Source organism: Trachypithecus francoisi, unplaced genomic scaffold (assembly GCF_009764315.1).
Source record: "Trachypithecus francoisi isolate TF-2019V2 unplaced genomic scaffold, Tfra_2.0 Lachesis_group3, whole genome shotgun sequence".
NCBI lineage: Eukaryota > Metazoa > Chordata > Mammalia > Primates > Cercopithecidae > Trachypithecus > Trachypithecus francoisi.
This window is the reverse complement of record NW_022681468.1, coordinates 148,438,053-148,558,112: the sequence shown is the minus strand read 5'-3', so window position 1 is coordinate 148,558,112 and position 120,060 is coordinate 148,438,053. Positions and strand designations below refer to the sequence as shown.

At 44.8% G+C, this 120,060-nt stretch overlaps 3 protein-coding genes across 3 annotated transcripts; 2 read left to right on the top strand and 1 right to left on the bottom strand.

Moving 5' to 3' along the window:
• Positions 1–13,908: 13,908 nt before the first annotated feature.
• On the bottom strand, positions 13,909–72,313 carry CHP1 (calcineurin like EF-hand protein 1). The gene is made up of 7 exons (XM_033190463.1): positions 72,137–72,313; positions 56,274–56,346; positions 42,508–42,588; positions 34,717–34,844; positions 26,648–26,709; positions 16,940–17,062; positions 13,909–16,487 (listed from the first exon to the last, which is right to left on the bottom strand). Exons 1-7 carry the CDS (start codon positions 72,201–72,203, stop codon positions 16,434–16,436), a joined length of 588 nt encoding a protein of 195 aa, XP_033046354.1. The 5' UTR covers positions 72,204–72,313; the 3' UTR covers positions 13,909–16,433.
• LOC117070827 (calmodulin-1) lies at positions 60,226–61,345 on the top strand. The gene has a single exon (XM_033190464.1). It carries the CDS (start codon positions 60,298–60,300, stop codon positions 60,745–60,747), a length of 450 nt encoding a protein of 149 aa, XP_033046355.1. The 5' UTR covers positions 60,226–60,297; the 3' UTR covers positions 60,748–61,345.
• Positions 72,314–72,326: 13 nt separating the features above from the next.
• Positions 72,327–117,006, top strand: EXD1 (exonuclease 3'-5' domain containing 1). The gene is given in 13 exon segments (XM_033190462.1): positions 72,327–73,105; positions 77,651–77,836; positions 84,916–84,984; positions 87,949–88,006; positions 88,335–88,462; positions 90,923–90,981; positions 96,623–96,709; positions 104,306–104,410; positions 104,488–104,568; positions 108,522–108,665; positions 109,918–110,109; positions 115,660–116,056; positions 116,059–117,006. Coding segments are annotated over 12 exon segments (1,881 nt in total). The 5' UTR covers positions 72,327–73,105; positions 77,651–77,703; the 3' UTR covers positions 116,487–117,006.
• Positions 117,007–120,060: the final 3,054 nt, after the last annotated feature.

The window sequence follows — 120,060 nt, the reverse complement described above, 5'->3', positions numbered from 1 at the left end:
ATATTAGGCAATAACACTAGCAAATCATAAGCTTATATTCTCTTCAAAATGCCCAATTTCATATCTCAGACATGACTAATCAATTTATACACTTTTTTTTTTTTTTTTTTTTTGAGACGGAGTCTCGCTCTGTCGCCCAGGCTGGAGTGCAGTGGCCGGATCTCAGCTCACTGCAAGCTCCGCCTCGCGGGTTTACGCCATTCTCTTGCCTCAGCCTCCCGAGTAGCTGGGACTACAGGCGCCCGCCATCTCGCCCGGCTAATTTTTTGTATTTTTTTAGTAGAGACGGGGTTTCACCGTGTTAGCCAGGATGATCTCGATCTCCTGACCTCGTGATCCGCCCGTCTCGGCCTCCCAAAGTGCTGGGATTACAGGCTTGAGCCACCGCGCCCGGCAATTTATACACTCTTACACATAGGTATGTATGTGTGTGTATCATTAATGGCAGGATATAACTAACCCATTTGAGGATGGCTGTCTGGGCACAGTGGTTCACTCCTATAATCCCAGCACTTTGGGAGGCTAAGGCGGGGGAAGGCTGCTTGAGCCCACGAGTTTGAGACTAGCCTGGGAATATACTGAGATTCTGTCTCTACAAAAAACTGAAAAAATTAGCGAGTGCGGTGGCATGTGCCTATAGTCCCGACTACCCAGGAGGCTGAGGTGGGAGAATCGCTTGGGCCCAGGAGGCAAAGTTGTAGTGAGCTGAAAGTGTGCACTCCAGCCTGGGCGACAGTGAGACCCTGTCTCAAAACAAACAACAACAAAACCCAGAATAGCTGAATAAACAGTAGCTTAGTGTAAAAGCCAAAACTCATGACCTTCAGTTCCCCATAAGATCTGCACCCTAATCTCTTCTGACCATAGCTTCATCATGGGCTCTAACCACAGTGGACTCTGCTCTTTGTGAAACATTAGGCATGCTCCTTACAGCCTTTGTAGGGGCTGTTCCCACACTGGGAGGACTCTTCCCCCAGGTATCTGCATAACTGAGTCCCCCTGCAGGTCTCTAAATATCACTTCTTCATTGAGGCCTACCTTGGGCCCTTATATAAACCTGTATCTTTCCCTCATCCTATACACAGATAATCTCCCATCATTGCCCTTTATCCTGCTCTACTTTTCCCTTTATCCACAGCAGGTGACACTATCTAGGAACTTACAAGAGGTACTTATTTCATTTCTCACTTACTGTTTTGTCTAAAATGTAAGATCCACTGGAAGGATCCTGTTTTGTTCACCGATGAATTACAAGCCCCAGAATAGCATGTGACCCATGGTAGGCACTTGATGAAAATGTGTTGAATAGGTTGGGTGTGGCGGCTCACGCCTGTAACCCTAGCACGTTGGGAAGCCAAGGTGGGTGGATCACCTGAGGTCAGGAGTTCGAGACCAGTCTGGCCAACATGGCAAAACCCCATCTCTACTAAAAATACAAAAATTAGCCAGATGTGGTGGCAGGTGCCTGTAGGCCTAGTTACTTGGGAGGCTAAGGCAGGAGGACAGCTTGCATCTGAGGGGCAGAGGTTGCAGTGAGATGAGATTGCACCACTGCATTCCAACCTGCGTGACAGAGCGAGACTTTATCTTAAAAAAAAAAAAAAAAAATTGTTGAATACATGAATAGTAGGGCTCTTAAATGCTTAGCCAACATGAACTAAAAATATAATTAGACACAATCTAGAAAATCTAGTTTTTTTCGAGATGGAGTCTCGCTGTGTCACCCAGGCTGGAGTGCAATGGCACAATCTGGACTCACTGCAACCTCTACCTCCCGGGTTCAAGCAATTCTCCTGCCTCAGCCTCCTGAGTGGCTGGGATTACAGGTGCCTACCACTACACCCAGCTAATTTTTTGTATTTTTAGTAGAGACAGAGTTTCATCATGTTGACCAGGCTGGTCTTGAACTCCTGACCTCATGATTCACCTGCCTCAGCCTCCCAAAGTGGTGGGATTACAGGCGTGAGCTACCACACCCGGCTGCTGAAAATCTAGTTTTCTAGATTTATCAACTACAACTATACAACGGATACACAAAACTTACAAATAAATTTACAAATAAATTCCCCCTAAAGTTGGCCTCACATTAGGTACTTTCAAGTGGTTGAAGTTACTCACTTGCTTACTGATGCTGATTATATAAAATAACTTTCTACTAAAAAACCTGACGTATTGGGAGGATCGCAAAGGAGAATATAAATTGTATGTGGACACCTTAGGTAAGCTAGCTTGTGAGCCAATAATTTTCTGTGCTAACCAGCCTCCAAAATAGTCACCAGTGATTGCTGCCTCCCGGTATTCAGGCCTTTTTACAAGTTGCCTCCAACAATGAATCAGGGTTAATCTACGTGACTGTTGTATAAATAAAGACTGACTGCCCTTTGTTCCGGAAAAGGATACTTTAAATCCTTGGAATTTAGAGTAAATAAGCCAGTGGAAATTAAATAATACACTCCTAAACCAGTGAGTCAAAAAATAAATCAAAAAGGAAATTAGAAAGTACCTTGAGACAAATGAAAACCTAACAAAAACTTATGGGATGTGGTGAAAGCAATGCTAAGACGGAATTTTATAGCTGTAAATGCTTACATCAAAATAGACCTCAGCCAGCAGTGGTGGCACATGCCTGTAGTCCCAGCTACTCAGGAGGCTGAGATGGGAGGATCACTTGGGGTCAGGAGTGCGAGGCAGCAGTGTGCCATGATCATACCTGAGAAAAGCCAATGAACTCCAGCCTGGGTAACAAAGCGAGACCTTGTTTCTAAAAGGTCAGCCAGGCACAGTGGCTCACACCTGTAATCCCAGCACTTTGGGAGGCCGAGGTGACCGGATCACTTGAAGTCAGGAGTTTCAAACTAGCCTGACCAACATGGGGAAAACCCATCTCTACTAAAAATACAGAAATTATCTGGGCATGGTGGCGCACACCTGTAATTCCAGCTACTTGGGAGGCTGAGGCAGGAGAATTGCTTGAACCTGGGAGGCAGAGGTTCCAGTGATCTGAGACTGCACCACTGCACTCTGGCCTGGGCAACAGAGTGAAACTGTCTCAAAAAAAGTAAAAAGACCTCGAATCAACCAACCTAACTTTAAAGGAACTAAAAACAATAAAGAAAACCAATGAAATCAAAAGTTGGTTCTAATAGGGTCATGGGAATCTCTAAATTTGTAGCCAGTTGGTCAAAAATGTAGGTGGCTAGGGGTACCTCCAAAGTACACCTGGCATCTGAAGTGAGGACAGTCTTGTTGAGGACCATGCCCTTTGACCTGTAGGTCTATGCTAACTCTGGGTGATGTCAGAAATGCATTGCCATGGTCGGGGGTGGTGGCTCACGCCTGTAATCCCAGCACTTTGGGAGGCAGAGGCAGGCGAATCACGAGGTCAGGAGATCGAGACCATCCTGGCTAACACGGTGAAACCCCATCTCTACTAAAAATACAAAATATTAGCCAGGCATGGTGGCAGATGCCTGTAGTCCCAGCTACTCGGGAGGCTGAGGCAGAAGAATGGCGTGAACCTGGGAGGCGGAGCTTGCCATGCTCTAGCCTGAGGAACAAAGTGAGACTCCATCTCAAACAAACAAAAAAAAAGTATTGTCATGTACCACTTGATGTCAGAATACTGACCAACAGAACAAGGTGGATGTGACAGTGAGTGACTTCTGAGGCAAAGTCATAGAGTAGACTATGGTTTTTGTCTTGTTCTCTTAGATTGCTTGTTTAGGGAGAAGCCAGCCACCACATAAGGGTGCTCACACAGCCCTGAAAGAGGCCTACATTGGGAAGAAATGAAACTTCCCCCTAAACAGCATGAATGTGCCAGCCATGTAAATATGTCACCATAGAACTCCATCAGACTTCAAGCTTTTTTTTTTCTTTTTTGATATGGAGCCTTGCTCTGTCACCCAGGCTAGAGTACAGTGGCGCACAATCTCGGCTCACTGCAAGCTCCACCTCCGAGGTTCATGCCATTCTCCTGCCTCAGCCTCCTGAGTAGCTGGGACTACAGGTGCCCACCACCACGCCCGGCTAATTTGTGTGTATGTGTTTTTAGTAAAGATGAGGTTTCACCATGTTAGCCAGGATGGTCTCCTGACCTTGTGATCCGCCCACCTTGGCCTCCCATAGTGCTGGGATTACAGGCGTGAGCCACTGCACCCAGCCAGACTTCAAACCTTTAAGAGACCCTAAGCCAGAACCTCCCCATAGCTAATCTATTCCCAAATTCTTGAGAGACGTAATAGATATTTGCTGCTGTGTTAATCCACTAAGTTTTGGGTTATTTGTTATACAGCAATAACTAATATACTTTGCTTCCTCTAAGGACAGAGAGAATGATGTATCCTGGGAGTTAGTGCCCCTTTTTTACTTTGCTATGTAAATAGGGAATTTAGAATATATTCTAAACACAAAACACAATGAATACTATTATCACTATCAATCAAATTAAGTTTATAAGTGTCATATTAAAAAAAAAAACCTTGCTAGCTAGGCATGGTGGCAAGTGCCTGTAATCCTAACTACTCAGGAGGCTGACGCAGGAGAACTGCTTGAACCCCAGAGGCGGAGGTTGCAGCAAGCACCAATGCACTCTAGCCTGGGCAACACAGTGAGACTCCGTCTCAAAAAAATAAATTAAAAAAAAAAAAAAAAACACCTTATCAGGTGCGGTGGCCCATGCCTGTAATCCTAGCACTTTGGGAGGTTGAGCGGGGTGGATCACCTGAGGTCAGGAGTTGGAGACCAGCCTGGCCAACATGGCAAAACTCCATCTCTAATAAAAATACAAAAATTAGCTGGGTATGGTGGCGGACACCTATGATCCCAGGTACGAAAGAGGCTGAGGCAGAATAGCTTGAACCTGGGGGATGGAGGTTGCAGTGAGCCAAGATTGTGCCACTTCACTCCAGCCTAGGCAAAAGAGTGAGACACAACAACAAAAAATGGGTGAGGTGCCCAATTTCTGCCCCCTAGGTAGGAATATACTATACTTTATCAATGTAAAATGTTGCCTGAGCAAAAATTGGTTTTCATTTATCAAATATTTATTCAGTGCTTCCTTTGAAAATTCTAAATTACTTATTTGAATAAATATATGCACAAGATAAGGTAAAATAGGGTAGACAGTGTTTCTTGCACATCCTTTTAAGAATATTCTATGGCTACACAACATCTCTAGAGACATTTCCCACAAATGAAAGCACACTATATATTGTTCTGTACCTTGCTTTTTCTGTTAATGTATCTTAGAGATCATTCCACTTCAGAACAAAGTACCACTCTGTAAGTACTACCTTTGATGTACTTTATTTACATCAGTTCTCTACACCATATAAATTTTATAAACATATAAAAATATATACATATATTATATATGTAAATTATACACACACACACACACACACACACACACACATATATTATATATATATATTTTTCCCGAGACAGTGTTGCTCTGTCGCCCAGGTTGGAGTGCAGTGGTGCAATCTCAGCTCACTGCAACCTCTACCTCCCGGGTTCAAGCAATTCTCCTGCCTCAGCATCCAGAGTAGCTGAGACTACAGGCAGGCGCCACTATGCCCGGCTAATTTTTGTATTTTTAGTAGAGACACAGTTTCACCATGTTGGCCAGGCTCATCTCGAACTCCTGACCTCAAGGAACCCACCCGCCTTGGCATCCCAAAGTGCTGGGATTACAGGTGTGAGCTAATACACCCAGCCTATAGATGGGTATTTAGATTACTATAAATACTGTGGTATACCAATGTCAAGTTTCTATTATCGTCTACTTGAACTTAAACTTGTAAATCCAAGTGGTAATGCCTTCTTCACTCTAAAGGGCATTTTGCCTCATCAGTTTTTATTCCTGTTCTTACTACTGATATATATATATATATCAATTATATATATCATATATACACACACATATATACATATACATACAAAAGTTGTTTTATTTTTCAATGTTTTTATTGTGATAAAATACACATAAAACTTACCATATTAACCCTTTCGAGTATACAATTCAGTAGTATTAAGTACATTCACACTGCTGTGCAATCATCACCATAATCCATCTCCAGGACTCATTTCTTCTTCCCAAACTGAAACCTTGTACACATTACACAGTAATTCCCTCTCGCTGCCCTTCCTGCAGCCCCTGGCGACCATCATTCTACTTTCTGTCTCTATAATTCTGATGCTGCCCAAGCTGGGGTGCAGTGGCTACTCACAGGCACAATCAGCGTACTGCAGCCTTGAACTTCTGGCCTCAAACAATCCTACTACTTCAGTTTCCAGAGCAGCTGGTACTACATACAAGGTTTCAATCCTCAAAGCAGTTGCACACTGAATGGTTAAATATAAATAATCAAGGTACAAGTAGGCATTAATGGGTTGAACTGTGTCCTCTCAATATTCGCATGTTAAAAGTCCTAGCCCCTAGTACCTCATACTGTGACTTTATTTGGTAATAGAGTCATTGCAGATAATAGAGTCATTGCAGGTAATAGAGTCAGCAGCTAAGATGAGGTCATAACAAAGCAGGATGGACACCAATCCAGTATGACTGGTGTCCTTATAATTAGGATTCAGATACACAAACGGGAAGAACTTCATGGGAAGACTGGAGTTATGCTGCTACAAGTTAAGGAACCACAAGAAGTTAGAAGGATTGGAAATTTTTTTTCAGTGCATTCAGAGGGATGGCCCTGCCAACACTTTGGTTTTAGACATCTGACCTTTATTTAGAACTATGAAACAATTTCTGTTATTTTAAGCTACCCAGTTTGTGGTGCTTTATTACATCAGGCCTAGGAAACTAAAACTAACACAGCAGGTGTGAAGCCTATTTTGCAGATATAATGTCACTGTCAATTAAGAAAGGACATATTGGCCAGGCGCGGTGGCTCACACCTCCAACCTCAGCATTTTGGGAGGCCGAGGTGGGTGGATCACAAGGTCAGGAGTTCAAGACGAGCCTGCTGAATATGGTGAAACCCCATCTCTACTAAAAATATAAAAATTAGCCGGGTGTGGTGGCGGGCGCCTGTAATCCCAGCTACTCAGGAGGCTGAGGCAGGAGAATCCCTTGAACCCAGGGGGCGGAGGATGCAGTGAGCCGAGATTGCACCATTGCACTCCAGCCTGGGCGACAAGAGCAAAAGTGTCTCAAAATAAATAAATAAATAAATTCTAAAATTTGCCTGGTTTAAGAGAAAAGTGAATTATTATTCACTGTTTGTGGGAATGTAGATCGGAACAGCCACTATGGAAAATAGTATGGAAGTTTTTTTTTTTTGAGATGGAGTCTCAGTCTGTAGCCCGGGCTGGAGTGCAGTGGCGTGATCTCAGCTCATGGCAACCTCCGCCTCCCAGGTTCGAGCGATTCTCCTGCCACAGCCTCCTGAGTAGCTGGGATTACAGCCATGAGCCACTGCGCCCAGCTGGGAAGTTTGTAAAGAAATTAAAAATGGAACCACCACATAACCCAGCACTCCCTCTGCTGGGCATATAACCAAAAGACATGAAATCACCACCTCATAAAGATGTCTGCACTCCTATGTTCAGTGGAACATTATTCACAATAGCCAAAATACGGAACCAACCTAACTGTCCATCAATGGATGAATGGATAAACTGTAGAAACTACAGTGCATATATATGATGGAATCTGTTACTCAGCCCTAAAAAAGAATGAGCTCTTGGCCAGGTGCAGTGGCATACGCCTGTAATCCCAGCACGCTGTTTGAGTTTGAGACCAGCCTGGCAACATGGTGAAATCCTGTCTCTACTAAAAAAATAAAAAAATTAGCCAGGCGTGGTGGCGCACACCTGTAATCCTGGCTACTTGGGAGGCTGAGGCAAAAGAATCGCTTGAATTAGGGAGGCAGAGGCTGCAGTGAACCGAGATAGCACCACTGCACTCCAGCCTGAGCGCAGTGATGCAGAGCAAGTGCTGACAGAGCAAGACTCTGTCTCCAAAAAAAAGAAAAAGAAAAAAAGATTATTCACTGTTCGTGGGAATGTAGATCAGAATAGCCACTATGGAAAACAGTATGGAAGTTTTTTTTTTGTCACAGCATAGATGAGTCAGGAGTACAGAAAGAAAAATACTGCACAATCTCATTTACATGTGAATTTTTAAAAAAATATCAAATATACAGAGTTAGAGAACAAAACAGTGACGGGGGAGTTAATAAAGGAAGAGATATAGGTCAGAGGATACAAAGGAACAGTTACGTAGGCTGAACAAGTCTAACGATCTAATGTACAACATGACAATGATAGGTAATAAAATTGTACTGTAAACAGGATGCATGCTAAATGAGATTTTAGCTGTTGCCACAAAAACAAAAGAATAACTATGTGAGACAATGGATGTTAATTTACTTCACTGTAGAAACCTTTTTACTATCTATAGGTATCCCATAACATCATGTTGTATACCTGAAATATACACAAAATTTGTTTAAATAAAACCACCCAGTAATATATTTTTTTTTAATTGTATTTTTGTTTGAGATGGAGTCTGTCTCTGTCCCCCAGGCTGAAGCGCAGGCAGGGGCGCAATCTTGGCTCGCTGCAGCCTCCGCCTCCCACGTTTAAGCAATTCTCCCGCCTCAGCCTCCCAAGTAGCTGGGATTACAGGCGTATGCCACCACACCTGCTTAATTTTTCTATGTTTTTGTAGAGATGGGGTTCCCCCATGTTGGCCAGGCTGGTCTCAAACTCCTGACTTCAAGTGATCTGCCCACCTCGGCCTCCCAAAATGCTGGGATTATAGGCTTGAGCCACCGGGCCAGGCCTATTTTTTTAATCATTTGATTTCCTTCAATCTAATTAAATATGTGTCTTTTTTCTTTAGACAGTAAAAATTATTGGTAGTTTGAGCAAATGATCAAGATTACTCCTTTTTATTTAATACGTTTTTGTTGAAAAATAAAATATTGAACTTAAATTTCAATAGCTTATAGTCATTTTTCATGTTCATCTTCTGTTGAAGCTAATGGCTTACTGTTCCACTTCTATGTACCTGTTTTCATGCTGCTTAAACAGTATTTGGAACGATTAGCCCACAATTACTTACTTGCCAAGTCCTGAGTTCAGAATTTTGTTTTTGAGATGAATATAAAAGCACCTAAAGGTCAAGGAAAATTTTCTTCCTGTGATAAGGAACCTAAAAATAAAAAGAACATTAAGGATATAGCCCTCACTGGTGCTAGTAACTTCAGTATGCAATATGAAACAAACAAGCTTTGTTAAAAAACATCAGTATCATAAACTATTCAAAAGGAATAATAAGAAAGCAGTTACTCTCTACCTGCACTGGCATTAATTTTAAAAAGATGTCGGCCGGGCGCGGTGGCTCAAGCCTGTAATCCCAGCACTTTGGGAGGCCGAGACGGGCGGATCACGAGGTCAGGAGATCGAGACCATTCTGGCTAACACGGTGAAACCCCCGTCTCTACTAAAAAAAAAATACAAAAAACTAGCCGGGTGAGGTGGCGGGCGCCTGTAATCCCAGCTACTCTGGAGGCTGAGGCAGGAGAATGGCGTGAACCCGGGAGGCAGAGATTGCAGTGAGCCGAGATCGCGCCACTGCACTCCAGCCTGGGCAACAGAGCGAGACTCCGTCTCAAAAAAAAAAAAAAAAAAAAAAAAAAAAGATGTCAAGTCTTGGAGCAGTGATTCTCAAGCTTTTACGGAACACTGTCCTCTTTGAGAATCTGATACTATGGATCTTCTCCTTCCCACAAAAACGTGTAATTGTGCATAACATTTCCAGTAGTTTATTAACCCCTACTTAAGACCTTTGTGTCAGGCCTCTGAGCCCAAGCCTGCACGTATACATCCAGATGGTCTGAAGCAACTGAAGAATCACAAAAGAAGTGAAAATGTTCGGCCCCGCCTTCACTGATGACATTACCTTGTGAAATTCCATCTCCTGGCTCAGAAGCTCCCCCACTGAGAGCCTTATGACACCCCCCACCCCGCCCGCAAGAACACAACCCCCTTTGACTGTAATTTTCCACTACCTACCCAAATCCTATAGAACTGCCCACCCCTAACTCCCTTTGCTGACTCCTTTTTCGGACTCAGTCCGCCTGCACCCAGGTGAAATAAACAGCTTTATTACTCACACAAAGCCTGTTTGGTGGTCTCTTCACAGGGATGCGCGTGACACTTTGCTTTAGTGTAGATGACCACTCCCCTCTGTAAGGTAGGGAGGAAGAATGTTTGCTTAGTTCCTTTCCTCTGGCCGATCTCTTTTTTTTCTTCTCCTGGATGAGACAAAGACAAAAAAACAAAAAATAAACTAACAAAAGCGATAAAAAAAGGTCTCATATAGAAGTCCTTCTGCGTTATTTTTCAGCTCTAGTAAATCCAAGGCCAACAAAGCGCATACCCAAAAAGCTTCATTTGTCTAATGGTGTGTCCATCGGAACTGAACTGAACTAACGTGCCAGTTTTAAACAGGCCACACCAATTTAGAAACCTAGTAACAGGAACTTTCCTAGAATTTAACTGAGAGACCGGATGAGGGGTTACAACAATCCAAATTACAAAAAGAGACAATCCGTTTAGTCAAGAGAACCGAATACTAAATGCCTCACAGTGTTGACACTGTGCAACCCCACCACTTTACACAAACTAGGTTCTAATAACATTAACCTATCATTCTGTCTCTATAAAAACAATAGTGTACACTGAACTCCTGTACTTCTGGGTCGGAAACCAAAAACGGTGAATTCTATCAAAATCCTGGCATCAGCCCAAATTAATGCGCCATTAGAACGTTATCAGGACATCAGTGCCAGAACCGCTTACTCAGATCATAAGTTTGGGAGGTGGGAGTGGGAGCCAACGGATTTAGTAAAGGTTGCACCAGGATGTCCGCGATAAACACACGCGAATGCAATTCCCAAGGGGAACCTGTTACAAGTCTCAAGGTCAAGGAGCTGGGGACACAAAATATTCAGAGCTACAACAGGCCTCAACTGATACCGCAGACGGGCAAAGAGGGGGCACGAAGTCCTAAGGCGAGGAGTATAAGTAAATCAATAAAACAAAGATATTCTTCGAAAAATAAATCGAAGGCAGAAGCAGCGGCTGCCAGATACAGCTCTGTGGGGGTGCAAGCAGAAAGCACAAAGGTGGCTAAAGGCATGGCACTGGGAAGGACCAAGGCGGGCTGAGGAGTGGGACGTGCGACACACCCAGAAGGCAGGTGTCGGCCGCACCGGAGCCGCCGAGGTTGCAATCCCCGCCCGGCCGAGGCCGAGGCCGGCTGCCCGCAACTCGCAGGCTCCTGCGCGCTTCCGTACCCTGCCCGGCTGGGCCACACCACCTCCTCGGCGCCTGCTCGTCCCCCAGTCACTGGCCTTCTCAGCTCACCTTGCACGGTCCAACAGATGCACTCGGCCTCCCGGGGGCTGCCCGCCCCCGGCCCAAAGGCCAGTTTACAGCGGCACGCCTTACTCCGCCATCTTCGCAGCTTCTCAAGTCAGCCAACCCTGCGGTGGGCCGTTCCCACAAGCCCCGCCTCCGCTGCTGCAGCTGAGTGAAGATTGGGCATCGTCCTGCTCGCGCGCGCTCTCCTTGCGTCGTAGGTTGGCTGGAATGCACGTCAATCAATAGCTTTCGCCGCACTCTTTCGATCGCTTTTTAGTCGGATTGGGTCCCAGAATCGAGGTAACACGGAAAAATGCTTTTGTAATTCATTTATTAAGAATGTAAAATTTCCGCGTAGAAGCTGTACCACGTGGTAAGATAGTGTGGCTAGGCTGCGTGACTATTTTAAGCCACTGTTAGGTTAAACTGTAGTACTAATAATTTTATTCTCAGGCCCGAGGGTTTTTTTTTTTTTTTTAATACAGAGTCTCTGTCGCCCAGGCTGGAGTGCAGTGGCACCATATTGTCTCACAGCAATCTCCGCCTCCCGGATTTAAACGATTCTCCTGCCTCAGCCCCTCAAGTAGCTGGGACTACAGGCGCATGCCACCACGCTGGGCTCATTTTTGTATTTTTAGTAGAGACGAGATTTCACTATGTTGGCCAGACTGGTCTCGAACTCCTGACCTCAGGTGATTCACCCGCCTGGGTCTCCCAAAGTGCTGGGATTACAGGCATGAGCCACCGCACCCAGGCTTTTAATTCTGGGGCAGCACAACACCTGGAGAAAAAATGAAATGGTTCCAGTTTGTCTCTTTGACTCTTAGAGGGTTCAAACGTTGTCCTCCTGTTTACAGCTTTGGTCAATACAGGAGAGAAGGATTCGTCACTTTTCTGAGGGCCCTCCTGCATAGAGGAAACCTGTTATAACTGGCAGTTTTGTTGTTTGCTACACCCAACTGTAGGACATCCTTTCTTCTGCACCATTTCCCAGAAGGGCAGGTGTCAGGCCTCTGAGCCAAGCTAAGCCATCATATCCCCTGTGACCTGCACGTATACATCCAGATGGCCTGAAGCAACTGAAGATCCACAAAAGTGAAAATAGCCTTAACTGATGACATTCCACCATTGTGATTTCTGCCCCACCCTAACTGATCAATGTACTTTGTAATCTCCCCACCCTTAAGAAGGTTCTTGGTAATTCTCCCCACCCTTGAGAATGGACTTTGTGAGATCCACCCCCTGCCAGCAAAACATTGCTCCTAGCTCCACCGCGTATCCCAAAACCTGTAAGAATTAATGATAATCCACCACCCTTTGCTGACTCTCTTTTGGGACTCAGCCTGCCTGCACCCAAATGAAATAAACAGCCTTGTTGCTCACACGAAGCCTGTTTGATCGACTCTTCACAAGGACGCGTGAGACAACAGGAAGGGTATATATGGGGTGGCTCCTCTTCAGGGTTATGACAAGCGGGGCCCAGCGTACTGTGTTTGCCAAACACCAAGAGGGCTGTCATCTGGGTGGATTCATAGAAATGCATAGAAATGCAGATTCCTGGCCTGGTGCAGTGGTGCACGCCTGTAATCCCAGCACTTTGGGAGGCCGAGGCAGGTGAATCAACTGATGTCAGGAGACCAGCCTGGCCAACATGGTGAAACACCATCTCTACCAAAAAATACAAAAATTAGCCAGGTGTGGTGGCACGTGCCTGTAGTCTCAGCTACTCAAGTGGCTGAGGCAGGAGAATTGCTTGAACCTGGGAGGTAGAGGTTGCAGTGAGCCAAGACTGTGCCATTGCACTCCAGCCTGGGCAAGAGTGAGACTCAATCTCAAAAAAGAAAAAGCCGGCCAGGCGCGGGGGCTCACGCCTATAATCCCAGCACTTTGGGAGGCCGAGGCAGGCGGATCACGAGGTCAGGAGATTGAGACCATCCTGGCTAACACGGTGAAACCCAATCGCTACTAAAAATACAAAAAATTAGCCGAGCGTGGTAGTGGGCGCCTGTAGTCCCAGATACTCGGGAGGCTGAGGCAGGAGAATGGTGTAACCCGGGAGGCAGAGCTTGTAGTGAGCTGAGATCACGCCACTGCACTCCAGCTTGGGTGACAGGGAAAGACCCCGTCTCAAAAAAAAAAAAAAAAAAAAGAAAAGGCCATGTAAAAGCAGGGTATGTCACCACTGAAGCTGCACATGAATGAGGAGGTGGGCAACTTCACAAGGAATAGACAGATACTGGATTTTTAGGCTTTTTCTACATTTAAGGAGTCGGGGAGTCAAGCACAGAAATTGCATCTTAGCTGGAATGAATGGGAAGTGGCCACAGCTGACAAAACTGTGTCTAGAGGCCAAAAGTGCTGGCCCCTCGAAGAATGTTTCCCCTTCATATGTCCAGGCAGCAGCAGAGTAGACTGCAGCGGACAGTACAGACATAAACTTGAGTTAGGGAGACACTGATTTCAAACTTGAAGGGACTAAGTTACATAAAATTCTTGTAAAATGGACAAAAGTTATTTTGTTTCAACCACAAGTATTTATTGATGGATCGAAGATACAATTTTAATGGAACAGTAAGGCACAACCTTGGATTAAAACACTTTGCTATACAGCCAAAAGGAGGGAAAAGCTATAACCTTAGGAACTTTATGCCAATCAAGAAGCCTCTAAAGTACCTCTCTAATAGATCAGTATCAGACATTCTTCCCTTTTACATTAATTCCTATATTACATCACTTGATCACAAAGTGTGACTGATACTCATAAAGAATTCCTCATTCATTTACATTTGAGCCATCCAGCCAGGCTACTCCCCCTGTTCTCCACCCTTTTCCACCCTTTTGCAGTGGTATTTTTGTAGCAATCCCCTTCCTAAAGAATTACCTACACATCTTCAATAGTTTTCCAAAGCAAGGAAACAAGCAAGCAAGCAATGAGTCAGAGAAAGTCAGCCAAGGGTAGATGTGTGGATAAATAGACTCATAGACACATACATTAGGATAGCAGCAGCCTGATTCACTGAAGTCTACTGACTTTGGCAGAAAAGTTGCTGTGGCTTGCTCAAAGACCTGTAATGCCACCTTAGGTTGTGCTACTAGTGCCAGACCTCTTGTTTTTAAGGGATTAGCAGTGGTCTATACAAGAAGCTAGGGAGCTAATGTAACCAGGCAGCTAATGATACAATAGTCAATGCTTTGGACATGTATTAGGAGCAGACTATGGCTTCCATTATTAACATTTGCCAAGTGTAAATTTCATAAAGAATTTTGTGACTGAGCGTGGTGGCTCATGCCTGTAATCCCAGCACTTTGGGAGGCCGAGGTCGGAGGATCACATGAGATCAGGAGTTCAAGACCAACGTGGTCAACATGGTGAAACTCCGTCTCTACTAAAAATGCAAAAATTACCCAGGAATGGTGGCCACGTCTGTAAACCCAGCTACTTGGGAGGCTGAGGCGGGAGAATTGCTTGAACCCAGGAGGCAGAGGTTGCAGTGAGCCAAGATCCCGCCACTGCACTCCAGCCTGGGCAACAGAGTGAGACTCCGTCTCAAAAAAAAAAAAAAGAATTTTGTGCAAAACTTCAAGACACTAAGGAAGCAATCTTTAAATATTTTGGACTGGGGCCAGGCGCGGTGGCGCACGCCTATAATCCCAGCACTTTGGGAGGCTGAGGCGGGTGGATCACGAGGTCAGGAGTTCAAGACCAGCCTGGCCAACATGGTGAAACCCTGTCTCCGCTAAAAATACAAACAATTAGCCGGGCATGGTGGTGCGTGCCTGTAATCCCAGCTACTTGGGAGGCTGAGGCAGGAGAATTGCTTAAACCCAGGAGGCTGAGGTTGCAGTGAGCGGAGATCACACCATTGCACTCCAGCCTGGGCGACACAGCAAGACTCTGTCTCAAAAAATAAATAAATAAATAAATAAATTTGGACTGGGATATTAGGCACTTCCGTAACACTAATCTTTCTACTTGGAAATGTGAAGTGGAAAACATTCCAGTGCACATAACACTGAGGCATAAACCATGCTGCAAAGGGGTGAATGCATGAGGCTTTATAGGGTGCCCAGCCTCCTTGTTAATAAAAGCCATGAGAAAGTCCCTAGGCATATTGTCAGAGCAGCCATTCTGGTAGTTACAGTGTCCCCAAACTAAGCAAACCTGTAAGCATACTGCTGTTTTTTTTTTAACAGTCAACATTGCACTAACAAGAGGAGCCACACAGGTACAAAGTTGAGAATCAGAGGCCAGAGGTAGAGTGATGTGGGCAAACAGCCTAGAAGACTTGACTCCATACCTCTCACCAAGGCCACCTTTCAAAAAGGGTATCTCCACCTAGCAGCCTTTGATGACAGAGCAGAGTGCAGAGGATGGTCTCATACTTTGAGAGAAATGTTGGTTACCAAAAAGCTCCTGGAGAGGCAACATCCCAGAGGCCCATTTAATAATGAAGGTAAATAAAAACTGCCAGACCCCTGAACTATCCTGCCAAGTCAGAAATACATATATAGGGCATAGCTTGTGGTGCCAAGTAGAACAGAGGAGATTTTGAGGCTTAATGAAAGGCAGAAAGACTGCCAGAGTAAGTGAACAGTATGTTGGATGACACAGAAGTAGGAAGCAAAGAACGTATAAAAAGGATAAAGCATGCTGGCAGACTCGCTGGAGGGAAGGCAGCAGGGCTACAGTCTACACCTGGTGAAAGAGCTTTGCTGGCTTGTTCTTGGCATGATTGCCTCTCTCACTTTCTCAGACTGGATGGATGTGTGGCATTCAGCAGCTGAATAGGGAAGATATTTATAAATGAAGAACTAGTGAATGGATACTGAACAGAAATAGATAGGGTGTACCATTCTGTAATGCCCTGTTTATACACCAAAGGCAGGTTTGTGTTGACAGAACATATTTGGGGTTGTCATGCAACAGCAGTAGTACTTTGGGAGAAGGGGAATGAGGGGGTGAAGGTGGAGTTGGTGGAAGGGGGACTTTCAAGTTCCAGTTCTTAAATACTAGACCGCAAGGAACAGTTTGGTCTCCTTTAGTGAAGAAATCGGATGCTCATTTTCTGTTCTACATCCACCTTCTCCAAAACCTGGGGGAGAAAATCAGGAACAGTTACGAAGGTTAGGAATGTCACAACACTCCCAAGCTCTTATCTGAGTCATGTTCTCCCCACTTCCTCCTGTGCAGTAAAACATCACTTTTTCTTTCTTTTTTTTTTTTTGAGACGGAGTCTGGCTCTGTCGCCCGAGCTGGAGTGCAGTGGCCGGATCTCAGCTCACTGCAAGCTCCGCCTCCCGGGTTTACGCCATTCTCCTGCGTCAGCCTCCGGAGTAGCTGGGACTACAGGCGCCCGCCACCTCACTCGGCTAATTTTTTTTGTATTTTTAGTAGAGACGGGGTGTCACTGTGTTAGCCAGGATGGTCTCGATCTCCTGACCTCGTGATCCGCCCGTCTCGGCCTCCCAAAGTGCTGGGATTACAGGCTTGAGCCACCGTGCCCGGCCAACATCACTTTTTCAAACAAAGAGGTAAGTGACCGACCTTAACAAATTCTGTGAAAGATATGGCACTGTCCCCATCCTGATCAGCCTCCTGAATGGTCCTGTCTGCGATGCTGCCCAGCTGCTCATCTGAGATATTTACTCCGACCATCATGCGTAGCACCTGGAAGACCAAGAGCCGGGAATTACAAGGGTCTTGGGAATCAGAGGGACTCTTTATTGAGATTAAAAGTAAAGCTATCACCATCCCCCTTTTCCTTTGATGCCCTCAAATACAGTCATGCACTGCATAATAATGTTTTGGTCAATGACCAACCACATCTATAATGGTGGTGCTGTAAGATTATAATACTGTATTTTGATGAGAACACATGGACACAAACAGGGAAACAACAGACACTGGGGCCTACCAGAGGGCGGAGTGGGAGGTGAGAAACAGAAAAAATAACTATTGGGTACTAGGCTTAGTACCTGGGTGGTGAAATATTCTATACATCAAACCCCCATGACAAGAGTTGACCTACATAACTAACCTGCATGTGTAGCCCTAAACCTAAAAGTTAATTTTTTTTTTTGAGACAGAGTCTTGCACTGTTGCCCAGGCTGGAGGGCAGTGGCGCAATCTCAGCTCAGTGCAAGCTCTGCCTCCTGGGTTCACGCCATTCTCCTGCCTCAGCCTCCCAAATAGCTGGCATTACAGGTGCCCGTCACCACACCCGGCTAATTTTTTGTATTTTTAGTACAGAAGGGGTTTCACTGTGTTAGCCAGGATGGTCTCAATCTCCTGACCTCGTGATTTGCCCACCTCAGCCTCCCAAAGTGCTGGGATTACAGGTGTGAGCCACCACGCCTAGCCAAAACAATCTTAAAAAAAGATTACAGTACCCTGTTTTTACCGTACCTTTTCCATGTTTAGACATATATATATATATTTTTTTTTTTTTTGAGACAGGATCTCACTCTGTTGCCCAAACTGGAGTGCTGGAGTGTGAATGTGGCTCACTGCAGCCTCACCTCCCATGCTCAAGTGATCCTCTCACCTCAGCCTCCCAAGTAACTGGTACTACACTACAGGTGCATGGCAACCATGCCTAATTTTTTTTTCCCCCTGAGGCAGAGTTTCACTCTTGTTACCCAGGCTGGAATGCAATGGCATGATCCCGGCTCACTGCAACCTCCACCTCCCAGGTTCAAGCGATTCTCCTGCATCAGCCTCCTGAGTAGCTGGGACTACAGGTGCCTGCCACCACGCCCATCTAAGTTTTGTATTTTTAGTAGAGACAGGGTTTCACCATATTGGCCAGGCTGGTCTCGAACTCCTGACCTCATGATTCACCCACCTCCGCTTCCCAAAGTGCTGAGACTACGGGTCTGAGCCACCGCACCCAGTCGCCTGGCTAATTTTTCAAAATTTTTTGTAGCAATGAGGTCTCACTGTGTTGCCCAGGCAGGCCTTCAACTCCTGGGCTCAAGCAGTTCTCCCTCTGCCATCTCCCAAAGTGCTGAGATTATAGGCATGAGCCACCATGCCCAGCCACAGATATGTTTAGATACACAAATACTTACCATTTTATTACAACTGCATATAGTAGTCAGAAGAGTAACATGCTGTATGGGTTTGTAGTCTAGGAACAATAGGCTACACCACATAGCCTAGGTGTCTAGTAGGCTATATCATCTAGGTTCATGTAAGTACATTCTATGATGTTCCTACAACTACAAAATTGCCTAACATTGCATGTCTCAGAATGTATCCCCATCTTTACCATCATGTGACTAAATAACAGCTAAAAGGCTGAAACCCTTATCTTCTCATCTAGGCAATGATGTAAGCAGAATTTATCTAGGTGACTGGATAAGAAGACAAAGACTAAGGGAGAGTCCTTTGCATTTTGCCCTTCCTTATTCTTCTTACCCAGAATACAGATATGCTGTCTGGTGGCACTGCAGGCCACCCTGGAGCCATGAGGTGAGTAATATGAGCTATGGATGCCAGGCCAACAACACAGAATAAGCCTGGTTCCTGGACATCAGTGAGGTACTGTACCAGCATGGACAGTCTATCCCAAACATTCTTGTTGCGTGAGCCTAACTAGTTCCTTATTGATTTAAATCAGTCTGGTGGGGCTTTCTGAAATCCCACCCAAAATGTAGTCCTCTTTGAGGTGCTGCATTAAGCCAGCTACTCCTAAAGTATGGCCCAAGAAAACATAAAGATCCTTGAAGAGTTAAATGCTAAATCCCCTTCTGAGAAAAATAACAAGCACAGTTCAATAGTTGCGAGAATTGAGTAAGAGAATTTAACACTGTTTCACTAAATCTGTCTTAAACTTAACCAATCCTCAAGCCCCTGGGAATTCTATTAACATCTTTAGGGTGTGAACATACTTTGAAAATTGCTTCCTTAAACAAAATAAGCAACTTTAACAATTTGACTGTCAGGCAATATGGAAAGGCTGGTTCTTAGGCAATATAAAATGGGGGACAGGGTACCCTTCTGACTCCTTATATTATTACTGCAGTCAGCCACCTCTGTCTTCAGATGGTAAGAACTGAGCTTTTCCACAGGAAGGAAAGGGCCTCTAGTCCAGTGGTTCACAGGCTTCCTTACCTCCACTCCTTTACTCCTTTACTTCCTTCTACAATCTCATTAGATTTTTCTTTTTTCTTTTTTTTTTTTTTGAGATGGAGTCTTGCTCTATTGCCAAGGCTGGAATGCAATGTCATGATCTCGGCTCACCGCAACCTCCACCTCCCAGGTTCAAGCGATTCTCCTGCCTCAGCCTCTCGAGTAGTTGGGATTACAGGTGCCCATCACCATGCTTGGCTAATTTTTGCATTTTTAGTAGAGACGGGGTTTTGCCACATTGGTCAGGCTGGTCTCGAACTCCCAACCTCATGTGATCTGCCTGCTTTGGCCTCCCAAAGTGCTGGGATTATAGGCATGAGCCGCTGCACCTGGCCTGTAATTTGCTTTTTAAAAATTGATTTCATGGGCCAGGCATGGTGGAGAAACCCCGTCTCTACTAAAAATACAAAATTAGCTGGGTGTGGTGGCACATATCAGTATCCCCAGCTACTCAGGAGGCTGATGCATGAGAATCGCTTGAACCCGGGAGGCAGAGGTTGCAGTGAGCTGAAATTGCACCACTGCACTCCAGCCTGGGCAACAAGAGCGAAATTACAAGCCGGGTGTGGTAGTGCGTGCCTATAGTTCCAGCTACTCGGGTGGCTGAGGCAGGAGGATGGTCTGAGCCCAGGAGTTCAAGGCTGCAGTGTGCTATGACCATGCCTGTGAATAGTCGCTGCATTCCAGACTAGGCAGCAGAGAGAGACCCTATCAGTCAATCAATCAATCCATCAATAGTAAAGTACATGATTTTCTAAAAAGAAAAAAAGCTGAAATACTGATTTGTATCCAAACTGATTATTTTTTAAATAAACCAATTGTTGAAAATTGGAAGTTGTGGCACGGGGTGCTGGCTCACGCCTGTAATCCCAGCACTTTGGGAGGCCAAGGTGGGCGGATCATCTGAGATCAGGAGTTCGAGACCAGCCTGGCCAACATGGCGAACACCCATCTCTACTACAAATACAAAAATCAGCTAGGCATGGTGGCGGGCACCTGTAATCCCAGCTACTTGCGAGGCTGAGGCAGAATCGCTTGAACCCAGAAGGTGGAGGTTGCAGTGAGCCGAGATTACGCCACTGCATTCCAGCCTGGGCGACGAGAGACAATCCCTCTCAAAAAAAAAAAAAAAGAAAAGAAAATTGGAAGTTGTACATTTTAGGTACAAATGTACACAAATAGAAGGATTAATAAAAAGACAATGCACTGGGTGCAGTGGCTCATGCCTGTAATCCCAGGACTTTGGGAAGCTGAGGCAGGCGGATCACGAGGTCAGGAGTTCGAGACTAGCCTGAAGAACATGGTGAAACCCGTCTCTACTAAGAATACAAAAATTAGACAGGCGTGGTAGTGCACGCCTTGGCAGGAGAATCGCTTGAACCCGGGAGGAGGAGGTTGCAGTGAGCTGAGATCACGCAACTGCACTCTAGCCTGGGCAACAGAACGAGACTCCATCTCAAAAAAAAAAAAGAGACAATGCTAGCAAAGATAATCAATACACAACTCATTTGCCATATTCCCTGTGTGTGGTCAAGCAGATGAATCCAACCTCAAACAGCAGCTTCTTCAGATCCCAGACCAAATATTTTGAGGTGTTTTATTTGTAGAATTATAAAACTGGATTATGTACAGGTATCTATAGTGTGAGTCGGAGGGTGGGGATAGAAGTGGTGGTCTTTAACATCATTTCACCAGGTGCGAATGACACATGTATGTAGTCCCAGCTACCAGTCCCACCTACTTAGAAGGCTAAGGCCAGAGGATCACTTGAGCCCAAGTGTTCAAGCCAGCCTGGGCAATGTAGTGAGACTGTCTCAAAAAAGAAAAAAAAAAGGTCATCTCATCCGATCTGTTAATGAAGACATGACGGCCCAGAGGTGGCTTGACTCAGGTCCCAGGAAGCAGTGGCATGAGCTATCTGCCCAGGCCTCCATTCCCAGCCCAGTGCTCCCTCCGCCTGTCCATGCTGCCACTTATTGTTCCAGTCAAAGTTCTTCAGGCCGGGTGCGGTGGCTCACGCCTGTAATCCCAGCACTTTGGGAGGCTGAGGTGGGCTGATCACAAGGTCAGGAATTTAAGACCAGCCTGGTCATGAAACCCTGTCTCTACTAAAAATACAAAAGTTAGGCCGGGCGCGGTGGCTCAAGCCTGTAATCCCAGCACTTTTGGGAGGCCGAGACGGGCGGATCACGAGGTCAGAAGATCGAGACCATCCTGGCTAACACAGTGAAAGCCCGTCTCTACTAAAAAATACAAAAAACTAGCCGGGCGTGGTGGCAGGCGCCTGTAGTCCCAGCTACTCGGGAGGCTGAGGCAGGAGAATGGCGTAAACCCGGGAGACGGAGCTTGCAGTGAGCTGAGATCCGGCCACTGCACTCCAGCCTGGGCAACAGGGCGAGACTCCGTCTCGAAAAAAAAAAAAAAAAAAAAAAAAAAACACAAAAGTTAGTCAGGCGTGGTGGTAGGTGCCTATAGTCCCAGCTACTTGGGAGGCTGAGGCAAGAGAATCACTTGAACCCAGGAGGTGGAGGTTGCAGTAAGCTGAGATCACACCACTGCACTCCAGCCTGGGTGACAGGACAAGACTCTGTCTCAAAAAAATAAAAAAAAAGAAGTTTATTAGTGAATTATTATTATTATTATTTTTTGAGATGGAGTCTCGCTGTGTCGCCCAGGCTGGAGCGCAGTGGCTGGATCTCAGCTCACTGCAAGCTCCGCCTCCCGGGTTTACGCCATTCTCCTGCCTCAGCCTCCTGAGTAGCTAGGACTACAGGCATCTGCCACCTCACCCGGCTAGTTTTTTGTATTTTTTTTAGTAGAGACAGGGTTTCACCATGTTAGCCAGGATGGTCTTGATCTCCTGACCTCGTGATCCACCCATCTCGGCCTCCCAAAGTGCTGGGATTACAGGCTTGAGCCACCGTGCCCGGCCATTATTATTATTAAGACAGAGTTTTGCTCTGTTGCCAAGGCTGGAGAGCAGTGGCATGATCTCGGCTCACTGCAACCTCCTCCTCCTAGGTTCAAGTGATTCTCCTACTTCAGCCTCCCAAGTAGCTGGAATTACAGGGGTGAAACACTGCACGCAGCCTACTATTATTTTTAATGTTTGGTGAAGGTTTTTATATATACGCTTTATCAATTTAAGACAGGTTCCCTCTACTTCTGGTTTTCTAAGACTTTTTTCTTTTTTTTAAAACATGAATGGATGGTGAGGCCAGGCAAGCTGGCTCACACACTTTGGGAGGCCAAGGCAGGTGGATCACCTGAAGTCAGGAGATCAAGACCACCCTGGACCAACATGGTGAAACCCCATCTCTACCAAAAATACAAAATTAGCAGCGCATGGTGGTGCGTGCCTATAATCCCAGCTGCATGGGAGGCTGAGTCAGGAGAATTGCTTGAACCTGGGAGGCGGATGTTGCACTGAGCTGAGATCGCGCCACTGCTCTCCAGCCTGGGTGACAGAGCAAAACACCATCTCAAAAAAAAAAAAAAAAAAGATAAATAAGTAAATAAAATAAAATAAATGGATGATAATTTTATCAATTACATTTTTCTATGGAAAAGACCACTCAATTTTTCTTCTTTAAAGTGTTGGTGTGGGTGAAATATATTGGTTGATTTTCTAATGTTAAACCGACTTTGAATTTCTAGTACAATTGCACCTTGGTTATAATATATCCTTGGCTATAATATATATATTATATTATATATTGCTGGATTCAGTGTGCTAATACTTTGGGATTTTTACAACTATTTGAGTAAAAGAGATTGGGCTATAATTTTCTTTTCTTTTTTTTTGAGACAGAGTCTTGCTCTGTCACCCAGGCTGGAGTGCAGTGGCACAATCTCGGCTCACTGCAAGCTCTGCCTCCCAGGTTCACGCCATTCTCCTGCCTCAGCCTCCCAAGTAACTGGGACTACAGGCGCCCGCCACAATGCCCGGCTAATTTTTTGTATTTTTAGTAGAGACGGGGGAGATGGGGTTTCACCATGTTAGCCAGGATGGTCTCCATCTCCTGACCTTGTGATCCACTTGCCTCCGCCTCCCAAAGTGCTTGGATTACAGGCATGAGCCACCATGCCCGGCCCCTAATTTTCATTTCTTATACTGTCTTTTATAAGATTGTCAGGTGTGGCCAGGTACGCCTGTAATCCCAGCACTTTGGGAGGCTGAGGTGGGCAGACTACTTGAGCCCAAGAGTTCAAGACCAGCCTGGCCAACATGGCGAAACCCCATCTCTACTAAAAACACAAAAATTAGCCAGGCATGGTGGAGCATGTCTGTAATCCCAGTTACTCAGGAGGCTGAGGCACGAGAATCGCTTGAACCTGGGTGGCGGAGGTTGCAGTCAACTGAGATGGTGACATTGCACTCCAGCCCGGGCGACAAAGTGAGACTCTGTCTCAAAAAAAAAAAAAAAAAAAAAAAGATTGTCAGGCAAAAGTTATGCTAGCCTCATAAAATGAGTTGGGGAGTAGAGTATCTTTATTGAAGTATAAATAATATACAATAAAATGTACATATTTAAAATGGACAGTTGGGGCCAGGCATGATGGCTCATGTTTGTACTCCCAGCATTTTGGGAGGCTGAGGTGGGTGGATTACTTGAGGTCAGGAGTTCGAGACCAGCCTGGCCAATATGATGAAACCCTGTCTCTACTAAAAATACAAAAAAAAAAAAGTAAATAAAGTAATATGTACAATTGGATAATGTTTAACATATGTACCCGCCCATGGCACCATCCTCACAATCAAGATAATAACCTCCAAAAGTTCAACCAGTACTTTCACAGGAATCATATTAAGAAAACATGGGCCAGGCGTGGTGGCTCACACCTGTAATCCCAGCACTTTGAGAGGCCGAGGCGGATGGATCACCTGAGGTCAGATCTGGGTCAGAGAATAAACACATGCAACTACAGAGTGACTGCCACTGTCTTTTTTCTTCAGAACTCAGAAAACCATATGTAGCAGCTTTCAAGAAAATAAACTCTTCTCGCTGAAGAAATTCCCAACTCAAAAGCAAGGGACACTAACACTGACCTGCAGACTGTTTTGTTTTTTTGCTCATAGAAATGTGAGAATACGCTGAGACGGGCGGATCACAAGGTCAGGAGATCGAGACCATCCTGGCTAATATGGTGAAACCCCGTCTCTACTAAAGAATACAAAAAACTAGCCGGGCGACGAGGCGGGCGCCTGTAGTCCCAGCTACTTGGGAGGCGGAGGCAGGAGAATGGCGTGAACCTGGGAGGCGGAGCTTGCAGTGAGCTGAGATCCGGCCATCGCACTCCAGCCTGGGCGACAGAGCCAGACTCCGTCTCAAAAAAAAAAAAAAAAGAAATGTGAGAATACGTTGGGTTGCTCCTGAATCTGCCCTGAGTAATTTCATCCTAGGATGAAATGCCAGTCACTGCTAGTAGGAAAACAGGGAATCATCTCTTGGAGCAACAAAGAACAGTGGGCAGTTGGCTCAGGGTACACCAGCACAGCAGCAGCTCGCTGACTCTTAGTCAACCCTAAGGACAGACTACATAACTGCATTTAACTACGTATCATCAGAATTACCCGGCTGCCAATAATCTGATTTGGCAATATATGAATTACCTGATGTAAACCATGTTGTATATTTTAACTCTCAGTCAATACCTAAAAGCCATTTAGTTAGCTTTTATTTATTTACTTTTTTTTTTTTTTGAGATGGAGTTTCGCTCTTGTCGCTCAGGCTGGAGTGCAGTGGCGCAATCTCGGCTCACAGCAACCTCCACCTCCTGGGTTCAAGCGATTCTACTGCCTCAGCCTCCCGAGTAGCTGGGACTACAGGCACCCACCATCATGGACAGCTACTTTTTGTGGGGAAAAGAAAGATCAGACTGTTACCGTGTCTATATAGAAAGAAGTAGACATAAGAGACTCCATTTTGTTCTGTATTTGAGATGCTGTTAATCTGTGACCCTACCCCCAACCTTGTCCTTGCAAGAGACACGTGCTGTGGTGACTCAAAGTTTAACAGATTTTGGGCTGTGCAGGGTGTGCTTTGTTAAACAAGTGCCTGAAGCCAGTATGCTTGTGAAAAGTCATCACCATTCTCTTAATCTCAAGTAACCAGGGACACGTACACTGCCAAAGGTCGCAGGGACCTCTGCCTAGGAAAGCTAGGTATTGTCCAAGGTTTCTCCCCATGTGATAGTCTGAAATATGGCCTCGTGGAATGGGAAAGACCTGATCGTCCCCCAGCCTGACACCCGTGAAGGGTCTGTGCTGAGGAGGATTAGTATAAGAGGAAAGAAGGCCTCTTGGCAGCTGAGATAGAGAAAAGCATCTGTCTCCTGCCGGTCCCTGGGCAATGGAGCATCTAGGTGTAAAACCCGATTTATGTTCTGTTTACTGAGAAAGGAGAAACCTGCCTTAGGACGAAAGGTGGGACTTGCTAGCACAATGCTGCTCTTTATGCACTAAAAAGGTTTATGGAGATGTTTGCATATGCATATCAAGGCACAGCACTTTTCCTTAAACTTATTCACGTCACAGAGATCTTTATTCATGTCTTATTGCTCACCTTCTCCCTACGATGATCCTATTATCCTGCCACTTCCCTTTTTCTAAGATGGTAAAGATAATGAGTGGGTCCTCTGTATGCTGAGCGGCGGTCCCCTGGGCCCACTTTTTCTTTCTCTATACTTTGTCTCTGTGTCTCATTTCTTTTCTCAAGTCCCACCTAACGAGAAACGCCCACAGGTGTGGAGGGGCAGGCCACCCCTTCACTTTTTGTATTTCTAGTAGAGACAGGTTTTTACCATGTTGGCCAGGCTGCTCTTGAATTCCTGACCTCAGGTGATCCGCCCGCCTTGGCATCCCAAAGTGTTGGGATTACAGGCGTGAGCCACCATGCCCAGCCTAGTTAGCTTTTAGATAGTGGAGACATCTGTCTCTGAAAACACAATGAGCCATTTCAAGTTTTCCCAGGTCATCTCCTTTGCCTTATAACCAGGACAAGACTCTGCACATAGCAGGTATTAAATAAACGCTTACTAAAGGAAAGAACAGTTCCTGCCCACAATAATAAGCAGGCAGAGTCCAAGCACAAGTTCTCCAGGAGCTCCCCGACATACCTGTAACAGCTCATCACGGGAGATCTTTTCATCTTTATCCAAATCATACAGTCGAAAAGCAACTGTAAGGGAAAAACATAAAGTTAGTCAAAATTCTGTAGTGTGATGCCCCTTCTCAAGGCACTAAATATATAAGACACTAGACAGAAAACTGACAGCCAATTAATCAATTTTCCAAGAACAACTGCCATTACTTATAGGGCTTTTAAAAAGTTGTAACACTGAAGAATTGCAAATTGATGAGTTCTTAGGTTAAATGAAGTATGCTCCCTCTTCCAACAAATCAGAAAACTTCATAAAAAGAAAGCCAAACGTCCTTTTTCTTAACCTACAATGTTAAACAGCCCCCCAAAACACCCCTTACATGGTTCTGTAAGTTAGGTCACCTCACACAAACATCAATTCTACCAGGTACCACTCAGGGAGAACCAACGATAGGTACCATACAGGCACCATGAGAGCTGCCCACACAAAGTGCTGCTTTGGGAAAAGAGCCTCCTGCGCAAAACAGTCTCAAATTTCAAGTCATTCTCTACCACTGGGGAGTCCTGCAGGTAAAGAAATTGAGTTTCAAATAAATATGATGGCTCAGATGGTCTCCTGGCCTTATCATGTTTCTTTCTCTTTAAGCCTTCTAGAAGCTAGGATATATGAGAACTTTGCTTGGGTCCATGAGCTAGAAATCAGAAAAGCAAAGTCATTAGATTTCTGCCATGTTGCTGAAGGGCTGCCAACAGAATAGGGTGTTATCTCTGGGTGATTTTATAGGTGTCATGACAAATCGCCAGCCTGAGGACGTGAATGTCTTGTCCCACAACTGAATTTAGTGTGGTTTTTAGGTTTTGAATCACTTCAAGAATGCCACTAAGATTGTGGGTCTTAAACAGAGTGCTGCAAACCCTAAAAGTCCCAAATCCACTGCTCTAGAGCTATTAAGATACACGGATTTAGACTCTGTCCTTAGGAACTCACTATCTAGTAGAGGAGAACAACATACACGACTCTCTGGAATACATCCTACCTACATCCTAAGCACTACAACATATCCAAAATGTTGGGGGAACAAAGTGTATGGCAGACGTGGCTTTCTGGTGGAGCTGGGGAAACATCAAGGAGAGGTAACATTTGAACAAGGCCTTGAAAGATAAACAGAAATGTGCCAAGGGGTGGCCATTCCGGGCAGAGCTATTATTAGGCACAAAGGCATAAGAACATGGATCAATATCTACAGGTTTAAGTATCATTCCCCTCCAAAATAAAAGGGCGAGTCCACTGAAAGATGACATAAAAGTAATTTTTAAATCTAATTTACTCCTTGTAAGGTATGTATCAGAATTCCAGAGAAAGGAAGTAGCTAGGAGAGACTTCTGATATATATATTTTTTCTGTTCTGTTTAATGTAGTTAATTTTATTTATTTATTTTTTTCAGACAGGGTCCTGCTCTGTCTCCCAGGCTGGGTGCAGCAGCACAATCATGACTCACTACAGCCTCAACCTCCCAGGCTCAAAGGAGCCTCTCACCTGAGCTTCCAGAGTAGTGGGAACCACAGACACCACGCCTGGCTAATTTTTAAAAATTTTTGCAGAGCTAGGGTCTCACTACATTGCCCAGGCTGGTGAAAGGTACAAGGTCTTTGTCTAGATAAATCAGTTTTTTTTGAGATGGAGTCTTGCTCTTTTGCCCAGTCTGGAGTGCAGTGGCATGATCTTGGTTCACTGCAACCTCCGCCTCCCAGGTTCAAGCAATTCTCCTGCCCCAGCCTCCTGAGGAGCTGGGATTACAGGCACGCGCCACCACACCCGGCTAATTTTTGCATTTTTAGTGGAGATGGGGTTTCACCATGTTGGCCAGGATCGTCTCGATCTCTTGACCTTGTGATCCACACGCCTCAGTCTCCCAAAGTCCTGGGATTACAGGTGTGAGCCACCACACCCAGACAGCTGGTCTTGAACACCTGGGCTCAAGCAATCCTCCTGCCTCAGTCTCCCAAAGTGCTAGGATTATAGCGGTGAGCCACTGTGCCGGGACCTTTAGCTCAAATTTCAACTCCTCAGAGAGGTTTTCACCGACCACTCTTTCTAAAGTAGTGACGTCTCCCCATGCCTTTCTCATCTCATGTATTCACTTCCTTCACAGACCTTGCCATAATAAATCTTGTTTATTCACCCGTCTTCTCTATAGTCTGTCTCTCTTATTAGATCGTAAGTTCTAAGAAAGCAAGGGCCTTACCTGATTTATTCATCACTGTATCCTGGGCCTAAAATAGTACCTGGCATGTAGTAGGTACTCAAACATTTGCTTAATGAAAAACCAAAAGAATGATCTCAGTCAAACCTTTACCTTCCTTTTTATTTTTTTATTTTATTTTTTTTAAGAGATAGGGTCTCAACTCTGTCGCCCAGGCTGGAGTGCATTGGTGCAATCATGGCTCACTGCAGCCCCAAATTTCTGGGCTCAAGTGATCCTCCTGCCTCAGCCTACTGAGTAGCTAGGAATACAGGTGTGTGCCACCATGCCCGGCTCAATTTTTTTTTTGGTAGATACTGGGTCTCATTCTGTTGCCCAGGCTACAAACCTTTACCTTTACTTCAATCAATGCTATTGCTTCTTTTTTTTTTTCTTTTTGGGAGATAGAGTCTTGCTCTGTCGCCCAGGCTGGAGTGCAGTGGCATGATCTCAGCTCACTGAAACCTCTGCCTTCTGGGTTCAAGTGATTTCCCTGTCTTAACCTCCTGAGTAGCTGGGACTACATACACATATGTGCCACCATGCCCGGCTAATTTTTGTGTTTTTAGTAGAGACAGGGTTTCACCATGTTAGCCAGGCTGGTCTCAAACTCCTGACCTCAGGCAATCCGCCCATCTTGTCCTCCCAAAGTGTTGGGATTACAGGCATGAGCCACCATTCCCGGCTGCTTCTTTTTTTTTTTTAATTGTGGTAAAATATACATAAAACTTATCACTTAAGGCCGGGCGCGGTGGCTCAAGCCTGTAATCCCAGCACTTTGCGAGGCCGAGACGGGCGGATCACGAGGTCAGGAGATCGAGACCATCCTGGCTAACACGGTGAAACACCGTCTCTACTAAAAAATACAAAAAAATTAGCCGGGCGAGGTGGCGGGCGCCTATAATCCCAGCTACTCGGGAGGCTGAGACAGGAGAATGGCGTGAACCCGGGAGGCGGAGCTTGCAGTGAGCTGAGATCTGGCCACAGCACTCCAGCCTGGGCGGCAGAGCGAGACTCCGTCTCAAAAAAAAAAAAAAAAAAAAAAAAAAAACTTATCACTTAAACCTTTTCTACAGGTACAGTTCTGTGGCATTAAGTACTTTCACACTGTTGTGCAAGCATCACCACCATCCATCTCCCCATAACTTCTGCATCTTCACCAGCAGAAAATGTACCCTTTTAACAATAACTCCATTACCATCACCACCACCATCCCCCAGCCCTGGGCAACCACTGTTCTACTTTGTGTCTCTACAAATTTGACCACTCTGGAAACCTCACATAAGAGGACTCATACAATATTTGTCCTTTATATCCACATTATTTCACTCAGCAAAATGTCTTCAAGATTCATCCATGTTGTACCATGTGCCAGAATTTCCTTTTTTTTTGAGATGGAGTCTTGCTCTGTCACCCAGGTTAGAGTGCAGTGGTATGATCTCAGCTCAGTGCAACCTCTGCCTCCTGGGTTCAAGCAATTCTCCTGCCTCAGCCTCCCAAGTAGCTAAGATTACAGACATCCACCACCGCGCCAGGCTCATTTTTGTATTTTTAGTAGAGATGGGATTTCACCATATTGGCCAGGCTGGTCTTGAACTCCTGATCGCATGATCCAACCGCCTCGGCCTCCCAAAGTGTTGGGATTACAGGCGTGAGCCACCGAGCCTGGCCTCAGAATTTTCTATTTTAATACAGACTAATATTCCATTGTATGTGTACCCAACATTTTATTTATCCATTGATCTGTCGATGGATACTAGGATTGCTTCTACCTTTTGGATTCTATGAATAATGCTGCTATTTCTTCCTGGCTACTCTCCCAAGCTCTACTCCACCTATACTCCTCAACACCCAAAAAAAATATTCTAATGTAGACTCTTTACTTTCCACATCATTATGTTTTATAAAAACTTAAACCATTTAAGAAGACAATTAGAATGTGGGAAGGAAAACCTGTAAACCTCTAGAATTCTCTCTTACTTACCATGCCCTGGGCATTCTAAGATGAATTACACTCTTCACTTTTTTTTTTTTTTAACACTATCCACCTGTACATAGGGCTGTATCTTTTACACAAAGCATTATTATTATTATTATTATTATTATTATTATTATTGAGATGGAGTTTCGCTCTTATTGCCCAGTCTGGAGTGCAATAGCGTGATCTTGGCTCACTGTAACATCTGCCTCCCAGGTTCAAGCAATTCTCCTGCCTCAGCCTCCCGAGTAGCTGGGATTACAGGCATGCGCCACCATGCCTGGTTAATTTTGTATTTTTAGAAGAGACATGGTTTCACCATGTTGGTCAGGCTGGTCTCGAACTCCTGACCTCAGGTGATCCACCCACCTCAGCCTCCCAAAGTGCTGGGATTACAGGCATGAGCCACTGCACCTGGCCTACACAAAGCATTATTATAACCTCACCAGTTCAAAGAGGAAAGCAATAAGGTACCACTTCTAGGAGACAAACAGAAGAGCAGAGTGGCACTATATGTACTTGGGCCTGTGCCTACACGGGCACAGTTGAGCCTTGCTGATTGTGATTAAAATTCTCTCACTGTGGCATAAAAAAGAAACAGGACAAAGTGTGTTCTCAGAGTCCCTGAAGACAGTATTCTATGCAAAGGATAACCCATAATAAAATTTGGTTCCACTCCTCTGTAAACCCACATTTCTTTTTTTTTTTTTTTTTTGAGATGGAGTCTTGCTCTGTTGCCCAGGCTGGACAGTGGTGGTGCAATCTCGGCTCACTGCAACCTCCGCTCCCCAGGATCAAACCATTCTCCTGTCTCAGCCTCCGAGTAACTGGGATTACAGGCGCCCGCCACTACGCCCGGCTAATTTTTTGCATTTTTAGTAGAGACGGGGTTTCACCATGTTGCCCAGACTGGTCTTGAATTCCTGATCTCAAGTGATCCACCCGCCTTGGCCTCCCAAAGTGCTGGGATTACAGGCATGAGCCATCACGCCTGGCCTGTAAACTCACATTTCTAAGTAACACATACCCTTTCTTTTTTTTTTTTTTTTTTTTGAGACAGAGTCTTGCTCTATCACCCAGGCAGGAGTGCAATGGCACGATCTCGGCTCACTACAGCCTCCGCCTCCTGGGTTCAAGCAATTCTCCTGCTTCAGCCTCCTGAGTAGCTGGGATTACAGGCACCCGTCATTATGCCTGGCTAATTTTGTTTTGTATTTTTGTAGAAATGGGGTTTCACTATGTTGGCCAGGCTTGTCTCGAACTCCTGACCTCAGGTGATCCGCCTGCCTCAGCCTCCCAGAGTGCTGGGATTATAGGAGTGAGCCACCGCACCCAGCCCACATCCCCTTTCTCTAAGGTAAGTGTGTCTCAGTAGCAAATGTGTTGCTAGATATATGACATTCAATTGCTCTCAGTCTATAAGAGGCACCATCCTACAGCTTATATAGCGCTGTGGGAACTTCAAAGAGAAGTAACACATTTAGATAGAAACTGAGGACTTCTTGGACTCTTCTAGTCTTTTCTTTGGCCTTAGAATAGCTTTGGTTTTACCAGTCTAATTACATGAATGTGATCCCTACACCTAGACTGCAACAGAATTCTAATTAATTTTTAGTTTCCTATACAAGTTAATCCTACAGCCAAGACTAAAGTATGTAATGAAAAAAACAGGCTGGGTATGGAGGCTCATGCCTGTAATCCCAGCACTTCAGGAGGCCAAGGTGGGATGATTGCTCGTGTCCAAGATTTTGAGACCAGTCTGGACAACACATTGAGACCCTATTCCTAGAAAAAATCAGAAAATAAAAAATTAGCTGGGTGTAGGGCACACGCCTGTGGTCCCAGCAACTTGAGAGGCTGAGGCAAAAGGATCACTTGAGCCAGGAAAGTCAAGGCCATAGTGAACCATGATCACGCCACTGCACTCAGCCTGGGTGACACAGTGAGACCCTATCTCAAAAAATTAAGCAAAAACACGGCCGGGCGCGGTGGCTCAAGCCTGTAATCCCAGCACTTTGGGAGGCCGAGACGGGTGGATCACAAGGTCAGGAGATCGAGACCATCATGGCTAATACGGTGAAACCCCGTCTCTACTAAAGAATACAAAAAACTAGCCGGGCGACGAGGCGGGCGCCTGTAGTCCCAGCTACTTGGGAGGCGGAGGCAGGAGAATGGCGTGAACCTGGGAGGCGGAGCTTGCAGTGAGCTGAGATCGGGCCACCGCACTCCAGCCTGGGCGACAGAGCCAGACTCTGTCTCAAAAAAAAAAAAAAAAAAAATTAAGCAAAAACAAAATAAAACCAAGCATAACCTGCATGGCACTTTGTTATTATTCTATCTCATCCTGAAGTTTGCCATTTCTGGGGCATTCCAACCTTCTTCCTTAGCAGAACCCCAACCACAGCATCAGGAGGGGAATCTCAGTAGCCTAATCTCCTCGGCACTCGGCACTCTCCTGATCTAAACTGACTTATCAAAGTGAGGGGAAGGACTTACATTCCATGCTTGGGAGGAGTGTTGCTCAATTTCAGTCTCGATCTCTCTCTCTATATATATCTCTCTTCCTCTACTGCCAGATGTGAACAAGAAAAAAAAAAAAAGCCCTGTTAACAACTGAGAGCTGTCATGTGACCATAATACCTTAGGATAAAACAGACTATGAGGATGGCAGAGTAAAGAGAAAAATCCCTAGTGCTTGAAAGAGAATCAACCCTCCTGCTGGCCTGACCTGACTTGTAAAGTGAGCTAATATATTTCCTTATTGTTTAAGCCAGCTGAGTCAGCTAAAGGCATCCTAAGACACCAAGTAACGCCCAAATCCACTACTGCTATTTGGAAGATTTTGTTTTGTTTTCGTTTCTTTGTTGAGACAGAGTTTCTGTCACCTGGCTTGAAGTGCAGTGGTGCCATCATGGTTCACTGCAGTCTCGACCTCTCAGGCTCAAGCAATTCTCCCACCTCAGCCTCCCAAGTACCTGGGACCACAGATGCATGCCACCACACCTGGCTAATTTTTGTATTTTTATTAGAGACAGTGTTTCACCATGTTGCCCAGGCTGGTCTCAACCTCCTGGGCTCAAGTGATCCACCTACCTTGGCCTCCCAAAGTGCTGGGACTGCAGGCATGAGTCACTGCGCTCAGCCTTCAGTTAGTTTTAATACAACTGCAATTTCAACTTGTATTGAATAAAAAGAGAACTTTAATTTCAATTTCCTGGAGAAGTGTTGTAAGGAATTGGGCAATATTATACATGAACCAATAAGGGCAGAAGGGAAAGCAAACAAGTATTAAAGGAAAAGGGGCATGAGACATGGGTATAAAAATTAAATCTTGCACTATATCCAGCTGTCCCCCACTACTTAAGTCACATCCAGTGTCTATCAAATTCTAAGATGAGCTGAGGATTGCCATTATTCCTTAAAGGTGGGGCCTGGGTCTTGTTCACTATTGCCATGCCAGCACTTAACACAGTGCCTGGCACACCTACTCATTGAGTAGGTGCTCAACGAATTACAATGATACTAGGTAACACTTATTAAGTACCTAGTATATGCCAGGCACTATTTGAAGCACTTGACATTTATTAACTCGTTTAATACTCACAACAATCCAATGCGGAACCCCTTAGAATCCTATTTTACAGATGAGAAAAGTGAAGCCCAAAGAGGTTAAGTACCTTGCCCAAAGTCACACAGCCAAAAAAGGGTAGACTAGTATTTAATCTTGGCCAGTTTAGCTCCAGAGTCTGAGGTCTTAACCAGTATGCTCTTGTAAATGCTTGTTCAAATAATGAGTGAGTATGTACATGACTTTTAAGAAATGAAAAGCAAGTATTTTAAGCCAGAAGACTTTAGCTCCTTACAGTGCAGTTTGTTGCTTCGGCTGTTGAGAGGTTCGGGTCCATTCACATCTTTGCTCTTTTCATTATCCTCAATGGGGCGGAAATGAGCCAAAGTTCGCATGAATCCACGGAAGTTTACCTGGTCCTCTCTGATTGTGAGACATAACAAACAAAACACCATGTCAATCACAGTGATTATTTCTTACAAATTAAATATACTGGCAAAAGCTTTAGCTATGGTAGCCTGAAAGTTCATTTAATGAGGTTTCTTTCCATGTGCACGGTACTTCGGGGCTCACAGTACCATATCATTTAAGCCTCACCCCAACCTTGTAAGGCAGGTGCTATTACTCCCACTACTACTCCCACTTGATAAATGATTTAACCATACTTAGGTAACAGGACTTACCAGGGTTAGAGTTATCTCTTGAATTTACTTGCATCTCTTTTCCAAAAAACGAATGTAGAGTAGTGCCAGCACCATACAAGAGAGCCAAAACTTGAACTCTTTGCTTTGAACTCTGTTAAGTCATTTCAACCCAGTGACTCCTCAGCCACCTCCCACATCTCCCCTGCAGTAATGTATACCAAGGGATATTTTAAAATTAAGGCACATTATGGAAAGGCTGCTTTTAAAATAAAGTTTATTTAATTTTTAATTTTTTTCTTATTTATATATTTATTTATTTATTTTGAGACAAAGTCTCCCTCTGTCGCCCAGGTTGGACTGCAGTGGCACTATCTCAGCTCACCTCTGCCTCCTGGATTCAAGCAATTCTCCTGCCTTAGCCTCCCGAGTAGCTGGGACTACAGGCGCATGCCAACACACCTGGCCAATTTTTTTTTTTTTTGAGAAGGAGTTTCGCTCTTGTTGCCCAGGTTGGAATGCAATGGCACGATCTCAGCTCACTGCAACCTCCGCGTCCCTGGTTCAAGCAATTCTCCTACCTCAGCCTTGCGAGTAGCTGGGATTACAGACATGCGTCACCACGCTTGGCTAATTTTGTATTTTTAGTAGAGACATGGTTTCTCCATGTTGGTCAGGCTAGTCTCGAACGCCCGACCTCAGGTGATCCGCCCACCTCGGCCTCTCAAAGTGCTGGGATTACAGGTGTGCGCCAGGCCTAATTTTTTGTATTTTTAGTAGAGATGGGGTTTCACCATGTTAGCCAGGATAGTCTCGATCTCCTGATCTCGTGATCTCCCCGTGATTACGGCCTCCCAAAGTACGAGGATTACACGCGTGAGCCACCATGCCTGGCCAAGTTTATTTAATTATAAAAGCAAACATATCTTTGAAAATGTGGAAAAAAGAGAAGTAGACAGAAAAACACTGATCCAAGTTCTACCAATTACAACCATAGTTAATATAAATATATTTTCTAGCTGGGCACAGTGGTTCACGTCTGTAATCCTAACACTTTGGGAGGCTGAGGCAGGCAGATCACTTGAGGCCAGGAGTTGAGACCAGCCTGGCCAACATGGTAAAACCCTGTCTCTACTAAAAATACAAAAAAATTAGCTGGGTGTGGTAGTGGGTGCCTGTAATCCCAGCTACTCGGGAGGCTGAGGCAGAAGAATCACTTGAAACTGGGAGGCGGAGGCTGCAGTGAGCCAAGATTGCACCACTGCACTCCAGCCTGGGTGACAGAGCAAGACTATGTCAAAAAAAAAAAGAAAGAAAAGGAAAGGAAAGGGAAAGAAAAAGGAAGGAGAAGGAAAAGGAAAAGAAAAGGAAGGGAGGGAAGGAGAGAGGGAGGGAAGGAGGGAGGGAAGAAGGAGGGACGGAAGGAAGGAAGGAAGGAAGGAAGGAAGGAAGGAAGGAAGGAAGGAAGGAAGGAAGGAAGGAATCAGTCAGCCAGGCGCCGTGGCTCACGCTTATACTCCCAGTTATTTGGGAGGATGAGGTGGGAGAATCACTTGAACACAGGAGGCAGAGGTTGCGTCAGCCAAGACTGTGCCACTGTACTCCAGCCTGGGTGATGGTGCAAGACTCCCCCATATATATATGAATGCATTTTCTTCTAGTAACTTTTCTATGCTTTTTAGATAACTGTATTATGTAATTTAGTATCCTGCCTTCTTTTAACTTTTAAGCATTTCTCCAATCAATATAAATACTTTGAAACATTTAAAACATATGCATAATTCTGTGGACACATCGTGATTTTAATTGTCCCTCATAATTGGATAATTTTTCTCTAAATAATCTTTTAGGCCAAGCACAGTGGCTCACGTCTATAATCCTAGCACTCTGAGAGGCCACGGAGGGTGCATCACCTCAGGTCAGGAGTTCAAGACCAGCCTGGCCAATATGGTGAAACCCCGTCTCTACTAAAAATACAAAAATTAGCTGGGGTCTATAATCCCAGCTACTCAAGAGCCTGAGGCACAAGAATTGCTTGAACCCCAGAGATAGAGGTTGCAATGAGCCGAGATCGCACCACTGCACTCTAGCCTGGGTGACAGAGGGAGACTCTATCTCAAAAAAGAATGATTTTGCCGCGCGCGGTGGCTCACGCCTGTAATTCCAGCACTTTGGGAGGCCGAGACGGGTGGATCACAAGGTCAGGAGACCATCCTGACTAACACAGTGAAACCCCGCCTCTACTAAAAATAAAAAAAATTAGCTGGGCGTGGTGGCAGGCGCCTGTAGTCCCAGCTACTCGGGAGGCTGAGGCAGGAGAATGGCGTGAACCCAGGAGGCGGAGCTTGCAGTGAGCCCAGATCACGCCACTGCACTCCAGCCTGGGCGACAGGGTGAGACTCCATCTCAAAAAAAAAAAAAAAAAAAAGATTTGAAAGACCTAGACCTCTTGTATATAAAGCCTTCTTGGTACTTAAGCTTAGAGAAAATCTTTTTATTGTGCCACAGGCTAATCAATTACCCTGTAAGAAATAATTCTCAAAATTTGAATGAAGAATGTTTTTTAATATTAAAAAAGAATGCCCCGTGTGCCATAATATCATTTATTTATCTAAGGCACATGACCTGGTTCCTGTGGTTACCTAAAAAAAAAAACCCACTCTGTAACTCACCAAATAGCTGAGGTATGTAGCGTCTCTTCTGTGCTCTATAGACACTCAGTTTATAGGCCTTCTAAAGGCAGAGTTCAAAGGCTATGTGAGCCATCTGCACTCAAAAGAATGACCTTGGCTGGGCGCGGTGGCTCATGCCTGTAATCCCAGCACTTTGGGAGGCCGAGGCTGGCGGATCACCTGAGGTCAAGAGTTCGAGACCGGCCTGGTCAGCATGGTGAAACCTTGTCTCTACTTAGCCGGGCGTGGTGGCGTGCGCCTGTAGTCCCAGCTACTTGGAAAGGCTGAGGCAGAAGAATTGCTTGAACCCAGGAGGCAGAGGTTGCGGTGAGCCAAGATCACGCCACTGCACGCCAGCCTGGGCGATAGAGGGAGACTCCGTCTCAAAAAAACAAACAAAACAAAACAAAGCAAAAAAAAGAATGATCTTTTGGTTCTTCAATGTATCTACACTGCTGATGGACCAGGATCTGGTAAAAAATGTCAGATCTGAGGAATCAAGTAACATGGAGTAAAATTTAAATCATACGCTAGAAAAAACACATTAATGATTATTGCTAGCATAAAGTTTCTGGGTAAAAGGGAATTAAATAAACATAGTCGTAGGCCGGGCGCGGTGGCTCAAGCCTGTAATCCCAGCACTTTGGGAGGCCGAGACGGGCGGATCACGAGGTCAGGAGATCGAGACCATCCTGGCTAACACGGTGAAACCCCGTCTCTACTAAAAAATACAAAAAACTAGCCGGGCGAGGTGGCGGGCGCCTGTAGTCCCAGCTACTCGGGAGGCTGAGGCAGGAGAATGGCGTAAACCCAGGAGGCGGAGCTTGCAGTGAGCTGAGATCCGGCCACTGCACTCCAGCCTGGGCGACAGAGCAGGACTCCGTCTCAAAAAATAAATAAATAAATAAATAAATAAAATAAACATAGTCCACTTTCAAATCTCACTCTTTTTTTTAAAAAAAAAAAAAAGCCCCCATGTGCATATGCCTAGGGAAGAAAGAAAAACCCAGAAGCCAAATATATCTATGTGATTAGAGCAAGAAGCAGTCACAGCTTGCTAAGAGCTAAGCAGTGCAGCCCAGTAGAGCCCTCCACTTCCTCATATGCAGCCTGTCCCATTTCCTTAGCAGTAGATTCGTGGACAGAATGACAGGTGATACTGTAGTCATAGCAAATGTAGTTTAACTTTACAAAACAGCTTCCCACAAGCTGCTTATTCAAGTAATCAATGGTGACTAAAGAATTCTGAAAAAAAGTTGGCAAGGTGACTCTCCTGGGTTTACTTTTCATTGCAAAAGGTTTGGATACAAAGCATAGCTGTGAAAGTTATCTCTGGAAAGGGTTCAGTGCTTTGCAGGGGTAAAAGAGGAAGTAGAAAAAAGGAAGAATTCAGCATAAAAACCATACCTGAAACGAACAGGGCAGTTCAAGGAGAGAGAAAGGGAAAAATGAAGGAGGGCATAAGATTCCTCGTAGTCTGCCGGGCGCGGTGGCTCAAGCCTGTAATCCCAGCACTTTGGGAGGCCGAGACGGGCGGATCACGAGGTCAGGAGATCGAGACCATCCTGGCTAACACGGTGAAACCCCGTCTCTACTAAAAATACAAAAACTAGCCGGGCGAGGTGGCGGGCGCCTGTAGTCCCAGCTACTCGGGAGGCTGAGGCAGGAGAATGGCGTAAACCCGGGAGGCGGAGCTTGCAGTGAGCTGAGATCTGGCCACTGCACTCCAGTCCGGGCGACAGAGCGAGACTCCGCCTCAAAAAAAAAAAAAAAAAAAAAAAAAGATTCCTCCTAGTCAACGTGATTTGATTCCCATCTTTACATGAACTAACTGCCCGACCTCATTCGCCTTCTGACTTTCACTCACATTTACTGAAGGCCCAATCCTCTCAACTAGCAAATTCCTTTGCTCTCAATTTAGAGTTCTAAAATTTCCTCCAGGCATTTTATCTGACAGTGTCCTCATTGACAGTCTCATTAAAAACTGGCACCCATATAATATTTTGAAGTCCTGTGGGTCATAGACTATCCATATGAACTAGGAATAGATTGTTTAGGAAATTACTTAAAACAAGCTTATATGTAAGCTTTATTGATGAAAAGGTACCTAATCAAATCAGTAAATATTTACTCACTACTCTGAAAGCAGCGTATTAGGTAGTGACGCATATCAAAAGACTAGTTTCACACTAGAAAACCCCACATTAAGAACAATCTACTTTACAAAGTGTGTGTGTTATGAGAACTATATGTTTATTCAGTATCACAAAAGTAAAATAAAGGCTGGGGAAATGTTCCAGATTAAAGGAGGCTAAAGGGACATGACAACTGACCCAGATTAGATCCTGTACCGGAGGTGGGGAAGTGCTAGAAAACAGATTATTGGATGACAAAATTGGAATATGAATATAAATTAGAATAAACTAGATAATATGTTAATACAACAGAGTAAGAGATTAGATAAGAGGATTGTATCAATGTAAGTTTACTGAAGTAGATAACTATACTATGGATATGTAAAAGAATGTCCCTATTCTTTTTTTTTTTTTGAGGCGGAGTCTCGCTCTGTTGCCCAGACTGGAGTGCAGTGGCCGGATCTTAGCTCACTGCAAGCTCCGCCTCCCGGGTTTACACCATTCTCCTGCCTCAGCCTCCCGAGTAGCTGGGACTACAGGCGCCCGCCATCTCGCCCGGCTAGTTTTTGTATTTTTAGTAGAGACGGGGTTTCACCGTGTTAGCCAGGATGGTCTCGATCTCCTGACCTCGTGATCCGCCCGTCTCGGCCTCCCAAAGTGCTGGGATTACAGGCTTGAGCCACCGCGCCCGGCCAAGAATGTCCCTATTCTTAGCAAACACACACTGGTGCATTCAGAGGTAAAGGGTCATAACTATGCAACTTACCCTGAAATAGTTCAGAAATACAATTATGTGAACACGCATACACAAAAAAATTACGTAAGTATATATATGTGTATATACCTACATGTATATATGTGTATGTAACATAGTGTGTGTGTAGGTAGGAAGAGAGGGGAAAGAGAGAGGGAAAAAGTGTCTGCAAGAGAGGATATGTAGAGCAAGCACAGGTACACAAGCTGTGCTGTTCAATATTGCAGTCACTTTTCACATCTGGTTATGTGCACTGGAAACATGGTCAGTCTGACCTGATATGTGTTTAAGTGTAAACTACACACTGGATTTCAAAGACTTATTATGAAAAAATGTAGGCTGGGCGTGGTGGTGCACACCAGTAATCCCAGCACTTTGGGAGGCTGAGGCAGGCAGATCACCTGAGGTCAGGAGCTCAAGACCAGCCTGGCCAACATGGTGAAACCCCGTCTCTACTAAAAATACAAAAATTAGCCGGGTATGGTGGCATGTGGCTGTAATCCCAGCTACCTTGGAGGCTGAGGCTGGAGAATCGCTTGAACCTGGGAGGTGGAGGTTGCAGTGAGCCAAGATGGCACCACTGCACTCCAACGTGGGCACCGTGCAAGACTCTGTCTCAAAACAAAACAAAACAAAACAAAAAAAGTAAAGTATCTCAGTCATTTTTAATATTGATTATATATTGAAATTATATGTGTGTTTGTGTGTGTGTGTGTGTGTGTATATATATATATACTTTTTTTTTTTTTTTTTTTTGAGACAGAGTCTCACTCTGTCGCCCAGGCTGGAGTGCAGCAGCGCGATCTCGGCTCACTGCAAGCTCCGCCTCCTAGGTTCATGCCATTCTCCTGCCTTAGCCTCCTGAGTAGCTGGGACTACAAGCACCCGCCACCATGCCCGGCTAATTTTTTGTGTTTTTAGTTAAGACGGGGTTTCACCGTGTTAGTCAGGATGGTCTCAATCTCCTGACCTCATGATCCGCCTGCCTCGGCCTCCCAAAGTGCTGGCATTACAGGCGTGAGCCACCATGCTTGGCCTGAAATAGTATTTTTAATATATCAAATACAATATATATTAGCAAAGTTAACTTATTTTTACCTTTTTTTTTTTTTTTTTGAGACGTAGTCTTGCTCCATCACCCAGGCTAGAGGGCAGTGACACGATCTCAGCTCACTGCAAGCTCCGCCTCCCAGGTTCACGCCATTCTCCTGCCTCAGTCTCCTGAGTAGCTGGGACTACAGGCGCCCACCACTACACCTGGCTAATTTTTTGTATTTTTAGTAGAGACGGGATTTCACCATGTTAGCCCGGATGGTCTCGATCTCCTGACCTCGTGATCCGCCCGCCTTGGCCTCCCAAAGTGCTGGGATTACAGGCGTGAGCCACCACGCCAGGCCAACTTATTTTTACTTTTAAATGTGGTTACTAGAAAATGTAAAATTACGTGTGTGGTTTGCATTATATTTTAATGGGTTACTACTAAGAGAGAGAGCACACAAATGAGGCAAAATGTTAACAATATAACAATAGATGCATCAGGGCAATAGATACACAAGTATTCTTTGAATTACTTTTAACTTTTGCAACTTTCTTGTAAATTTGAAATTACTTCCAAATAAACACTTTTTAAAAGTCTAGTTTTACATCAATGATAAGCATAAAGACAGAATTTTGAAGATAGGCTCATATATCGATTTGAAGTTTAAAACACACAGGAGGGTAGAATAGAAGAGATATTCTAGAAATGACAAAATTAGAAATGCCCAATATAATCAAGGGGTATCACAGTCTGAGATGGCACAATCAATATCACTATTCCAGATTAGCAAATAATTTAGGTTGTGATAGCCTCAGGAAGGAAGTCCAACAACTGTACTGACTCACCCCTCTGGAAAGAAGGCATTGATGATCCGGTCCCCCAGTGGGTTGATGGCAAGTTCTGGAATCCTCTGGAAATCTTCCCGGCTGCCAAGAGAATCACCTTGAGTTAGATAGAGATCATTGCCCTTAGCATGAACTCCTTAAGTCAGGAGGTAACAGGGTGTAACCTAGCAAGAATATTACCTCCTGGAATTTACTTCTGTGGCAAATTATACCAAATAACTGCAAAGAATAGCACTTTAATAGCTGCCAAGGGTTTCTTGCAACAACTCAGTAGTGGAAGGAGCCAGATTTGACTATGCCACATTCCAGTGAATTCAGCACACAGGTTACATCAATAAGCCAACTGATGGACAAATACTAATCTGTCCCTTAGTAAATGATTCCTTGAACATTAGCATTTCGTACCTAGTTATTAAGTTTGGAAAGTGAACAGCAAATGAAAGTATCAAATACTGCAGAACTTGAATAGGAGGACAAACACTTAGAGGGGTCTCCATATCCTTGTTAAGATTTTTAGGCACTTACAAAATGCAAGGAATTCTTAGGTGCTATTTACATGCAAGCAAAGAATGTTGGCAACCAATTGATTCCTTGTTCTGACTCTGGCTTTTTCTCCATTTCCATTTTCTGTGGACTAGGACTACAGAAGTATTTAACCCTCAAACATGACATGAGCAGTCATCCTCACATGACTCAGGTGAGGTTATACCAAAGCAAATATTGTCAGCTACCATTCATTGCATACACATCACGTGCTGCTCTGTTTACATACATTATCTCATTTCTTCATGCCCATGTTTTATGTATACCCTTTTAGAGCTGAGGAAATTGAGTCAGGAAGATAAAGTAACTTACCCAAAGCCACACTACTCCTAAGTAGCAGAACTGTGATTTAAATCTAAGTCTGTAAGTCAAAGTATGTGTTATTTTTCTAAAAACCACATTTTTTTCCTATATTGAACTTTTTTTTGAGACAGAGTCTTGCTCAGTCGCCCAAGCTGGAATGCAACGGCATGGTCTTGGCTCGCTGCCACCTCCACTTCCCAGGTTCAAGCAATTTTCCTGCCTCAGTCTCCCAAGTAGCTGGGATTACAGGCACCTGCAATCATACCTGGCTAGTTTTTTGTACACTTAGTAGAGACGCAGTTTCACCATGTTGGCCAGGCTGGTCTTGAACTCCTGATCTCAGGTGATCTGCCGGCCTCGGCCTCCCAAAGTGCTGGGTGGGATTACAGGCGTGAGCCACAGTGCCCAGCCCTAATACTGAACCTTTTCAATGAACGTTACTCTCCCCAAGAATTTTCTTTTTTTTTTTGAGATGGAGTTTCGCTCTTGTTGCCCAAGCTAGAGCGCAGTGGCGTGATCTCTCTACTCACTGCAATCTCCACCTCCTGGGTTCAAGCGATTCTACTGCTTCAGTCTCCCAAGTAGCTGGCATTACAGGCGGGCGCCACAACACCCGGGTAATTTTTGTATTTTTAGTAGAGGTGGGGTTTCACCGTCTTGGCCAGGCTGGTCTTGAACTCCTGACCTCAGGTGATCCACCCGCCTTAGCCTCCCAAAGTCCTGGGATTACAGGCGTGAACCACCGCGCCCAGCCCCCAAATTTTTCAGTAAGTACTTTTTAAAAACTTTCTTTGGTTGTTTCCTGGGCCAAGAACACAAAGCTGTCTACAACTTACCTGTGCTGTAGTCTTCAAAATTATCAATGTCATGGAGGACAAAGAAAAGCAGAGGATTGTTCCAGATCAAGGGGGGCTAAAGAGACATACAACAAAACCTAACACATGATCCTGGACTAGGAAAACACCTGCTATAAAGGACATTACTGGGTAATACGTGAAAATGAAGCATGAACCATATAAAATATGAAATATTACATAATGGTACTGTTTCAAAATGTAATTTTCTTGAGTTCGATCTGAGAATGTCCTTTTTATAGGAAATAAACAGTGAAATATGTGACAATTGGTGAATCTGGATATCAGAGTAAAAGTTATCTTGTATTGTTCTTGTAACTTTTCTTCAAGTTTAAAATTATTTCCAGATAAAAAGTTAAAAAAAAAAAAAAGATTATAAACTTGAATAGATTTTACTCCTGCCTTCAAGAAGTTTACTTGCAGAAAGATAAAATGTATATCTCCACCCTCTTTGTAATATATGCTAGCAAAGACGGAAGATAATAAAATACTTCTACTGTACCCAGGAGACTTCACACTCTTTTCTTCTTGTGGTTTAACGTTTACATGGTGCTTAATTAATTCAGCAAGCTCATCTCCACCACATTTGGTGACACAGGTAGAAACTGACCTAGTGGACTGAACACAAAGCTCTGGAACAATCATCCTGGATTCTAGTCTTTCTTGACCATTTAGGGTAACAATTTTGTATCAATGAATAAACCAGAAGAAGTTGTTCATAAGATAACTGGATTGCGGCTGGGCGCAGTGGCTCAAGCCTGTAATCCCAGCACTTTGGGAGGCTGAGACGGGTGGATCACGAGGTCAGGAGATCGAGACCATCCTGGCTAACACGGTGAAACCCCGTCTCTACTAAAAAATACAAAAACTAGCCGGGCGAGGTGGCGGGCGCCTGTAGTCCCAGCTACTCGGGAGGCTGAGGCAGGAGAATGGCGTAAACCGGGAGGCGGAGCTTGCAGTGAGCTGAGATCCGGCCACTGCACTCCAGCCTGGGCGATAGAGCGAGACTCCGTCTCAAAAAAAAAAAAAAAAAAAAGATAACTGGATTGCTTAAGATGATGAAAGAGAAAATTACCGAGGTCCTGATTATTTAATTCAACAAACATGTACAAAGCTTTTATTACATAATTTGTTCTGTAATACAAAGTCTACACTATCATCAAAATGTAGCTCCTCTTGCCTGACAGAGGTCAAGAAACAATAACTACTCCCTTTTAAAGTAAGATTAAGGCTGATTTGAATTGCATGGCTACATACCTCAGTTTAATGTCTAACAAGCTTAAGAAACTTTAGCTGAGAAGAGGCAGTTTAAAAACCAAGTCTAGTATCAAGTGGTGATGCACAACCTAGCCTGAACTTCAGTCTCAATAAGGAAGTGTACACTTGGCCTTCTGATGTCAATAAGAACCTGTCCTTTGATACTATCTAACTCTAGTCTTAGAATTTAGATTGTATACATAATGTAGTTCCAGTCACTCAGATCAAGGAGAATTAAAGTATTGCTAGAAGTATTAAAAAGAAAGAGGGCTGCGCATGGCAGCTCAGCCTATAATCCCAGCACTTTTGGAGGCTAAGGCGGAAGAACTGCTTAAGGCTAGCAGTTCCAGACCAGACTGGGCAACAGACCAAGACCACATCTCTAAAAAATTAAAAAAAACAAAAATTAGCCGGGCATGGTGGCACGTGCCTGTAGTCCCAGCTACTTGGGAAGCTGAAGCAGGAGGACTATTTGAGCCTAGAAGGTCAAGGTTGCAAGGAGCGATGATAACATCACTGCCTTCTAGCCTGGGTGACAAAGAGTGAGACCCTGTTTCAAAAGAGAAAAAAACAAAACAAAACAGAAAGCGTATAAAAAATAATTTGTCAACTGTTAAATAAACAATATACAAACAAATTATTATTACTGGTTGCTTTATAGTAGAATGGAGATCTGGGCAGTTCCTCTAAAACTTAGCTTCTCAAATTTGCCCATCAACATAAACCTAATAGAAAAAAATAAATACTCCAAAGTGACCTAAACACCACAAGCATAAGATCCATCTGAAAATAGATTTGTGTGGATTCACTGAAAAACATACCAACATTTCCTCATGGTATACCTAGGAAAACCTTCTTTGAAGATTTTTTGAGAAAAAGACAGTATCACTGGTAGTAGTCAATTCTGAGAACAGAGCCATGTACAATGGCATTCTTTGTGGCCAAGAAATTTCCAATGGGGAGTGGTTTTCCAGACATTCAAGGGCATAGGGATGCTCAGAAAAACCAGAGTTTTGAGACTGTTAGTAACCAGACATGCCATTCCTCTACACTGCTCGCCTTCACTACACAAGTCCCTTCTCTTACAGAGATTCAGCCTCACAGGTAACTTCTATCTCAAGCACCCACAGGTTGTTGCTTTAGTTGACTTGTACATAATGAGGAGATTAAAATCTGTTAATAGGACATACCCACTGGAAAACACATTCAATTATAAAACACAGCTTTCTAGGCTGGGCACGGTGGCTCACGCCTGTAATTCCAGCACTTTGGGAGGTGGAGCGGGTGGATCATGAGGTCAGAAGTTCAAGACCAGCCTGGCCAAAATGGTGAAACCCCGTCTCTACTAAAAATACAAAAATCAGATGGACATGGTGGCGGGTGCCTGTAATCCCAGCTACTCGGGAGGCCAAGGCAGAGAATTGCTTGAACCCGGGAGGCGGAGGTTGCAGTCAACCAAGACAGCACCACTGCACTCCAGCCTGGGTAACAGAGTGAGACTCTGTCTCAAAAAAAAAAAAGAAAACACAGCTTTCCATATTTAAGTAGTATGAGAGGTTAATCATATGGTACAACATATTTATTAACACTGAAATGACAAAAATTTCCATTAGCTAAAGCATTTAATCCGTATTTTTAAATTCAATGGATAAGATGGCCAGGTGTAGTGGTTCACGCCTGTAATCCCAGCACTTTGGGAGGCCAAGGCAGGCAGATCGCCTGAGGTCAGGAGTTTGAGACCAGCCTAACCAATATGGAAGAAACCCTGTCTCTATTAAATATACAAAATTAGCCAGGCGTTGTGGCGCATGCCTATAATCCCAGCTACTAGGGAAGCTGAGGCAGGAGAATCGAATGAATCTGAGAGGCGGAGGTTGCAGTGAGCTGAGATCGCGCCACTGCACTCCGGCCTGGGCAATAAGAGCGAAACCCCATCTCAAAAATAAATAAATAAATAATAAAGAGGAGGAGAATAAATAATTTTTAAAATAGGAACAAAATCCAGGTGAGGCCTCTTACAAAAAAAAAAAAAAAAGGAACAGAAGCAAACTCCCTAACTAAAGGATCCATTTTTAGTCTAAGAAGGTTCACCTAATGCTGAAGAATGAATAATAAAGAATACTTCACAATAAGATATATATAGATGAAATTTCAGAATATCAAGAGGAGATATTTAAGACTTTCTTTTTTTTTTTTGAGATGGAGTCTCGCTCTGTCATGAAGCTGGAGTGCAGTGGCACAATCTTGGCTCACTGCAACCTCTGCCTCCCAGGTTCAAGCGATTCTCCTGCCTCAGCCTCCAGAGTAGCTGGAACTATAGGCATGCACCACCACGCCCAGGTAATTTTTGTAATTTTAGTAGAGACGGGTTTCACCATATTGGCCAGGATGGTCTCGATCTCTTGATCTTGTGATCCACCCACCTCGGCCTCCCAAAGTGCTAGGATTACAGACATGAGCCACCATGCCTGGCCCAGGGGATATTTTTAAAGCAAACTTTATCGAAGTATAACAAACAGAAAAGGCCAGGCGCGGTGGCTCAAGCCTGTAATCCCAGCACTTTGGGAGGCCGAGACGGGCGGATCACGAGGTCAGGAGATCGAAACCATCCTGGCTAACACGGTGAAACCCCGTCTCTACTAAAAAAAATACAAAAAAAAACTAGCCGGGCGAGCTGGCGGGCGCCTGTAGTCCCAGCTACTCCGGAGGCTGAGGCAAGAGAATGGCGGGAACCCAGGAGGCGGAGTTTACAGTGAGCTGAGATCCGGACACTGCACTCCAGCCCAGGTAACAGAGCCAGACTCCGTCTCAAAAAAAAAAAAAAAAAAACCAAACAGAAAAGTAGACAAATCAAAAGCATTTGGCATACATTTTCACCAAGGGAAGACTCTATCCAGCCTCCAGATGAAGAAACTGATTATTACCAATACCCGGAAGCTTCCCTTATGCTCCTTTTGTCTTTACCTGCTCCCCTCCCCAAAGGGTAATCGTTATTCTGCCTTGTAACTCCACAGATTACATCAGAACAGAGAGTATTTAAAGAAGATAAACCATCTTTGTGTTCAGATACCGACCAGGCTCTTCCTTTAACTTGACCTGCAAAAGACCACTTTAGGACCCCTGGGGTCCCCAACATCTGGGTTGCAGACCAGTACCAGTCTGTGGCCAGTTAAGAACCGGGTTACACAGCAGGAGTGAACAGAGTGCAACTGAGCATTATCACCTGAGCACCGCCTCCTGTCAGATCAGTGGTGGCACCAGATTCTCATAGGAACACAAACCCTATTGTGAACCGCGCCTGTGAGGGATCTACATTGAGCGCTCCTTATGAGAATCTAATGCCTGCTTCTCTGAGGTAGAACAGTTTCATCCTGAAACTATCCCGCCTATCCCCAGGAGAAAAATTATTTTCCATAAAACTGGTCCCTGGTCCCAAAAAGGCTGGGGATCGCTGCCAGCTGCTTTTTTTTTTTTTTTTTTAATTAGAGACAGGGTCTCCCTGTGTTGCCCAGGCTGGTCTCAGACTCCTGGGCTCAAGCAATCCTCCTGCCTCGGCCTCCTGAAGTGCTAAGATTACAGGCAAGAGCCACTGCACCCGGCCTAAGCTGCCTTTTTAGAAAAAACAATTTCTATGGCAGTGGTAGAAATATCTCACCCAAAATAATGGCATCGGAAGAAAGTAAGGTTTATAAGGTTATAGTACATCTCTATATTCTGTGAAATATCAATCTGAAGAGACGGTCCATGTAAAAAGGCAGACAGGGAAATTGCAAATCAATCTGGCGAACACTGTTTACAACACTACTCCCTTGTTCCCTATTCACCCGAATATATTAAAGATGTGGTGAAATCTCGTAATTAGGAAGCCTATTTAACCTTGTTGACCAAGCTTTTCACAAATTTTAGTCAATAACTTTTTGCTTTCTTTTTTTTTTTTTTAAAAAACACAACACCTATTGATAGACCAAGGAATGATTGTTCTATAAAACATACTTTGGAGTGCGTCTCCGAAAGCACTCTGAAGAAGCTGCATTCTAACCAAAGCCTTCCAGAGATTCTGCTTTATGTCCCACTGGAGCTGATCACTACAAAGGAATGCAGAATGCCCCAGACTATACACTGTAGCCTCTCACTCTGCAGAATTTGGCTTCAGGCCCCAGACATGGAGCACCTTGGAAGAGGAAAAAAAAAAAAAAAAATTGTTGAAGGGAAAAATCTTTATCCTAATAACTATAACTGCCTTCTTAAGAAGGTGAAGGCGAGGCCGGGCGTGGTGGCTCACGCCTGTAATCCTAACACTTTGGGAGGCGAAGGCGGGTGGATCCCGAGGTCAGGAGATGGAGACCATCCTGGCTAACACAGTGAAACTCCGTCTCTACTAAAAATACAAAAAAATTAGCCAGGTGTGGTGGCAGGCACCTGTAGTCCCAGCTACTCGGGAGGCTGAGGCAGGAGAATGGCATGAACCCAGGAGGCAGAGCTTGCAGTGAGCCGAGATCGCGCCACTGCACTCCAGCCTGGGCGACAGAGCGAGACTCCGTCTCAAAAAAAAAAAAGAGGGTGAAGGCCAGGTACAGTGGCCCACACCTGTAGTCCCAGCACTTTGGGAGACTGAGACAGGCGGATGGTTTGAGCTCAGGAGTTTGAGACTAGTCACGGGGAACATGGTGAGACCTGCTCTCTACAAAAAATATAAAAGGTAGCCGGGCAGAGTGACACGTGCCTGTAGTCCCAGCTACTCAGGAGGCTGAGGTGGGAGGCTACAGTGAGCCATGATAGCAACACTGCAATCCAGCCTGGGCAACAGAGTGAGACCCTGTCTCAAAAACAAAAACCAAAAAAAGAAGGTGGAGGCTGTTCCAGGTAACAAAAGATTGGAAGCCACTTATATTCAGATGAGCACCCTGATGGGTCCTGGAAAGATCAAGACTGGCCTTAAGCTGAGTTTGGCAACAAAGGCTGGAGAGAACTGGATCACTCTCTAACAGAGAAGAGTTCTGAGCTAGGTCAACTCATTTCTAAGGCTAGAGGGGGTAGAAGAGGAGAGGGTTGAGAGAAGGGGGAAGACAATTTAATCGGATGGCCACAGGCTAAGATGATCATTGTCAGGAGGCACAGTCAGAGTGAAATGCCACTGGTGAGTGGGTCCGACAAAACAATTTACATAAAATGCATTACTTGTTTACTATGTGGCACATTATGTGGTACAACTGGATAATTTATTCTAGGTATTCAAGGTAGCTTGGTGCTTCTCTCATTTATTTTTATTTTTTGTAGAGACGGGGTTTCACTATTTTGCCCAGGCTGGTCTTGGGACTCCTGGCTTCAAGGAATCCTCTCACCGCAGCCTCCCAAAACGCTGGGATTACAGGCATGAGTCTCCTCGCCCAACCTTTCTTATATTTCAATCCACACCATGATAGAGATCAAAGAACAGGTTTATGACCTAGAGCTTTCAGGCTAGGTACAGTGGCTTATGCCTGTAATCCCAGTACTTTGGGAGGTCATGGCGGGAGGACTGATGGAGCCCAGGAGTTTGAGACCAGCCTGGGCAACAAGGTGAGACCCTGTCTCCACAAGAAATGAAAATAAAAGTAATGGGAGAAGCACTAAGTTACCTTGAATACCTAGAAGAAACTACTCCATTGTACCACATAATGTGCACTTTTTTGCTTTTTTGCTAAAAGGAAAAAGGAAAAAAAAAATCAGCCAGGCATAGTGGTGCACGCCTGTAGTTCCAGCTACTTGGGCGGCTGAGGTGGGAGAACTGCCTGAGCCCAGGAGGTTGAAGCTGCAGTGAGCTGTGATGATGCCATTACACTCCAGCCTTGGAGACAGAGTGAGACCCTGTCTCTTACAAAAAAAAAAAAAAAAAAATTGCCAGATTGGAGAACAGTGTCTGGCACATCATAGATACTCAGTAAATACCTGCCAAATGAGTAAGCTAGTCTGCTGGCTTTCCACAGGCTGTGAAATGGTATCTTAAGGGTTGAGCAAATCTTACCTAGATATTTATTTATTTATTTATTTATTTATTTTATTTTATTTTATTTATTTTCTTTGAGATGGAGTCTCGCTCTGTTGCCCAGGCTGGAGTGCAGTGGCACGATCTTGGCTCACTGCAACCTCCACCTCCCAGGTTTAAGCGATTCTCCTGCCTCTCAGCTTCCCAAGCAGCTGGGATTACAGGCATGCGCCACCACACCCGATTAATTTTTGTATTTTGAGTAGAGACAGGGTTTCACCATATTGGCCAGCCTGGTCTCGAACTTCTGACCTCAGGTGATCTGCCCATCTCAGCCTCCCAAACTGCTGGGATTACAGGAATGGGCCACCACAACTGGCCAGATTTATTTAATTTTTTTATTTTAAAGACAGGATCTCACTGTGTTGCCCAGGGTGCAGGGCAGTGGCGCAATCTTGGTTCACTACAATCTTCACCTCCCAGGTTCAAGCGATTTTCCTGCCTCAACCTCTCAAGTACCTGGAATTACAGGAATGTGCCATCACACCCGGCTAATTTTTGTATTTTTAGTAAAGATGGGGTTTTACCATGTTGGCCAGGCTGGTCTCGAACTCCTGGCCTCAAGTAATCCAACTGCCTCGGCCTCCCAAAGTGCTGGATTACAGCCAGGTGTAAGCTATCACGCTTGGCCCTTACTTAGATTTTAAGGAGCAGGCAATACCGACGCCTGGCAAGTTTTCAACCTTTCTTTTCTTCTTTTTTTTTTTTTTTTTGAGATGGAGTCTTGCTCTGTCACCCAGGCTGGAGTGCAGTGGCGCGATTCGGCTCACTGCAAGCTTCGCCTCCCAGGTTCACGCCATTCTCCTGCCTCAGCCTCCCGAGTAGCTGGGACTACAGGTGCCCACCACCATGCTCAGCTAATTTTTTGTATTTTTGGTAGATACGGGGTTTCACCGTGTTAGCCAGGATGGTCTCAATCTCCGGACCTCGTGATCCGCCCGCCTTGGCATCTCTAAGTGCTGGGATTATAGGCGTGAGCCACCGCGCCCGGCCAGTTTTCAACCTTTCTAAGAAGAAATAGCTCATTTTGGCCAGGCATGGTGGCTTACACCTTTAATCCCAGCACTTTGGGAGGCCGAGGCAGGTGGATCACGAGGTCACGAGTTTGAGACCAGCCTGGCCAAGACGGTGAAACCCCATTTCTACAAAAATACAAAAATTAGCAGGGCATGGTGGCACGTGCCTGTAATCCCAGATACTCGGGAGGCTGAGGCAGGAGAATCACTTGAACCCGGGAAGCAGAGGTTGCAGTGAGCCGGGATGGCGCCACTGCACTCCAGCCTGGGCAACAGAGCACAACAAGAGCAAAACTCCGTCTTAAAAAAAAAGCAGGCCGGGCGCGGTGGCTCAAGCCTGTAATCCCAGCACTTTGGGAGGCCGAGACGGGCGGATCACGAGGTCAGGAGATCAAGACCATCCTGGCTAATACGGCGAAACCCTGTCTCTACTAAAAAATACAAAAAAAAAAAAACTAGCCGGGCGACGAGGTGGGCGCCTGTAGTCCCAGCTACTCGGGAGGCTGAGACAGGAGAATGGCGTGAACCCGGGAGGCGGAGCTTGCAGTGAGCTGAGAGCCGGCCACTGCACTCCAGCCTGGGCGGCAGAGCAAGACTCCGTCTCAAAAAAAAAAAAAAAAAAAAAAAAAGCAATAGCTCATTTTAAAAAACACTTTTCAATTATTTTCCAGCATACAGCAAACATCATAAGAACACACACATTTAGAAACCACTGACTTTCTACAAAGAAGAAAAGAACTCAGAACTAATATAAGCCGGGCGTGGTGGCTCACGCCTGTAATCCCAGCACTTTAGGAGGCCAAGGTGGGCAGATCATGAGGTCAGGATATCGAGACCATCCTGGCTAACACGGTGAAATCCCGTCTCTACTAAAAAAATACAAAATTAGCCGGGCGCGGTGGCTCAAGCCTGTAATCTCAGCACTTTGGGAGGCCGAGGCGGGTGGATCACGAGGTCAGGAGATCGAGACCCTCCTGGCTAACACGGTGAAACCCCGTCTCTACTAAAAATACGAAAAAAAAAAACTAGCCGGGCGTGGTGGCGGGCGCCTGTAGTCCCAGCTACTCGGAGGCTGAGGCAGGAGAATGGCGGGAACCCGGGAGGCGGAGCTTGCAGTGAGCCGAGATTGCGCCACTGCACTCCAGCCTGGGTGACAGAGCAAGACTCTGTCTCAAAAAAAAAAAAAAAAATACAAAATTAGCCAGGCGTGATGGCACGCGCCTGTAGTCCCAGCTACTTGGGAGGCTGAGGCAGGAGAATCGCTTGAACTTAGGAGGTGGAGGTTGCAGTGAGCCGAGATTGCACCACTGTACTCCATCTGTGTGGCAGAGCAAGACTCTATCTCAAAAAAAAAAAAAAAAAAGGACTAATATAAATTATATGTCTTTACTGGGTGGTTAAGTCTGAATTTATGAGCAAAGTATAAACTCAAAGGAATTTTTAAGTATTGGAGCTGAAATTAAAAACAGAGATTTCCAATCTTGTTATTTTTCAAGTGTAAATTCTCATAGTTTTAATAGTGTCTTCAATGAATGGTGCTGGGACAACCAGATATCCACATGCTAAGAAAATGATGTTGGACTCTTCTCTCACACCATATACAAAACCAACTCAAAATAAATCAAAAGACCTAAATATAAGAAGTAAAATTATAAAGCCCTTACAAGAAGATAAAGGGATAAGTCTTTGGGACACTGGATTTGGCAATGGTTTCTTATATATGATACCAAAAGCACAAGCACCAAAAGAAATATTAAAGAAATTGGACTTCATCAAAATTAAAAACTTTTGTGCTTCAAAGAACACTATAAAGAGTGAAAAGACAATTCATATGACCCACAATTCCACTGCTAGGTGAATGTCCAAGAGAAATTAAAACGTGCACCCAAAAATGTTCAAAGCAATACTATTTGTAATACTCAAAAGGTGTAAACTCAAATGTTTACCAACTGCTGAATGGAAACACAAATGTGACATATCCATATGACAGACCATTTATTCAGCCATAAAAAGGAATGAAGTACTGGTCCTACATCATGGATGAAGAAGTCAGTTTGTCTGTTTGACACAAAGTCTCTCTCTGTCGCCCAGGCTGGAGTACAACAGCACAATCTGGGCTCACTGCAACCTCCGCCTCCCAAGTTCAAGCAATTCTCCTGCCTCAGCCTCCTGAGTAGCTGGGATTACAGGCACCCACCACTACGACTGGCTAATTTTTGTATTTTTAATAGAGACGGGGTTTCCCCATGTTGGCCAGTCTGGTCTCGAACTCCTGACCTCAGGTGATCCACCTGCCTCGGCCTCTGAAAATGCTGGGATTACAGGCATGAGCCACCACGCCTAGCTGGAAGAAGTCAGTTATAAGACCACATAATTCCATTTATATGAATTGTCCAGAGAGAAAAAGAAGGTAGATTTATGATTGCCAGGGGATGAGAGAAGGAGGAAACAGGTTTGCTTAACCACATGCTTAATGAGTACGGGGTTTCTATTTGGGGTGATGATTATGTCCAAAGGCTTAGCAACTGTATTCCTCCCGCTTTATGCTACATCCAACACCTGTGCTAGAAGCTATCTAAAGTAGTCCTAAGCTGCTTCATGCCAGCCAAAAGGAAAGGCAACAGCTTCAGTACATGCCAATCAAAGATGAAGAATCCCAGTATAAGAAAGGTTGCTACTGAGAGTTAGTGTGGGAGATAATGGTAAATAATGTTTCATTTGACTATGGTAAGACAATTACAAACATAAAACAATATAGTATTGCATCACTCTGATATCATATACTTCCCCAGACCAGAGTTTCTCAATTTGGCACTACTGACATCTAGACCAGAATAATTCTTTGTCATGTGGGCTGTCCTGTGCACTGTAGGATGTTTAGCAGCATCTCTGGCCACAACCCACTACGCACTAGTAGCATTCTCCAGTCATGGCAATTACAAATGTTTCCAGACATTTTGCCCCAGGCGGCAAAATGGCCCTCACATGAGAACTACTGCTCTAGACTAAAATACTGAACATTCTGTCCAACATTAACATACATAAAGTGATGAACCTTAGGGTTATGGGTTGGTAAATGAGAGAAGACAAAATAACCTGGACCACTTGGGACTGCCATGGGTCAGCTTCCTAAAAGCCAGTGTTTGGGAAAGGATTATGGGAAAATGTAAGCAGAGAGAGCTGAAATCTTGAAAATACATTCCTAGTATCAGAACAATGACCACCTAAATGAAGGGGAGTTGGAATAAAGCAGCACGCACCTGGTAATGCATTTAATTGTCATAGTTCTGCTGATTTTTTTTTTTTTTTTCAGATGGAGTCTTGCTCTGTTGCCCAGGCTGGAGTGCAGTGGAGCAATCTTGGCTCACTACAACCTCTGCCTTCAGGGTTCAAGTGATTTCCTACTTCAGCCTCCTGAGTAGCTGGGATTACAGGCGCCTGCCACCACACTGGGCTAATTTTTGTATTTTTAGTAGAGACGGGGTTTCACCATGTTGGTCAGGCTGGTCTCGACCTCCTGGCCTTATGATCCGCCCATCTTGGCCTCCCAAAGTGCTGGGATTACAGGCGTGAACCACCGTGCCCAGCCTGTTCTGCTGATTTAATTGCCTTGTGGATCAATGATGCTCAAAGACCAGAGGAGAAATGGTCCCTGCTATCTGCATGCTGGATGCCTATCATGTCTACCCTAGGGATAAAGGCAGCTATTCAGACACTGCCAGAGAGTTTCTGGTTTCTGTGAGGAAAATAAAGAAAAACACTGCCTACCTGAGAGTCCCGTTCTCTCCTTTGTCCAGGCTGGTGAACCGGCTGTAGAGGCGAGTGATTTGACTGTGGGAAACTAAAGAGCACAAAATTAGTCCCAGCTGGGGGGAGTAGCCCTCATTCACGCTAAACCCACCCCTCGCTGTCAAATGCTTCAAAATTCAGTAGGACAGGGAAGTCGCAACTCTTATCTCTAGAATGTTAAAGCAGAAAGTTTAAAAGCTAAAGAATGAAAGGAGTTAGAAAATAAACTAAATCGGGCCGGGCGCGGTGGCTCAAGCCTGTAATCCCAGCACTTTGGGAGGCCGAGACAGGCGGATCACGAGGTCAGGAGATCGAGACCATCCTGACTAACACGGTGAAACCTCGTCTCTACTAAAAAATACAAAAACTAGCCGGGCGAGGTGGCGGGCGCCTGTAGTCCCAGCTACTCGGGAGGCTGAGGCAGGAGAATGGCGTAAATCCGGGAGGCGGAGCTTGCAGTGAGCTGAGATCTGGCCACTGCACTCCAGCCTGGGCGACAGAGTGAGACTCCGCCTCAAAAAAAAAAAAAAAAAAAAAGAAAATAAACTAAATCAAGGGCTAATTCAATCTCAGGAATGAAGTCTAGGCTTAATTAAGACTGTGATGAATATCAGATAGTTAAGATTTAACAAAACAAAGGCAAATTTTTGTCCTGTCCTCTTCTGTCCAATCCTATCCCATCCTATTTTATTGAGACAAAGTTTTGCTCTTGTCACCAAGGCTGGAGTGCAGTGGTAAGATCTCAGCTCACTGCCACCTCCGCCTCCTGGGTTCAAGTGATTCTCCTGCCCCAGACTCCCAAGTAGTTGGGATTACAGGTGCCTGCCACCACACCCAGCTAATTTTTTGTATTTTTAGTAGATATGGGGTTTCCCCATGTTGGCTAGGCTGGTCTTGAAATCCCGACCTCAGGTGATCCACTCGCCTTAGCTTCCCAAAATGCTGGGATTATAGGGGTAAGCCACCATGCCCGGCCCAAATTTAGTTTAAAAGGAAGCTGTGAAACTTGCATGTTTCAATGCGCTGACTTAGACACTAAGAAAATGTATGTTTTTACTTTATTTTATTTTACTTTTTTCTTTTCTTTTCTTTTTTTTTTTGAAACGGAGTCTTGGCCGGGCGCGGTGGCTCAAGCCTGTAATCCCAGCACTTTGGGAGGCCGAGACGGGCGGATCACGAGGTCAGGAGATCGAGACCATCCTGGCTAATACGGTGAAACCCCGTCTCTACTAAAAAATACAAAAACTAGCCGGGCGACGAGGCGGGCGCCTGTAGTCCCAGCTACTCGGAGGCTGAGGCAGGAGAATGGCGTGAACCCGGGAGGCGGAGCTTGCAGTGAGCTGAGAGCCGGCCACTGCACTCCAGCCCGGGCGGCAGAGCAAGACTCCGTCTCAAAAAAAAAAAAAAAAAAAAAAGAAACGGAGTCTCGCTCTGTGGCCCAGGCTGGAGTGCAGTGGCCGGATCTCAGCTCACGGCAAGCTCCGCCTCCCGGGTTCACGCCATTCTCCTGCCTCAGCCTCCCGAGTAGCTGGGACTACAGGCGCCCGCCACCTCGCCCGGCTAGTTTTTTGTATTTTTTAGTAGAGACGGGTTTCACCATGTTAGCCAGGATGGTCTTGATCTCCTGACCTCGTGATCCGCCCGCCTCGGCCTCCCAAAGTGCTGGGATTACAGGCTTGAGCCACCGCGCCCGGCCTACTTTTTTCTTTTCTTTACTTTTTTTCTGAGATGGGGTTTCACTCTTGTTGCCCAGGCTGGAGTGCAATAGCAAGATCTTGGCTCACTGCAACCTCCGCCTCTCAGGTTCAAGCGATTCTCCTGCCTCAGCCTCCCAAGTAGCTGGGATTACAGGCACCCACCACTAAGCCCAGCTAATTTTGTATTTTTAGTAGAGACAGGGTTTTGTCATGTTGACCAGGAGGGTCTTGAACTCCTGACCTCAGGTGATCCACCCGCCTCAGCCTCCCAAAGTGCTGGGATTACAGGTGTGAGCCACCATGCCCAGCCTATTTTACTTATTTTTCAAATTTTATTTTATTTTATTTTTTGGGGATAGAGTCTCACTTTGTCACCCAGGCTGGAGCGCAGTGATGCAATCTCAGCTTACTGTAACCTCCACCTCCTGGGTTCAAGTGATTCTCGTGCCCCAGTCTCCCAAGTAGCTGGGATTATAGGCATGAGCCACAGTTCCCAGCTAAAAATGCCTGTTTTGATTGAAAAAATATCTATGATCAGTTTGCTGTTTTAGGCTGTACTGCTAGGTAGATGTTGTGTGTAGAATGTTTGATGGGGGTACATCAAACAGATTCTATTTTAAATATCTGGTTTACTCCTACACCAAGATTAGAGGTTTTATCTTTTCCCTAGGGATGGACCTTTGGGTAAAAGATCAGCCTCTTTTCTGTGATTGCATGAGCTTCACTGAGTTCCCAGGAAGGGAACTGGCTCCAAGGAAGCAAATTAGGCAAATTCGTAAAATGGTCATGCTATTATCAGATGACACCTACCAGAAAGCTATTTTGCTCCTCATTTTGGATTCAGTCCATAAACTCAAGATACAAGTTGACAATTAAAATGACGCAATAATGGCAGGTACACAATGACACTAAAAACTCAAAAAGGCCTTTCTGGGAAAAAGTTTAGTCTCCTGATAGACTGGAAGTAAGAGAGAGGAAACAAACAGAGTTATCGGAGGAGAAAAGACAACAGCCAAAAAGGGTGTGACAAGCGTGGACTTTGTCCTAGCCTGTACCTTCAGAGGTTTAAAGTGGTGGCCAACGTAGTTCTGATAAGGTGTCCTCCTGCCTCAGCTCATGAAACAAAAATTTACTTGTAGTATTGGGAACAATGGGACAAAGTAAACAGGGGCAAGCAGGTAGTGAGTGGCCCAGAGCTAGGATAAAAGGACACACTGTGTGCGGCTGTGAATTCTTCAGCATCAGGTTTCACCCTCGAAGCTGGGCTCTGTTCTGTCCTAGCGCTGTAAGGTGATCACTGAGCAGAGAAGGCAAAAGCATTTCCATCAGGGCAGAGCCAGCAGGGATCCAGTCACTAAGGAGACAGTTGTGGACTGTTTTGCCAGACAGGCAGGTGTAAATGGCTCACTGTGAAGTGTACACACACGTGAGGGTTAGGCAGGCAGATTCTGATTCCATTCCTAGCACCACCACTTACTAGAGAGGAGTATGTGAATGGGATCGCAAAGCGAACTCACCAGTCAATGAAAGGAAAGTGCTTGGCGAAGTGCCTGGCACATAGCAAGCACTCCAGGTTAGCTATTATCAGCATCATGCTTACATCCTGAGCCTGAAGGCACACGTATTACCACTGCACTAATTACTCCCCATTTCCCTGCTGACTTTGCCAGTTACAACCATTTTCTTTAAGAAGTTGACCAGTCTATCCCAGTTCTGGCCTCAGGCCTCACAGGCTACTCTTGCACTAAAGTTCCCTTTAGTTTAGCAAAAATAAGTCAGTTATAGAATTACTAAATTTCAGGCCGGGCGCAGTGGCTCACACCTGTAATCCCAGCACTTTGGCAGGCCAAGGGGGGTGGATCACGAGGAAAAGATATCGAGACCATCCTGGCCAACATGGTGAAACCTCGTCTCTACTAAAAATACAAAAATTGAGGCCGGGCGCGGTGGCTCAAGCCTGTAATCCCAGCACTTTGGGAGGCCGAGACGGGCGGATCACGAGGTCAGAAGATCGAGACCATCCTGGCTAACACGGTGAAACCCCGTCTCTACTAAAAAAATACAAAAAATTAGCCGGGCGAGATGGCGGGCGCCTGTAGTCCCAGCTACTCGGGAGGCTGAGGCGAGAGAATGGCGTAACCCGGGAGGCGGAGCTTGCAGTGAGCTGAGATCCGGCCACTGCACTCCAGCCTGGGCGACAGAGCGAGACTCCGTCTCAAAAAAAAAAAAAAAAAAAAGAGTCCGAGTGGAGCGAGCTAGCTGAGTGGTTGTGTGGTCGCGTCTCGGAAACCGGCAGCGCTTGCAGCATGGCTGACCAACTGACCGAAGAGCAGATTGCAGAATTCAAAGAAGCTTTTTCACTATTTGACAAAGATGGTGATGGAACTATAACAACAAAGGAATTGGGAACTGTAATGAGGTCTCTTGGGCAGAATCCCACAGAAGCAGAGTTACAGGACATGATTAATGAAGTAGATGCTGATGGTAATGGCACAATTGACTTCCCTGAATTTCTGACAATGATGGCAAGAAAAATGAAAGACACAGACAGTGAAGAAGAAATTAGAGAAGCATTCCGTGTGTTTGATAAGGATGGCAATGGCTATATTAGTGCTGCAGAACTTCGCCATGTGATGACAAACCTTGGAGAGAAGTTAACAGATGAAGAAGTTGATGAAATGATCAGGGAAGCAGATATTGATGGTGATGGTCAAGTAAATTATGAAGAGTTTGTACAAATGATGACCGCAAAGTGAAGATGTACAGAATGTGTTAATTTTCTTGTACAAAATTGTTTATTTGCCTATGTTTGTAACTTATCTGTAAAAGATTTCTCCCTACTGTCAAAAAAATATGCATGTATAGTAATTAGGACTTCATTCCTCCATGTTTTCTTCCCTTATCTTACTGTCATTGTCCTGAAACCTTATTTTAGAAAATTGATCAAGTAACATGTTGCATGTGGCTTACTCTGGATATATCTAAGCCCTTCTGCACATCTAAAGTTAGATGGAGTTGGTCAAATGAGGGAACATCTGGGTTATGCCTTTTTTAAAGTAGTTTTCTTTAGGAACTGTCAGCATGTTGTTGTTGAAGTGTGGAGTTGTAACTCTGCGTGGACTATGGACAGTCAACAATATGTACTTAAAAGTTGCACTATTGCAAAACGGGTGTATTATCCAGGTACTCGTACACTATTTTTTTGTACTGCTGGTCCTGTACCAGAAACATTTTCTTTTATTGTTACTTGCTTTTTAAACTTTGTTTAGCCACTTAAAATCTGCTTATGGCACATTTGCCTCAAAATCCATTCCAAGTTGTATATTTGTTTTCCAATAAAAAAATTACAATTTAAAAAAAAAATAAAAAAAAAAATAAAAAAAAAAATAAAAATAAAAATAAAAATAAAAATACAAAAATTTGCTGGGCATGGTGGCGTGCACCTGTAGTCCCAGCTACTTGGGAGGCTGAGGAAGGAGAATCACTTGAACCAGGGAGGCAAAGGCTGCAGTGCCATTTTCATTTCTTCATGTACCTTTTTTTGAGACAGAGTTTCGCTCTTGTTGCCCGGGCTGGAGTGCAATGGTACAATCTCGGCTCACCACAACCTCCGCCTCGCGGGTTCAAGTGATTCTCCCGCCTCAGCTCCCAAGTAGCTGGAATTACAGGCATGCACCACCACGCCCAGTTAATTTCGTATTTTTAGTAGAGACGGGGTTTCTCCATGTTGGTCAGGCTGGTTTTGAACTCCCAACCTCAGGTGATCCACCCTCCTCAGCCTCCCAAAGTGCTGGGATTACAGGCTTGAGCCACCGCGCCCGGCTTGTCGTATATCATCTAATATCAGTCACTTGTATACTTTACTAAGTTGTAATAGCTTGCTTTTCATTTAGTAATTCACACTTTTTCTATATTGCTTTGGAGTACTTCTTAATCCAATTTATATAATTTTAAAATTGGAAGAAATGTTATCTAATCCGACCCCTTCAATGAACAAATGAGAGCCAGGCATGATGGCTGGCACCTATAATCCCAGGACTTTCAGAGGCAGAGGCAGGACGATGATTTGAGGCCAGGAGTTCAAGACCAGGCTGGGGAACAGAGTGAAATCTCTTCTCTACAAAAATAAAAAATAAAATTATTTTAAACCAAAAAAATCCACAAATGAGCCATTAAACATCTTTCTAATCTATATCATCCAAAATAACTGGGCACTGAGGCCGGGCGCAATGGCTCACGTCTGTAATCCCACCACTTTGGGAGGCCGAGGCAGGCGGATCATGAGATTAGGAGATCAAGACCATCCTGGCTAACACGGTGAAACCCTGTCTCTACTAAAAATACAAAAAATTAGCCAGGCTTGGTGGTGGGCACCTGTAGTCCCAGCTACTCGGGAGGCTGAGGCAGGAGAACGTCGTGAACCCGGGAGGTGGAGTTTGCAGTGAGCAGAGATCACGCCACTGCACTCCAGCCTGAGTGACAGAGCGAGACTCTGTCTCAAAAAATAATAATAATAATAATAATAATAAATAAAATAAAATAACTAGGCACTAAAACCTCCTATAGTATGTTAAGACCAGTTTATGGCTGCTAAATTCAAAATATGGCAGGGTGTGGTGGTTCAAGCCTGCAGTCCCAGTACTTTGGGAGGCTGAGGGCAGCCAGATCACCTGAGGCCAAGAGTTCAAGAGCAGTCTGTCCAACATGGTAAAACCCTGTCTCTACTAAAAATACAAAAATTAGCCAGGTGTGGTGGTGGTGTAATCTCAGCTACTTGGGAGGCTGAGGGAGGAGAATCGCTTGATCCTGGGAGGCAGAGGTTGCAGTAAGCTGAAATCTCACCACTGCACTCCAGCCTGGGTGACACAGTGATATTACGCCTCAAAATAAACAATAACAAAAAAAGTACTAATATGTTAAAAATAAATAATGTAAATAAGTAGCCAAAACATTAAAAAAAATCTGCTATCTTCCAGGACGAACTGGGTTTTACAGAAGTCAGTGGAGAAACAAAACCAAATGTCAACTTTTAATATTAACGAATACGGTCATATCTAAACTAATCTCGAAAATTTTAGGACAAATTTTAGAACCATAATGATATGGTTACAAGTAATTCTGTTAACACAAAGAAGGAGAGAAGGCTTTAATTTAGGTACCAAATTCACTGTGACAAAGAATATAAAGCAATTTCAGAACAACCCCAATCTACCTATAAAGGAGCTACACCATCTATGTGTAGAAAGGTATTGGAACTGGTGTGAATGAAGGCAGATCATGTTTCCAGTGAAGTATTTTCCCTAGAAGGCTCTAAGCTAGTCAGACAGGTGCCCAAAACCTGCACAATTCTTGGTAACTCAAAGGAAGTATCAGGAGTTGACAGTTACTCTCAGAGAAGGCCGTGCATATAAACATGTCTTTTTTTTTTTTTCAGTCAGAGTCTCGCTTTGTCACCCAGGATGGAGTGCAATGGCGCAATCTCAGCTCACTGCAAACTCCGCCTCCCGGGCTCAGGCCATTCTCCTGCCTCAGCCTCCAGAGTAGCTGGGACTACAGGTGCCCACCACCACGCCCAATTAATTTCTTTTTTGTATTTTTAATAGAGATGGGGTTTCACCGTTGGGCAGGATGGTCTCGATCTCCTGACCTCGTGATCCATCCACCTCGGCCACTCCAAAGTGCTGGGATTACAGGCGTGAGTCACCGCTCCTGGCTATAAACATGTCTTGAATAAAGCTGTATTTTTTCTCCACTGGTATGAGTAAATAATCATTTCAAATTGTTGAAAGATTATGTAAAAGACCCTGTTTGGCTGAGGGTGGTGTCTCATGCCTGTAATCCTAGCACTTTGGGAGGCTAAAGTAGGAGGATCCCTTGAGGAAAGACCAGTTCAAAACCTGGGCAACAAAGCAAGACTTCATCTCCACAATCAATCAATGAATCATTAGCTGGGCATGGTGGCATATTCCTGTACTCCCAGCTACCTGGGAGGCTGAGGTAAAAGGACTGTTTCAGCCCAGGATTTCAAAGTTGCAGTGAGGTATGATCACACCCCTACACTCCAACCTGGGTGACAGAGTGAGACTCTAACTCAAAAAACACACACACACAAAAACCAAAAAAAGACGCTGTTAACCTTGCTGAAATCTTTCTATCATCACTGCATTGTGCAAAGAGGAGGAAGGCATTTCAGAGAAGTGCCAAGCAGAAATGGCAGAGGGAAGAATAAAAACAAAAAGGGAGTAAGAAAAAGTTATTTTGGAGGGCCAGGCGTTCACATCTGTAATCCCAGCACTTTTGGAAGGTGGGTGGATCACGAGGTCAAGAAATCAAGACCATTCTGGCCAACATGGGGAAACCTTGTCTCTACTAAAAATACAAAAATTAGCCGGGCATGGTGGCGGGTGCCTGTAGTCCCAGCTACTCGGGAGGCTGAGGCAGGAGAATCACTTGAACCCAGGAAGCAGAGGTTGCAGTGAGCCGAGATGGCGCCACTGCACTCCAGCCTGGCGACAGAGCGAGACTCCGTCTCAAAAAAAAAAAAAAAAAGAAAGAAAGAAAAAATAAAAGTCCTTGCCTTTATTCCAAATCTTAATGCAGAAGAACAGATTGATAACCTAGGTAAAGATTACAAGTGCAGCTAAAGGCAGCTCTAGATAAAGGAAAGTTGAAGCCTGTGCTTCCCGGAACACACTATACCTTAGCATTCCCCCTGACGTGAAGACTTCAAGCACTGGACTAGTCTCTTACGATTAAGAGAGATTTTAAAACATTATATAAAACAAATAAAATCTACCTTCTTATAATTGGAGAAATTTGAATAGGAAGTGAATGATAGATGATATTAAGGTGACTCACACCTATAATCCTAGCCCTTTGAGAGGCAGGCAGATCACCTGAGGTTAGGAGTTTGAGACCAGCCTAGCCAACGTGGTAAAATCTCATCTCTACTAAAAATAAAAACAATTAGCTGGGCATGGTGGCACATGCCTATAATCCCAGCTACTTGGGAGGCTGAAGCAGGAAAATCACTTGAAGCCAGGAGGCAGAGGTTGCAGTGAGCTGAGATCGCTCCACTGCACTCCAGCCTGGACGACAAAAGTGAAACTCCATCTCAACTTAAAAAAAAAGAAAAAGAAAAGAAAGAAAGAAAAAAAGGGGCCGGGTGTGGTGGCTCACGCCTGTAATCTCAGCACTTTGGGAGGCTGAGGTGGGTGGATCACCTGAGGTCAGGAGTTCGAGACCAGCCTGGCCACCATGGCAAAACCCAGGTTATTGCTACAATTAAGTGAATTAAGGGTGATGATTATAGAAACTCCTAAGACATTTGTTGCTATCCTCAATTACACCTTTTTTTTTTTCAAATAAGCTTTATGAAAATGCGTAAGTCTGAAAGAAGGTAGAACAAAGACAATTTAGCAAATATTTTAGTCCCTACTAAAAATACAAAAAATTAGCTGGGCCTGGTGGCAGGCACCTGTAATCCCAGCTACTTGGGAAGCTGAGGCAAGAGAATTGCTTGAACCCAGGAGCCAGAGGTTGCAGTGAGCTGAGATCGAGCCACTGCACTCCAGCCTAGGCAACAAGAGCAAGACTCTGTCCCGCCCCCCCCCAAAAAGATAATATTAAATAGTATTATCAACTTTCTTAGGTGTGATAATGGTATTGTGGTTACATAAAAACCATCCCGATACTTATGGGATACATGCAGAAGTATGAAAGGGTGAAGAGTTCTAATACCTACAACTTTCAAACGGTTTATCCAAAAATTTACATAAATAAAGCTTATATTTTTGCAGCTGCTGCTGGGGTCAATTATCCTCTGAATGAATAAACCTCCAACTACTCTTATGCTCTGGACCACTGTCCCCCCTTGCAATCACAAAAAAGTTCCTGGCCAGTGGCTCACATCTGTAATCACAGCACACTGGGGGACTGGGATGGGCGGATCACCTGAACTCAGGAGTTCAAGACCAGCCTGGGCAACATGGTGGAACCCTATCTCTACAAAAATAAAAAATCAGCCAGGCATGGTGGCATGTGCCCATAGTCCCAGCTACTCAGGAGGCTGAGCTGGGAGGACTGCTTGAGTCCAGGAGCTTGAGGCTGCAGTGAGCTGTGATCATGCCATTGTACTCCAGCCTGGATGATAGAGCAAGACCCTGTCTCAAAAAAAAAAATAAAAATTAAAAATCAGGCTTGATTTTGGGAGGTGGGTGGATCACAAGGTCAAGAGATTAAGACCGTTCTGGCCAACATAGGGAAACAGTGGCTCACATCTGTAACCCCAGTACTTTGAAAGGCTGGGGTGGAAGGATCACTTGAGGCCAGGAGTTTGAGGCTGCAATGAGCTATGACTGCACTACCACACTTCAGCCTGGGCAATAGAGTGAGACCCTGTCTCAAAAAAAAAAGTTCTTAGGGTCTCTTTCCCACAGTGCCCTCTAATTGACAAATAATTGCTTCTTACCCCTTTATGGCAACAAATGAGGATAAAACTTTGCACTAGAACTCGAAAAGTACAGAGCTTTATAAGTCACTTAACCCAAAACCAGCTAGAGGTGTTAGTTATCCATGCATTTCCATTCAACAGAAGGCAGAAGACAGCCGGGTTTTCTGCAGTGACGGAACCGGGTTTTCTGGTGAGGGCTGTGAAGGGTCCTACATTTAGATGCACGAGAAACCTGAAGTTGAATTTCCACTTACATTCTAGCCATGAAATTGTTTTCAAGTGGCCGGGCGCGGTGGCTCAAGCCTGTAATCCCAGCACTTTGGGAGGCCGAGACGGGCGGATCACGAGGTCAGGAGATCGAGACCATCCTGGCTAACATGGTGAAACCCCGTCTCTACTAAAAATACAAAAAACTAGCCGGGCGATGTGGCGGGCGCCTGTAGTCCCAGCTACTCGGGAGGCTGAGGCAGGAGAATGGCATAAACCCGGGAGGCGGAGCTTGCAGTGAGCTGAGATCCGGCCACTGCACTCCAGCCTGGGCGGCAGAGCGAGACTCCGTCTCAAAAAAAAAAAAAAAAAAAAAAAGAAATTGTTTTCAAGCAATTGCCTTTGCCAGGCTTGTACTCTGTTAGAACTCTACCATTACCACACTCTTTCAAACAAACAAAACCTCACCAACCTGTACAACTTACTTCCTAAACCTGTTCAACACCCTATACCATATGACACATACCACAAGATAGAGACTAAAAATAATCTGTATTCATTACTACTTGAATGGCATGAATTGTTTCTCAAGGTGGTGGTGGTGGTGGTGGTGGTGTTTTGAGACAGGGTCTTTTTCTCCCAGGCCAGAGTGCAGTGGCGCAAACATGGCTCACTGCAGCCTTGACCTCCCGCCTAAGCAATCCTCCCACCTCAGCCTCCCGAGTAGATGGGACTGCAGGCACCCTTCACCATGTCCAGCTAATTTTTTTAAAATTTATTTTTTGTAGCGATGAGGTTTCCCCATGTTGCCCAGGCTGGTCTTGAACTTCTGGGCTCAAGCGATCTACCCACCTTGGCTTCCCAAACTGCTGGAACTACAGGTGTGAGCCACTGTGCCTGGCCTCGTAAAGTTTTAAGTAATTCACAGCCAGCTTATTGATACAATTAAGTGAATTAAGGGTGATGATTATAGAAACTCCTAAGACATTTGTGGCTTATCCCCAATTACACCTTTTTTTCAAATAAGCTTTATGAAAATGCAGAAGTCTGAAAGAAGGTAGTAGAACAAAGACAATTTAGCAAATATCTTCATGCCAACAGAAAGCATTTCTTAGACAAATCCTAAACTGTTAAAACATCGTGACTTAACAGTTTCATAAACTGTTAAAAACTCCTTTAAAAATTTTATTTCCTTGGAATTGGCAAAACATCTGTACTTAATTCCTAATCAAATGTTCACTAAAGAAGTACAAAAGGGGCCGGGCGCGGTGGCTCAAGCCTGTAATCCCAGCACTTTGGGAGGCCGAGACGGGCGGATCACGAGGTCAGGAGGTCGAGACTATCCTGGCTAACATGGTGAAACCCCGTCTCTACTAAAAAAATACAAAAAAACTAGCCGGGCAAGGTGGCGGGCGCCTGTAGTCCCAGCTACTCAGGAGGCTGAGGCAGGAGAATGGCGTGAACCCGAGAGGCGGAGCTTGCAGTGAGCTGAGATCCGGCCACTGCACTCCAGCCTGGGCAACAGAGCGAGACTCCGTCTCAAAAAAAAAAAAAAAGAAGTATAAAAGGTTGTCACCGGCCGGGCGCGGTGACTCAAGCCTGTAATCCCAGCACTTTGGGAGGCCGAGACGGGCGGATCACGGAGTCAGGAGATCCAGACCATCCTGGCTAACCGGTGAAACCCCGTCTCTACTAAAAAAATACAAAAAAAAAAAAAAAAAAAAAAAAAAGGTTGTCACCTCCCCAATAATATAGCCCTACACATAGTTTTTATAACTAGTACATGCCAATGGTATTTTCCCAGTAAGATGATTGTTATCTATGGTTCAAAATAACAACACTCACATGAAGTTTATTATACCAGACACTATTCTAAGTAGTTTACATAATTCATCTAATTGTCGTAAGAATCCTATAAAGTAGGCACTATTATTATTCTAATTTTACAGATGATGAAACTGAGGCTCACAGGTATTACTTTTCCAAACACTTACTGTTATTCATTAAATATCAAATACCAGCTAATCTAGTCATGTAAAAATTCAAATCTCTTTAAAATTACAAATATGGTTAAATATAATCATCAATTCCAATGCACAGCTTTCGCATTGAATATAAAGTTAGCATTCCTCAATTATGTTACATTTTGTACTAGCAAAGGAAGTAGTAAAATGTCTTATAATTGTTCTTAAAGTGCTTCTGTTAGTTTTCCAAATTCTTCATAGAACAAAAGGCAGATGAAAATAGGACAAAGTCCACCTCTCTACCCACTCCAGATATCCGTTTTTATTCTTCAAAATCCTTTGCATCATACCAAATGACTCCTTGAAAAAGCAACTCTGGGCCTGGTGCAGCGGCTCACACCTGTGATCCCCGCGCTTTGGGAGGCCGAAGTGGCCTGAGAATCACTTGAGGCCAGCAGTTCATGACCAGCCTCAACAAAATAGCAAGACTCCATCTCTACAAAAGATAAAGATAAAAATCAGCTAAGCATGGTAGTATGTGCCTGTAGTCCTAGCTACTTGGGACGCTGAAGCCGGAGGATGGCTTAAGCCCGGAGTTCAAGGCTTGCAGCGAGCTATGCTCAAGCCACTGTAGTCCAGCCTGGGAGACACAGCAAAGACTCTGTCTCTAAAACAAAGAAAAAGAAAAAGAAAAAAACAACTCTGATGATGGACACTATTTGGATAAACTGACGGTTCCCAGCGCAGAGGAATGACTTTGTAGCAGGCTTGGGGGGATCTCTCCTGGAAGTCACCCAAAATGCCCTAGGTTAATCTATTACTCCATTCATCCATGTATCAAGGCCCAATTCCTATCCTCCGCGAGGACAGCCCACAGGGACTCTCTCTTCCCTGATTTCTGAAGGTGGATGACACATAATTTCAGCTTTCTTATGTCATGATGCTAATCATAACTCTCTTGGGCTTATCTCCCCAACCAGGTTGTAGGCGTTTTTTTGTCACCATCTGCTCTGAGTACCTAGCACAGTACTGAACAGACACTGTAAAAATTCAGTAAGCACTTGTTTCACTAAGCATTCTGGCTCAATACATACATTTGCACTGGTTGTGGAGAGAATCTCCCTCACAAGTGACTCACTCTTTGGTAACGGGGAAAACAGCTTTTCCATGAGCACTTAGTTGTTTCTCCACAAGCCACATGGTAAAAAATATCCCATCCAGGCCCTTTCCGTTTGGTCAAATGTATATAAACCAGAATGGGACTGCCGCTGCCTGCCTTCATTCTGAAGCAAAAATGGCTTTTTGCATCCTCACAATGGTTTACACTTTCTCGTTAAGTGACTCTGTATTTATTTTTCTTTCATTCTGCTTATTTCTCCATGTGACTTTTGTTTTTTTTTTTTTTTTGAGACGGAGTCTCGCTCTGTCGCCCAGGCTGGAGTGCAGTGGCCGGATCTCAGCTCACTGCAAGCTCCGCCTCCCGGGTTTACGCCATTCTCCTGCCTCAGCCTCCCGAGTAGCTGGGACTACAGGCGCCCGCCACCTCGCCCGGCTAATTTTTTGTATTTTTTTTTAGTAAAGACGGGGTTTCACCATGTTAGCCAGGATGGTCTCGATCTCCTGACCTCGTGATCCGCCCGTCTCGGCCTCCCAAAGTGCTGGGATTACAGGATTGAGCCACCGCGCCCGGCCCATGTGACTCTTTAACACCAATACTTTAATTTGGTGTCACCCTAGACCTAAAGTAGTTCTAATTACAACTGTGACCAGAAGCTATGGCCACAAAATGTAATAAAATGCTTGCTGAATCCAAACTGCTTGTATCTCCACTCCTAGGGTCAAAGTAAGTCAGTGACCAAACATGTACTGCAAATTATAAAGAGCTAACTACTTTGGGTCATTCAAAATTGTGAAAAGGACTGCCTTGGTAGGTGGAGAGGTTATCACTATTAAAGGTCTTTACAGAGAGGCTTAAGGGCCATATTTTAGGGGAGGCTGAAAGAAGCAAACCAATCCAGCAAGGGGTGGGGCTAGATAACGTCCCTTCCAACTTGAAACCTCTAGAAAGTTGAACTTGTCACAAAGCAGAGAACAGCACTTAACATATTCCAGGCCTGAATAATTCCGTAGTTGTCCATAGCACTCCTCGGTACTATCTGCATATGGGCCCCTGAGTGAGTTACTGGTCATGTCATTATCAAAGACAGGTATGATGAAGAGACAGAGCTCAGGTACTACATCATTCTATTAACTGAACAAGAATCATAACGGTTTACTGAAAAGACAAAATATTGTATGCATCAATACAATTGTATCATACATTGCATTATCAAGGACTATTCAAAGGTATGCTGGTATTTTACAGAGCTTCAGAATCCCCAGAGTCCTTTTGCTCCTTTGTGCAGGCTAATGAGGAAGAGACTGGACTATTAAAAAAAAAAAAAAATCAGTTCTGCAGGGCAGGGTGGCTCACACCTGTAATCCCAGCACTTTGGGAGGCCCAGGCGGGTGGATCACTTGAGGTCAGGAGTTCAAGGCCAGCCTGGCCAACATGGTGAAACCCCGTCTCTACCAAAAATACAAAAATTAGCCAAGTGTGGTAGCAGGCGCCTGTACTCCCAGCTACTTGGGAGGCTGAGGCCAGAGAATTGCTTGAACCTGGGAGGCAGAGGTTGCAGTGTGCTGAGATCACGCCACTGCACTCCACCCTGGGTGACAGAGGGAGACTCTGTTTAAAAAAAAAAAAAAAATCAGTTCCTAGTACAAATTCACACGGAGATTTTTGAAGCACATCCAATTTCAATAGCGAATAAAAAAGTACACCAGCACAGTAGAAATCAATATATATATATATATATATATATATGAAATTAGGCCAGCAAGTATCCTCGTGTAAGTAAAAAACTGGTGCTCACAGTATCCGTGTTTTTTCTCTAAAAGTTCAGATTGAAAGAAGGTCTCACAATCCCAGACCCCTGTTTAAAGGTCTCCAGGCATCGGGTCATGTCTCCCAAAGCCTTACTACACGGTCTTGCTTTCTGGGTGGTTTTCCTAATTTGTGACAAGAACTTGTTTGTCATTTCCCATAGTTGTCAGAGGTTTTAGGTCCTTGCCCAGAAATGGATTTTCTATAGAATCCATCTCGAGTTCCTGAATTTGCTTCTCGGGCTTTACCTACTGTTCAGGATGCCTCTTCATACGGAAGGGTGGTGCCAGGAACAGAAAGGAAAGGAGTTCGGGGACTTTGATGGGCAAGGGGCAGAAAAGGGGGGCGTCGACGCTCTAAGAGTGATCAAGACTCCCGATGTTTAAGGGAAGGACACCCCTACAGTAGCTATAGCCCCGCTCCAGGAAGCTGCAGCTGGAATAACACGTCTTCCAGCTCTCGGTCCCGAAACCTGGAGGCTGCCCAGGACCCCCCCAACCTCACAGGCACCCGAGCTCCAGACCTTAGCGACAGCCGCCCTCGGTTGCGAGGCCAGCCTGAGGCGTCCGGCGTTCCCACCCCCAACCCGAACTCACAGCCGGTCTCCTTCTTGATCTCCTCGAGCTCTTCGTCCCGCAGTAACGTGGAGGCCCGAGAACCCATCGCCGTGCCGGGAGCTCCTCCGGGAGCAGCGGCGCCAGAAGAGAGGGCGACAGGAGGGAAGGAGGGAGGGAAGGGCGGGCTAGGGGTCAAGAAGGGAGAGGGCAGTGTTTCCACTGCGGACCCAGGAGGGAACCCAGGGGTGGTGCGCTGAGGAGGGCGGCCCCGAGGACCCGCCAATCAGGCGCGAGGCAGCGCCCGGCTCAGGAGTCGACGTCAGCGTTCGAGTTCCAGCCCGAATGAATCAGCCCAGCTCCAGCCCAAGTCCTGCTGAAGACGGACCCCGCCCCCGGAACCGCAGCTGCCACCGGCCTTAAAGGGGCGATGCCACTCAGGCGCTAACGACGCAATTAAAAGGGCAATTCCATTGACCAACCGTTTTACGACAAACTAACCTGCGGCAGGCAGCGTAGCCTACCTTTTCTCACAGAAATCGAACACTAGGAATCCTACTCGATAGGTGGCACGGATTGCGGAGAGAAACTTCGCGTGGGAGGGGGGAACCCTAGGGTGTGCCCCTCGGGGACTGCAAGCGCTCTTTATCTTTCCTGGCGGCCGTCCTCCTCCCGGCCGCAGGGGACGCTGGGGAGCCAGCCTCGGGGCCGCGTGCTGATTGGCTCCTTGGGAAGCAGACGAGCCTGGACGTTAGGCCGGGCGGGCGTTGCCTCGGCCGCGTGGGTGCCCGGTGTCGCGGACCTTTCTCCAGGTTGTTTTCTGGCTGTGATTTGATAACCGCCGCCGGGTGGCGTGGAGCGTCCCGAGATTTCTTCTTTCATTGCAGCCCCTTCTTTTAGTTCTAGACTGAAGTTTGAGGAACTCACCACGTGGCTGAAATTAGGATCCAGATTTCCCAAACTTGCTTCGGAGGAAAAAGCCCTAACGATAGAGGACATTCCTAGCTTATGGTCCGCTATTTATTTGAAGTTCCTTACTTTGTCTTAAAAATGAGAAATTTTGCATTTTATTCTCACGGTGTATTGTTTGTTTTGATTAAAAAGGTAGGCCAGACACGGTGGCTCACGCCTGTAATCCCAGCATTTTGGGAGGTCGAGGCGGGCTGATCACCTGAGGTCAGGAGTTTGAGACCAGCCTGACCAATATGGAGAAACTCCGTCTCTACTAAAAATACAAAATTAGTTGGGGGTGGTGGCGCACGCCTGTAATCCCAGCGACTCGGGAGGCTGAGGCAGGAGAATCGCTTGAACCCGGGAGGGGGAGGTTGCAGTGAGCCAAGATCGCGGCATTGCTCTCCAGCCTGAGTGACAGAGCGAGACTCCGTCTCAAAAAAAAAAAAAAGTAAAAAGCCACCCGTTAAATTAGTGCCTACTCTCAGGTGAACTGGTTCTTACTGCTTCACCTGCCTTACCCCTTCACACCTGTTTGGTTAGAACCCGTATAAGATATGGAAGAACTGAATTCTGACCGCTGTCTGTTAGAACCTAAGTACCAGGATATTTTTGTCTTAGCAAGCTTTCCCAGGTCAACTTAGGTTATTAGTTTTAAGTGTTACCTAAGGCTTTACAGCTTAGCCTGAGGCCCCACACGTTTCCTGCAGGCTGAGGTTCTAGTTTGAAGAACTAGAGTTTTGTTTTGTTTGTTGTTGTTGCTGTTGTTTGAGACGGAGTTTTTGCTCTTGTTCCCAGGCTGGAGTGCAAAGGCGCCATCTCAGCTCACCGAAACCTCCGCCTCCCGGGTTCAAGCGATTCTCCTGCCTCAGCCTCCCGAGTAGCTGGGGTTATAGGCATGCGCCACCGCCTCCAGCTAATTTTGTATTTTTAGTAGAGACGGGGTTTCTCCATATTGGTCAGGCTGGTCTTGGACTTCTGACCTCAGGTGATCCACCCGCCTCAGCTCCCAAAGTGCTGTGATTACAGGTGCGAACCACCGCACTTGGCCTGTTTTGTTTTTTTGCGACAGAGTCCCACTCCGTCGCCCGGGCTGGAGTGCAATGGCCTGATAACTGTGCAGTTTCGTCTCACTGCAACCTCCAGGCGGGTTCAAGGGATTATCGTGCCTCAGCTTCCTGAGTAGCTGGGATTACAGGCACGTGCCACCACGCTTAGCTAATTTTTGTATTTTTAGTAGAGACAGGGTTTCACCATATTGGCTAGGCGGGTCTCAAACTCCAGAACTCAGGTGATCCACCAGCCTCGGCCTCCCAAAGTGTTGGGATTACTAACAGGCGTGAGTCACCGTGCTCGGCCTTAGAGTTATTTTGATGATTGGCATGCACTTGTCTAACCTAGTGATGTTGTCCTTAATACTCAGTAACATTTTGGATATGTCCGTCTAAGAGCTAAATCACTGGAGCTGCTTTGTATGTTGGAATATGGGTGTGATAGGAAAATTTTGTCAGCCCCATGAATGTCCCTTTACTCAGTCAGCCTTGAAGCCCATCTCTTGATGCTGACCTTACTTTTTTCCTTCCTAATCTTGAATCTTACCATTTGCAGCTGTCTCCAGTCAAAGCTTTCTTTGCTTCATGCTAGTATTTATGTCTGACTTTAATTTTTTTTTTCTTTAACGTTTCTTTAATTCTCTTATTTTCCAGGTGTTTCACAAACTTTTCTTTCTTGGGTAGCTTTTAAAAGTATAAATTGCTTGAAGCTGGGAGGCAGAGATTGCAGTGAGCCGAGATCACGCCCCCTGCACTCCAGCCTGGCGACAGAGTGAGACTCCATCTCAAAAATAAAATAAAAATGTTTGCCTCTATTAAGGGCTGGTTTTTTTTTTTTTCCAGTTTTATGTATTTTTCTTTTAAAATCTCCTTTTGCCTGTTGGATTAACTTAAAGAATGATTTTTCTTAGACTCTCTGATGACTTGTTTTATGTTCTATCTGGATGCATAACACTTGGTCTTGCACTAGACTACAAACATCCTACCCTAGAGGCCTGGTCTTAGTTCAGATTGCATTACCTTCTAGCTGTGTGACTTTGGGCAAGTGTCTTAACCTTCTAAACTTCAGTTTATTCATTTGTAAATTAGGTTATGGTTGTTGTATCAAGTAATATTTGTGTAAGCACTTGATAGACCTTAAAATGTAAAAATATAGGTTATTTATTTGACTGAAAATTGTATGTAACATCTCACCTTCTTCCTAGTTGACTTATCTCACCTTCTTCCTAGTTGACTTAGGCTCTAGTTATTTCATCAGTGTTTTTATGGTTAAATTGCAAAATTCACTGGATGAATTTTCCTAGTGTGGCAAAAGTAAGCAGCTTTTAAATTTAAAAAACTGTAGACGAATATTTAAGTTTCCAAATACAAGGACATCTAAACAGAATAGTTCTAAAATAACTTTTAAACAATTACTGTATTATGGTAAAGAATGTAAGAGTACCTGCTTTTTGTTTGTTTTGTTTTTTGTTTTGTTTTTTGAGACAGAGTTTCACTCTTGTCTCCCAGACTGGAGTGCAATGGTGCGATCTTGGCTCACTGCAACCTCCACCTTCTGGGTTCAAGCGATTCTCCTGCCTCAGCCTCCTGAGTAGCTGGGATTACAGGCGCACATCACTACACCTGGCTAATTTTTGTGTTTTTAGTAGAGACAGGGTTTCACCATGTTGGTCAGACTGGTCTCGAACTCCTGACCTCAGGTGATCTGCCCATCTTGGCCTCCCAAAGTGCTGGGATTACTGGCATGAGTCACTGCACCCAGTGGTGAGTACCTATTATGAATAATATTTCTTAGTACATTTTTTCTTTACTTTTTACATTTCTGTATGGTTGTAATTCTTTTTTTTTGAGACGAGAGTGTTGCTCTGTTGCCCAGGCTGGAGTACAGTGGCGCAATCTCGCAATCTCGCAATCTCGGCTCACTGCAACCTCTGCCTCCTGGGTTCAAGCGATTCTCCTACCTCAGCCTCTTAAGTGGCTGGGACTACAGGCCTGTGCCACCACGCCTGGCCAATTTTTGTATTTTAAGTAGAGGTGGGGTTTCACCATGTTGGCCAGGCTGGTCTTGAAGTCCTGACCTCAATTAACCTGCCTGCCTTGGCTTCCCAAAGTGCTAGGATTACAGGTGTGAGCCACTGCGCCTGTCCTGTATTGTTGTAATTCTTTATAATGGACATGTATCATTTTTATAAAAACATTTGAGTGTGTGGCGTGTGGCAGTTCCATCTGTCAGGCTGCACATGACTGGTTGGTGATAGTACGCAGCCCAGTTCCTGAGCTGTGGCCAGGGTGGCATGGAATTGCCCTTGCAATAACCTGGCAACTGGATTGGTTATGCATTAATTGTGTTGGTTGGTTGGTAACAATGTCAAACTATGGAAATGTTATTAATCCAGAAAAGGATACATCCAGAAGAGGGTACATCCCAGACATTTCTGGGTAAACAATTTATTTTTCAATCTTCAATTTAGCTTTTATTTTATTTTATTTTTTACTTTTTTTGAGACGGAGTTTCGCTCTTGTTGCCCAGGCTGGAGTGCAATGGCGGGATCTCGGCTCACCACAACTTCTGCCTCCTGGGTTCAAGCGATTCTCCTGCCTCAGCCTCCCGAGTAGCTAGGATTACAGGCATGCGCTACCACGCCCGGCTAATTTTGTATTTTTGGTAAAGACAGGGTTTCTCCATGTTGGTCAGGCTGGTCTCGAACTCCCGACCTCAGATGATCCACCTGCCTCGGCCTCCCAAAGTGGTGGGATTACAGGCATGAGCCACCGTGCCCGGCCAATTTGGCTTTTATTTAAAATACCTTTAGCATAGAACTGTCATAGGACAGAAAATTAAAAAAAAACACACACACACAAAGAAATAGAACATTTCAAGTACCTAGACTTAAAAATTAATAGGATAGCATAGACCCAAGTTATGGGAAACAGTCTCTAAAATTCAATTCATTAAACACAATTTGAAAGAAAAACTCTTTTCCCAATGTACCACTATCCTCCTACCTGCCTTGATTTCCTTTAATTCCTAAGTAAAGGGTAAATTTAGTTGCTTTACTTAAAATTATCAGCTTCAGTTTTGGTAAAAATTACCACGCCCTTGAATTCTCAACCAGAGTTATAAAAAATAGGAGCTCAAGTAGTTGTCCTGCCCTAAACAATTTATTGCAACATGTATTGGCAAATATTTCTGTGTATGTCCATTTTTTTCATTTGCTCTTTTCATTTTTTTGTTATAATGATGTATAAATGTGCCATTAAAAAACCTCTAAATGTTCTGCTTCTTCCATTTAGCTAAGGAAGGAAAGATGATATCTTGTCCATTTTATAAACATAGAAGCCAAGCCTAACTTGCCCAGTTTTTTATGGTTTTCAGTTTCCTACATATGAGAGTTGGTTCTTGCAATGGTCCTTTTCTCATCATTCCAAAAAGATGAACTAAACTGAATTATTCAGATTTTATTCTTGTCCATTACAGATATGGGGAAAGGGAAAATAACTTTACTCCCAAAAAATCTTGTAAAATTCATAGATCTCTTTATTAATTTTCAAGTGTTTGGATGCGTAAAGAAGATTATTTGAAGACAACTTTTGGAATCAATTAGCATGGACCCCAGCAGTGACTACCATTTCCTCAGCCAGATTTTGTGGAAGAGGGTGAAACTCACATTGGTTTGTGGCGTCTTCGAGGGTGTGCTTCAGCATGTTGACCCTAATAAGATTGTTATCCTGAAGAAAGGTCTTGTTCTATTTCTCATAATGTTCTGCCTTTTAAGAGATTAGTGATTTTCAGTGATAGCTTTCGGCTCCATTAGCAATTGGGAGGGTGGCATTATTCCTATTTTAGGGAAAGTATGGGAGGAAGGTTAGAATATTGTTTTCCCAAACAGAACAATGTGACTGAATATGCTGGTTTGTCCCTACTTCTTTTTTTTTTTTTTTTTTGGAGATGGAGTATCTCTCTGTTGCCCAGGTTGGAGTGCAATGGCGCGATCTTGGCTCACTGCAAACTCCACCTCCTGGGTTCACGTTATTCTCCTGCCTCAGCCTCCGCGTAGCTGGGCTACAGGCGCCCACCACTATGACTGGCTAATTATTTGTATTTTTAGTAGATGGGTTTTCAACGTGTTAGCCAGGATGGTCTCAATCTCCTGACCTCGTGATCCACCCACCTTGGTCTCCCAAAATGCTGGGATTACAGGCGTGAGCCACTGCGCCTGGCCTGGTTTGTCCCCATTTTTGATATGATAGCAGGGATTTTCAATATAAAAAGTTTTTTTTAATTAATTGGGTACTTCTTTTTTAAATTTCCTTTTTTGTTGTTGTTGTTGATGTGTCTTGCTCCGTCCCCCAGACCCCCCAGGCTGGAGTGCAATGGCGTGATAACTCACCGCAACCTCCTGGGTTCAAGCGATTCTCCTGCTTCAGTAGCTGGGACTACAGGCACACACCACCACGCCCAGCTAATTTTTGTATTTTTAATACAAAAAATATAGAAATACAGCTGTTGGCTGGTCTCAAACTCCTGACCTCAGGTGATCCGCCCGCCTTGGCCCCCCAAAGTGCTGGGGTTATAGGCATGAGCCACCACTCCTGGCCTTTTTTTTTTTTTTTTTTTTCTCAGAATGAGTCTCACTCTGTTGCCCAGGCTGGACCAGTGGCGTGATCGTGGCTCACTGCAACCTCCGCCTCCCAGGTTCAAGCGATTCTCCTGCCTCAGCCTCCCAAGTAGCTGGGATTACAGGCACCCACCACCAAGCCTGGCTAATTTTTGTATTTTCAGTAGTGACAGAGTTTCATTGTGTTGGCCAGGCTGATCTCAAAGTCCTGACTTCAGGTGATCCGCCCACCTCGGCCTCCCTAAAGTGCTGGGATTACAGGCTTGAGCCACCCATGCCTGGCTCTTTAATTTCTTTCCATATGCATTTTGAAATTAAAAATAACCACCACATTATTTAGAATTGTTTTTGGCTTCAGCAGATGAGTTGATACAGTAAGGGGTTAATTTTTTTCATACAAAAAGTAAAGAGGTAGTCAGATGAAGAATAGTGCAATGGCTGAAAGACACCAGCAGGAACCAGGTGCCTTTTGCTCCTGCTCTGCCACGTCAGTGGTCATCTGTTATCCTCATGGTCACCAGGTAGCCTCTACAACTCCCAGCTTCAATTCGTTTATCATAAAGGATAAAGCTCAAGAACAAATAAACGCAAGAGAAACATAGGGCAATCTTTTTTTTTTTAAAGACACATTCATGCTCTGTTATCCAGGCTGAATTGCAATGGCATGGTGTGATCACGGCTCACTGCAGCCTCAACTTCCCAGGGTCAAGTGATCCTCTGACCTCAGCCTCCTGAGTAGCTGGGACTACACTTGTGCAGACTGCACCTGGTTAGTGTTTTTAATCTTTGTTTTTTTGTAGAGATGGAGTCTTCCTATGTTGCCCAGGCTGGTCTTAAACTCCTGGCTCCAGTGATCCACCTTGGCCTCCCAAAATGCTAGGTTTATAGGCGTGAGCCACCATGCCCAGCCAGGACAACCTTAAATCTTACAACTTGCAGCTGCATCCAATGAAATAACTTGATGTTTATATTTTTTTCTGATTTAAAGTTTCTTTTTTGTGTGGGGGAAGGCACATGGAATTTCCACGTCCTCTTTGGTTGTGCCACCCTCCCAGTACCTCCATATCTGCCAATCTGGAAGTTTCAATATATAGAGTTTCCTGGCATAATAAGTTTCAGGTTCATCATTGAAACATGTATAAATGGCATTTGAAAGATTAATGTTATTAAGCCAAATTTTGAGTTAAAACAGACTTTTAGGGGCTCGGATGGGATTGTAACAGGTTTCTGCAACATCAATTCATTTAGTAATCGTGTATTGATTGCTTTATATCTCAGGAACTGTGCTTGGTACCAGGGACACGTGCAGAAATAAGGTGGTCCCTGTTCTTAAAAAGCTTGGTCTAGGGGCTGGGCTCAGTGGCTCACGCCTGCAGTCCCAGCACAAAATTAGCTGAGCATGGTAGCAGGTGCCTGTAATCCCAGCTACTTGGGAGGCTGAGGCAGGAGAATGGCTTGAACCTGGGAGGTGGAGGTTGCAGTGAGAACTTAGTCTAGCCTGTAGCCCCAGCTACCTGGGAGGGTAAGGCAGAATTGCTTGAGGCCAGGAGTTTAAGGCCATCCGAGGCAGCATAGCAAAACCACATCTGTAGAAAAATTATTTTCAATTAATTTAGTTTGTCTTGTTTTTTTGTGTGTGTGTTTTCTTTTTTCTTTTTTTTTTTTTTTGAGACGGAGTCTAGGTCTGTCGCCCAGGCTGGAGTGCAGTGGCCGGATCTCAGCTCACTGCAAGCTCCGCCTCCCGGGTTATCAGCCTCCCAAATAGCTGGGACTACAGGCACCCGCCACCTCGCCCGGCTAGTTTTTTGTATTTTTTTTTAGTAGGGATGGGGTTTCACTGTGTTAGCCAGGATGGTCTCCATCTCCTGACCTCGTGATCCGCCCGTCTCGGCCTCCCAAAGTGCTGGGATTACAGGCTTGAGCCACGGCGCCCGGCCATCTTGTTTTTTTTTGTTTTTTTGAAACAGAGTCTCGCTGTGTCACCCAGGCTGGAGTGCAGTGGCGCAATCTTAGCTCACTATAACCTCCGCCTCCCGGGTTCAAGCCATTCTCCTGCCTCAGACTCCTAAGTAGCTGGGACTACAGGCGCCCACCACCACGCCCGGCTGATTATTTTTGTATTTTTACAAAATACAAAACTACAAAAAACATAGACGGGGTTTCACTATGTTGGCCAGAGTGGTCTTGAACTCCTGACCTCGTGATCCGCCTGCCTTGGCCTCCCAAAATGCTGGGATTACAGATGTGAGCCACTGTGCCAGGCCTATTTTTTCTTTTTTTAAAAAATGAGATGGGGTCTCACTACGTTGCCCAGGCTTGTCTCCAGCTCCTGGGCTCAAGTGATCCTCCCGCCTCAGCCTCCCAAAGTGCTGAGATTATAGGCATGAGCCACCACACCCAGTCCCCAACAAAAAATATTTTCGACACAGAGTCTTGCTGTGTCATTCAAGCTGGAGTGCAGTGGCACTATCATGGCTCATTGCAACCTTGACCTCATGGGCGCAAGTGATTCTCCTGCTTCAGCCTCCCAAATAGCTGGGACTACAGGCATGTGCCACCAAGACCGGCTAATTTTTTAAGTTTTTTGTAGAGATGGTGTCTCTCTGGGTTGCCCAAGCTGGTCTTGAACTCCTGGACTCAAGCAGTTCTCCCACTCAGCCTCCAAAGTGCTGGGATTAGAAGTGTGAACCACCACATCCAGCCTAAAAAACAATTTTTTTTTTTTAACGGAGTTTTGCTCTTGTTGCCCAGACTGGAGTGCAATGACACGATCTCGGCTCATGGCAACCTTCACCTCCTGGGTTCAAGCAATTCTCCTGCCTCAGCCTCCCGAGTAGCTGGAATTACAGGCATGTGCCACCACACCCAGCTAATTTTATATTTTTAGTACAGACGGGGTTTCTTCATGTTGGTCAGGTTGATCTCGAACTCCTGACCTCAGGTGATCCACCCACCTCAACCTCCCAAAGTGCTGGGATTACAGGTGTGAGCCACTGCACCCAGCCCAATTTTTTTTTTTTTAATTAGCCAGCCATGGTGGTTCCTACCTGTAGTCCCAGCTACTTGGAGGCTGAAGTGGGAGGATCACTTAAGCCCAGGAGTTCGAGGCTGCAGTGAGCTATGATCGTGCTCCTGTGGTCCAGCCTGGGCAACAGCGCAAGACCCCATCTCTAAAAAAAAATTTTTTCTTTTTTTTTAGAGATGGAGTCTCGGTCTGTCGCAAGGCTGGAGTGCAGTGGCTCAATCTCGGCTCACTGGAACCTCTGCCTCCTGAGTTCAAGCAATTCACCTGCCTCAGCCTCCTGAGTAGCTGGGACTACAGGCGTGCACCACCACGCCCAGCTAATTTTTGTATTTTTGATAGAGACGGGATTTCACCATATTGGCCAGAATGGTCTCAATCTCTTGACCTTGTGATCCTTCCGCCTCAGCCTCCCAAGATGCTGGGATTATAGGCGTGAGCCACTACATCTGGCAAAAAAAGAAAATTTTAAATAAAAACTTAGTATAATAAATAGACAAATAGGTAGACAGGTATAATGGAGTGTGAGATCCTCTCTGATAGAAAGATGCAAAGGATGCTATAAAAACACAAATATTCAACTAATTTCTATGTAGAAGTGCTTGAATTAGGACAGTGGAGTGATTTCCTAAAGGAGGAATTGGTGATGGAACTCCATCTGGTTGAGTAGGAGTTAACAATGGGAAAGGAGCTGGGCACTGTGGCTCATGCCTATAATCTCAGCACTTTGGGAGGGATCTCGACTCATTGCAACCTCCACCTCCCAAGTTCAAGTGATTCTCCTGCCTTGGCCTCTGAATAGATGGGATTACAGGTGCGTGGCACCACACCCAGCTAATTTTTGTATTTTTTAGTAGAGATGGGGTTTCACCATGTTGGCCAGGTCTCGAACTCCTGACCTCAGGTGATCTGCCTACCTTGGCCTCCCAAAAGGCTGGGATTACAGGCATGAGCCACCGAACCTGGCCCCGTTTGAAAATTCTTTTTTTTTTTTTTTGAGATGGAGTCTCACTTTGTCGCCCGGTCTGGAGTATAGTGGCGTGATCTCGGCTCACTGCAACCTCTGACGCCTGGGTTCAAGCGATTCTCCTACCTTAGCCTCCCAAGTAGTTGGGATTACAGGTACCTGTCACTGCGCCTGGCTATTTTTGATGTTTTAGTAGAGATGGGGTTTCACGCTCTTGGTCAGGCTGGTTTGGAACTCTTGACCTCATGATCCACCCACCTTGGCCTCCCAAGTGCTGGGATTATAGGCATGAGCCACTGCGCCCGGCCTGAAAATTCTTTAGTAAGTTTGTTCTTAATTGAAAATATGAGTGGAGCTGAGAAGAATAGTCCATGCAGGAGAAAAAATGAATGTCAGGACAACTAAGAAGTGGGTATGATCATTCAAAGAGAAGGAAAAAGGATGAGGGACAAAGCGTTGGGGACCATCAGTGTATAAGGGGCAAGCAGAGGTGTAGAGACAGCTAGGGAGACTGGAAGGAGCAAATCAGGGAGCCACTGTAACAGGGATTATAAGAAAGTGTATTTCCAGGCAGGGTGGCTCACACCTGTAATCCCACGACTTTTGGGAGGCTGAGGTAGGAGGATGGCTTGAGCCCAGGAGTTTGAATCTAGCCTGGGCAACGTAGTAAGACCCAATCTCTACCCAAAAAAGAATAGCCAGGCATGCTGGCACATGCCTGTAGTCCCAGCTACTCGGAAGGCTAAGGCAGGAGGATTGCTTAAGCCCAGGTATTCGAGGCTGCAGCGAGCTAGGATTGTGCCACTGCACTCTAGCCTGTAAGACTGTCTCAATTAACAACAACAACAAAAGTATTAAAATCACTGAGGCCTGAATTTAAATCCTGACTGTTTTTTGCTAGCAGTGGAAACTTGAGCTAGTTATTCAACTTTTCTGAGCCTCAGAGTCTTCCATAATTGAGACAATGAAATTCTTATTATGTTACTAGAAAATTGAATATAGGGAAATAGCATGATGCCTGGCTCATAGTGGGTGCTCAGTATGGTAGCTCTAGGTGATTAGTAGGAAAAGAACTAAACACGGTGTCCTATAACTAAAGAAGAAAGAAGAGAAGGCTGGGCATGGTGGCTCACACCTGTAATCCCAGTACTTTGGGAGGCTGAGATGGGAGGATCTCTTGAGGCCAGGAGTTAAAGGAGAGAACAGTATCGCCAAAGGTTGCAGGAAAGTCAAGCAAGATAAGGTTGCAAAACATTTTTTTGGATTTGACAAATAAGTAGTTGGTGATCTTTGACCCTGGTAGGAATATATTCAGTGCAATAGTGAGAGCGGAACTCAGTTATTTGGATTGCTGAGAGGTGTGGAAAAAGACCGCTGCTATGAATACTTCCATCTAGGAAAACGACAGCACATTGTGGACATGGCATCTGATCTTTTCCTAACTCCCTTATCTCCTCATAGGAGAGCCAGGATTTGGATCATTGTCCTTGATGATACTTTTGAGTGTGTAGCATGACATGAAGCAGGGTGTGGTCACTAGAAGTTGTGGGCTGCCTTGGCCGGGCGCGGTGACTCACACCTGTAATCCCAGCACTTTGGGAGGCTGAGGCGAGCGGATCACAAGGTCGGGAGACTGAGACCATCCTGGCTAACACGGTGAAACCTGTCTCTACTGAAAATATAAAACATGGTGACTCGTGCCTATAGTCTGAGCTACTCGGGAGGCTGAGGCAGGAGAATTGCTTGAACCCGGGAGGCAGAAGTTGCAGTGAGCCAAGATCGTGCTACTGCACTCCAGCCTGTGCGACAGAACGAGACTCAAAAAAAAGAAGTTGTGGGCTGCCTTACATTTTTTTTCTGGAGTTAAGTGGAGTAAAAATAAATAGAAATATAATTAATAGACAGTCCTTAGCCCCAAAGGCCTTAGAATAGTCTCAGGAGAATTTTAAATCCAGTGTACTATACTTTTTAGTTTCTCCTGGACCTTAATGGGGTTTCCCTTGTTTTTTTTATACTACTTGTTTAAAGGCTGCAGCTTTGTCATTTATTATTGACTCTTCATTCCTTGGGGGAAGATTTGGAGATTTTTTTCGTGATTTTTTTTTTTAAATAAAACTCAGACTTGGGAAATTTTGAAAGGCATCATATTTTCTTAGAGTTTTAGGAAAATATTATTTTTTATTAACCGAATGAATTGTTTTCTGTAACAGTGAAGAATGTGGAGACAGGTCGAAGTGTCCCAGGAGTGAAGTTGTTTTTTGGGCATGAGATTGTGAATGGTGAGACCCCCATGTTCCTTGAATGCTAGTACTGAGATTTCATTCCAATTTTGATATTGTCTTGCCTTTAGTGTTGCGCTTATGAATTCTTAAAGTTGGTATTTGAGAATTGATCCTTCTTACTGCTTCTGTGGGTACTCTATGAGTAAAAGAGTCTTATAGAATTATAATCATTTTGGTTTTACAATGTCAGGTCTGCTGGTGATTATCACTATAGACTCGGACCAGCAGGCAGTTAGGAACGTGAACAGGAAGGGATAGTCTTGCTAAGCAAGCTACTTAAAATTCACAGTCCGTTCACAATTCCTCATCCAAAACCTTGGGGCCAAATGTCTCAGAATCAAGAATTGTTCTGGATTTTTGGAAAATGTAATGGAGTATATGCTGTTTATATTATATAACACCTCCAGAAAGTCTGGGCAGTACTCTATAATCAACACATTTCTCCAGAGAAATTGGTGGACAGTCATACTAAGTGGAATAAAATCAGACTATAAGGCCTGGCACGGTGGCTCACGCCTGTAATCCTAGAACTTTGGGAGGCTGAGGTGGGTGGATTATGAGGTCAGGAGATCGAGACCATCCTGGCTAGCATAGTGAAACCCCATCTCTACTAAAAATATAAAAAATTAGCTGGGCGTGGTGGCGGGCACCTGTAGTCCCAGCTACTTGGGAGGCTGAGGCAGGAGAATGGCGTGAACCCGGGAGGCGGAGCTTGCAGTGAGCCAAGATGGTGCCACTGCACTCCACCTTGGGCGACAGAGCAAGACTCTGTCTCAAAAAAAAAAAAAAAATCAGACTATAAATAGCATATCAGGTCAAGTTTTGCCACCAAGAGTTACAACAAAATTTTGGTTTTCAGAGCTTTTCAGATTTTGGAATGGCAGGAAGCAGCCCTATTCTTTATTTCTGTTAACACAAACCATTTAGCAAGAGTAAGTACAATTGTTTGCCTGAAAGAGTAGCTGTAGAAGCTCATCAGTGTGCTTCATACATGTCAAGTAGGATAAGAGAAAGCAAGAACATTTCTTGCTTTCAAGGACCCAGGAGCTTTGTGCTTCTGCCCTTTAAGGAGTACAGATCAGGAGCTAGATAGAAGGAGTGGAGGAATGAGCGCTCTGGGACCTCTTAGGACTGTGCATCTCTCACTTTGGGGCAGATCTAAAGAAAGGAAAGGACTCTTGTAAATGAGAGTTTACTACTGCTTGAAAGATTGCTTTGCTTTGTGAGAAAACTAGAATTTAGGAGGAAATGAAAATCTCACCAAATTAATGACTGCCAATCCAGAGCCACTTCAGGGAATACAAGTCTGGACAGCTACCTAACTATTTCTTTCTCATTGCGTATGCTGTCATGAACACTCTATCATGAATACTCTTTTATAATGGCAGGGATAGTGGTGATAGTTGGAGTTCTTAATTGTGTTTTCACTATCGGCCTTTGCAGTGAAACAGCTCTGGATTGGAGCAAAGCTAGCCTGTGAATGGGTTTGTAGAGAGAAGTGAAGGAATCACTGCTATCGTCTCCCCAACTCAGGAGGCTGATGACTAACCAGCTTTGTGATCTGTACGCACGGAATTCATCGCCTCCTAAATTCTTCTCCAGGATTTGGCCTTCGTTCATACTTTTTTTGAGATGGATTCTCAGTCTGTCACTCAGGCTGGAGTGCAGTGGTGCGAACTTGTCTCACTGCAACCTTTGCCCCCGGGGTTTCAAGCAATTCTCCTGCCTCATCCTCTCCAGGAGCTGGGATTACAGGCGTGCGCCATCAGACCCAGCTATTTTTTTTTTTGTATTTTTAGTAGAAACGGGGTTTCACCATGTTGGCCAGGTTGGTCTCAAACTCCTGACCTCAAATGATTCGCCCCCCTCGGCCTCCCAAAGTGATGGGATTACAGGCGTGAGCCACTGCACCCAGCCCAATTTTTGTATTTTTTTTAGTAGAGACACGATTTCGTTATGTTGGCCAGGCTGGTCTCGAACTCCTGACCTCAGATGATTTGCCTGCCTCAGCTTCCCAGAGTGCTGGGATTATAGGCTTTGTTCATAATTTTTAAGCTCTAAGGATAGTCATTTCTTTCTTTGTCCTGTGACCCAATCAACCATGGAGGAGTCTTCCCCAAAAGTATCTTGGATAAAAATTGTCAAGATGAAGGATAATAATGGCTAATCAGCATTTTTCAGTCAATTTTACCTTTTCGCTGCTCCAGATTCAGTATTTCTAGATAGTACAGAAAAAAGAGACTTTTGAAACATAGAAGCTTTTTGCTTGAAAAGTACCTAAATGAGACCAGGTGTGGTGGCTCACACCTGTAATCCCAGCACTTTGGGAGGCTGAGGTGAGCGGAGTACGAGGTCAAGAGATCAAGACCCATCCTGGCCAACATGGTGAAACCCCCTCTCTACTAAAAATACAAAAATTAGCTGTGCGTGGTGGTGTGCATGCCTATAGTCCCAGGCATGGGACTTGGGAGGCTGAGGCAGGAATATCGCTTGAACCTAGGAGGCAGAGGTTGCAGTGAGCCGAGATCGCACCCCTGCACTCCAACCCAGGTGACAGTGCAAGACCTCGTCTCAAAAACAAAAAAAAGGGAAAACCCTCAAACAGCACACCATGTGCGGGAAGGTGCATTAAGATTGGGATGAGTGAGAAAGAAATCTCTAGAACTAATTTGACCACAAAGGTTCCCTAGAACAAAAAGGGTGAAGGGGATATATAGAAAGGTTTCTAATCCTTCTAGATAACCAAGAAGCTTTGTAGGGATAGAATATTGAGAGTCTTTGGTACTTTAGATGATCTCTTCTGTTGTATTTATTGCTGGCCAGTAAAAGCCTCTATGGACTAACATTTCATTTCCAACTATTGTTTGCAGTACATGGTTAAACTGGGAGTGTGTGGGTAGTGGAGTAGTTAATTGATTTCTGATTGGAAACTCTGTTGGAAGCCATTTGGTTATTTTACAGTGGAACTACTAGATGAAGTGGAACAAGGCTCAGTGAGAGAAAAAGCATCTTCTGTTAGGTAAGATGGAATAATTTTCTTAATTATGATGTTTCCCAAATGTGCACATTGTTTTGAGACTCCGTCGCAAAACAAAAAGAGTTAAGGTAGACAGCCTTAACTCTAAGTCACCAGCTGCTTAATTCCTTGGCATAAGGACATAGAAATGAGAAGAAATATATAGGTGTTTTCTTCCATTGTTAGATAGCACCCTCAAGTCAATGCAATCAGTGGATAAATGGGTCCTCTAGTTAATGAAGGACTACTGTCCTTAATGTGTCGCAAAATCTGTGTGTGGTGTCAACGACAAAGAACAAATTCACCCAAATGTTGTTTCTTGTAAGGATAGTCTAAATGCAGAAAGAACCCGGATGGAGAAAATGAAGGTTGAAGACCTAAATGCATGTGAGCCTGTTTCTTCTGCCCCTGAAGCACCAACTACCTCTCTGCTGAGTGACCTCACGTACAGCCCATCAGGTGAGTATAGGGCCTCTGAATTTTCTTTTCTTTCTTTCTTTCTTTTTTTTTTTTGAGACGGAGTTTCACTCTTGTTGCCCAGGCTGCAGTGCAATGGTGTGATCTTGGCTCACTGCAGCCTCTGCCTCCTGGGTTCAAGTGATTATCCTGCCTCTGCTTCCCAAGTAGCTGGGATGACAGGCATGCGCCACCACGCCTGGCTAATTTTGTGTTTTTAATAGAGACAGGGTCTCTCCATGTTGGTCAGGCTGGTCTCAAACTCCCGACCTCAGGTGATCCACCCGCCTTGGCCTCCTAAAGTGCTGGGATTACAGGTGTGAGCCACCGCACCCGGCTGAGGCTCTGAATTTTCTAGTCTCTCTCTCTCTGTCTCTCTTTTTTTTTTTTTAACCAAGTCAGTCAAATTCAACTAGGCTCTCTTTACTGTTTAAAGTTGGTATAACCCTGAATCAAGATTCTCTACAGAATGCTCAGCTGAGCCATTGCTTCTAGGTTCTGAATTAAGATAAAATATTGTGATTAATTTGTTTATTTAATAATTGAGTGCATACTGTGTGTGTACTCATTTATTGGGGTACACTCATTCATTGGGGATTCTGAAGTATGGTATCCCTTCCCTTATTGAGAAGCAAACACATGCTAAATAAGATAAATAAGTAAAATACATACTATAATAGTGCCAAATACTAGGGAGGAAAATAATGGAAAAGAAGTAGTATGTAGGGAGGGTGGTTTTGCAATTTTAGGGTATCCAGGACAAGTCTTGCTGAAATGATAATATTTGCGTAAAGGCCTGAAGGAGGTGAGGGATCAAGCTTTAGGGATGTCTTGGGGAAATGTGCTTTAGGCTGAAAAACAAAAAATTACAAAGACACTGAGATAGGAACATGCCAGGATCTTGAAGGAACAGCAAGGAGATCAGAGCAGCTGGAGCAGGGAGAGAAGCAGTAGATGAGATGGGACCAGTGAGTCAAAGAGGAGTTCGTAGAGCTTTGTAGGGACTTAACACTTTTTTTTTTCTGGAGACAGAGTCTCGCTTTGACCTCCAGGCTGGAGTGCAGTGGTGCGATCTTGGCTCACTGCAATCTCCACCTCCCATGTTCAAGTGATTCTCCTGCCTCAGCCTCCTCAGTAGCTGGGATTACAAGCATGTGCCACCATGCCTGGCTAATCTTTTTTTTTTTTTGAGATGGAGTCTTACTCTGTCACCGAGACTGGAGTGCAGTGGCACGATCTTGGCTCACCGCAACCTCCACCTGCCAGGTACAAGCGATTCTCCTGCCTCATCCTCCCGAGTAGCTGGGACTACAGGCGTGCCCACTGTGCCTGGCTAATTTTTGTATTTTTAGTAGAGATGGGGTTTCACCATGTTAGCCAGGCTGATCTCAAGCTCCTGACCTTGTGATATGCCCGCCTAAGCCTCCCCAAGTGCTGGATTACAGGCATGAGCCAGCGCGCCCAACTGGGACTTAAACTTTTACCCTGAAATGAGAGGAGAAGCCGTTGTAGGGTTTTGGGGTTTTGTTTTTTGTTTGTTTTTTGTTTGTTTCATTAAAAACAAAACAAGGCCAGGCACAGTGGCTCATGCCTGTAATCCCAGCACTTAGGGAGGCCAAAGTGGGAGGATTGCTTGAAGCCAGGAGTTCAAGACCAGCCTGGGCAACATAGTGGAACCCTATCTCTATTAAAAATAAAATAAAATAAGGCTGGGCATGGTGGCTCATGCCTGTAATCCCAGCACTTCAGGGGGCTGAGGTGGGCGGACTGTGCAGACCGTCTGAGCCCAGAAGCTCAAGACCAGCCTGGGCAACATGGTGAAACCCCATCTCAATTTAAATAAAATATTAACAAATTTTGACTGGGCGCAGTGGCTCACACCTGTAATCCCAGCACTTTGGGAGGTTGAGGCAGGTGGATCGCCTGAGGTCAGGAGTTCGAGACCAGCCTGGCTAACATGGCAAAACCCTGTCTCTACTAAAAATACAAAAATTAGCTGGGCTTGGTGGTGGGCGCCTGTAATCCCAGCTACTCAGGAGGCTGAGGTGGGAGAATTGCTTGAAACCGGGAGGCAGAGGTTGCAGTGAGCCGAGATTGTGCCATTGTACGCCAGCCTGGGCAACAAGAGTGAAACTTTGTCTAAAAAAGAAAAAAAAAAGTGTATGCCTTGAAGTATTCAAGATATAAACCTATGAGGAGGGAAACGTTACTGGATTATCACAGAACATCTAAACAGTTCAGTTTGTAAGATTATCATTGGTGGGGCTTTTGTTTATTCTGATTTGACAAACAAGATGTTAATTAGTGTTCACTGTGTGATGGGCTAATGCAGGTGATAATGAAATAACATTAGACGTTTAAGTTGCAATAGGGTAGGAATATATGAGTATGGCCAAAATTAGTGGGAAAGCTATTCTGTTGCTGAGGAAGAGCAATATATCTAATGCGATCCTTGTCCTGTAGAGGAAGAGGAGGTGACATACACAGTCATTAATCAATTCCAGCAGAAGTTTGGTGCTGCAGTAAGTATTGTCCTCAATCATTACTAGTATTGCCTGTATATAGGTATCATGTCTGTATCTCTTAAATTTTTTTAAGATTTTTGATTTTTTTTTTTTCCTATTAATTCAACGTAGTATTTGGTGGCTGCTATATGCCAGGCACTGTTCTGAGATCTGGACTAAAACCATAATCAAGACAAAGTTCCAGCGCTCCAGGAGCTTATATTCTAATGCAAGACAATAAACAAGCGCTTATATTTTAGGTGGCAGTAAGTGCTGGGAATAAAAATAAAACATGTTATGGGGACTAGAGTGACAAGGAGGTCCTATTTTATGTGGGATAGACAGAGAAAACATCTCTAAGCAGGTGACATTAGAACAAAGACTTGAGTAAGTAAGGGAACCATGTAGATATCAAAGTGAACTTAAAGGCTGGACACTGTGGATCACACCTGTAATCCCAGCACTTTGGGAGGCTGAGGCAGGCGGATCATGAGGTCAGGAGATCGAGACCATCCTGGCTAACACGGTGAAACCCCGTCTCTACTAAAAATACAAAAAAAATCCAGGCGTGGTGGCAGGCGCCTGTAGTCCCAGCTACTCAGGAGGCTGAGGCAGGAGAATGGCATGAACCCGGAAGGCAGAGTTTGCTGTGAGCTGAGATCGCGCCACTGCACTCCAGCCTGGGGGACAAAGCGAGACTCCGTCGCAAAACAAAAAAAAAAGTGAAGAACTTAAAAGTAGAATTAGCAAGTGCAAAGGCCCTGAGGCTGAAATATTCCTAGCTTGTGTGGATGAACAGCAGGGAGGTCAGTGTGACAGGACCACAGTGAAGAAGAATGGTAGGGGATGGAAGGGGGCAGGAGGCAGTTCACTCAGAGCTTTCTAGATATTGTAAAGATTTTGAGTTTGACTTGAGTGAGATGGAAAGCCATTGGCAGTTTCAGAGAAGAGTCAGAATTTTTTATTTATGTTTTTTTTTGAGATGGAGTCTTGCCCTGTGGCCCAGGCTGGAGTTCAGTGGGGCAATCTTGGCTCACCTCAACCTTCGCCTCCCGGGTTCAAGCAATTCTCCTGGCTCAGCCTCCCAAGTAGCTGGGATTACAGGCATGCACTACCACGCCCAGCTAATTTTTGTATTTTTAGTAGTAGAGATGGGGTTTTGCCATGTTGGCCAGGCTGGTCTCAAACTCCTGACCTCAGGTGATCTGCCTGTCTCAGCCTCCCAAAGTGCTGGGATTACAGGCATGAGCCACTGTGCCTGGCCCATGGATGCATTTTTTTGGGGGGGACGGAGTCTCGCTCTGTCGCCTGGGCTGGAGTGCAGTGGCCGGATCTCAGTTCACTGCAAGCTCCGCCTCCCGAGTTTATGCCATTCTCCTGCCTCAGCCTCCCGAGTAGCTAGGACTACAGGCGCCCGCCACCTCGCCCAGCTAGTTTTTTGTATTTTTTAGTAGAGACGGGTTTTCACTGTGTTAGCCAGGATGGTCTCGATCTCCTGACCTCGTGATCCGCCCGTCTCAGCCTCCCAAAGTGCTGGGATTACAGGCTTGAGCCACCACACCCGGCCTATTGATGCATTTTTAAAAGGGGAGTTAGCTATCAACAGGTTATTTTTTAAGTCTGAACTGAAGATTTTTATTAAAAAAAATAGTATTATTGAGATATGATCCACATGCCATACAATTTAGTTAAAATGTACAACTCACTTGCTTTTAGTATATTCACAGAGTTGTACATAAAGCAACATAATAAATTTTAGAATACTTTCAATATACCAGAAAGAAACCTCACACCCCTTATCCATCACTCCTAATCACTCCTCAGCCCCTGGCAACCACTAAAACAGCCTGGCCAACATGGCGAAACCCCATCTCTACTAAAAATACAAAAATTAGCCAGGTGTGGTGGCAGGTACTTGTAATCCCAGCTACTGGGGAGTCTGAGAGGGAGGAGGTGGAGGTTATGGTGAGCCGAGATCATGCCACTGTACTCTAGCCTGGGAGACAGTGAGACTCTGTCTCAAAACACAAACAAACAAACAAACAAAACAGGCCAGGCACAGTGGCTCACGCCTGTAATCCCAGCACTTTGGGAGGCCAAAATGGGTGAATCACGAGGTCAAGAGTTCGAGACCAGCCTGGCCAACATGGTGAAACTCTGTCTCTACTAAATACACAAAAATTAGCTGGGTGTAGTGGTGCATGCCTGTATTCCCAGCTACTCAGGAGGCTGAGGCAGGAGAATTGCTTGAACCCAGGAGGCGGAGGTTGTAGTGAGCCAAGATTACGCCACTGCACTCCAGCCTGGGTAACAGAGTGAGACTCTATCTCAAAAATAAATAAATAAATAAAAATAAGTAAATCAATAAATAAAATAATAAAATATGTAGTTTTTTTGACAGGCTTTGTTTATTTAGCATAATGCTTTCAAAGTTCATCCACATTGTAGCTTATATGAGTATTTCACTTCTTTTTATTGCCAAATAATATTCCTTATAAATTAAAACAAATTTTTTTTTGAGACAGGGTCTTGCTGTGTCACCCAGGTTGGAGTACAGTGGCATGATCACAGTTCACTGCAGCCTGGACCTCCTGGGCTCAAGCAATCCTCCCACCTTAGCCTCGCAAGTAGTTGGGACTACAGGCATGTGCCACAACATCTGGCTAATTCTTTTATATTTTTTATAGAGACAACGTCTCGTTATGTTGCCTAGGCTGGTCTCAAACTATTGGGCTCAAGCAATCCACCTGCCCCGGCTTCCCAAAGTGCTGGGATTACAAGCATGAGACACCACAGCCAGCCACCAAATCATATTCTATTCTATGAATATACTACATTTTATTTATCCATTCACCATTTGATGGACATTTGGGTTGTTTCTTCTTTTTGGTTATTGTGAATAATGCTACTATGAACATTCATGGACAAGTTTTTGTGTGGATGATTTTATTTCTCTTGGATAGTTACCTAGGAGTGAAATTGCTAGATCATATGATAACTCTGTGTTTAACTTTTTTGAGGAATGGCCAGACTTTTTTCCAAAGCTGTTGCACCATTTTACATTTCTACCAGCAGTCTGTGAGGGTTCCAATTTCTTTACATCCTTGCCAACACTTATCTGTAATTTTGAGTATAGCCATCCTAGTGGGTATGAAGTGGTATCTTATTGTGGTTTTGATTTGCATTTCTGTGATGGCTAATGACATTGAACATTTCCATGAGCTTCCTACCCATTTGTATAACTTCTTTGGAGAAACGTCTATTTAGATCATTTGCCTTTTTTTTTGAGACAAAGTCTCGCTTGGTAGCCTAGGCTGGAGTACAGTGGCACGATCTTGGCTCACTGCAACCTCCACCTCCTAGGATCTCAAGCAATCCTCCCACCTCAGCCTCCTGAGTAACTCGGACTGTAGGCATGTACCACCATGCCCAGCTCTGTTTTTTTTTAAAAAAAAGATAAGGTCTTGCTGTGTTCCCCAAGCTGGTCTTGAACTCCTGGACTCAAGCAGTCTGTCTTCCTCAGCCTCCCAAAGTACTGGGATAACAGGCCTGAGCCACTGCACCCAGCCTTAATTTTTATATTTTGTGTAGAGACAGTTTCTCACTATGTTGCCCAGGCTGGTCTCAAACTCCTGGGCTCAAGCAATCTGTCCTTCTCAGCCTCCCTCAGTGCTGGGATTACAGGCATGAGCCACTGTGCCCGAACCTTTTCCTATTTTTTAATTGAGTTGTAATAATTATTTTTGTCATTGAGTTGTAAGAATTATTTATGTATCAACAGATTATTTAAAGGGTCCATGACAACAATAAGAAAAAAATGAGGGTAAGAATTGTGGCCAGGCGTGTTGGCTCACTCTTGTAATACCAGCACTTTTGGAGGCCAAGGCAGGCAGATCACTTGAGCCCAGGAGTTAGAGACCAGCCTGGGCAACAAGGCGAAACCCACCTCTACAAAAAATACAGAAAACTAGCTGGGCATGGTGGCACAGGTCTGTAGTTCCAGCTACCTGGGAGGCTGAGATGAGAGGATCAGCTGAGCCTGGGGGGTCGAGGCTGCAGGAAGCTAAAGTGGGAGGATAACTTGAGCTCAGGAGTTCATGCCGCAATGAGCTATGATCTGCACTCCAGCCTGGAGGACAGCATGAGACTGTCTCAAACAAAACAAAACAAAACAAAATAAAAACCAAAATAAAGCTTTTGCTCTGGAAGTTTGAAGAGGTAATTAGGAATTCTCATTAATAGAGAATGCAGCTTTTGTTGCCAGTTCTGCAGCCATCTTTTGTTGATTGGGGATGAAGCTGAAATTCAGTGCCATTTTCTCATCATTGATGAGAGATACTCAGAATTTAGAACACTTTATGCTCTCTAAAGGGAGATATGTTGCTAGTGTAAACTACTATGCCTTTCTATTATTGAATAATTTACCTATAAAAGGGGGAGAATCTTGTATCACGTAAAAGTTTTTATGAATGATGGATTAAGGATTATAGAATTATATAATGAAATAGGATAAGATTATAGATAATCAAAGGACAAGAGTGTGTACCTGGGGTACCACTGTTTCGGTTTTTTGTGTTTGTTTTTTTTTTACACAGGCTGAAGTGCATCATCATGGCTCACTGCAGCCTCAGCCTCCCAGGCTCAAGTGATCCTCCCACTTCAGCCTCCCGAGTAGCTGGGGCTACACTACAGGTGTGCACCGTCATGCCCGGATAATTTTTTGTATTTTTTGTAGAGACGCTGTTTTGCCCAAGCTGATCTGAAACCCTTGGGCTCAAGCGATCCTCCTGCCTCAGCCTCCCAAAGTGTTTGTATTACAGGCATGAGCCACTGTGCCTGGCCACTGTTTCAGTTTTGAGTAATTCAGTGAATCCGAGGCTTTAAGGGACCTGAAGAGTCCTTGTTTCCCTCTTTCTGAGCAGTGGATGCTCCGAGACTTAGCCACCACATATATTTCTTTCAGATATGGCAAATTGCCCCGTGTTAGGGCATGCCATAGTTTGCATGAGGAATCTTGTCTTAAAGATTATAATTTTGGTCCAGGCTTGGTGGCTCACACCTGTAATCCCAGCACTTTGGGAGGCCAGGGCGGGTGGATCACTTGAGGTCAGGAATTTGAGACAAGCCTGACTAACATAGTGACACTCTGTCACTCCTAAAAATACAAAATTAGCTGGGTGTGTTGGTGCATGCCTGTAATCCCAGCTACTTGGGAGGTTGAGGGAAGAGAATCACTTGAACCCGAGAGGTGGAGGTTGCAGTGAGCCGAGATCACGCCATTGCACTCCAGCCTGGGCAACAAGAGTGAAACTCTGTCTCAATTTAAAAAATAAAAACAGATTATGAGTCTTTCTCTGTAGCATCTGTGGTAACAAAAAGTATCTGAGTTTTCAACTCTTACTGTCATTTGGGGTCTGAGTGATTTATTTTCCAGCTGTGGAACACTGTTGCTAAAACAAAAAAAAAAAGAATCAGAAATATTCAGTGCTGATTTATGTGTGTATGTAAAACACACTGTTTTGGATTAATCAAATTTTGTGAGTTTAACAAAGATGATGCACTTTGTTTACTGCTGACCATTGTACTTGTGCCAATCATGATGTTATCATGCCAACATTTATTCCCAGAAACTTTTTCCTTTCCTTCTTTTTCTTACCAGATACTCCATATCAAGAAGCAGAATGTCCTGAGTGTGGCAGCAGAAGGAGCAAATGTGTGTCGCCATGGCAAACTGTGCTGGCTGCAGGTCAAAGATTTTTGAAAACTTTTTATTTTGGAGTAATTATAGAGCCACTGGTAGATTTTTTCTTTCTTTCTTTTTGAAAACTGTATTTTAGAGATGGGGTCTCACTCTGTCACCCAGGCCACAGTGCAGATCAGCGCTCACTGCAGCATTGAACTCCTGGGCTCATGCTGTCTATCCTGTCACTTTAGCCTCCTGAGTAGCTGGGACTACAGATGAATGTCACCACACCCAGCTTTGTTTTTTTGAGTTGGGGTCTTGCTGTGTTGCCCAGGCTGATCTCAAACTCCTGGCCTCATGTAATCCTCTTGCCTGAGACCCCCTAGTCACTGGGATTACAGGGATAGGCCACTGCACCTGGCTTACTGGTAGATTTATTAATTGTCTTCTTTCTGTCACCCTAGTGTCATTGTTGCATAACTTGTTGGAATGTTCTTCCTTCTCCTGGTACTCAATTTATTCTTTTCAAAAGGAAAGAGCTTCTGTCTCCTATAAGGAGAATCTATAAGATTCACTTTTTTTTTTTTTTAAAGCTCAGTGGCAAGAATAGGTTCACTGTTAAACCATCAGTGCTGTCTCTCAGGCTCTGCTGGAGGTCCTTTCCAGTTCTGTTCTATCACCTTAGTTCTGTGAAGAGTGTTGTCTCTTTTCATTCTGAGGTGGTAGCTTTCCAGAGCAGGTTTCTCACCACATCATTTTAGTTTCCCTGGACCTGGGAGATATCAAATGAGAGTCTCTATTATCATTACTATTATTATTATTTATTATTGTTATTATTATTATTATTATTTTGAGACAGTCTTGCTCTGTCATTCAGGCCGGGGTGCAATCTCGGTTCACTGCAACCTCCGCCTCCTGGGTTCAAGCGATTCTCCTGCCTCAGCCTCCTGGGTAGCTGGGACTATAGGGATGTGCCACCACACCTGGCTAATTTTTGTGTTTTTAATAGAGACGGGGTTTCACCATGTTGGCCAGGCTGGTCACAAACTCCTGATCTCAAGTGATCTGCCCACCTTGGCCTCCCAAAGTGCTAGGATTACACGCATGAGCCACCACCCTGGCCAATATTTTTTAAAAGTTCATAGTTAGCCTTGAAGAATAGCTAGAGGATGGATAGCCTTTGGGTCCTTCTTCCTTGACTTTTTTTTTTTTTTTTTCCCCACAGATGAGGTCTTCCTATGTTGTCCAGGCTGGTCTCAAGCTCCTGGTCTCAAGCGATCCTTCTGAGTCAGCCTTACTGCAAAGTGCTGGGGTTACAGGCATGAGCCACTGCAGCTAGCCAAGCTTAGCTTTTAGATGATGAGGTTTGAATTATCAGCATATTACAAATTACTTAAAACAACCCAAAACTTCCATCTACCAAAACAAAAGAGAGTAGTCTTCCTGGTAACACAGGTCTGGGCAGTTCTAGGTTATTTCCTAAATTGTCCCCTTTGGTTTTCTGGGTATCAGAGGAACATGCAGTTGGCTATAGGTGTCCTTTTTCTTTCTCTTTTTCTTTTTTTTTTTTTTCTTTTTCTTTTTCTTTTCTTTCTTTTTTTTTTTTTTTTTTTTTTTTTGAGACAGGGTCTTGCTCTGTTGCATGGGCTGGAATGCAGTGACACAATCTTGACTCACTGCAACCTCCGCCTCCCAGGTTCAAGTGATTCTAGTGCCTCAGCCTCCTGAGTAGCTGGGATTACAGGCATGAGCCATCATGCCTGGCTAATTTTTGTCTTTTTAGTAGAGATGAGGTTTCACCATGTTGGCCAGGCTGGTCTCAAATTCCTGGCCTAAGGTGATCTGCCCACCTCGACCTCGCAAATTGCTGGGATTACAGGTGTGAGCCACTGTGCCTGGCCTACAGCTGTCCTTTCTGCAACTGGCAGCAAATTAATGGACACGTTTTCCCCAACCAGATCCCTGGGCTTGTGTGTTTAATTTTTTAAATAAAAGCATCGTGTGCAGTTGTATTAAAAGCAAAAAATAAAAGTAAAATTTATGAGAGAAAAAAATCTCCATTTCAGAGGCACTACTTTTTTTTTTTTTTTTTGAGATGGAATTTTGTTTTTGTTGCCCAGGCTGGAGTGCAGTGACGCGATCTAGGCTCATCACAACCTCCGCCTCCCAGGTTCAAGCAATTCTCCTGCCTCAGCCTCCCGAGTAGCTGAGATTGCAGGCATGTGCCACCACGCCCGGCTAATGTATTTTTAGTAGAGATGGGTTTTCTCCATGTTGGTCAGGCTGGTCTCAAACTCCCGAACTCAGGTGATCTGCCCACCTCGGCTTCCCAAAGTGCTGGGATTACAAGCATGAGCCATCACACCCGGCCAGAGGCACTACTTGTTTTTGAGATGGAGTTTTGCTCTGTCGCCCAGGCTAGAGTGCAGTGGCACAATCTCAGTTCACTGCAACCTCTGCCTCCCGGGTTCAAGCGATTCACCTGCCTCAGCCTCCTGAGTAGCTGGGACTACAGGCGCCTGCCACCACGCCTGGTTAATTTTTGTATTTTTAGTAGAGAGGGGGTTTCACCACGTTGGCCAGGCTGGTCTCAAACTCCTGACCTCGTGGTCCGCCTGCCTTGGCCTCCCAAAGTTCTGGGATTACAGGCATGAGCTACCGCGCCCGGCCCAGAGGCACTACTTTTTTTTTCTTTTTTTAAAGAGTTGACTAGGCCAGGCACCGTGGCTATTCACCGTGGCAAGGTATGGGGGAAAGGGTGTGCCATCCACCCCCCCAGGAACCTGCCCCTGCTCAGCTATCCAGAGGCTCTGTGAATTTAGGCCTTTTTTTTTTTTTTTTTTTTTTGACAGATTCTTAAAAATTAATAAAAGAAAAAAAAAGGGGCCGGACATGGTGGTACACACCTGTAATCCCAGCACTTTGGGAGGCTGAAACAGGTGGATCACTTGTTTCGAAGAATTCAAGAACAGCCTTGGTAACATAGGGAGACCCCATCGCCATATTAAAAAAAATTTTGGCTGGGCGTGGTGGCTCACACATGTAATCCCAGGGAGGCCAAGGCAGGTGGATCACCTGAGGTCAGGAGTTCACGACCAGCCTGGCCAACGTGGTGAAATCCCGTCTCTACTAAAAATACAAAATTAGCTGGGTGTGGTGGTGTGCGCCTGTAATCCCAGCTACTTGGGAGACTGAGGCAGGAGAATTGCTCCCAGGAGGCGGAGGTTGCAGTGAGCTGAGATCACACCATTGCACTTCAGCCTGGGCAACAGATTGAGACTCCATCTCCAAAAAAAAGGCCAGGTGTGGTGGCTCACGCCTGTAATCCCAGTAGTTTGGGAGACCTAGGCGAGTGGATCACCAAACCTAGTCTCTACTAAAAATACAACAAATTACCTGGGCATGGTGGCAGGCACCTGTAATCGCAGCTACTCAGGAGGCTGAGGCAGGAGAATTGCTTGAACCAGGGAGGCGGAGGTTGCGGTGAGCTGAGATTCTGCCATTGCACTCCAGCCTGGGCAACAAGAGTGAAACTCCATCTCAAAAAAAGAAATTTTGTTTTAATTAAAAAAGAAAAAGAGAGTCTATCTCTATCACCTAGGCAAGAGTGCAGTGGTACAAACACGGCTTACTGCAACCTGGAGCTCCTAGGCTCAAGTGATCCTCCCAGCTCAGCCTCCCGAGTAGCTGGGATCACAGGTGCACCACCATGCTCAGCTGATTTTTTAATTTTTTTTTTTTTTTTGAGACGGAGTCTCGCTCTGTCGCCCAGGCTGGAGTGCAGTGGCTGGATCTCAGCTCACTGCAAGCTCCGCCTCCCGGGTTCACGCCATTCTCCTGCCTCAGCCTCCCGAGTAGCTGGGACTACAGGTGCCGCCACCTCGCCTGGCTAGTTTTTTGTATTTTTTTTAGTAGAGACGGGGTTTCACCATGTTAGCCAGGATGGTCTCGATCTCCTAACCTCGTGATCTGCCCGTCTCGGCCTCCCAAAGTGCTGGGATTACAGGCTTGAGCCACCGCGCCCGGCCAATTTTTAAATTTTTTGTACAGATGGGGTCTCCGTAAGTTTTCTAGGTGGTCTTGAACTCCTGGGTTCAAGAGATCCAACTACCTTGGCCTCCCAAAGTGCTTATGATTACAGGTGTGAACCACCTTGCCCAGCCTCCCTTTGGGGTTTTTAATGGAGGCTTCATTATACAGGCGTAATTGATTAAGTCATTGGCCATTTGTGATCAACTTAACCATCAGCCCCTTTCTCCTCCCTTGAAGTTGGGTAGTGGAATGAAAGTCTCAGCCCTCTAATCGTGTGTTTGTCTTTCCTATGACCAGTACCCATCCTGAAACTCTAGGAGCATCTAGGAGCCCCCAGCCACCAGCCATCCCATTAATGCACAAAAAACACTCATCACTCACTTTCAAGATTCCAAGGGTTTTAGGAGCTATATTTTAGGAAACCAGAAGGAAGACCAAATATTTAGTTCATAATTAGAATGCCATAGATGAGACTGGTAAAATTTATTTATTTATTTATTTATTTTTATTTATTTTGAGACAAAGTCTTGCTCTTGTCCCCCAGGCTGGAATGCGATGGCGCAATCTCGGCTCATTACAACCTCCGCCTCCTGGGTTCAAGCGATTCTCCTGCCTCGCCCCACCGAGTAGCTGGGATTACAGGCGCTTGCCACCACACCTGGCTAATTTTGTGAGTGTATGCGTGTATGTGTGTGTGTGTGTGTTTAGTAGAGGTGAGGTTTCACCATGTTGGCCAGGCTGGTCTAGAACTCTTGACCTCAAGTGATCCACCCGCCTCGGCCTCCCAAAGTGCTGGGATTACAGGCATGAGCCACCGCACCTGGCCGAGACTGGTCAAATATTAAAGTTGAAACTGTAACAAGTGAAAGTCTCGGCCATGGTGGCTCAGGCCTGTAATCCCAACACTTTTGGAGGCCGAGGCAGGCGAATCACCTGAGGTCAGTAGTTCGCCATCAGCCTGGCCAACATGGTGAAACCCCGTCTCTACTAACAATATAAAAATGAGCTGGGCATGGTGGTGGGTGCCTGGAATCCCAGCAACTCGGGAGGCTAGGGCAGGAGAATCACTTGAACCTGGGAGGCGGAGGTTGCAATGAGCCCAGATTGCACCACTGCACTCCAGCCTGAGTGACAGAGCAAGAGTCTGTCTCAAAAAATAAAAAAAATAAATAAATAAATTAAATATAATTAGCTGAGCATAGTGACATGCGCCTGTGGTTCCAGCTACTTGGGAGACTGAGGCCAGAGAATCACCTGAGCCTGGGAGACGGAGGCTGCAGTGAGCCATGATTGCACCGCTGCACTCCACTCTAGCCTGGGTGACAGCAAGACCACGTCTCAAAAAAAAAAAAAAAAAAAAAAAGGCAGGCACGGTGTCTCACGCCTGTAATCCCAGCACTTTGGACCTTGGGAAGCCGAGGTGGGTGGATCACCTGAGGTCAGGAGTTCAAGACCAGCCTGGCCAACATAGTGAAATCCTGTCTCTACTAAAATATACAAAAAATTAGCCAGATGTGGTGGCAGGTCCCTATAATCCCAGCTACTCAGGAGGCAGGAGAATCGCTTGAACCCAGGAGGCGGAGGTTGCAGTGAGCCAAGATCACGCTCTTGCACTCCAGCTTGGGCAACAAGAGCGAAACTCTGTCTCAAAAAAAATAAAAAATAAAAGGGAAAGTCTCTTTGACCAGCTTGTCTTTTTCTTTCCTTTTGAAAATCACAGTGATTGTGTCTTACTTTTTTTACTTAAGAGCAAATTATACCTGTTTTCTCCAAGAATCAAGTACCTATCATTGGCCAGGCTTGGTGGCTCACGCCTGTAATCCCAGCACTTTGGGAGGCTGAGACGGGCGGATCATGAGGTCAGGAGATCGAGACCATCCTGGCTAACATGGTGAAACTTCGTCTCTACTAAAAATACAAAAAAAAAAAAAAAAATTAGACTGGCATGGTGGCAGGCGCCTGTAGTCCCAGCTACTTGGGAGGCTGAGGCAAGAGAATAGCATGAACCTGGGCGGTGGAGGTTGCAGTGGGCTGAGATCGCGTGACTGCACTCCATCCTGGGCAACAGAGTGAGACTCTTGTGTCAAAAAAAATACAAAAAGAGGCCGGGTGCGGTGGCTCAAGCCTGTAATCCCAGCACTTTGGGAGGCCGAGACGGGCGGATCACGAGGTCAGGAGATCGAGACCATCCTGGCTAACACGGTGAAACCCCGTCTCTACTAAAAAATACAAAAAAATTAGCCGGGCGAGGTGGCGGGCGCCTGTAGTCCCAGCTACTCGGGAGGCTGAGGCAGGAGAATGGCGTGAACCCGGGAGGCGGAGCTTGCAGTGAGCTGAGATCTGGCCACAGCACTCCAGCCTGGGCGGCAGAGCGAGACTCCATCTCAAAAACAAAAAACAAAAAAAACCAAAAACCAAAAAACAAAAATACAAAAAGAAAAAAGAAAATCACAGTGATTGTGTCTTACTTTTTTTACTTAAGAACAAATTATACCTGTTTTCTCTAAGAATCAAGTACCTATCATTTAAAAGTGAAGATGTGGTGGGGTATGGTGGCTCACGCCTATAATCCCAACATTTTGGGAGGCCAAGGCAGGCAGATTGCTTTAGCCTAGGAGTTTGAAACCAGCCTGGGCAACATGGCAAAGCCCAGTCTCTACAAAAAATACAAAAATTAGCCGAGTGTGGTGGTGGACGCCTGTAATCCAGGTACTTGGGAGGCTGAAGTGGAAGAATCACAAGAGCCTGGATGGTGGAGGTTGCAGTGAGCCAAGATCACACCACTGTCATCCAGCCTGGGTGACAGAGCAAGGCCCTGTCTCAAAATAAATAAAGTTTTGGGAGTCTGATGCGGGTGGATCATTTAAGGTCAGGAGTTTGAGACCAGCCTGGCCAACATGGTGAAACCCCATCTCTACAAAAAATACAAAAATTGGCCAGGTGCAGGGACTCACGCCTATAATCCCAGCACTTTGGGAGGTTGAGGTGGGTGGATCACCTGAGGTTAGGAGTTCGAGACTAGCCTGGCCAATATGGTGAAACCCCTTCTCACTGGACGCGGAGGCTCATGCATGTGATCCCAGCACTTTGGAAGGCCAAGGCGGGTGGATCATGAGGTCAAGAGATCAAGACCATCCTGGCCAACATGGTGAAACCCCTTCTCTACTAAAAATAACAAAAATTAGCTGGGCGTGGTGGCATGCACCTGTAATCCCAGCTACTTGGGAGGCTGAGACAGGAGAATTGCTTGAACCCAGGAAGCAGAGGCTGCAGTGAGCTGAGATCACACCACTGCACACCAGCCCGGGTGACAGAGCAAGACTCTGTCTCAAAAACAAAAAACAAAAAACAAAAACAAAAATTATCTGGATTTGGTGCCGCATGCCCAGCTACTTGGGAGGCCGAGGCAGGAGAATTGCTTGAGTCCAGGAGGTGGAGGTTGCAGTGAGCCGTGAGTGTGCCATTGCACTCCAGCCCGGGCAACAGAGCAAAACTTTGTCTCTAAATAAATAAATAAAGTGAAGATGTTAGATATTTTATCACACGTCTTTTACTCTTCATCCTCAAATTTCCCTTCCTCAGTTCTGTCTTATCCTTTGATATGTGTGTCTGGATGGTCTATTGTAGGTGGCCACAAATTGCCGAGTTTACTTATTTGACATTTTCCTTCTGGGAAGTCGAGCTTTCAACAATGGACTTCAGATGATATTAGAAGACAAGAGAATTTTGAAGGTAAGTATATAAACCGATTCCTGTGCTATTAAGATTAGCAGCCAGGTTCTAATGACTGTTCCCTTCTGATTTCTTAGGTTATCCATGATTGTCGTTGGCTTTCTGATTGCCTCTCTCATCAGTATGGAATTTTGCTGAATAATGTCTTTGACACACAGGTACATGAAGGGAAGCACTGGATTCAAACCATTATATGCAGCTCCTGTAGATAAAAAGGCTCATCTGGTCATCTGATGAGTGAAAGTCTTTTTAAATTTTTTTTTTCGTGCTCCATTTCTGCTCACTTTTCATGTAAAATGTTTGTACAATATGTGAGAACATTTGGTGTACTATAAAAGCACTGCAGAAAAGTTGCTTAAAATTATTTATAAAGATGTTTTCCTCATTTTGCTCCAGAATTTGTCAAATAAGAAGCAAGATTCATACTCCATAGCATTCAGAAACTTGAGCAATTTAGGGATCATTCAGAAGCCTGACATGGGAGACATAGTGTGAGATGAACAATCACATATCTGCCTTTACCACATATGTAACAATTAAGGCAAGCTGACATCTAGCTCAGGGGTACAGGTCATCCTACGTATGCCTCCCCCCAAATCTATGTGGGCCCCAAATAGCCTGAAGTGATATAATTTGTCTGTCATCTAGGGGACCTTAGAGAAATGATAAATCCCTAGATTCTACTAGCCATTATTGTTGTTGTTATTGTTATTATTATTATTTAGAAGTGGAGTCTTACTGTGTTGCCCAGGCTAGTCTCAAACTCTTGCTCTCAAGCCATCCTCCTGCCTTAGCCACCCAAGTAAAGGCATGAACCTCTACTAGCTCTTAGAGCTGATCTGGGTTTCTGGTTTGACTGCAAGAGCAGTAAAACCACTAGTTTTAATTATGTTTTCTTCAGGGTCTTCTAGTCTTTTAGGTTAATGACAGGAAAGGGAAATCTTGATTATACAAGCTTAGGGCCTTTGGAGAGAAATTGAACTAATGAGTTGGCCAATTATTTTTGAGCAGCAACCTCTAAAAGTTCAATTTTATGTTACTATATTTGGTTCACTTTTTCTGTTTATGTATCTACTCATAATTAATTTGCTGCCATTTCTCACTTACCTGTTCCTTTGTGCCTTCTTTCAGGATGTTTCACTTAGTAGGGATTGCTTTTATGCTTACTCCAAAATCTAACGTAATTGCTGTTTGTTTCCTTGAGGACATTAGGCTTCTTGATTAGATCTTATACATATTGTCTAATGAAGACCTTGGCATATCTGTTCATGTTTTTCTTTTCAGAGTTACATAGTCCAAGAAGCAGAATTTTCACTAATTTGTTTTTCTATAACAGTGTATTAGTTTCTTATTGCTGCTGTGACAAATCACCACAAATTTAGTGGCTCAAAACAATGCAAATTTATTATTTTATTGTTTTAGGGGTCAGAAATCTTGAATCATTTTCACTAGGCTAAAGTCAAGGTGTCTTGCAGGGCTGGTTTATTCTAGAGGCTCTTCTGAAGAGAGAGTGAGTTTTCTTGCCTTTTTCAGCTTCTAGTGGCCACTTGTATTCCTTGGCTTGTAGCCCCTTCCTCCATTTTCAAAGTGCATCACTGTAATCCCTGCTTCCATCATCACATCACCTTCTCCTCTGACTGTAGTAAAATCTCCTTCTGCCTCACTCTTAAAAAAAATCACTTGTCAGGCCAGGCACAGTGGCTCACGCCTGTAGTCCCAGCACTTTGGGAGGCCAAGGCGGGTGGATCATGAGTTCAGGAGATCGAGACCATCCTGGCTAACACGGTGAAACCTCATCTCTACTAAAAATACAAAAAGTTAGCCAGTCGTGGTGGTGGCGGGCGCCTGTAGTTCCAGCTACTCGGAAGGCTGAGGCAGGAGAATGGTGTGAACCCAGGAAGCAGAGCTTGCAGTGAGCCGAGATCGCACCACTGCACTCCAGCCTGGGTGACAGAGCGAGACTCTCTGCCACAAAAAAAAAAAAAAAAAAAAAAAAAAAAAATCACTTGTCATTCCATTTAGGGACTACCTGGGTAATTCAGGATAATCTCATTTCAAAATCCTTAACTTAATCCCAGCTGCAAAGTCCCGTTTGCATGTAAGATAACATTCACAGGTTCCAGTGCTTGTGAAATAGTTATCTTTGGGGGCCGTTGGCCAGCCTACCACACATAGATAAATACTTTTAATTATTTATTTTATTAGGTTTTCTTACAAAATTTTCCTGGTTACCAGTAGATAATAAAAGTAATTTTTTTTTTTTTTGGAGACAAGGTCTGGCTCTGTTGCCCAGGCTGGAGTGCAGTGGCATGATCATAGCTCTCTGCTAGTGTGGCCTCAAAGTCCTGGGCTCAAGCCGTCCTCCTACTTCAGCCTCCCAAGTAGCTGGGACTACAGGCACACACCACGATGCCTGGCTGATTTTTGATTTGGTTTTAATGTATGGGATCTCTCTATGTTGTCCAGGCTGGTCTTGAACTCCCGACCTCAAACAGTCCTCTAGCCTTGGCTTCCCAAAGTGCTGGAATTACAGGTGTGAGCCAACATGCCAGGCCCATTTGTTTTCCCCCCAGAAACAGAGTCTCACTATGTTGCCCATGCTGGCCCCGAACTCCTGAGCTCAAGAGATCCTCCTGGTTCAGCTCCCAACTCACTGGGACTATAGGAATGCATTCTCAGCCCACTAGAAATAATTCTTGAATTTTATCTTCCTTTCTTCATTTCCTAAAGGGTAACAAAGACTAATAAACAACCATAAGGCACGCAGGTATTATACAACAAGGAGAAAAAAATAAAACATTAGGTGCAGTGGCTCACGCCTGTAATCTCAAGACTTTGGGAGGCGGAGACAGGAGGATTACTTGAGCCCAGGAATTTGAGATCAGCCTGAACAATGTAGCGAGACCCTGTCTCTACAAAAAATTTTAAGAATACTAGCCAGGCGTAGTGGGATGTGCCTGTAGTCCTAGCTACTTGGAGGCTGAGGTGGGAGGATCCCTTGAACCTGGAAGATTGAGGCTGCAATGAGCCATAATTGTGGCATCGTACTCCATCCTGGGAGATAGAGCAAGACCCTATATCAAAAAAGAAAAAAAAAAAAAGGCCTGGCACAGTAGTTCATGCCTGTAATCCCAACACTTTGGGAACCCAAGGCGGGCGGATCACAAGGTCAAGAGATCGAGACTATCCTGGCCAACATGGTGAAACCCTGGTAAAAATACAAAAATTATCCAGGCATGGTGGCGTACACCTGTAATCACAGCTACTCAGGAGGCTGAGGCAGGATAATTGCTTGAATCCAGGAGGTGGAGGTTGCAGTGAGCTGAGATGGCACCATTGCATTCTGGCTCTGGGCGACAGAGGAAGACCCATCTCAGGAAAAGAAAAAAGAAAGTAGATAAGAACACAGTAAAGTTGGGTTGCTGGGTGTGATGGCTTGTACCTGTAGTCATGGTTACTATGGAGGCTGAGGTGGGAGGATTGCTTGAGCTAAGGAGTTTTGTACTGTAGGGCGCTGTGCTGATTGGATGCCTGTACTAAGATTGGCATCAATGTGGTGACCTTCCAGGAGCAGGGAAAACCACCAGGTTGCCTAAGTAAGGGTGAACGAGCCCAGGTCAGACATGGAACAGGTCAGAACCCCTGTGGTCATCAGTAGTGGAATCCTGCCTGTGAATAACCACTGCACTCCAGCCTGGACAACATAGCAAGACCCTGTCTCTAAAAAAAAAAAAAAAGTTGAAAATTAGCCAGGCGTCATAGCTTGCACCTGTAGTCCCAGCTACTTGGGAGGCTGAGGCAGGAAAATCGCTTGAACCTGGAAGGTGGGGGTTGCAGTGAGCTGAGATCACACCACTGCACTCCAGCCTGGGTGACAGAGCAAGACTCCACCTCAAAAAAAAAAAAGAAATTGAGCTTTTATTCCGGTTTTTTCCCCCCGCCATTTTTCAGAATAAGTTGACTGAACAACTTTAAATTTCCTGATGACATGGTCTATTGTGTGGGTCCTTGGGGAAAATGTTATTTAGACATTTCTCTAAATATATTTCTGGCATGAGATAGCTCTCTGTATATATTCAACTACTCTGTTTGTCTTTTTAAAATACCACAGGTAGCAGATGTACTTCAGTTTTCCATGGAAACGGGTGGCTATCTTCCAAACTGCATCACTACTTTGCAGGAGAGTTTAATTAAACACCTTAAAGTAGCCCCTAAATATCTCTCCTTTCTAGAAAAGAGACAAAAACTGATTCAGGTGAGTGTTAAAGGATGTCGTGTATGACATTATCTTTTTTTCAAGTGTTTTCTGAGCGGTATTATCAGCCTGTTACATAGAAAAATGACAGCTGCCATGTAATCATATGAACATTGCCAAAATCTTAACTGTGCCAAATGGGAACAGTTTATATCTGGTCTCAAGTGGATAAAAGCCAGGATCCAGATTTGCTGGCTATCAATTAAAAAGCACTCTTAGGCCGGGCTCAGTGGCTCACGCCTATAATCCCAGCACTTTGGGAGGCTGAGGTGGGCGGATCACCTGAGGTCAGGAGTTCAAGACCAGCCTGACTAACATGGTGAAATCTCATCTCTACTAAAAATACAAAAATTAACTGGGCATGGTGGCAGGCATCTGTAATCTCAGCCACTCGGGAGGCTGAGGCAGGAGTTGGGGGCGGAGGCAGCGGACATTGCAGTGAGCTGAGATCGTGCCACTGCACTCCAGCCTGGGCAACACAGTGAGACTCCGTCTCAAAAAATAATAAATAAATAAATAAAATAAGCACTTTTAAATAAATTTTCTAGCTGGAACAAGGGGGAAATTTTTGTGAGAATTTGGATCAAGGCAATGGAACCAAAATCACCCTAGTTATTTCTCCCAAAGTAAAGTAAATTTTCTTTAGCTTCTGACATCCTTGCATGCAAACTTAGGGCATAATTGTATTGGCTGCAGTTCCATTCACATAATCAAGTTTGCTGCCTCTGGCTTTGAGAAGTCTTGATTGACCAACCTCTACTCCTCTCTTTCTCTGTTACACACACACTGTTAATGTAGGAGTATGTGTGCAAAGCATGTGTATGCTCAAAGGCTATCAATAGTGTGAAAGTAGAAGGTAATAACAGAAGAAAACAATAGTGTCTTAAATTAAGCAACACTTTAAACAGTTCTTTTCTTGAGTCTCACTCTGTGACCAGGCTGGAGTGCCGTGGGGCGATCTCAGCTCACTGCAACCTCTGCCTCCCAGGTTAAAGCGATTCTCCTGTCTCAGCCTCCTGAGTAGCTGAGACTACAGGCACGCGCCACACCTGGCTAATTTTTGCATTTTTAGTAGAGATGGGGTTTCACCATGTTAGCCAGGATGGTCTCTATGTCTTGACCTTGTGATCCACCCATCTCAGACTCCCAAAGTGCTGGGATTACAGGCATGAGCCACTGTGCCTGGCCTTAAACAGTTATTTTCTTTAAAATTTTGCTTACTATTCAGAGGAAACTGTTTCATTGTCTCCAGGAAAATCCAGAAGTATGGTTCATCCGACCTGTGTCACCCTCTTTACTGAAAATTTTGGCCCTGGAAGCTACCTACCTGTTACCCCTTCGCTTGGCACTCCTAGATGAGATGATGTCTGACCTAACCACCCTGGTGGATGGTTACCTAAACACGTATCGCGAAGGGTCTGCAGACCGGCTTGGAGGCACTGAGGTAGGTGCAGCTGTCTGTCTTCAGGACCTCCTTTCTGCCTTCTTCTCAAGGAAGGCAGACACAGTGACACCCTTTCTTCATAGCTGCAATAGTTTTTATGGGGTCAACTTGGTGATAAATACTCTTGAAGGGGCAACAGCTTGGGCATGATCCATTCCCTCAACTTTTTATAATATTAAGTTAGGTTTCTAGGAAATACTTCTGTCTACGAATGGGTAAGTTTAATATTTCCATGTTTATTTTTTTATTTTTATTATATTATATTTTATTTTTGAGACGGAGTCTCACTCTGTCACCCAGGCTGGAGTACAATGACGTGATCTCAGCTCACTGAAAACTCCACCTCTTGTGTTCCAGCAATTCTCCTGCCTCAGCCTCCTGAGTAGCTGGGACTACAGGCACCTGCCACCACGCCTGGCTAATTTTTGTATTTTTAGTAGAGACAGGGTTTCACCATGTTGGCCAGGCTGTTCTCAAACTCCTGACCTCATGATACGCCCACCTTGGCCTCCCAAAGTGCTGGGATTACAGGTGTGAGCCACCACGCCCAGCCTATTTTTATTTTTTGAGATGCAGTCTCGCTCTGTCACCCAGCCTGGAATGCAGTGGTATGATCTCAGCTCACTGTAGCCTCAGCCTCCCGGGTTCAAGGAATTCTCCTGCCTCAGCCTCCTGAGTAGCTAGGATTACAGGCACCTGCTACCATGCCCGGCTAATTTTTTTATTTTTAGTAGAGACAGGGTTTTACCATGTTGGCCAGACTGGTCTTGAACTCCTGACCTTAGGTGATTAGCTTGCCTCGGCCCCCCAAAGTGCTGGGATTACAGGCATAAGCCACCATGCCTGGCCTCCATATTTATTCTTTTTTTTTTTTTTTTTGAGATGGAGTCTTGCTCTGTCGCCCAGGCTGGAGTGCAGTGGCACAATCTTGGCTCACTGCAAGCTCTGCCTCCCAGGTTCAGCCGTTTTCCTGTCTCAGCCTCCCAAGTAGCTGGGACTACAGGTGCCCACCACCGCGCCTAGCTAATTTTTTTTTGTTGTTGTATTTTTTAGTAGAGATGGGGTTTCACCGTGGTCTCGATCTCCTGACCTTGTGATCTGCCCACCTCTGCCTCCCAAAGTGCTGAGATTACAGGCATGAGCCACCGCGCCCGGCCACCCATATTTATCTTATGCAGCAGAGAGATATAAAAAACTATAGGTCTGAGGTCAGGAGTTTGAGACCAGCCTGGCCAACATGATGAAATCCCATCTCTACTAAAAATACAAAAAATGAACCAGGTGTGGTGCCACATGCCTGTAATCCCAGCTACTCGGGAGGCTGAGGCAGGAGAACAGCTTGAACCCGGGAGGTGGAGGTTGCAGTGAGCTGAGATCACACCACTGTATTCCAGCCTGGGTGACAGAGCAAGACTCTGTCTCAAAAAAAAAAGAAAAGAAAAGAAAAGAAAAGAAATGAAAAGCTTAAACTATTAAACTGAAAATTGCAATCATTTTTCAAGCATACTATGAATATTAACAATGATTGTCTCGAAAAAAAAAGGGCCGGGGCCGGCTTCGGTGGCTCACCCCTGTAATCCCAGCACTTTGGGAGGCCAAGGCTGATGATCACCTGAGGTCAAGAGTTTGAAATAAGCCTGGCAAACGTGGTGAAACCCCGTCTCTACAAAAAATACAAAAATTAGCTGGGCATGGTGGTGGGCACCTATAGTCCCAGCTACTTGGGAGACTGAGGCAGGAGAATCGTTTGAACCGAGGAGGTGGGGGTTGCAGTGAGCCGAAATTCTGCCGCTGCACTCCAGCCTGGGTGACCAGCAGAAACACTGTCTGAAAAAGAAAAGAAAAGAAATGAGAGGAAAGGGAAGGGGAGGGGAGGGGAGGAGAGTGGAGGGGGGAAGGGGAGGGGGAGGAAGGGAGAGAAGGGGAGGGGGAGGAAGGGAGAGAAGGGGAGGGGGAGGAAGAGGGAGAGGGAGGAAGAGAGGGGTGAGGGGAGGGGGAGGGAAAGGGAGAGGGAGGAGGAGGAGGGGAGGGAGACTATAGACCAGGATTTGGCAAACTGTAGCCTGCTGGCCAAATCTGGCCTGCAGACTCTTTTCTCCAGCTCATGAGCTAAGAACAAATTTTATATTTTTAAACGATTGTTTAGAAAAAAAAGTAGTAGAAGTAGTTATGAGACTGTGGCTCACAAACCCTAAAATATTTGCTGTTTTGTCCTTTACAGGAAAAGTTTGCCAGTTGCCGCTATAAACCAATCTTACTTATGAATATTGATATAAAATCTTAAAATAATAGCTTTTTTTTTTAGTTTGTTTTGAGATGGGGTTTTGCTCTTGTTGCCCAGGCTGGAGTGCAGTGGCATGATAGCGGCTTACTACAACCTCCGCCTCCTGGGTTCAAGTGATTCTCCTGCCTCAGCCTCCCGAGTAGCTGGGATTACAGGCATGCGCTACCACGCCTGGCTAATTTTGTATTTTTAGTAGAGATGGGGTTTCTCCATGTTGGTCAGGCTGGTCTCGAACTCCTGACCTCAGATGATCCACCCTCCTTGGCCATCCAAGATGCTAGGATTACAGGCGTGAGCCACTGCGCCCAGCCTAATACTAGCATTTTTTATATGAACCCTATATATGTTATTATTTTTAATGTGTCACTGGATTCTAGTTGTGAGCGTGGTTCAGTGTGACAAGATTCTCCGTTTCAGTAGAGCCAAGAAAGTCTTATGATTATCTTATAAATGCTGAAAAAATTGTAATATTCTACATGCATTATTGGTCACAGTTGGAATAGATGGTAACTTTTCTAACCCAATAAAACATATACAGTCATCTCTCAGTGTCTGTGGGGGATTGGTTCCAGGATCCCCCATGGATTCCAAAACCCATGATGCTCAAGTCCCTTATGTGAAATGTAAGGATGATTATATGAACATATGGATGAGCCGGGCGTGGTGGCTCACGCCTGTAATCCTAGCACTTTGGGAGGCCAAGGCGGGCAGATACCTTGAGCACGGGAGTTTGAGAACAGACTGGCCAACATGGTGAAACCCTGTCTCTACTAATAATACAAAAACTAGCTGGGCATGGTGGTGCATGCCTGTAATCCCAGCTACTCGGGAGGCTGAGGTAGGAGAATCGCTTGAACCCAGGAGGTGGAGGTTGCAGTGAGCCAAGATTGCACCATTGTACTCCAGCCTGGGCGACAAGAGCAAAACTCCATCTCCTAAAAAAAAAGAAAGAAATGTATGGATGAAATGTATGTTCCTTATATGAAATGTAAGGATGATTTAAAGTATAGGGGAGTATATGTATAGGTTATATGGAAAAGTGCAGCAGCATTTTTTTGTTTTTCACTATCATATCTTCCCCTATACTTTAAATCATTCTTAGATTACTTATAATAGCTAATACAATGTAAATACTATGTAAATAGTTGTCATATTGCATTGTTTAGGGAATAATGAAATGAAAAAACAAGTTTGTACATAATTATTTCAAATGCAGCCATCCTTTTTTTTGAGAGAGAGTCTTGCTCTGTCACCCAGGCTGGAGTGCAGTGGTATAGTCTTGGCTCATTACAACCTCCACCTCCTGAGTTCAAGTGATTCTCCTCCCTCAGCCTCCTGAGTAGCTGAGCTTACAAGCATGTGCTACCACACTCAGCTAATTTTTGTATTTTAAGTAGACATGGGATTTGGCCATGTTGATCAGGCTGGTCTGGAACTCCTGACCTCAAGTGATTCGCCCACCTCAGCCTCCCAAAGTGCTGGGATTACAGGTGTGAACCACTTTTTCCTGACTATTGCAATCTACAATTGGTTGAATCCATGGATGCAGAACCCATAGATATGGAAAGTATCTCAAGAGAGAAGACTACACATTTGTTTGAGAACACTAATATCAGGAATAGTACAAAAATTGTGACTCTCACCACTATTTTAGCATTTTTGAAGCTATTAGCCAGTGAAATTAGAAAATAAAATGTGAGCTATGAAAATTGAAAAAAGGAATCGGAATTATGACTTACCAGTTATACAACTAAAAACTGAAAAGGAACAACTGAAAAAGACTACCACAAACAAAAAGCCAATTTATAAAGTGCTTGGGTACAAATGTAAAAATTACTAGCTTTTTGATATCCATATAAGCAGCTAAAAAAATATAATCGGAGGCCAGGTGTGGTGGCTCATGCCTATAATCCCAGCACTGAGGTGGGAGGATCGCTTGAGCCCAGGAGGTGGAGATTGCAGTAAACCATGATCACAGCACTGTACTTCAGCCTGGGTGACAGAACAAGGCCCTGTCTCAAAAAAAAAAAAAAAAAAAACACAAACATTAGCAAGGTGTGGTGGCATGCACCTGTGCTTCCAGCTACTCAGGAGGCTGAGGCAGGAGGATCACTAAAGGCCAGGAGTTAGAAGTTACAGTGAGCCATGATTGCACCATTGCACTCCAGCCTAGGCAACAGAGCAAGACACTGTCTAAAAAAAACTCCCCAAAACCTGAAAGAGTTAACAAAATAAAAATTTGTAGGAAAATAAAAATGTAATCCAATGAAAAAAATATATGTATATGATCAGGTAGACTATCTTTGGGAGATAACACAAGAAACTGCTCTAAGAAGATGTACCTGCTAAGACAGCTGAGGCCAGGTTGGAAGGGAGACTAACTTTTTCTGTATAATCTTTTTACATGCATGCATACACAAACAGACACACAGCCCTATGGATTCATTCCCTTTACAAAATATTGAAATTACTGGAAAAATGATACTACTATAATTGAAGACACCAGAGGGTGCTATATGAACACATTTGAATAGACTCTCATTTACCAATTACCATTTGGTACAATAGAAGTGATTTCAGGCCAGGCACGGCGGCTCACGACTGTAATCCCAGCATTTTGGGAGGCCAAGGCAGGCCGGCTGATCATGAGGTCAGGAGATGGAGACCATCCTGGCTAACATGGTGAAACCCCATCTCTACTAAAATACAAAATTTACCTGGGCATGGCTAGGTGCGGCGGCTCACGCCTGTAATCCCAGCACTTTGGGAGGCCAGGTGGATCACGAGGTCAGGAGATCGAGACCATCCTGGCTAACGCAGTGAAACCCCGTCTCTACTAAAAAAAAAAAAAAAAAAAAAAATTAGCTGGGCATGGTGGCAGGCGCCTATAGTCCCAGCTACTTGGAAGGCTGAGGCAGGAGAATGGCCTGAACCCAGGAGGTGTATCTTGCAGTGAGCCCAGATCTCACCAGTGCACTTCAGCCTGGGCAACAGAGGGAGACTCCGTCTCAAAAAAAAAAAAAAAAAAAAAAAAGACCTGGGCAGGGTGGCGCACGCCTCTAATCCTAGCTACTTGAGAAGCTGAGGCAGGAGAATTGCTTGAACCAGGGAATCAGAGGTTGCCGTGAGCTGAGATCACCCCACTGCACTCCAGCCTGGTGACAGAGTGACACTCTGTCTCAAAAAAAAAAAAAAAAAGAAGTGATTTTAAGTACCAAATTCAGAAGTTTAGTTATAATAAACTTGTGTTTGCTTTCTCTTCTTAGCCTACATGTATGGCGCTGCCAGAGGAACTGCTTCAACTCAAGGACTTCCAGAAGCAGCGCAGGGAGAAAGCTGCAAGAGAATACAGGGTGAATGCACAGGGACTCCTAATAAGGACAGTGCTACAGCCAAAGAAATTAGTGATAGAGACAGCAGGGAAAGAGGAGAAAGTCAAAGGCTTCTTATTTGGTAAAAATTTTAGGATAGATAAAGCTCCAAGTTTTACATCTCAAGACTTTCATGGGGATGTGAATTTACTGAAAGAAGAATCTTTGAATAAACAAGCTACAAAGCCTCAGCATCTGCCTCCCATAGAGGAAGTGGAAACCAGTGAGGATTCCAGTAACAAACTCATTTGCTCTGAGTCAAAGGGGTCAGAGGACCAGAGAATAACTCAGAAAGACACTTTATGACACCCAAACATGAGCTGCAGGCAAGTTTATCGTTGAAAGAGGAGATAGAACAGTTATTGATGGTGGAAAACAAGGAAGATTTAAAATGCACAAAACAGGCTGTTTCAATGTCTTCCTTTCCTCAGGAAACTAGAGTGTCTCCAAGTGACACCTTTTATCCTATAAGAGATGCTGAGCTTTCCACACTCCCTCCTTGTCCAGCCTTGGAGAAGATCGATTCCTGGATAAATCCTTTTCTAACTCTGCTTAGAGATGTGCAGTTTGTTCTTAAGGCCATGCAGGTGGCTTATTTCCTTTGCCATCGGGGCCTTCCACAGTGCCCACGTTCCTCATGTTGTAAATTTAGTAATGCTTCAGTCACAGGGGAAAATTATATCCTCTTGCTTACTCCTATGTTGCTGGTATGCAGAGAATGAGAATGAATAAGTTAAATGATGGAAGAAGTATAATTTCTGATTATGTCACTGTGTAGAAATGTTCTTAGTGACCAGAGTGCATTATTTCTCATAATTTGGGTTTAGAGGATTTGAAGAAAGGAAAAATCTTGGGCTTAGTGTCAGGAAGACTCCATCATTTTCAAATTTTGTTTTGCTTCTTGACTTTCAGATTCCTTTGAAGGGAGCTGGTAAAACTATTAATGATCCATTTTAAAAATTGGTACCTGATAATTTTACCAGTACTTTTTTCTTTTTTATTTATTTATTTGTTTTATTTATTTATTTATTTTTACCGCTCCTTGTGGAGCAGGGCTACATCATAGGCAGTGTGCCTGGAGTAGCCACTTTTTTCCTTTTTAAAATATATTATTAACTTTATGTTTGAATGTTGTATGTTTTGTCTGTCTCTTAGGCAAATAGTTAATATTATATGAATCAATAATTTAATTTTTGTTTTATTTATTTATTTATTTTTTGATGGAGTCTCGCTCTGTCGCCCAGGCTGGAGTGCAGTGGTATGATCTCTGCTCACTGCAACCTCCGCCTCCTGGGTTCAAGTGATTCTCCTGCCTCAGGCCCCCGAGTAGCTGCGATTACAGGTGCCCGCCACCACGCCCGGTTAATTTTTGTATTTTTAGTAGAGACAGGGTTTTACCATGTTGGCCAGGCTGGTCTCCAACTCCTGACTGACCTCGTGGTCCACCCACCTTGGCCTTCCAAAGTGCTGGGATGACAGGTATGAATCACCGTGCCCAGCCATTATCTTTATTTTAATTTGTTTTTATTTCCTTTACTTTTAGCTGGTTTTGTCCATTTTCCTAACAAAGCAGGAACCCTGGGTTTCTTTTTAGTCTGTCTGTTGTATAAACTTGAAGTCTGACTCCATTCTATTTGCCTGGAGTTAGTATACTTTCTTAGGGTGAAAGGAAGGCAGCTTGTATTGAGCCTTTTAAAGTATTGAATGCTTGCAAATTGCTCACATTCTTTTGTGTAAAATAACCAATAAACCTGTTTTGGCGTATTCTACTTAAAAAGAACAATCTCTCACTTTTCTTAATTGGGTCAGGGTGGAAAGAAATGTCTGGATTTCTAGGTCCAGAGTCCAGTTTATAAATCTGTGATTCAACTCTTATTCTTTTTGCACTTAGGAACAATGTAAGATCAGGAACATCCTTGTCTGCACTAGTTGATTCTGAGTGCCACTGAGAGAATTGCTATGTCTTTCCAAACTCGGGAACCCAGATCTAATCTGAGTTGAGGATTAAGGCAGGCCTAAGGGCAGTGGGTTCAGCCCTGCAGTTGCCTTGTCTCACCTTATACTTAGTTTAGAAAGTCACTTGGGGTCAGAGTAGTTACTGGTTTATCTCTGGTGAATGCATCTCCAGGTTGAGCCCAGAATGTGGTCAATCGAGGTTTACTCTGCAAAAGGCATGGATTCCTGTAAAGTTTTTGAACTTCCTTTAGCTTCTTAACGGAACCATTCAGTTGCTGGTCTTGAACTCCTGACCTCAGGTGATCCACAAGATCATTCAGTTGCTACTCATAACATATATACATACATGCTATAAAGTACAATGTAAAAAAAAAAATTGAAAAAAAAGTACAATGTAGTACCCCTCAGGGCGGGCACAGTGACTCACACCTGTAATCCCAGCACTCTAGGAGGCCGAGGCAGGTGCATCACGAGGTTATGAGTTTGAGACCAGCCTGGCCAAGATGGTGAAACACTGTCTCTACTAAAAATAAAAAAATTAGCCAGGTGTGGTGGCATGCGCCTGTAATTCCAGCGCCTTGTAATTCCAGGCTGAGGCAGAAGAATCGCTTGAACCCAGGAGGCAGAGGTTGCAGTGAGCCAAGATCACACCACTGCACTCCAGCCTGAGCGACAGAACGAAACTCCGTCTCCAAAAAAAAAAAAAAAAAAAAAAGAAAGTACAATGTAGTACCCCTCATGTTAAAAAAAGGTTAAAAAAAGGATTTTTCCGGCCCAGCGTGGTGGCTCATGCCTGTAATCCCAGCACTTTGGGAGGCTGAGGCAGGTGGATCACCTGAGGTCAGGTGTTCAAGACCAGCCTGGGCAACATGGTAAAACCCCGTCTCTACTAAAAATACAAAAATTAGCTGGGCACAGTGGTGCGTGCCTATAATTCCAGCTTCTTAGGAGGCTGAGGCAGGAAAATCGCTTGAGCCTGGGAAGTGGAGGTTGCGGTGAGCCGAGATTGCATCACTGCACTCCAACCTTCCAAACTGGGAGACAGAGAGAGACTCCGTCTCAAAAAAAAAAAAAAAAAAAAAAAAAAATTTTCTGCTGGGTGTGGTGGCTAATGCCTGTAATCCCAGCACTTTGGGAGGCTGAGGAAGATGAATCACCTGAGGCCAGGAGTTGGAGACCAGCCTGGCCAACACGGTGAAACTCTGTCTCTACAAAAAGTACAAAAAGTAGCCAGGTATGATAGCGCACAAGTAATCCCAGTTACTTAGGAGGCTGAGGCAAGAGAATCACTTGAACCTGGGAGGTGGAGGTTGCACTGAGCTGACATGGCACCACTACACTCCAGCCTGGGCAACAGAGTGAGACTCTTATCACAAAAAAAAAAAAAAAAAAAAAAAAAAAAAGCCAGGCGCAGTGGCTCACGTCTGTAATTCCAGAACTTTGGGAGGCAAGGCAGGCAGATCAATTGAGGTCAGGACTTTGACACCAGACTGGCCAACATGGTGAAAACCTCTGTCTACTAAAAATACAAAAATTAGCCAGGTATGCTGGCAGGCGCCTGTAATCCCAGCTACTCAGGAAGCTGAGGTGAGCGAATCATATGAACCAGGGAGGTGGAGGTTGCAGTGAGCTAAGATCATGCCACTGCACTCCAACCTGGGTGACAAGAGCAAGACTCCATCTAAAAAATAATAATAAAAAAAAGCCAGCGTGGTGGCGCACACTTGTAGTCCCAGCTTTTCAGGAGGCTGAGGCGGGAGAATCGCTGGAACCCAGGAGGTAGAGGTTGCAGTGAGCCAAGATCGTACCACTGGACTGCAGCCTGAGTGACAGAGCGAGATAACGTCTCAAAAAAAAAAAAAAAGGGAAAAAAAGTTCTATTGGACAGTGTGTTTGAGAACTACTGACTCCCCAAACTAAATGAGCCTTTTGGGCTTCATTACAGTATTCTCTCAAGTGAAACACTCATCTATACTCAAAACAGCATTTTTCTCTACATCTTAATCCTAGCCTGGAGTGCCTACCCAAATTCTATGAATTTACCATGAATTTCTGTTCTTTGCTAGATAGAGTCCAAAAAAATTCCTGTTAACTCAAGATCTGTTGCTAGTGTCCTGCGCCATTACCCAGACTTCTTGTCTACCTTTTGGGAAACGCTGCACTTTTGTCTCGACCCATTGTTGAATTCTTTACTTACTCTGTATTTTCCTAGTCTGAGAGATCATAACCCATGCTTCCCAGACTCTTGGAGTCTTGCTCTAGTCTACCACAAATTTTCTTTATCTCCTCTACTCGGCTGACTTTTCTATACATAACCTATAATTAGAGACAAGTAATCTG

Bases quoted from the DNA above. Each gene is read 5' to 3' on its own strand.
- LOC117070827 (XM_033190464.1), top strand. From the start codon at position 60,298: ATGGCTGACCAACTGACCGAAGAGCAGATTGCAGAATTCAAAGAAGCT.
- CHP1 (XM_033190463.1), bottom strand. From the start codon at position 72,203: ATGGGTTCTCGGGCCTCCACGTTACTGCGGGACGAAGAGCTCGAGGAG. The intron at 34,845-42,507 runs GTGAGTCAGTAC...TCTCACAATCAG, and splicing joins AATGCCTTCTTTCCAGAGGG to AGAGGACCAGGTAAACTTCC. The intron at 26,710-34,716 runs GTAAGGAGCTAA...TTTCCCTTACAG, and splicing joins CCGAAGCAACAAACTGCACT to TTGCTTTTCGACTGTATGAT.